This window comes from Eupeodes corollae, chromosome 2 (genome assembly GCF_945859685.1).
Source record: "Eupeodes corollae chromosome 2, idEupCoro1.1, whole genome shotgun sequence".
NCBI classification, from domain to species: Eukaryota; Metazoa; Arthropoda; class Insecta; order Diptera; family Syrphidae; genus Eupeodes; species Eupeodes corollae.
The window spans coordinates 62,842,142-62,963,292 of record NC_079148.1 but is presented as its reverse complement, the minus strand read 5'-3'; the positions used below and the strand labels follow the sequence as shown (position 1 = coordinate 62,963,292).

The window sequence follows — 121,151 nt, the reverse complement described above, 5'->3', positions numbered from 1 at the left end:
TTTTCAAGAAAGGTAACAAGTCGGATATAAGCAACTACAGGCCCATTGCAAAGCTTTCTTGCATTCCTAAAGTATTTGAACAAGTTTTTTGTGAAAGCGTAGCATATTTTAGTAAAAATATCATTTGCGAACAGCAACATGGTTTTGTGAAAAAAAGATCAACCGTTACTAATCTCCTCACATTCTCAAACATATGTTCAAACGCTTTAGAACAAGGTTATGAAGTTGACTGTGTATACACTGACTTTTCTAAAGCTTTTGACCAACTTAGCCATAAATTATTTTATTTAAACTTAAGGCTCTTGGTTTTCCACCATTTTTTTATAGCTTGGATTAAGTCATACCTTAAAAACAGATCCTACGAGATAAAATTTAGAAATTGTCATTCTCAACCTTTTGTTGCTCAATCTGGTGTTCCCCAGGGAAGCCATCTTGGCCCTTTTCTGTTCATCCTGTCTATTAACGATGTATCGTCATGTCTACGCTCAAGTGAACTTCTTATTTTTGCTGACGATATGAAGATTTTCAAAATAATAAAGTCAAACCATGATCGTATTCTTTTACAAGCCGACATTAATAGTTTCACATTTTAGTGTGGGAAAAATAGCCTTTTATTCAACCCTTTAAAATGCCAGACTATAACTTTCACTAAAAAACTAATCAGTAACGTATTTGACTACTGTATATCACAGCAAAAACTCTGTCGTGTCTCCACATTTAAAGATTTAGGTGTACATTTCTGTTCCAACTTAGAGTTTACACATCACATTAATGTTATTGTTAATAAGGCAAGTTCTATGCTTGGTTTTATAAAACGCTGGGCAAAGGAGTTCAATGATCCCTATGTTACCCTTTCTTTGTATAATTGCCATGTTCGTCCTCATCTTGAATACGCTTCGCAGGTATGGACTCCCTATTACGAAATTCATAGAAAACGTATTGAATCAATTCAACATAATTTCATTCGCTTTGCTCTAAAAGGTCTTCCTTGGGAAGATCCCTATGATCTGTTCATCGATAGATTTAAATTTAAATAAGGTGGGATTAAAATCATTGTTTAGAACCAGTGCTCCACTATCGTAATTTTTTGTTCTGTAATAGTTAAATGCTAATTTTGTTTTGTATTTTGTGCGTGTGTTAGGCTATATTTGTATTATTTTTTACTAACAACTAACACATGCACTTATGATGAGCCTCTGATCGTAGTTTGACGCTTGCTATAAGCTTACTACTTTCTGAAATTCTGAAGTGTAAAAAAAAAAAAAAAAAAAAAACATTGGGAATATTATTAATTTTTAATATTTTGAAAATAAATGGAATGTGAAAACAAAAAAGTAGTTTTATTTATTAAAAATAATATATAATTTAAAAGCAATTAAAAGTAAAGAATATATTTCAAGAATTCTAAAAACCTCCGATCTTTTTCTGGGTTAAATTTATTATATTAGCATTTTTGAATAATGAGAACACTCAAATTTGTTGTACAAACATTGAATTAAAGTTTATTTTAAATAAATTATATTTACATATAAATGTAGCAAAACATCACAACTTTGGAATATTAAAAAATAAATAACTTTGAAGCTATCAGTCTTGCATCTCAATTAGTTTTTCCTAATAAATTATATATTTTCTGCCAAAAATAACTTATTTTATTTGTTTCATTTGTTTTTCTTCTCTTTTCAGCTAGCTCAGATTTAAAAAGTTTCCAACTTTCTCTTATTTCCGGATCAGCAGGTCCCCAATCTTCACTATGTCGTAGAATGTTTTGTATGGTCTAAATATTGAATTAATATAAATTTATTTAAACCAAATATAATATCATCATCATTTTACCGAACAACAATTTTTGTCATAATTATTTGAAGCTTCCCATATAAACCATAAAGGAAATTGAGCAAATCCTATGCTCAATATTACCCATCCAATAACTGTTAAATTGAAAAATAGTTAGTTTTTTTTTATGAAAATGAAAAATAATTAATAATATTTTCTCACTGTTTGCAGAGGCGGGATATTCCATGCCACTGTATTTGAGTGAATCGAAAGTAACCATGGAATAAATAAAAATTATTAACATAAACCCTGGTGTAATAATTGTCCAGCACAAACGCCAATACAGTGTTACTTTTCTATTGGTCATAAACTCAACATCATCGCAGAAATTTTGTAATCCTTGGAGTAGATAATTGGGCTGTTAACATTTAAATTTTGAAAGGATAAAAGTATTCCTTACCATAAATCCAAGTTATTCCAATCAATTCAAAAATAGCCAAGACAAAAACTATAAACGTCCCACCGAAGAAATCGATTAAATTCAAAATCCACTGTCCTCCCTGCAAAGTATATTTCTTTCAGTTTCGTTTTGTACATAATTTTAAAATAGTCAAACACTAACGGGTGTTGCATAAATCAAGCTACTACAAAATCCGATTGTGCATGTTATGATTGCAACGTTAATAAATTTAAAGGAAGTAAAACGGTCACAAATAATTGTAACCATTGAGCTTTGTAGGGCTACAATAGAACCGACTCCAAGTACGAACATCATGAAGAAAAATGCAATTGCAAAACCCTAGAAAAAGAGAAAGATATTTAACCTCGGAAGAATTGACGATGCTGATTTGAGATAAAAAATCATTAGCATTTGTCTTCTGGAAGCTACCTTTAAACTTCAAGCCCATGTATGTAATTCTTACCTGGGGAAAAAATTGAAATTTGGAAATAGCATCTGGGTATGATATAAAAGCAAGTCCAGTTCCACCTCGAACAACTTCGGAAATATTATCGATGTTAAGATTATGTGCCAAGTTTCCAAGAATCCCAAACATAGTCACACCAGCTAGTATGCTCGTAAACGTATCTAGCGTAGTAACTATCATAGCATCTCTTAAATAATAAATAAAACAAAATTTTAAAGTGATTAAATTATTTAGTAGAAAATCTTCCTACATTTTACCTATAAATACTATGATTGAATTTATTGTATGATGAAAACATTATAATTGATCCAAGGCCAACTGCTAATGAAAAAAAGCACTGAACAACAGCTTCCTTCCAAACCTAAAATTAAGATTTTTCCCGAGTTAATTTCTGTAGATAGGTATTTCAGGTTGGTAATAATTAAAACCTTAATATTAGTTAGCTCTGACCAGTTTGGTTTCAAAAAGAATATAATACCGTTGAGGGCGCCTTCTAAGGTAACAGCCCTTAAAAGCAAGGCAAACAGTGCTACGTATGGAAAAAGCGCTAGGAAATATGCTGCTTTTCCGGAACTTTTAACTCCCTTTGCTATCACTAAAAATATAACAATCCATGATATGAAAAGTGTTCCAGTTAGATGCAAGCTCGGATATCCAATTCCATCTTCTATATTATCCTTTTCATTTATGACGCTCTTTCTAAAAAAGAAAGCAGATTTTGGAACGTTATTCAGTGGTCCTTATTTAGGTTTTCGGGATTTATTGATTTATTATTTTTGTTCGAACTTCCTAAGGTCTTCACTATACTTACAAATAATACATTTCTGAGCTGGTTTGCAAGTGTTTTGTTTCATGTGTAGTTCTATTACTGCCTCCACTAGATGGTACACACGTAGGGCCCCATTCTTCTCTGCAATATGTCCAAGGAAGCACAGCTTGAAATGACACTCCAAAATAGTACAGTGCCAAAGCCAAAAGGGATGAGTAATATGTTATGATCAACAAAACTGCATACGCCTGACCGATTCCAACACCTTTAATGAAATGAGAATGTAATGCCGGGATTGAAGTATCCATAAGCCCATATTAGAGCTTTGTTGTACCAATGAATCCTGGGCAAATAGCCCAAATTTTGATGGAACTTCTGCTTGAAAATTGTCCTAAAATCATCTCAATGTAGTACATCGGTTTACCTTTTAATTTGTGTATTTGTTAAAGTTAATTTACAGTATTTTGTTTATTTATTTATATTCATACATACCAATAAGTATTAAAACAATAATATATGGAATAAGGAATGCTCCGCCACCATTTTCGTACGCTGTGAAGGGAAAACGCCATACATTGCCCAATCCAACAGACACAGATATGCAGGACATAAGGAATTCAAGGCTATTAGACCAATTTGGTCTTTGAGGATCTTCTTTTTCATCAGACTAGAGAAGTTATGCAGACAATTTAAATTTAAAGTTTCATAAACAATTGTAATCGACATTTTCTAAAAATTATCGATGAATTAAGACAGAATGAAATTTAAAACTTTTTTTTAAATCTTAATTCTTCTTTAAAATCTATACAAAACGGAAAGATGGTATGTAAAACTAATTAAAATTGAATTTTAATACAAAACTGCATTTTTATAATTAAATATACTAAATTTATTTAAATTATGGCTTTACTGTATAAGAATTTTAATAATTTAAAACCATTACGTTTTGTAAACAATCTTCCATGTGGATAGGCCTTAAAGCTATTTCTCCAGGGTGTAGCATAAGTAGTGGTCCAAACTGTATATGATGAACGCTCAGGTCATGACCTACCAGAATTTGGTAACTTGTCTATACCGCATCTCAACGGGTTTCGATTAACGGTTGTTTTAATGAAATTTTCAAAAACACCTACTTTTAGTCGGTTTTTCAATCACCCTGTCCTCAAATGATTTTTGTTTTTACTATATGTTAATATTTTACAATTTTGAATAAACATTCAATGTTGTTGCATTTAAAAAATTTCATATTTTGCAAAATATTAGTATTTAATCAAGGTTGCAATCTCAGTCCTTCAGCTTTCTGCCTTTATATCGAAAATCTAATAAAAGACATGCCGTGTGGCATAACAATTGATGGGTTCCGGATTAAAGTTCTGATGTACGCAGACGATCTTGTCATGTTAGCCGAATCTCCTGAATCTCTTCAGTTAATGATCAACAAATTACGGAATTACTGTTCGAAGTGGAATCTAACAGTAAACCTTGACAAATCAAAAACAATGGTGTTTCGGAGAGGTTCAGGGCGATTGGCTGCAAACGAAAAATGGTATTATGGAGCGGACCAAGTTAAAACTGTGGCAAGCAACTTAAACCTAGAAAAACAACTAGTAAAAAAACTTTATCCAAAAATGCGATTGGGACGGTGTGGAAAAATGTGTATGGTAACAAGGACCTAGCATTTAGAGCAAAATACAAAGTTTTTCTCGCAACGTCCGAATCAATAATGGTGTATGTTGCAGAATCATGGGGCTGGAATCAGTCTGAAACCACTCAAAAACTCCTGAGGTTCTTTTTAAAGATATGTATATATATATATATATATATATATGCTTCTCATTGAAACCAGTCTATCACCTTTACATCTCTCATCGCTTAAACTGCACTTCAACTACATTACCAAGTTAATGTATAGCCAAGCTCATGGTTCCAGGAATGGAAAAACTTAGCGGACTCTTGTGAACTCTCTTTCAACCTAACTTTAGATAATTTACTACTACTACTACTACTTCAGCACAATTTAGGAGAATCCAACTACTTCAAGGACACCCATAACATTGAAATAATATCATTGATTTTCAGGGCTAGAGGTGAACTTTTGCCTCTCAATTTCATTCCACATCGCAAAGACCTATTACTAAGCTGCTCCTTATGCAATACCAACAAAAGAGAAAACGTACTGCATTTCATCGCAAGGTGCCCGATTCTAGCTGAAATTCGGCGACAAATATGGCAGAAAAGTTATATGGAACAAGCGGAACTCATTGAAATTCTAAATGGAACAGATTGGAAAAAACTATCTCAATATTTAAAAATAGCACTTAACTATAGAAGACAGATAATAAGAGAATACTTTTAATATACAATTGTATATAAAGCACCATAAAACAATAAAAATTGGAAATTTTATTAATTAAGGCTATCATCTGGCTGACGGCCCTTCCGGCCATGCCACTAAAGATTGAAATTTAAATTTAAAATCAAATGAATGAATGAATTATAGATTCTGTTATTTGCTTGCTTCTGCACATTCAAATTATTTCTTCTTTATGAAATAAATAAGGTTTCGCACTTTTAAAGCTTAACAACTTAATTGGTTTAAAAATGGCGGTAATACAAACAGCCATATTAATTCCCGTTAAAATAATAAAAGTGTTAGTACAAGTACTAGACGTAGTAGTAGTCGTTAAGAAGCGCTGCTTGATTAGTACATTGCTGCTTGTACTAAACTAAGCTAAGGGGCTACTCACATCATGAGCCTAATTCAATGAATTTGAAACAAGATGTCTCTAGTGATGTAATACAAAATTCTAACAGAAATACATTTTTTCTTTTTGTATTTGTTTTTTAAATGGTGACTTATTAAATTAAAATGCTTATAACTTTTGAACCAAAGCTAGCTTTGTAATGTTTTATACCTTTTTGAAAAGCTAAAAAATCAAACAAGTTTGTGTACTTAATATGATTTTTTTTAAATAAAACTATTTTAAAGTTCGATGTAAAAAATTAAGTTTGATAAGAATATGATTTTAACTACTAATTTTTTTAATTAATTATTATTTATTTGTAGCTTAATATACAATATCTTTTAAATTTTAAATTATTTCATTAGCGAGTGGTTTAGAACATTTTAATTCTTTACATCTTTAATTCAAATATATATAACAAAGAGAAGTGTTATTTAAAATTAATTTATGGTTCAAGGGAAAACGATACTAAGAAAAACCCTTATTAGAATCTTAAAAACTAGTATTGCTTAGGCCCCATTATCAACAAAATGCAGAAGTTGACAGTAATTTTAGGTGTTATTTTGGTTAGATACGTTTCTGATAAGATTGTTGCCAGAGAAGGAGCAGTTTAAGAAAAATGTCTCTTGTTGTTTGTTAACAAAGTTCTTAACTGTGTAAGCATTAGCCTTATCATGGAGTCTTTTAGTTGAGTAATGCCATGGAAATCCGAGCATGATTTTCAAAACTTTATTTTGACTTACTTGAAGTTTTTGAATGTACGAGTGAGCACAGTCAAACCAAACAGGTGCGCCATAAAGTAGTATTGGTTGGAAAATAGTTTTAAATATTATTAATTTATTTTGCTTGTTCTTGTGAATAAAAGGATATAAAATCTTTATTGTTAAGTTGATTTTGTTAATTGTATTAGATATGTGTGTTTTGAAAGTAAGCTTTTTATCTAAAAATATGCCGAGGTATTTGCAGTTATCCGACCATTCGATTTCATTGGCACAGATTTTTAGTTTTTTGTCCGGTAAGTAACAAGAATTTCTTCGACGTGTAAACCATGTTGCTATTGTCTTCGTACCGTTGACTTTATTTTCCATTTGTGAAAATATTTCTCAATAAGAACTATGGCTTCTTGCAATTTGGTAAAGACATTTTGAAATAAAACACCGGAGGCAAATAAAACGGTATCGTCAGCAAACATTGCTAAGCTAACATTTGGGTTGGGAATCGGGAAATCAGACAAAAAAATATTGAATAAAATTGGGCCCAAAACAGATCCTTGCGGAACGCCTGCGGAAACTTCATATTTTGAGGATCTTACGTTTCCCAAATGGACTGCGAATTTTCTGTCTTCCAGAAAACTTTTTATAGTTTATATGATTAGGATAGGAAAGTTAAATTTGGCAAGTTTGAAAATAAGGGCATTGTGCCAGACTGTGTCAAAGGCTTTTTCGATGTCCAAAAGGACCATACCTGTAGATTTCTTTATACCAAGGTTTTGTTTTATTGAATTTTTAATTCTAACAATTTGATGTATAGTTGAATGACTAGGTCTAAAACCAAACTGATAATCTGGGTAAAGATTTAAGTCATCGACAAGGCACTGTATCTTGTCTTTAATAATTTTTTCCAAGATTTTACTCAAACAGTTAAGTAGGCTTATGGGTCTGTAGCTTAGTAGGTTTTCACGTAGTTTTCCTGGTTTCGCAATGGGTATAACTTTTGCAACTTAACAACTGCTGGGAAAATAACTAAGTTTGATGCAAGAGTTAAGAAGGACGGTAAGGAATATTGTGCCCTTATCTGGAAGTTTTTTCAGTAGAGTGTTGTTGATGTTGTCTACACCTGGGGATTTTTTGGAGATAGTTGCTTTTATGAGTTGCTTCACTGTTTTATGGTTGGTAAAACAATCGTTCGTTGTTGTTTCTCTATTTGGAATTTCTAAAAGAAGATCCTGGATCTCACTTTCAGTAATATTATCACTAAGATGAGCTGAGATTAAGTGATTGTTGTAAAAAGTAGCAGCAATGACATTTGCTTTCTCATTTTGTGTTATAAATAGCTCGTTTTGAATCCTTAATGGTGGAATGATATTGCCTTTTTTCTTAATTACCCTAGTTATTTTCCAGGAACGCTTACTGGCTTTATCAAAACATGATAAAAGTGAATCCCAATTCCTATTTTTAAAGGAAAATATCTCAATCTTAATCTTGTTGTTTAGGAATTTTAAGTTAGAGAGAAAAGTTTCCTGTCTATATCGTATCCATTTTCTTCTTTCAGAGTTTCGTAAACGGATAAGAGAAAGAATATAGTTTGGTAGAGTAAGTTTGTGGATATTGGTAGAAGGTTTTTTGGGTATGGAGAAATCAGTAGCCCTTTTGATTATTTCAGAAAAATGTTCAACGTACGTGTCGATTTCGTGGGATTAATGAATGTCTTCGATGGATACAACATTAGGATTTGAGTTTTCTCTAACAAAAGACTTGTACCTAGTCCAATTTGCTGCTTTGTAGTTGTAACAGGTTCTTTCTGAAACTGTTGAGACATTACAATTAAGTTCTAGACAAACAGGGAGATGGTCGGAACTACTAATATTTTGCAAAATAGGGCCTAAAAATGACATTTTTTAAATGCAACAATATTGAATGTTCCTAAAAATTGTAAAATATGATCATATAGTAAAAACAAATATCATTTGTGGACAGGGTGATTGAAAAACCGACTAAAAGTAGGTGTTTTTGAAAATTTCATTAAAACAACCGTTACTCGAAACCCGTTGAGATGCGGTATAGACAAGTTACCAAATTCTATATACAATGTATTTTGAAACTTTACATGCTTTACGAACACGTTTTTTTACAAACTCCGCAATGTTCACCATTTTCCTAGTGAATTTTAACAATTTCAATGCTTTGTGGAGTGCGTATCGTTCCATTTTAAGTAATGACTTAGTTTTTGCCTTGTTGAAAGTCAAAGGATGAAAGTTGTAAAAGTGCTAGCTGCTCAAATAGCTGACTTTTCTAGATGAAAACCCTATAATACCTAAATCTTATCCTTACAATTTTCACAAATTAATAAACAAATCTTAAGCCACATTTGTCAGAGTAATAGATTAATGTTTAATTGGTATGCAATTAAATGAAAATCTCTCAACAAAAATTGAGATTGAACACAGGAGGTGTTCAAAAAAAGCCTTCAGATTTTCATCAAAAATTGAATTAAATAAAAAAAATATTGTTTTTCGTGGCGCATGGAACATTAGAATTGCTTTTTTTACTGTTATTACATTATTAACTTCAAGTACATTCAAACGAGTGCTGTTAAGGTGTCAAATTTAGTGCTAAATATTTTGTATAGTTCTATTAAGGTAAGTATACACGATAGGAAGGTTTTCCATTATTGGCAGATTTTTCATAAAGCATTTTAACCAATTTGTATCAACCATGCAAATACCCAATTGTACAGGGTCCGATTATGTAATGTAATGGCATAGTATTTATTTTTAAAAATTCAATAAAATTTTTCTGTTAAATTGTTTATTGATTTGTCATTGTCTTTTAAAATATGGGAGATCTCTTTGCCGGACCCTGTATCTGTCATAAGTGACAAATTTGCAAAAAACCATCTTGCAATCGTTTGTACACTTATTGGATATTCGATGATATTGTTTCCAAACAACATTATTTAATTTTTAATTATTAGACATTTTTTGTACAGAAAATAATAACAAAAGTGTACAGAATTATAAAAAAAAAATCGAAAAATAGGAAAATCAAAAAAAAAGGCTGGTATGCGACCCACACTGATAACTTCCCATCCCGTCTGTATTGCTTTAAAGTTTGTCTATATGTACTCGTATCAATTTTTACCAAATTTGCGTACTATTTTTTGTAGATTTTAAAATTTTATTTATTATTATTTTGTATTAAAAAACGGACCGTTGGATTTTTATATAAAAATTACTGAATATCAAAAACAATATTTTCTGTGAAATAAAATAAGTTTGAAGCCAATACCTACAATTTTTGAAAATATATTTGAGTCGAAAATCATTTTTACCAACTTTTATTAATATTTTTTGAGGTTTTATATTTTTTGTAAGAAAACTGTCAATTCGATTTTTCTCAACATTTTTCAGAATGTTGAAAATAATCTATATATATAAAAGAAAGTCGTGTTAGTTACACCACTTATAACTCAAGAACGGCAGAACAGATTTGGCTGAAAATTGGTAGGGAGGTAGCTTAGAGCCAGGAGACGGACATAGGATACTTTTTATCCAGTTCGACAGCGTTCCCATGTGACTTGACATGAAACGTGAGTCACTATAAAACGTGGTATAACAAAAAAGAATCAGACTTGAAATAACAAAACGCAAATGACAGCTATGTAATTGACGTAAAATGACAGCTATGTAATGACGTATGTATGACAATTTGATATTTGTATGAAATCAATATTAAAACTATTTCTATTAAATAAATAAATAATTAAGAAGTGGATTGAAGTGAAGTGAAGTTTAATTAAAAGTGAAGTGAAGTTTAATTAATAATGCCGCGACCAAGACGATCGAATCTTTCCCGACAAAGCCGTAATGCAAGAAGAATACAAAATACTGCAAATGAAAGGACTGAAGAAGAACAAGAAAGTGCACGTGAACAGCGCCGCGATAGTATGACTCGACTTCGTGCTTCTCAATCACGAGAGCAAAGTGAAGCAGCCCGTGAAACAGCTCGGTTGGCAACATTAAAAGATTTACACAATGATTTCCGCCAAATACTGCCAGTAATTCCAAGATCTACGGCTGCCGATGAAAGAAACGCTTGCCTCAAATCGTCAAATCTATGGCGCTATGTGAAGAAACTGCAGCTGACAAAAAACATGAAAGTTACATTGCTTAATGATACATCTGCTGAAGATTTTTTGGAGCAATTGCTGACTATCGGTAATGGTCAAGTACCTGTCGATGAATCGAGCGGATTAATATCATTTCCAAATAATTTCTGTAAATTTGTCTCATCAAAAGACGAACTTATCAACAATGTATTTCCAAATATTATTTCTAACTACAAAAATAATGAATGGTTGAGTGAGCGAGCAATTTTAGCGACTAAGAATAAAGATGATGATGACCTGAACTACATAATTCAAAATAAGATCATTGGAACAATGCATTTATTCAAATCTATTGACTGTGTCACAAATGAAGATGAAGCTACAAACACTCCAATTGAATTTTTAAACTCTTTGGACGTGCCTGGCTTACAACCGCACAATTTACGCCAAAAGGTTGGCTCCGTAGTAATCATGCTTCGAAACATAAACCAACCAAAACTGTGCAACGGTACGCGTTTGGTGGTTAGTAAATTGATGAACAATGTAATTTACGCTACGATAATGATAGGAAAATTCAAAGGTGAGGAAGTTCTCATTCCGAGGATCCGATGATCCCAACCGATATGCCGTTTGAATTTAAAAGACTTCAATTTCCGATACGTCTTGCATTTGCCATGACCATCAACAAATCACAAGGCCAATCCTTAAAAGTTAGTGATTTAAATCTAGAACATTCATGTTTTTCCCATGGTCAATTATACTTGGCATGTTCACGGGTCGGAAGACCATCTGCGTTGTTTGTTTTTGCGCCTGATAATAGAACAAAAAATGTCGTGTACTTGAGTGAAGAGCAACCTATGTACTAAAATACAGAAATAATAATGAATGATTAATGTAGTTATTTAATTTTTTTTGTATTTTTTCCAATAAAAAAAAACACAATCTGCTTATTTATTGCCATTAAGGCGGAACAAAGTTCGTCGGGTCAGCTAGTATTTCTTAAAAGATAAAATAAGTTTGAAGCCTAAATTTCAAGTTTTTGAAAAGATATTTAAATCGATATTAAATTTTTGCCAACTTTGAGTAATGTTTTTTTTAGATTTTTATTCTTTATAAAAAAAAACTGTCAGTTCGATTTTTCTCAAAATTTTATCAGATGTCAAAAACATTATTCTTCGTTGCACAAAATTGTTTTGGAGATGAAATCATATTTAAAGCGTAAAATTTTGGAGGTGACAATTTTTTTTCTTGTGTTTTTCATTTATAAAAAAACCGTTAAATGGATTTTTTTTTCAAAAAATATTTTCTTTGATATCACGTTACAATATATTATATAAAATTTAATTCAAGTCTCTAGCGATTAACCAAAATTTTCATCTTTTTTTCAAACTGCTATGGTAAAAAAAACCACCCACGCAATTTTCTTGAGAGCCCTTTGTGCATCTTTCTGCCTTATTGTCTGTATAACAAAATTTATTTGAAATCGATGTCTCTTCTGGTTCTTGAGCTATGGAACGAAAAAAACGTCGCGAACGAACGGACGTACAGACGTACGTATTTCGACTCTAGGGACCTTGAAACGTCGATAAGTGTCGAACTTTTCAATTTGAAAAATCGGACCTATTACAATAACTTCCTATGGGAAGTTAATAAGAAGTCACCGTTTGGCAAAATAAAGAAAAAGTAGTTATATAAAAAAGATGATAAAGGATGTGACGCATGAAAATCACTGTTTCCCTTTTGTTTATATTTTATTTTTTAAAAGTTTAAATGCACGACCTGTTGTTTTCACTTATTAAACAAATTTTCATATTCTCTGTCATCTTTTAAGAAAATTGTCTACCAATTTTTTGTTGTTTTCTAAAGTCTTCTCAAATGGTATACATGTGCATTCAAGAGGACACAAGCGTCCACAGGTTTTTCTCAAAACCCACCTCTGTCTATCAACTCATACTCTCACCTCCCCGCGGTGAACATCGGGTGCCTAGTACCTCAACTGGAGATTGGGTTCCAACCCCAGTGGAAAGTTGTTGGGGGCAGCAAACGAGAGAGGGGGGGAGAGGTGTTTCCACTAAGGCACCTCTCCTTATACAGGCGGCAGCGGACAAATTCTCGAAATAGAATCAACGGTGGCGTCTACAGTTCCAGTAAGGTCGAACTTCTTAGAGAACACCTCATAGGGCTTCTTCGACATATTCGGAGCCCAGGCCTATAAGGAGCAGTTCATCCGGCTCCCCTTCCTTGGAGTTCTACTAAGGATCTGGCCTCCAGGTTGGGGGTTGTGCCGTCGGGGTGACTTCCTGGCCACGTAAAAACATCATAGTTTCGAAGCAACAACAAGCCTCGGATACGGACGGATTCACTGTTGACAACCCACGCAAACGAAATAAGGACAACGAATTTCGGATATGTACGTGGAATGTTAGGTCCCTTAACAGACCACGTGCAGCCGAACAATTAGCGGAAGCCCTAAACTGCTGCAAGGCAGATATTACAGCCATCCAAGAAGTGCGATGGGATGGACCGGGCAGACACAAACTAAAAGACTGCGATGTATACTACGGCGACTGCTACCGAGAACAAAGACAGCGTCTATTTGGGTGTGGATTTGTTGTTGGAACTAGGCTCAGGCAAAAAGTCTTGAGTTTCAACAGTGTGAGCGAGCGCATCACGACAATCCGCATCAAGGCTAAATTCGCCAACATAAGCCTAAGCCCCAACAGAGGAGAAAGATGAAGACACCAACGATATGTTCTTCGAGCTCTTGGACAAGACATATGAGCAGTGCCCTGGCTATGACATTAAAATTGTCTTAGGAGATTTTAATGCCAAGCTAGGAAGAGAAGACATCTTTGGTGGCATAATCGGGAGATACAGCCTGCACGACACTACCTCCGACAACGGATTCAGGCTGGTCGATTTCGCTGCGGGGCGAGACGTTCTGGTAGCTAGTACGCAGTTCACGCATCTTAATATCCACAAGGGGACATGGAAATCTCCTGATCAATCAACCGTCAACCAGATTGACCACATTGACCACATTGCGATCGACGCACGACACTATTCCAGTATCCAGGATATCCGAACATTCCGAGAGGCCAACATTGACTCGGACCACTACCTCGTTGTAGTCAAGGTATGGCTACGGATATCACGATCCAAGCCAAAACAAGGAAGTACTGTGAGAACATTCGACGTTAGACGGCTACAATCGCAAGAGACTGCCATTTCCTTTTCCGATCGAGTCTCTAATAACCTCTTAAGGAGTCCTATGTTTCCTGCATTAAGCATTGACAACCAGTGGCAACATTGCCTTTCAGCCATCAGAGATGCCGCCTCTGAAGTGCTAGGTTTCACACGGCCACCACAGCGAAACCCCTGGTTTTACGACGAATGCCGGCAAGCGCACGCAGCGAAACAAGAGGCATACAAAACGGCGCTGCACAAAAGGACTAGAGCTGCTCGCGAGCTCTACGAGCAGAAGAGGAGAGAGGAACACCGGCTTCTTAGATGGAAAAAAAGAGAGCATGAGAAGCGCGCGATCGAGGAGATAGAGGGATGTCACAACAGGAATGAGGTTCGTTAATTTTACCAAAAGGTAAAAAAAACCTCCCAAGGGTACCAGCCATGAACCGAAGCCTGTAAAGACGATCAGGGGCACATCGTAGTAGAACCGCAGTCGATGCTGAGAATATGGAAAGATCACTTCTCCAAATTATATAATGGCGATGACGAACCGAATTCCGCTGTAAGGGAGATAGAACCACTCAACCTCGGCGACGCAGATCAACAATTCCGCCCAACCGACCTTGACGAAGTGAAGATAGCTATATCTAAACTTAAGTCAAACAAAGCTGCTGGAGCTGACGGCATCACCGCCGAACTATTGAAAGCAGCAGGCGATGACTTGGTAGGGAGCATGCACCAACTCATCTGCAAAATTTGGTCGGAAGAAAGCATGCCCGATGAGTGGAATCTCAGCATAGTGTGCCCGATACATAAGAAAGGAGACCCTCTAAACTGCGCCAACTACAGAGGCATCTTAACATTGCGTATAAGATCCTCTCTGCAGTATTATGTGAACGTCTGAAGCCATTCGTCAACAACCTGATTGGTCCTTATCAGTGTGGCTTCAGACCAGACCACTACGGCAGATCTTGGAAAAAACCCAGGAGCTTCAAATCGATACCCACCATCTCTTTATCGATTTCAAAGCCGCGTATGACAGCATCTATAGGGAAGAGCTCTACCGAGCAATGTCTAGTTTTGGCATCCTTGTCAAACTTATCCGTTTGTGCAGAATGACGATGGAGAATGCACGCTGCTCTATCAAGGTCGGAAAAGATCTTACCGATGCATTTGATGTCAAAAAAGGTTTTAGACAAGGCGATGCACTGTCATGCGACTTCTTCAACATCGTTCTGGAAAGAATTGTGCAAAACTCAACCGTCAACACTAGAGGCACAATCTTCCAAAGATCCATCCAATTACTCGGATATGCAGATGATATTGACATAATTGGAAGATCAAAGCGTGATATCAGTGGAGCGTTTTTGAGCATTGCAACGGAAGCGAAGAAGATGGGTTTAGTGGTCAATGAGGGCAAGACCAAGTATATGCTGTCATCAAAAAAGGACACTGAACGACGACGTCTTGGACAAAACGTCACCATGGACAGCTATAACTTTGAGGTAGTTAAGGACTTTGTCTACCTAGGCACCGCTATTAATGCAGACAACGACACCAGCGCTGATATCAAACGAAGAATAACTCTTGCAAATCGCTGCTTCTTTGGACTTAGAAGGCAATTGAGAAGTAAAGTCCTCTCTCGGGCATGTAAAATCACCATCTATAAGACACTCATCATCCCGGTTCTCATTTATGGCGCTGAGGCCTGGACCCTGTCAAAGAAAGATGAGAGCGTCTTAGGATGCTTCGAGAGAAAAATTCTTCGGGCGATTTTTGGTCCCGTACGCATAGATGGAGAATGGAGGAGAAGATATAACGACGAGCTGTACGGGCTGTACAGCGACACTGACCTAGTTAGCAGAATTAAAGTCCAACGGCTTAGATGGCTAGGTCATGTAGAGCGGATGGACATCAACGCTCCAGCCCGGAAGGTCTTCGAATCCATTCCCGAGGGACGGCGCAGTAGAGGAAGACCGCGACTCAGGTGGTGCACCCAGGTGGGAGAGGACCTCAACCAACTTGGCGTGCGAAACTGGAGACAGCTAGCTAGGGACCGAGCTGGCTGGAGACGCTTGTTGGTTGAGGCCCAGGTCCGCCCCGGACTGTAGCGCCACCTTAAATAAGTAAGTAAGTAAAGTCTTCTCATCGTGTAAACAGATAATTATTAACTAGAAGATACAAAATGTTCAGCAGTTGTCTTCCAAAAATTGTCTTTTATTTGAAAAAAAACCAACCAACCGTATAAACGGATAATTTTCATATAATAGAAAATTGGCTATTGTCATCTAATTGGAAGATTTTTTTACAATTCGACCAGTGTTTAAAAATCTTCCAATCGGTTATACTTAGTTTTATCTATCGAAAAATAAAATCAATTTATTTTACCCCATGGAATGCAAAAACAAAGGGAAATTTGTGTGTTGACAGATTTAGATCAAAAACGAATTGATTTATTTTACCGATGGGAATCCCTAAAAGGAACAAGTGAAGACAAACCTTAACAAAAGAAATATATTTATTACTTTTGTTAAGGTTTTTTGCTCAGCTCCTTTGGTTTTAAACAAAAAAGGGAAGATCGGCATCGGATAAAAACAAGAATGTATGTATATTAAAGTGACAATTTTCATTGATGTTTAGTAGAGTCGCCTAATTGCGGCCTCCCCCAGTGGCCGTCCACCTATTAGAAAAGTCGATGTAACTAGTGAATTCGCATAGCTTTCTCTGAGTTTTTCGTTTGAAATTGTTCTCTTGAGCTTCTCTCTTAATCTGTCAACAATCCTGTTGCGTGTGCTCAGTAGCTCACGAAAAATTCACACATTTGCGTCGGGTCGTATTCGAGGAAGGTTTTGTTGTGAAACTACTGTGTAAATCCTTAGTGAAGTAGTGTTTGAAATTAGTGTTTTCAGTGCAAATTTTGTGGGTAAGTGTTTTAAAATATTATTCTTCTAATAAAATACATTATTTTTCATTAAAATTAGAGTTTAAATGTGAAAAACTTTTGTGTTCATTGTTGATTTTAAGGGGATCGGAGATAGGACACAAATAAACAGAGAACAGCTGAAACTGTTTCGAAAAGCAGGGCACAAATAACGGAGGAAGGGATAAAAAAAATGGTTTAGAGTGCTTAAAGAATTTCTTACAGAAGAAAATTCCCTAGAAGTGCTGGAGGATTCTTCTAGAATCTTTAACGCCGACGAAACGGGTTTTAGTATGGCACCAAAAACTGGGAATATGATTGACCCAAGAGGAATAAAGAATCTGTACGAAGTTAAGGCAGGAAACGAAAAAGAAAACTTAATTGTGCTGATGACCTTTTCTGCAGATGGGAGAACACTTCCTCCTATGGTTGTTTTGCCATACAAAAGGTCGCCGAGCTGGCTTAAAGCAATTCAAAGCAAAAAACCTGACTGGGTATTGGGAAAAACAGACAGTGGTTGGATGCGAGGAGAAACTTTCCTGCAGTATGTTAAAGAAGGTCTTGATGTTTGGTTATCCAAAAATGATATAAAACGTCCAGTTTTATTTTTTGTGGATGGACACGCTTCCCACATGTCAATTGAACTGAGTGACTTCTGCAGCAACAAAAACATTATATTGTATGCTCTTCCTCCAAACACTACCCACTTCCTTCAGCCGGCGGATGTAGGTGCCTTTAAGGGTTTAAAGTCCGACTACAAAAATATTTTGAATGAATGGCGCAAACGTTCGGGTAACCACGGCAGCATCATGAACCAAGAGCATTTTTGTGATGTCTTAGATGAGCTTTTAAATTACAAGGATAGGACGACCATCATAAAAAACGCCTTCAAAAAATGTGGACTATTTCCATTCGATCCAAATGCCGTACACTACTCCAAGTGTATAAAAAATACCCTAGAAGCTGAAGTGTTTCCGATATTGGTGGTGATGTCGCAGCGGTTCAAATGTTTGCGATTCTGGTGTCAGATTTCGAGATGGTCCTGAAAGTTCTGCAGGCGATGCGAATTCTCGGGGTGATCATGGTGCTGATTTTGGTGGTTTGTCTATTCGCAGTCCTGATAATGAAACTGGTGGTTATTTGGATTTGGATGTAGGTGATAATATTGGGAATTGTCTGAACGAGGACTTTGTGGTCAACTTCAATTGTGATAAAGATATTTCGAAGTTTTAGAGAAGCCGAAAAAGTTATTATTCACCTAAAAGATGATCTTCGCACCAAAAATATCGACCACAAAGTTGTGCTGGAAGTAATTCGTCAGGCTAGGCAAAACATTGTCGACGTTCCTCAAGGTACCCAATCGATTGAAGGAATTTATGAAATTACCAGTGATGGCTCATTGGTAAGAGTACCTCAACCCATTGGAGTTAGCATTCAGGCAGGTGACAGTCCGCAAGATTTGGAAGCGATCATAGGTACGTAGCTATATTCACAAATGTTCACTTGGAACCTGTGTTTTAAAAATTTAATTTGTTTATTAAAAGCAAGAAGTTTCTCATCTCAGGGCAACGACAACATTTTACGAGATATTTCTTCTCAAATCATGGATGAAAAGGAACCTGTAATAGATCGTATGCTTTATTTTTAGGGCCTTAAAAAGTTTAAATTTTTATTCTTAACATTCCTACCTACACAACCACACTGTTCAAAAAGTCAATCGGTTTTTGAAAAATATCTCAAATATCCTAAGCCAATTAGAGATTCAGTAAGACGGTTTTTTGACAGTCCTAAACCACCCATGTCAATATCATCTCAGGTATCGAAAAACTTTCAAAAAAATAAGGAGGAAAAAAAACAAATTAAAGTAGCTGAAGCTCAAAAAAGGAAGCTTGAAAGACAGAAAAAAAAAGAGGACAAGAACAAATCAGCAAAACGAAAAAAAGTTGTTCCGAAATGTCCATCTTGCAATGAAGATGTCCTTACGGACGTTGAGGAAGAAGGGCTGAAGAATATTGGATGCGATAGATGTGAAAACTGGTTCCACCTTAAATGTACAAATTTGACAACCATGTCGTTTTTAGATGCTGAGGTTGAAGAATTTGTATGCACAAAATGTGATACTTTATTACCCAAATTGTGATTAAAAAGACTTAAATGAATTTCTATTGTTATAAATACAATCTTTAAAGTATATACAAAAGTTCCTATTTATCTTATATTATTTTACTTGTTATAAATGAATTAAATTAAGAATTGTTTTGTTTTTTTTATTTTTTAAGGCTTAATAATGGGAAAAAAATTTATTTTTTCTTTGTACTTTTATTTTGAATGTGATTAAAAAGACTTTAATGAATTTGTTTCAATTGTTATAAATACAATCTTTAAGGTGTATAAAAAAAGTATTTATCTATTATTATTTTACTTTTTATAAATGAATTAAATTAAGATTTTTTTTGATTTTTATATTTTTTAAGGCTTAAAAATGGAAAAAAATAATTTATTTTTTCTTTATATTTTTTAATTTATTTTTATTTATATAAATAGTTTTTTAAGTTAAGCTCAGCAACTTTTCAAAAATAAAACACTTAAAGAAAAACAATTAAGAAATCTAAGCCTTTTATTTCTTGGGTGGCCGACTATAGGACATCAGCTGGCCGGAAATAAGAAACAAGGGGCCGGCCACAGGAAAAAATGACTTTTTTTTTTACAAAAATCTAAATAAATAATTGTATGGTAAGATTAATTTTCTATTTTTTATTTCACCGATTAAGAAATTAATAAACAATAATTAATTTCAAGAATTTTTCGAAAATCTTAATATTTGTTGTTACTGTGCTATATTTTATAAGGAAAAATCCTTAGGGGGCCGGCCACTAGCGACTCTACCCATTTTTTTTTTGAATACACTGCACAAAATTTACGATCGAAGAATATTTCTTTAAATCACAAATCTCTTATTTTTTTTTGCAAATAATATTTTAAAATAAAAACAAAATTTATCAACAAATTTAAACTAGATCCGCATTCGGTATAGAAATATCTTAAGGCCACAAAACTTTTAACAAATATTTCCCATGCTTACTTCTATTGAAATTTTCTTATCACGATTTGCCATAGTTTGAGCCTTTTTTTTATGAAGTTTATTTTAAGCTTGATTTTTTTTCAAATTGTAACGAACATTTTCTTTCCGGATATTAAAAAAACCAACTCGGACCACCCAATGCTGAAACTCGAATGTCTTAGCAAAGTCATTTACTGTCTCCACGAAACTTTATAAACATATATGGAGGCCTAGTAAGTAAATGGCAAGAAAAAAGTATACACGTGTGTGTGTGCCTTTATCGTCTTACAAAAATAACGATATATTTCTCTATCTCCTCAATCTATTTTATCTTTAATGTAGGCAATATTATGTTCATTAATTACTTGCGTTTTAATTGCTGATGTCTCTCATACCACAAAACTGATTGCACGTTTGTCTTAAGAAATATGTACACCTGTACAATTTTAGGGCATTCATTGTTTCAAAAAAAAGTAACTGTTTAAATAATTGTTTAAAATACGGGGGGCAATATAGTGTTTTTTAAACTGTTGCTAAGTTAAATTTAAGTTTGATTGAATTATTTTGTGACATAAAGAATTTGTTAAAAAGTAAGTAAACGGTGATTTTTTAAGAGCTTGAGAACTTTTTTTAAAAAAAAAAAGCATAAAATTTGCAAAATCTCATCGATTCTTTATTTGAAACGTTAGATTGGTCCATGACATTTACTTTTTAAAGATAATTTTATTTAAATGTTGACCGCGGCTGCGTCTTAGGTGGTCCATTCGGAAAGTCCAATTTTGGGTAACTTTTTCGAGCATTTCGGCCGGAATAGCCCGAATTTCTTCGGAAATGTTGTCTTCCAAAGCTGGAATAGTTGCTGGCTTATTTGTGTAGACTTTAGACTTGACGTAGCCCTACAAAAAATAGTCTAAAGGCGTCAAATCGCATGATCTTGGTGGCCAACTTACCGGTCCATTCCTTGAGATGAATTGTTCTCCGAAGTTTTCCCTCAAAATGGCCATAGAATCGCGAGCTGTGTGGCATGTAGCACCATCTTGTTGAAACCACATGTCAACCAAGTTCAGTTCTTCCATTTTTGGCAACAAAAAGTTTGTTAGCATTGAACGATAGCGATCGCCATTCACCGTAACGTTGCGTCCAACAGCATCTTTGAAAAAATACGGTCCAATGATTCCACCAGCGTACAAACCACACCAAACAGTGCATTTTTCGGGATACATGGGCAGTTCTTGAACGGCTTCTGGCTGCTCTTCACTCCAAATGCGGCAATTTTGCTTATTTACGTAGCCATTCAACCAGAAATGAGCCTCATCGCTGAACAAAATTTGTCGATAAAAAGCGGATTTTCTGCCAACTTTTCTAGGGCCCATTCACTGAAAATTCGACGTTGTGGCAGATCGTTCGGCTTCAGTTCTTGCACGAGCTGTATTTTATACGGTTTTACACCAAGATCTTTGCGTAAAATCTTCCATGTGGTCGAATAACACAAACCCCATTGCTGCGAACGACGACGAATCGACATTTCGCGGTCTTCAGCAACACTCTCAGAAACAGACGCAATATTCTCTTCTGTACGCACTGTACGCATTCGTGTGGTTGGTTTAATGTCCAATAAAGTAAACTGAGTGCGAAACTTGGTCACAATCGCATCAATTGTTTGCTCACTTGGTCGATTATGTAGACCATAAATCGGACGTAAAGCGCGAAACACATTTCGAACCGAACACTGATTTTGGTAATAAAATTCAATGATTTGCAAGCGTTGCTCGTTAGTAAGTCTATTCATGATGAAATGTCAAAGCATACTGAGCATCTTTCTCTTTGACACCATGTCTGAAATCCCGCGTGATCTGTCAAATACTAATGCATGAAAATCCTAACCTCAAAAAAATCACCCTTTAGAACATAACAATTGTAGTTATCTTTAAAAATTAATACAGTAATGATGATTGAGATACTTAGGGGTCTGCGATCGGATGAGTTTAAAATGTAGACAAACTTTAGTGAGATCCAAGTTATTCAAGGCGCCGCAGCTTCAGTTATTTTCAAAACAATTAATTAATTTAGCAGTAGTACATTTTCTTTCAATCAATCTTTCAATTATTAAACAACGCCAGCAAGGAATAGTTTACAATCAAGGACATACACAAAGAGAAAATATTTAATCTCAATATATTTGGTTGAAATCGGTGGTTTTAAGATTAAATTCGTTTTTGACGTTGCATTTTTTTATATTATTTTTTTTTCTAAGTTTTAATTCGAATTTCAAGCTTTAAAAAATGTTAATTAAAAAAAAAAGTTCTTTTATTTGAAGATAAATAATAAAATAAATACTCGTACAATAATGTCGTCAAATTTAATACACTATTACCGATATCGATAGTATCGATAGTATAAAAGATACTTTAAAACGCCCGCCGTATTGATATAACACTATTTTAAGCTCAGAAAAATCTTATAGGGTTTTCTATTGGTAAATTTAGATTTGCTTTAAAAATTGATTTTTTTATTGGCGCATGAAACACCATTCGAATTGTTCCTTTTTTTGGAATTAAATAAGTGTAACTTCGTGTACGTGTTACCGAGTGTCGTAAAGATGTCAAAACCCAGCTAAACATTTTTTAATGTATTCGTGGAAAGAGTGTTAAATGAGCCAAAATATCCGGATCTGCAAATTTGATCTTAAATAAAAATAAATACATTTATTTTGCCTTGTGAAACGTAAAGATAGGGGACATTTGTGATTTGACAGACCTATGGAAAATCCTGTGATCATCGTGAATACCTTTTATCAGAAAGTGGATGGAGTTTTTTTTAGAATTGGTACAACTAATGGCATAAGATGATCTAGTATTAAAGAAACGTTGGGCAGGTTCACAAAACATAAGGTACTTCATTTGCAGTCAACTTCATTCTTTGGACGAAAATTTTGAGCAAGACAACTAGTTAGTTTTTCAAGCGTCATGAATTTTAAATTCAGAACTTTGCTTCGCAAATCTCTACTTTAAGTTTATAGTACAAAAAGTACCAACAAAATTACTGCCTTCAATCAAACACTCCTTAGGCAAGCTACAAGTTCACCACGATTTGTATTTTGTATTGTAAAGAAATATTAGTTATTTCTTTTCCAAATTGACAAGGCACTCTTTTACTTACTTACTTACTTAAGGTGGCGCTACAGTCCGGGGCGGACCTGGGCCTCAACTAACAAGCGTCTCCAGCCAGCTCGGTCCCTAGCTAGATGTCTCCAGTTTCGCACGCCAAGTTGGTTGAGGTCCTCTCCCACCTGGGTGCGACACCTGAGTCGCGGTCTTCCTCTACTGCGCCGTCCCTCGGGATTGGATTCGAAGACCTTCCGGGCTGGAGCGTTGATGTCCATTCGCTCTACATGACCTAGCCATCTAAGCCGTTGGACTTTAATTCTGCTAACTAGGTCAGTGTCGCTGTACAGCCCGTACAGTTCGTCGTTATATCTTCTCCTCCATTCTCCATCTATGCGTACGGGACCAAAAATCACCCGAAGAATTTTTCTCTCGAAGCATCCTAAGACGTTCTCATCTTTCTTTGACAGGGTCCAGGCCTCAGCGCCATAAATGAGAACCGGGATGATGAGTGTCTTATAGATGGTGATTTTACATGCTCGAGAGAGGACTTTACTTCTCAATTGCTTTCTAAGTCCAAAGAAGCAGCGATTTGCAAGAGCTGGTGTCGTTGTCTGCATTAATAGCGGTGACTAGGTAGACAAATTCCTTAACTACATCAAAGTTATAGCTGTCCATGGTGACGTTTTGTCCAAGACTTCGTCGTTCAGTGTCCTTTTTTGATGACAGCATATACTTGGTCTTGCCCTCATTGATCACCATTAAACCCATCTTCTTCGCTTCTGCCGCAATGCTCAAAAACGCTCCACTGACATCACGCTTTGATCTTCCAATTATGTCAATATCATCTGCGTATCCGAGTAATTGGATGGACCTTTGGAAGATTGTGCCTCTAGTGTTGACGGTTGAGTTTTGCACAATTTTTTCCAGAACGATGTTGAAGAAATCGCATGACAGTGCATCGCCTTGTCTAAAACCTTTTTTGACATCAAATGCATCGGTAAGATCTTTTCCGACCTTGATAGAGCAGCGTGCATTCTCCATCGTCATTCTGCACAAACGGATAAGTTTGACAGGGATGCCAAAACTAGACATTGCTCGGTAGAGCTCTTCCCTATAGATGCTGTCATACGCGGCTTTAAAATCGATAAAGAGATGGTGGGTATCGATTTGAAGCTCCTGGGATTTTTCCAAGATCTCCCGTAGTGTGAATATTTGGTCGATAGTGGACTTTCCTGGTCTGAAGCCACACTGATAAGGACCAATCAGGTTGTTGACGAATGGCTTCAGACGTTCACATAATACGGCAGAGAGGATTTTATACGCAATGTTAAGGAGACTGTTGCCTCTGTAGTTGGCGCAGTTTAGAGGGTCTCCTTTCTCATGTATCGAGCACACTATGCTGAGATTCCACTCATCGGGCATGCTTTCTTCCGACCATATTTTGCAGATGAGTTGGTGCATGCTCCGTACCAAGTCATCGCCTGCTGCTTTGAATAGTTCGGCAGCGATGCCGTCAGCTCCAGCAGCTTTGTTTGACTTAAGTTAAGATATAGCTATCTTCACTTCGTCAAGGTCGGGTAGGCGGAATTGTTGATCTGCGTCGCCGAGGTTGAGTGGTTCTGTCTCCCTTACAGCGGAATTCGGTTCGTCATCGCCGTTATATAATTTGGAGAAGTGATCTTTCCATATTCTCAGCATCGACTGCTGTTCTACTACGATGTTCCCCTGATCGTCTTTACAGGCTTCGGTTCATGGCTGGTACCCTTGGGAGGTTTTTTTTACCTTTTGGTAAAATTTACGAACCTCATTCCTGTTGTGACATCCCTCTGCTCTCTTTTTTTTCTGTCTAAGAAGCCGGTGTTCCTCTCTCCTCTTTTGTTCGTAGAACTCGCGAGCAGCTCTAGTCCTTTTGTGCAGCGCCGTTTTGTATGCCTCTTGTTTCGCTGCGTGCGCTTGCCGGCATTCGTCGTCAAACCAGGGGTTTCGCTGTGGTGGCCGTGTGAAACCTAGCACTTCAGAGGCGGCATCTCTGATGGCTGAAAGGCAATGTTGCCACTGGTTTTCAATGCTTAATGCAGGAAGCATAGGACTCCTTAAGAGGTTATTAGAGACTCGATCGGAAAAGGAAATGGCAGTCTCTTGCGATTGTAGCCGTCTAACGTCGAATCTTCTCACAGTACTTCCTTGTTTTGGCTTGGATCGGGATATCCGTAGCCATACCTTGGCTACAACGAGGTAGTGGTCCGAGTCAATGTTGGCCTCTCGGAATGTTTGGATATCCTGGATACTGGAGAAGTGTAGTGCGTCGATCGCAATGTAGTTAATCTGGTTGACGGTTGATTGATCAGGAGATTTCCATGTCCCCTTGTGGATATTAAGATGCGTGAACTGCGTACTAGCTACCAGAACGTCTCGACCCGCAGGGAAATCGACCAGCCTGAATCCGTTGTCGGATGTAGTGTCGTGCAAGCTGTATCTCCCGATTGTGCCACCAAAGATGTCTTCTCTTCCTAGCTTGGCTTTCAAATCTTCTAAGACAATTTTAATGTCATAGCCAGGGCACTGCTCATATGTCTTGTTCAAGAGCTCGAAGAATATGTCTTTGGTGTCTTCATCTTTCTCCTCTGTTGGGGCATGCGCGCATATTAGGCTTATGTTGGCGAATTTAGCCTTGATGCGGATTGTCGTAATGCGCTCGCTCACACTGTTGAAACTCAAGACTTTTTGCCTGAGCCTAGTTCCAACATCAAATCCACACCCAAATAGACGCTGTCTTTGTTCTCGGTAGCAGTCGCCGTAGTAACATCACAGTCTTTTAGTTTGCGTTTGCCCGGTCCATCCTATTGCCCTTCTTGGATGGCTGTAATATCTGCCTTGCAGCAGTTTAGGGCTTCCGCTAATTGTTCGGCTGCACGTGGACTGTTAAGGGACCTAACATTCCACGTACATATCCGAAGTTCGTTGTCCTTATTTCGTTTGCGTGGGTTGTCAACAGTGAATCCGTCCGTATCCGAGGCTTGTTGGTGCTTTGAAACTTAAGGTATTTTTACGTGGCCAGGAAGTCACCCCGACGGCACAACCCCCAACCTGGAGGGCCAGATCCTTAGTATAACTCCAAGGAAGGGGAGCCGGATAAACCGCTCCCTACAGGCCTGGGCTCAGAATATGTCGAAGAAGCCCTATAAGGTGTTCACTAAGTAGTTCAACTTTACTGGAACTGTAGACGCCACCGTTGATTCTATCTCGAGAATTCGTCCGCTGCCGCCTGGATAAGGAGAGGTGCCTTAGTGGAAACACCTGTCCCCCCTCTCTCGTTTACTCTTATACAGAAAGCATTAAATAAAGTTGTGCAGAAAATAAATAAATCATAGAGTAATAAAGTTCAGCTTTCAGTTGAATGAAAAACATTATCAACTGTCATTTTGATAGAAGTAGACTTAACTTGATAGCCAGGGAGATTTTTCTTGACTAACTTTCCAGTCAACTTTCCATTAAAGTTGCCTTAATTGGAAGGCGATTTTTTGGCAGCTCGCCAATCAGATACTAGAAACTTGCCTTACTTTCAAGTCCCTTATGTCACCTGAACCTGCCCATTGTTTGTAACCGCTTTCCAGCCAAAAAATGTCATAATTAAAAGTAACTTTTTTGACAAATTGTTTGATATTAAAAAAAAACTTTTGTCAACTGCATTTACATAACATCATAATGAAGGCATTAGTTTGACCCTTGTCATTGGTACCAAATTGTGTCTTCATTGTTTTCACTTAACTTTTTAAAGCTCCTTATAAAGCATCACTAAGACCGATGATCAAAAAGATGTATGTGAGCCAAGTAAACTTACTTATCGAACTGTTAGGTGCAAGGTTTGTAAAAAACATACATTTTTAACTTTTAAACTTTCTATAGGAAGTAATTGTAATCGGTCTTGAATTATCTAACTGAAAATTTTGCTATTTATCAATATTTCAAGGTGCCTAATCAAAGGTTTTTTAGAGAGACTCCTGTGTCTGTGTGTATACGAGTCTATTGTCTATTCATTATCAATTTGGAGAATTTAAGAACACTATTATAGACCAAATTAGTACAGCATCAAATTTCAAAAATTCTACAACCGGTTCATAACCCTTTCGACACAATTTGATTTTGATTTTATTTTCATTTAAGGTGGCGCTACAGTCCTGTGTGAACTAGGGCCTCAGCCAATAAACTTCTCCATCTTGCTCGGTCCCTAGCTAGATGTCTCCAGTTTCACGCTCCAAGTTGGGTGAGGTCACCTTCCCCTTGTGAGCGCCACCTGATCCTTGGTCTTCCTCTACTGCGCTGTCCTGTGGGTGTGGATTCGAAGACTTTCCGGGCCGGAGCCCGGACTTTTACACTTCTTTTACACGTCGTTCCATCTTCTCCTCCACTCCCCTTCGATGCATACGGGACCGTAGATCACACGAAGAACTTTTCTCTCGAAGCGACCCAAGGTCCATAGTCCATGCTTCTGCACCGTATAGCAGGATGGGCATGATAAGGGTCTTATATAGCAACACTTTGGTCCCTCGAGAGAGCACTTTACCACTAAATTGCTTTCTTAGTCCAAAGCAACATCGGTTAGCGAGAGTTTTTATGCGTTTGATCTCAGCGCTGGTGTTGTTTTCTGTGCTTACAGCAGAGCCTAGGTAGACGAAGTCCTTGACTACCTCAAAGTTACGTCTGTCGATGGGGACGTTTTGACCAAGACTTCGGTGTTTTAAGTCCTTTCTTGACAACAGCATGTACTTTGTTTTTCCCTCATTAACCATTAAACAAATTTTTGCCGCCTCTGCCTCAATACACACAAAAGCCCCATTGACATCACGCTGAGTTCTTCCGATTATGTCAATGTCATCAGCATATGCCAGTAATTGGACAGACTTTTGAAAGATAGTGCCTCTAGTGTTGACGTGTGAGCTCTGCACTATTCAAGCACGATGTTAAAAAAATCGCATGACAGTGCATCACCTTGTCTAAAACCTTTTTTGACATCGAAAGGTTCTGTTAAGTTGTTTCCAACCTTTATGGAGCAGCGTGAATTCTCCATGGTCATCCTGCACAACCGGACGAGTTTGGCAGGGATGCCAAAACTAGACATGGCTCTATACAGCTCGTCCCTGTAGATGCTGTCATATGCGGCCTTGAAATCGATGAAAAGATGGTGGGTGTCGATTTGGTGTTCTTGGTTTTTTTTCCAGGATCTGCCGTAATGTGAATATTTGATCAACTGTGGACTTTCCTGGTCTAAAACCACACTGATAAGGCCCTATCAGGTTGTTGACGATGGGCTTTAGACGTTCACATATTACACAGAGAAGATTTTATAGGCGATGTTAAGTAGACTGATTCCTCTATAGTTGGTGCAGTATTTTTCAGGATCGGGCAAACAATACTGAGGTTCCATTCATCGGGCATGCTTTCTTCCGACCATATCTTACAGATAAGTTGGTGCATGCTCCTAACCAACTTATCTCCAGCTGCTTTAAGGAGCTCGGCATTCAAGCCATCCGCTCCAGCGGCTTTATTTGACTTCAGCTTAGATATGGCAATCTTTACTTCGTCTAAGTCGGGAGGACGGGATTGTTGGCTTTCGTCGTCTATGTTGAATGGATCATCCTGCCTGACAGCAGAATTCAGTTCGTCGTCGCAACAGAAGTGGTTCTTCCATATCCTCAGCATTGACTGTGATTCCACTATTATGTTTCCATTTCGTCTTTGCAGCCTTCGGTTCTAGGTTTATATACCTGTGAATTTCGTTTCACCTGTTCATAAAACTTTCGAACTTCATTCCTGCTTTTAAACCTCTCAACATCTTCTACCGCTCGCTTCTCATGCCCTCTCTTTTTCCTTCTGAGAAGTCGGCGTTCCTCTCGCCTCTTCTGCTCATAGAGCTCATGCGCCGTTTTTCGTGCCTGTTGTTTGGCTGCATTTGCCTGCCGACTTTCCTCATCAAACCAGGGTTCCTTCCCCTTCATAATGAAGCCATAAGTTTGATGCTTGTCATAGGTATAAAATTGTGTCTTCATGGTTTTCGCTTAACTTATTAAGGCTCCTTATAAAGCATGGCGAAGCCCGATGGTCAAAAAGATGTATGTGAGCCAAGTCAACTTGCTTATCGAACGGTTAAGAGCAGGGCTTCGTAAAAAACATTCTATAGGAAGTAATTGTAATGGGTTTTAATTTTTCGACTGAAAACTTTGCTATTTCTCAATATTTCAAGGTTTTTAGAGAGACTCCTGTGTCTGCGTGTGTACGAGTACGTATGTGATACATAAGAACCAACCGAGAAATCAACTTCAAATAAACCATTGTTTTCAATATTTGGTAAAAATTTTAAAAAAATCAATGGACGTATTTTGTATACCAAACACAGACCTACAAGAAATTGGTAAAAAACTGATTTTTTGTTTGAATATCTCGAAAACAACTAAAGGTATTGATTTCAAAATTATTGCATTCAAAAAGTTTAATTGAATTCAATTTGTAAATATTGGTTTTTCTGTAAAATTTTCTATTCATTATCAATTTGGAGAATTTAAGAAAACTATTATAGCCCAAATTAGTACAGCACCAAGCTTCAAAAATTCTACAACCGGTTCATAACCCTTTCGGCTTAATTTATTACCCTCAATCTGGAAATCAAAAGTAGACATAAAAATCAACTTGCAAAGTGTAGGTACGTCCTCTTCCAAGTTCTAGTTGACCTAAATTTCAAATTTGGCAGTTTTCAAGTGAGTATCTTAAAATCATCAATCATCTGTTCTTGTTCAGCTGTATCCACAGAACCCAAACGACAATTTTAAACTAGGTTCACTAAATAAATAAATCTGTTAGAATAAGAGGATTCAGAGGGCATATGCCTTAATTCAATTTATTTTTCAATTCTTACTAACTCGTTAGCATATGTATATAAAATTATATAAAGGGTGTCCCAAAATTAACGCAAGATTTGAATTTGCCGCCATTTGTGCAGTGAAGTGTTGGCAACCCTGAAAAAAAAGCAATTTGACAGCTAACAGTATAGGGTTATTAAAAATGGAGCGTTACATGATAGAACAACGTGTCTTCAATATTAAAGAATATTTCAAAAATAGTGAAAGCTTGGCGGCTGCAGTTCGAAAACTTCATACAAAATATGGTCGGAATAGTGTTTTAACTTCGTCAACTGTGAAGAGATTAATTGAAAAATTCATGGAGACTGGATCCGTAGGACACGCCAAACACACTGGTCATCCAAAAACAAGCCTTTCAAATGTGAATGTCGAAGCAGTGCGTGAGAGTGTTGCTGACAATCCAGGAACCTCAATTCGACGTCGTGGACAAGAATTGCAAATTTCAAGAACTTCTCTTCAGCGTATACTCACCAAAGATCTGTGTCTTCATGCTTACAAAATTCAATTAACACAACAATTGAAGCCTAATGACCATGGACACAGAAGAGAGTTCGTTGAATGGATTATTGAACATCAACAAATGGACCCTGATTTTTCGAGCAAAATCATCCTAAGCGATGAAGCACATTTGGGTTCGGAGAACTCACATGTGATTGTCGAAAAACAAATGCATCCACAACTCGTAACTGTATGGTGTGGATTTTGGGCTTGAGGCATAATTGGGCCATATTTTTTTTGAAAATGATGCTGGTCAAGCAGTGACTGTTACTGGTGTTCGATATCGCGACATGATTACACAGTTCTTTCTCCAAAATTTAATGATATTGATGTGTCCAATATGTGGTTTCAACAAGACGGTGCCACAATTCAATAACTGCATGAGAAATTTCCAGGTCGTGTACTCTTTCGTTTCGGTGATCAAAATTGGCCTCCTAGATCGTGTGATTTAACACCATTAGACTTCTTTTATGGGGTTATTTGAAATCACAAGTCTATGTCAACAAGCCCACAACCACGCGTGCATTAAAGGAGGAGATTCAACGCTGCATCAACGTGCAGCCACATTTATGCAGAATGGTCATGGAAAATTTCAACAAAGCCGTGGAGGCCATTTGTGCGATGTGTTATTCCATACATAACCCTATCCTATGTACTTTACGAGTCAATAAAAATATAACTATCAAAAGACTAAAAACGGCGTTTTCTATTTAATTCAAATATTGCGTTAATTTTGGGACACCCTTTAGTACAGACAATAAAACACAAAATGGCTTTGTACCGATATGAAATGTTTTCGAATAATAAAGAAATTAAATAAGGTTTATTTTTTAAGAGTAACAGATAATAAGTTGTAAACAATCAAGGCTATGTACTTGAAAATAGAAAAGCTAGTAAATCTTTATTTGACAATCAAAAATTATATTGTTGCGGCACAATAATGCAAAACAAACAAAAGAAATATTCCTTTGAAGAACGAATAATTTCTTGAGAAAGTAATAAACTCGCCACATGAGTAAATAAGTTTAAATTATATTTGCAAAGTTAATATTTCTATCGGCTGACAAAATGTACATTTTACATAATATATACATGTGTTTCAGGGTTTCCGTTATTTTCGAAAATGTTTCTTTTTTTTTGTATGAAGACAACACTAAGATCAAAATTGTATGTTTTAACAAAAATATACTTTCAAGTTTCAGCTCAAAACAGTATGGATTCAGAGTTGATAAATCAACTAAAGGTGCTCTTTTAGCCATATCTGCGAAAGTATAGATTTTTCAATTCACTTCTGCTCTTTACATTTTTTTTTTTTTTTTAATAATTAGCAAACACTTAAAGGGTTTTTTATATGCCAAAGACACAGTGTGAGCATTAGCAGGAAAAGAGGGAAGGGTTGGATAGGAGGTGTCGGTGTACATTGGTTTTAAATTTCTGAACATTGCAATGGCAGGGAAAGATAGAGCGTGGCAAGGCGTTCCACATTCGCGTGGTACGGCTAAAAAAAGAATCTCTGTACTTCATAGTACGGCCGAAGATGGGCTCAAGGGTAAACTGATGGCATTCCTAGAAGCGCGAGTATTACGGTTTAATTGTTTAAGGGGAGGAATGCAACTGGCTATCTCACTAGAGTATAGTCCGTTAAGATAACGGTAAAAAAGTGTGAGGCAAGAAACCTTGCGTCGATGTTCGAGTGATTTAAACGAGTTGATGATGTTTATGTCACCAATCATTTTAAAAGCTCTTTTTTGAATACTGTCCAAGAGGCTTAAATAAGTTACTGGAGCACCAGCCCAGAGATGAGAGTTATATTCAAGTTTCGGACGTATATAGGTTTTGTAGATTTTAGCCAGATCAGACGGAGAAAAAAATTTCTTGCAACGTCTCAAAAAACCTAGACATCTTGCGGCATTTTTGGCAACATCGCGTATGTGATCGCTCCACAAAAGGTGGTTGCTGATGCACATTCCGAGGATGTCAAGATTTTCCGTTTCGTTGATGCAAGTGCCACTCATAGATAGTGGCAAAGACGGTTTATCTCGCTTTAACGATGCAAGACAGCATTGCGTTTTCGAAGCATTAAATTCCACACGGTTTTTTATTCCCCATTGTACAATACTGTGTAGGTCGGAATTTAATGAGCTAATCATATTTTGCCGTTGCAGTTCCACATCCGAAGAGGAGGGTTGTGAGTCTGGAAACGAATATGAAAAGCTAAGAGTGCTATCGTCAGCGAAACAATGTATTGGATTAGAAGTAGCAGACAGGAGATCATTTATAAAAATGAGGAAGAGGGTCGGAGACAAAACGGAGCCCTGGGGCACACCAGCGTTTATTTTATGAGTTTCAGACTTGAATCCGTCCAAAACAACTTGTATTGAACGGTTCGAAAGAAAATTTCTAATCCAACGAAGAAGAGATTCGTCGATACCGAAAGCACGCATTTTCGATAAGACAGCAAGATGCCAGTCTTTATCAAATGCCTTTGAAATATCAAGTGCAATAATCTTACTTTCTCCAAAGCGATATAAAGATCTGTTCCACTGTTCGGTGAGATGAACCATGAGATCACCAGTGGACCTATTGCTACGAAAGCCGTATTGCCGGTCATTAAGAAGCTTCCGTTCCTCAAGATATTTCTTAAGCTGATAATTAATCAGCGTTTCCGTGACCTTAGAAAGAAGGGACGTTAGTGCTATCGGTCGGTAATTTATGGGTATTATGTTTTTATACAGGTTTTATTTTAATAAGTAATGAAAATAACTAAGATAATTCTACAGCAATTATAATACATGAGGTAAAGAAGATTCTGAGCAAAAACTATTACGTTAGGATGAGAATGCAAAATTATGGAATGTCCGTGATTTTATGTTCCCGCCAGAATCTGTCCCTTCCCAATGACCCTCTGCGTCCAGGGTTGGTACGTGAGGTCTTCTGTCATTCCTGAGGTCAGGGATGTCGTACCCTTAGGGTGGTAACACCTTCCCTTTTAGCTGGTGGTGAGGGAGGAGAATATCTCTTTGTTGCTCTACGCTTTCTATTCGATCGTCTCTGGATAGACGGTGGAGTGATGATTGCTTCTCGCTGATCCGAACCACTTGGATTGTTGTCCCCAAGCTCCCAATCAAGTCTTCTGCTATGTTGTGGACATTCCTCTGAGGCAACTGCTACAGGCTGTGAACTTTGGCTGGCGGCTATCTCCGGACTTTGGAGTTTTGGAATTGGTTTCATGTTGAAATCTTGCAAAAGTGTTGAAAGAGGTATTTGCGCTGTTGGGGTCGATGACGTCTGTGTGGATGATCTCGGTCTAATTTGATTTGTGTGAGACCGCACTAATCTATCTCTTGTGTTGACGCGAACATTATAGTTGACTGCTCCAACTCTCTCCAGTATTTCACCTGGAATCCACCTGCTTTTGTTTGAACGATACAGCTTGACGAAAACTGCATCTCCTACAGCGAATGATCTGTGTTTTGCTCCATACTGTCGATTGAAACTCAGGTTTTGTTTTTCATTGATGACTGGCTGGTTCAACTTTGGTTGAATTAGAAGATCCAACGATGTTCTGATTTTTCTGTTATACATTGCTTCAGCTGGTGACGTACTGTTCGGCGTGTTGCGGTTTGGAGTTGTCCTATACATGAATAAGAACTGTTGCAGAGCTTCCTGCATGGTTACCTCCCCTTTAAGTTTTTGAAGAGATCGTTTGAGCGTATCGACAAATCTTTCGGCTTGCCCGTTCGATTGGGGATGAAACGGTGCAGTTTTCATGTGAAGAATACCTGCTGACTCACAGAAATTTTTGAACTGGTGGCTGAAAAACTGAGTTCCATTATCCGATACCAAGGTTTTCGGATATCCATGTCTGGAAAAAATTTCTCGCAAGATGTTGATTGTAGCTGTAGAGGTTGTAGATGACGTTTCTATGATTTCAGGCCATTTGGAATGAGCGTCTATTACTACCAAGTAATATACATTCTGAATTGGTCCTGCGTAATCAATATGAATACGTTGCCAGGGCTCCGTTGCGAGAGGCCATGACTGAAGTGTTGTTTTTATTGGTGACTTTGCTGCTGATTGACAACTCGAGCATTCCTTCACAAAATTTTCGATATCTTTATCAATCTGTGGCCAGTAAATGTAGCCTCTAGCTATCGCCTTCATGTTTTGGATACCTGGATGACCTCTGTGTACTTGGCGAAGTATTTTGGCACGGTAACATTCGGGAATAACTAGTCTATCTCCAAACATGATGCAGTTATTAACGAGTGTCAATGCTTCGCGTCTATTAAAGTACTGAAGCTCGGTTGAAGATAGATTGTTTTTGTTTGGCCACTTTGATTTGATGAAGTTAGCTATTCGATTCAGTTCTGAATTGTTCAACGTAGCTTTTTGTATCATGTCAAATGTAAGTGGTAGTAGCTGAATGGTGTGTTTCAAATCAGCGCAAGCTTCTTCTTCCACAGTGGTAGTAGCTGTGACGTACTCTTCAGAATTGGGCCTTGGATGTTGGCTTATCAACCGTGACAAAATGTCCGCGTTTCCGAAGTCACTAGTGGAAATGAATTGAATCGAAAAATCATACCTTAGCAAAGTAATCGCCCACCGCTGCAACCTGTTGGCAGTATACACTGGAACTCCCTTCTTTGAGCCAAAAATTGACAGAAGTGGTTTGTGGTCTGTGTGAAGGATGAAGTGACGTCCAAGTAACATACGGTGAAACTTCTTCACTGCAAATGTAAGAGCGAGACCTTCTTTTTCTACCTGGCTGTAGTTCTGTTCTGTTGATGTGAGTGTCCGGGATGCATGATAAACAGGTTTGATGGTGCCATCTTCGAAACGGTGAGAAATACATGCTCCGATTCCCATGTTAGATGCGTCCGCTGCAACGATGATTGGTAGTTGTGGATCGTAATGCGCTAAACCCAGGTCTGACGAAAGGATGTTCTTGAAGTTTGTAAAAGCATCTTGACATGCTTTTGTCCATACCCATTTGCTGTCTTTTTTCAGTAGCGCGTGCAACGGGCCACTTAATTTACTGATGTCGGGTATAAACTTGCCATAATAGTTTATGGCCCCCAAGAAAGACCTCAACTGTGACAAATTTTGTGGTGGTGGCATCGAGACAATGGCGGCAGACTTATCTGGATCAGGTTTGAGTCCGGTAGAGGTGATGACATGACCCAAATATTTGAGTGAGGTCTGGAAAAATGAACATTTTTCTATTTTTATATGAAACCCATACTCACGTAGTCTGGTAAAAACTGCCTTCAGTCTCTGAATGTGTTCTTCCACAGTTTTCCCAGATACCAGAAGATCATCAATAAACGCTGAGACTCCTTCAAGCTGACAAAGCATTGTATCCATGACTTGTTGGAAACTTCCTGGTGCTGCTTTGACACCAGGAGGAAGTCTGTTGAACTTGTACAGGCCTCTGTGGGTGTTGATTGTGAGGAACTGCTTGCTTTCTTCTTCGACTTCAACTTGAAGGTATGCGTCCGACAAGTCAATGTGTGTGAAAAACTTGCCATCAGCATGTTTTACGAAAATCTCTTCAGGAAGTGGAAGTGGATGTTGGTGGGGCTGAAGAGCATCATTCAAGCCTGTTGAGTAGTCAGGGCATATCCTTACATTGCCATTGGCTTTACGAACGGCAACTATGGGTGCTGCCCACTCCGAAAAATCTATCGGTGTTATAACACCCAATCGTTCCAGTCGGTTCAATTCTTCTTCGACTTGCTGAAGTGCTGCATACGGAACTGGTCGTTTCGCTCGATATATTGGTGTAGCATTCTCTCTCAGGTATAATTTTGGCCTGAATTTAGTGCAATGACCCAGGGCTTTAGTGAAAATGTCTGCAAATTCTATTTTTATCTTCTGTATATGAACGTCTACAGAAATTTTTGATGTTGATGTTAAACGGAGTATTTTGGATATGTTACTGAATGGCTGATGCTATAGACGAAATTCGTCTATCCAATTTATTCCAAAAAGATTTAAATTTGGAAGGTCAGCTACACGACAAGACAGTTTTGATGTTTTATCACCCAGTTTAACATCTGCAATGAAAGAACCAAGCATGGTAATTATTCTACCCTGAGCATCAATTACCGATTCTGAGTTGTTGTCCAAAAAGAGCTTAGGGCTCCCCAACTGCTCCCAATTATTCTTCGATAGAATTGTGACGTCAGCTCCAGTGTCTAATTGAAGATTGAGTGCTAATCCATTTATGTGAACTTCTATAAATTTGCGATTTGCTTTTTGAAGTGTGTTGACTGCAACTACATTTGATTTTCGTTGTCTTTTGTTGGATTTGCCTTTGGGTCTTGATGATTGTTGATTGGTGTTTGCTTTGGCAAAGCAAGAACAGTAACCCTCTTTGTGACCAGTACGCTTGCATGATGAGCATTGGTGGTTCTTGAATGAGCATTCTGCAGCAAAATGCATACCACCACATCCCCAGCATGGTGTACGCGGCAATGTCTTGATAGATGTGGAACTGCCTGATGCGGGATGACTGATGGGTAGAGCATTGTTGTTCAGCTGTTTCTTTCTGCCATAAGAAACTGCATTTGTTTTGAGTGGTGCAGTTTCGAGCAATTGAGAATCTTGCTTTAGTGTTGCAATTCTCTGACATTCCAATAGCAAGTTCGAAAGCGTAATTTTTGTTTCGTCTCCTGATTGCAGCAATGCCAGTAATCTTGTTCTGACATCTGAGTCACATGAAGCATGCAACCCTTTGACAAAAATTAAGCACTTAAATTGCTCACTTGTCAGCTTCCCAAGTTGAAATTGCTCACAGCTCTTATTGACTCTACTAGTGTAAGCTGTGTAGTCTTCACAACTGCTTTTTGTGATTTGTAAGCAGTGGAAGCGCGTGTTAAAGATCGACTCCGATTGTCCAAATATTTTGCTAAGTTTTTCGATTGTAGTACTAAAATCGAAACTAGCAGGTGTATTGGGTAAAATTAAATTCACATATCGGGAGTACTCCGATGCACCCAACTTTCTTAAAAGTAGTCGAACTTTAGCATCCTCTGTTAACGCTCTTGCATCTTCTTCAAACGTGGTCGCGAAACGTTCGAACCACTGTGCAAATGTGACTCCGTTTTCTTCATCGTAATGAAAATCTTGGATGTTTTTTGCTAGCACCTCCATCGTATATTCTGCGGTCGATCTTTCCTTCTTCATATTAAATATATTCTCCGAGAGGCGCTCCATGAGGGCAGATTGATTAGTCATCATCAGTTGGAAGAACGATATGAAATCTTGAGGAATCTGCGGCGGTGGTGGTGGCATTTGGAGGTTAGGTTGAAGTGGATTTTGTGGCGCAATTTGTTGTGGAGGTGGCTGCTGTTGCTGAAGACGTTGTTGCATAGGAGGCTGTTGCTGTAACTGCTGCTGTTGTTGTGGTGGAAGCTGGTTTGGAGGAGGCTGATGTGGCCGTTGATTTGATTCTGGCATGATGGTTCTTTAATTTATTTCAACGAATCCTCGTCGCCACTATTATGTTTTTATACAGGTTTTATTTTAATAAGTAATGAAAATAACTAAAATAATTCTACAGCAATTATAATACATGAGGTAAAGAAGATTCTGAGCAAAAACTATTACGTTAGGATGAGAATGCAAAATTATGGAATGTCCGTGATTTTATGTTCCCGCCAGAATCTGTCCCTTCCCAATGACCCTCTGCGTCCAGGGTTGGTACGTGAGGTCTTCTGTCATTCCTGAGGTCAGGGATGTCGTACCCTTAGGGTGGTAACAATGGGAGAAGAAGATTCTCCTTTTTTTGGAATTTTCTGAACTAAATGCAGTTTTCCAACTACTCGGAACGAGCCCAGAAGAATAGGATAGATGGAAAAGCTTACGCAGTGGTTTTGCTAGCGTGGAAGAACACCTCTTCAGAATAATAGCGGGGATACCATCTGGGCCAGCGGATTTATGAATGTTGAGATCTTTAAGAACTGTCGCCACAGTTCGAATACGAAAAAAGATTGGTCCCATAGAATCATTTGCGCGTTCAAGAACTGGGGGATTCATGACACTATCTGGTAAGGTGGAATTTTCGGCGAACTGCCTTGCAAATAAGTTGGCTTTATCAAGAGAGCTAACTAAAGGAGTGTCATTGACAACAAGCGTAGGAACGAGGAAGAGGAAGAATTCCTCATGTTTTTTACAAATGACCAAAAATTCTTACTGCCTTTGGGACATTGCAGTATTTTTCGCCGTAATTTTTGGTCATTTAAAAATTTGGTCCTTCGAATATAGGTGTTGCAGGCCTTCCTGGCTTGCTTAAACTTTTTCCGGTTTTCCTCAGTTGGGTTGGCTTTAAAACACCGGAAGCTCACATTACATTGATATTAAGAAAGCTTTTGACACTGTAGATCATGCCATTTTATAGAGAAAATTATAAAAAACTGGTTTTAGAGGTTTTATGCTAGATTGGTTTTTATCGTACACAAAAAAAAAGGTAGAAGAGTAAAAATAAATGGTAAATTAAGCGAAATTGCAAATATTAATAAAAGGTATTCCTGAAGGTTCAGTTTTGTTTCCAATTTTTTTCTCGATTTACATTAATAGTGTATTCAGATCAAGGGCGGTTCCAGATTTTTTATCAGGGGGGTCACGAACTTAACATATAGACGACATTTTACTTACCGCTTCAAAATGTTCTTTGAAGAAAGGTAACAAAATTTAAATAATATAATGCGCATCTTAACCTTAAATTTACACATTTGAAGGGCTAAAGTGACAACTTTAGTTATTAAATTATTTTAGAACTCTATTGTCCAGCAAGGTATAGTCTAACTATTTAATTTAGTAGACTTTACATGAAAGCATACCAAGATTCTACCAGTTTTCTAAATATACTTAAGAGCTGGAGAAATGTACGAAATTGTTTTGAAACTTTGCATTCTTCCAAAAAAAAAATATATTCTTTTTTGTTGCCATTTATATTAATGCGAAAAACGCAACAAAAATTCAAAAACCTAGAAAATGAGAAAGAATCTGATATCAAGAATTTTCTGTTTTTTTTTTGACGTATTTTTTTCGGACTCAATTTTCGGGAGTCTATTATTACTATCGCTACTAGTCTGCTTAGATTGGAGCTGATGCTTCATCTTAAAGGAGTCAACCAAACTTTAAAACTATAGAGAAAAAAATGTTTGATTCTAGAATTTATGGAAATAAGTGCATTTAAGTACATAATTTCTCTGAATATAAAATAAAAACAAACTAAGATAAACAAATAAGCTGGGAAGAAACTTTTGTGTGGCAGTCACAAAATACACGTTTCGGAATCTCTTTTCACTTCAGTTCTCAAGAGATTCAAAGCTTTTATATTAATAGATAAATCTCAGTTCTAGAACATCTAAAGCAAATTCCCTTCAAAATGTTGATTTAATTTAATTAATTTGGTACGACCTGAAAAATTTTATTCAACAGAAAATCAATTTAGAAAGTAAAATTTGCCCGGCTGCAATACCTGCAGACATTTTCGATCATCAAAAATCATCATCAATTTGAACAATTTGAAAATTTTACCATCGAGAAAAAAAAACAAGATTATTGAAATATGATAAAGTTCTTGAGAAAATTTGAAAACAAAATAACGGAATCAGGGGTACCCTTCTGGAGCAATAGCAAAATATGTTTTTCTTGTAAGATGAATTCGAATTTTCCAATTTTCGAATTTTCACCAACAAAATTGTATGGGTACTGTTATTTTTAGTATTAAAATATGAACAAAAAAAACACCTTAAGCTAATCGGCTTAGTTTCAATCGGCACAGTGGTTTATGCTTTAGGGGCCACGACACACAGACAGACGGATGGAATGGGATCGTATACATAGTTCCTATGTGTTGCAAGTAAAAATCACTTCAATGTTCACTATTTATGTGCATACAAAAAATAAGATGGAATTGAAGTTGCAGTTCTCTCATTCAAGATCTCTTATTACAAACCAGAATCTTTTCTATTTTTCTTGGAAACAATTTTTTGATAATAATTTAAAGCATTACTCAAGTTACACAAATTTTAAATGTGTTTGACAACAAACCACTTTTTGGTAAATGTCGTTAAATTACTAACAAATCTTTACTTACACAACTTAACTGCATGAGCTTTATGGCTCATATGACCCCCCTGGATCGTCCATTGGTAAAAATTTGATAAATTTGTGCTAAGTTTTTGGAATAGGGCTGAATGACAGATTCATATTACGTTCATGGTCCAGCCCTCAGTTAAAAGTGGTACTTTTTGCAACAAAGTTTAGAAAGTAAAATACAAATTTTGTTTCCATATACAAAAAATAAAAATATAATATTCTCGGTACGATTAGTTTTGAATTGAAGGGAATTCCTAAAAAAATACAAATAAAATATCTCCCAGGGGGGTCATGACCCCTACGACAGTCCGGGGCGGACCTGGGCCTCAACCAACATCCGTTTCAAGCCAGCTCGGTCCCTAGCTAGCTGTCTCCAGTTTCGCACGCCAAGTTGGTTGAGGTCCTCTCCCACCTGGGTGCGCCACCTGAGTCGTGATCTTCCTCTACTGCGCCGTCCCTCGGGATAGGATTCGAAGACCTTCCGGGCTGGAGCGTTGATGTACGAACCGCCACTTGTAGATTCAAACTTGATTAAATTTAAGGAAAAAGTCAGAGAGCTCGATTTGACTCCCAATCAAATTTATAAAGACAATGAGTATGGGTTATTCTACCGACTTATGCCCAACAAAACCGTTGTAATTTTTAAGTAATAGCTCCTAGCCGAAAGACAAGCAAAGAAAGAATCAAGTTTCTCGCCTGCACCAACGCATCCGGTATATACAAAGCTTAGCTATTCGTCATCAAAAACTTCGAGAAATGGCGATTTAAAAAATCTAAACATCCAAAAAGTCCAATTTTGTATTTATGTATCTGCTTTTATAACTTATAATGAATTAACTTATTTTAGTTTTGTTTCTTATTATTAATGTGGTATTCACCCTTATTGCGGTAGTCGTTGAACAACATATCAAAAAACGACAAAAGAATTTGAAATTACGTATGGCGTTTAACGTCAATTGGCGTTTTTGTTTATGTGGAATGCATTCATTTAGTGACGTTTGTCTTAATACAGTTATTTTTCGTATTATGTAAGTCGTTTTGAAAACAACAACGTCTCTTAAAACGCCAAATTTCGAAGTTGACAAAATTGCAAACGACACGGAGCTTAAATTAATCTCAAAATGTAGGTTTTCTTCTTTTGTTTTTTATAATTGTTATACAAAGTTTTTTTAGGGTAAAAGTTACGAGTCAAAAACAAATGAAACGCCTTGTTGAGCTGATGGAGGCAAATGAAAACCTCGCAAAAAATTTTAAAAGAGGTGCAATCGCAAATCAAGAGACAAAGTTGGGGTGGGAGGATTTGGCAAAGGAGCTAAATTGCATTGGACCACCCACACGAAATGGAAAGGAATGGCAGAAAGTAAGAAATTGTTAAACTTTTGATTAAAGAATTAAAATGCTTTTTTAGGTTTGGTTTGACGCCAAATTCAAGGTCAAACAAAAGCTGATATTCAACAAAAAAGAAAGACTAAAATATCCTTTTCTGTTGTAGTACATACAGTGCCGCTCACTTGAATAGCACCCCCCCCTTTAATTCGAGTTTAAAGCTCAATATCTTTAAAACAAGTAATGAAAATGACTCTTTTTTTTCTTTTAAATCAAGTTTAAGTTCTGTAAAAAAAGGGAAAGAATGGAATGTATATTTACAGTGGTTATTTTTATATTCATTTTAAAGTGATGTGACTTAAAAAAATTGAATCGAATTTTAGATCACTTGAATAGCACCTCTCCATTTAAAATTAATTTATTAATATTTTCAAACTTTTAAACAAATTTAAATTATAAGGAACACAATTATTAACATTAATTTTATGAATAAAAACAAAAATTAGTAATGGGTGGTCCCGCCTTGATTATAAATAACCTCATACATCCTGTTCGGTAGGGAATCATACAAGTTTTTGATATAGGGCAGTGAAATAGAGGCCCAGCTACACTTAATGGCTTCTATTAGCTCATCTTTACTACCATATTGTTTCCCAGATTCATATACTTTTCGAGTAAGCCACCCCCAAACATTTTCGATAATGTTTAGGTCTGGCGAATATGGTGGCCAATCTAACAATGAGACATTTCGGCGCTCTAGAAATAGTTTTACTACTCCGGCATTGTGGATGGGTGCGTTATCCTGATGCAATTTCCATGACGTCACCAAACAATTCCTTAATCGAAGGAAAAACCTCCTCGAGTACCTCAATGTATGATTGCGCATTCATACGAGGAGTCAAAAACTGCAACTCCAAAGTTCCATAATAAGTAATGGCCCCCCAAACCATAACACAGCCCACTCGGCTGTGTAAACGATCCAAATGATGTTCCTCTTTCCGCAAATCATGGAAGTAATAGTTAAATCCATTAGGCCCCTCTAAATTAAATTTTTTTTCGTCAGAGAAAACAACACGGTACCATTCCTTACTCCATGTCATGTTAGCACGACAGAAACTAAGGGACGGGTAAAGAGGTGGTTTTTTCTTAAGCTTTAATCTTTTTAAGTGTGTAGCATTAGAAATTACCCGTTTTACGGTAGATACACTTGCTTTGACACCACTTTTTTCTTTTATTTTGGGGGCAGAATCATGCGAATTTGACGCGAGTCGCAGAATTGCTCTTTTGTCAGCAGCGCTAACGACACTAGACGTTCGGCCTTTCATATTTTTAACATAGCTGGACTTGTTCCGTAAAAATGTGGATATAACTTTGCGGCTTCGTTGCGTTTTTTTTAGCTATTTGGTGAATAGACAGGCCACACTCGCGATAAGCTTTAATTTTAGATTTCTCGTTCTCTGCCAATGATTTACCACGACCCATTTTGACTGAAATTATCTTAAAATGAATAAAAGAAATGGAAAAATATTTTTTAATAACTATCTGGCTTGTAATCCACACGAAAACTGATAATATAGGGGGTGGTGCTATTCAAGTGAACCTAAATAAAACCACGTTTTTCACAGTAGTTTCAATAAAGTTAACAAAAACTATATTTAACGGAACATTTCCAATGTATGAATTCGGTCACAGAGAGAGCAATTTAAGAGATAATTAAAATATACAAATATTGCAACGGTATACTGACTCAAAGACCCGAATTCTATACAGTTACATATTGCACAGTGGGGGCGCTATTCAAGTGAGCTGCACTGTATGTTGATCTGCTTTTTTCGGTGCCAAAATTTTGATATGGGTCCCATCGACTGCGCCAATAATACCAGGAATTCTGGAAAAAGTGTAATTAAGCTTCAATTTTTTCTTCCTCAGAGAGTTCCATCTTTATCCATAATGGGCACAGATATTCCTCAAGAAAATTTATCACTTCCTTAAGAATGATGCTAAATGTAGGCTGTGCTAGTCCCAAATTAAAATCATTCCCAACGCCTTTTTGGTAACCTCCCTCAGCAAGAAACCTTAAGGTGGCCGCTAATTTTAAAATATTTGGTACTGAGACAGAACGTCTCTCAGGAAAATTACTTTCCATCAAGTTTAAAATATATAAAAAGGCTTCTTTATTGAGTCGGAAATACATTTTAAACCTGGAAAATATTTTAAATATTGAAGTTCCAGTCAAAATTTTGTGAGCACAACTACTAGTACTTTGAATTAGGCAAATCCATTGGGTTAGCTGTGGATCAAATCCATCGTCTCTGCAAAACTAAATCTTTCTTTCTTCATTTTTCCTCTTGCTGCTCGTCGTCCTCACTGCTGCTCCATGAAAAATAGCTGGCCACACTATACATTCTTTTAAGAATTTGGATTTGTAAACAAAAATTTCACAAAATAACAAAAACAAAATTAAATTAATTAAAATGTCTGTGTCAAAATGTCAGCTGTTTAAGTGGATCGCATTTGGAACTTAATAGCGACGAGGAGTCTGGCGTTTAAGCTACGCAATACCGATTTAAAAACGACACGACTACAAAAACGACAATTGGCGTTTTAGTAAAACGACTATCGCAATAAGGGTGATTAACTAAGTGTTGGTTTTCTGATTTTCACTTTGCATCTCAAATTGAGGCTAAACAAATATTTACTCAGTTATTGCAACAACCTTGGTCATTGCAACCACCCTTGTTTTAATTAGATGCGATAATCGAGAACGTACTGTATATGAATATCTCCTAAGTTCTTTTTTCTTATGAAAATTAAAATTTTTACATTTAAAACTATTTCACATAGTAGAGATTCAAAATTGGTAAAACTCTGTCAAATTTCATTACGATACGATTTTGTTTTGAGAAAATATTCAGTTTTTTGTGTCTCCTGTAAAATTTGCAAAATGCGACTTAGGCTGTATTCAAAGTTAACCGTCAATAGGTAATTTTAACAACAGGAAGATAAGATCCATTTGTGAAATTTGGACTAAGCTCAAGATTCGCATACTTACTTATGTTTTTTGGCTCACTTTAAATCTTTTTCACTCTATTTAGTGCATTATGGGTACACACCTTTAAAGAATGAAAATTGATATCAAAATAGAAACAGAATAAATTTTTTCTTTACATAATTTATTTAATGATAAAGTTATAATTATTATTATAATTTTTTAAGCCATTCATGTGCTGATATATGGGTTTATAAGAATGATGATATTACTAGCAAGCTTCTAGCGTCCATTTAATTCTAGTTCCTAGAGTGTCGCTATTTCCTTCTACGTTGTATAAAACATTGCTGCAAAGCAAGTTGTTTTTTTTGTTTGTTTGTAATTCACTGCCAGAAGCGCGATCCGAATCCGCAACAACGCTTATTAAATGGTGATAACTTCCTTAAATCTTTTAATCTTTCTTTTTTGTTTTAATTTTATAACTCTATGCATTAATTTTTATTTAGTAAAATATTTTTTTTTATATTTTTTTTTTTATTTTAATTTTAACTATTTCTATATCAAAAGCAAATAATAACTAAACGAAAATAATAATAATAAAAATAATTAAAGATCAAATTGAGTAGTTTTTGTTTGTTGTAGGGTCTGTCGTGTTTCATTTTGTAATAAATAGTGTAGAGTTCAAATTGTCTTACACAAACAAAAAAAAAAGGTGTAGATAAAGAAAAAAGATAAAGAAAACTGTACGTAAAATTATAAGTGACGTTATCATAACATATTAAGAATAAATTGACTTACAAAACAAAGAAAAGGCATTTTGATGTTAGGTCTTAATATCCTATGAATTCGATAGTTACAAAATAATTAAGAAAATTTAATGATCATATATATATGTATATGGATGTATATATCAACTATAACATTAATTGGGCAAAACGAACAACCAAATAATTCTATACTACGAATAACTTAGTAGCTACATTTTAACATTTGAGTTTTTAGAGAAAAAAAAATAAACAAAAACTAAACAAATAAATAAAAATAAAAAAATTATATAAAACGTAGCCGCACGGTGTTTTGCTTATGTTTTTTTTTTGTTTTGTATCAATTATATACTTTTTTTTTCGACTCAAAAAGTCAGACAATTTTATCTCACTGACTGACTTTCTAGTGACTCCAATTTTGTTGCTGTAATCATGTTTGTGCATAAATATTCGCAGAATAATTTTCTTTGTTCCATAGCGCGCATCAACACTTCGTCGTTCGATTGTAAACAATAACTATTTTAATAAAAATATTCTTAGATTATTTTGTTTACAAATAAGAAAGGCAACAGCATTGCTTTTTTGTCGGTTGTCGTATTTAAACATATTTGAACTCGTAATTTATTAATGAAGTATGTAAACTTACTAAACTAATTCTATTTGTTTCAGTTCAGCATGTAAAATATCAAAATGCCTTTTTATAGTAGTAATATAATAATTTATATATAATTATCTTTTTTTATACTTTTCTTCTGTTTTTTTTTTGTTGTTTTTTATTTAATTTATTTAAAATAATACGTAACTAAATCGCGCAGTGAAGTTTCTTCTTTCCTTTTATCGTAATTTTATGTACATTTTAATTTTAATAAATTCTCCTTTTTCAATATAATTCTCGTCTTCTTTTCATACTCATTTACTGGTTGTTTTTTTTTGTTTTTTTTTTTTTGTATTGTTTTGTTTTCTATTTCAAGCATTAAACGTTCTTAACTATATACAAAATGCTTAAAATTTGCTTTGAAGAAGCAAAACATTGCTGCCTCACAATTGGTAGTCATGAACCGAGCATGAGTACATTCATTATCTTATTGGTAAAACTTTAAGAATACATAAATATTTTGTAATTTGTTTTTTTCTTCTTCTAAATGTATGGCTTCAACAATGTTTTCGTGCATTAGGGTTTTGTTTTTGTTTTGTTTTGTTAATGGTGATAAGATGTAGGTTTTAATAAAATCAGTCGTGTATTTCCACCCACTTTGCAAGATTTCTAGCCACTAATTCCTTATTGATAAATATAACATTCTGAAAGTAAAAACAAAAGATTAATTTTAGAGATCAAATTTTATATTATTTGTAATTGAAAACAATCACATTTCATTGCGACCAAGATCAACCTTTTTATAAAAACGTTTATTTATTTATTTTGTAAATTTGTGTTTTATCTTCTGTAATAATATTACAATTGAAGCATTTGGATGAAGAAGGGGGTAAATGACATTTGCAACATTTCGAAATATAGGTTAGGTTATAGTGGCTGTCCAAGATGGAAACGGACACACTTAGGCCAGTTTAATGGCCCATTGTGATACCACATGAATCTTGAGGCTTCCTCCTAAGCTCAATGGAACCAGCTTGAGTCCTTTACGAAACGTGAGAGGCTGATTATACCGATATGATTTAGATCGTTTAGATCGTTAAAGAAGAATTCTCCTAGGTAGTTCTTGCGTTTTCGAGCTAGAGCAGGGCATGTGCAGAGAAGATGAGGAACCGTTTCTTCCTCTTCCTCGTCCATACAGCTTCTGCAACAGTCATTTGAGAATACGCCTAGTCTCGTGGCGTGCTTTCCTATTAGACAGTGTCCGGTTATGACACCTATTATCGAGCTTATATGCGATCTGCTTAGAGAGAGCAAGCACCTTGAACGTTTTAAATCCAGTGTTGGCCAGATGTTTTTTGTGGCTTGACACGTGGTGATGTTGTTCCACCTGGTGCCTGCCCTCCTCGCAGCGTCTTGCATTAGTAGCAGTTTACAAGTAGCGATTGGTATGCCAGTACTTGCCAAACGTGGTAGGATGGGCTGTACTGTACCGTTTCTGGCGAGTTCATCTGCCTTACAGTTACCTGGAATGTCTCTATGGCCCGGCACCCAGCAAATGTGAATATTAAACTGTTGCGCCATCTCCATTAGAGATGATCGACAGTTATGGACTGTTATAGAGTTTGTAGAGACAGAGTCCAGAGATTTGATAGCGGCCTGGCTATCAGAGAAAATACGGATATCAGATGTTGATATCACGTTTTCTTTGAGCCAAGACAAGACTTCTTTTTTCGCCAAAATTTCCGCCTGGAACACGCCACAATGCTTGGGAAGGCGGAATGAGAGACTTAATTTCAGTCGTTCAGAGTACACACCTTTACCAACCCCTTCTTTGGTTTTTGAGCCATTTGTGTAAAAATGGATTGACTCATCCTCCAAGAATGTCCTATCCTCCCAAAAAGAAATGGTAGGTATAGAAATCTGGAAGTTTCTGTCGAATTGTAGTTGGGGGATGGTGTAGTCTGTGTGCTTTGGAATTGAATCTAAATACCTTAGAATTACGGAGTGGCCAATGTTCTTGTAAGTGCATTGGGACGAAGCATTGAAGCGAATAGCAGAGCTTGCAGCTATTTGTTTGTTAAATATGTCAAGAGGTGTAAGGTAGACCAAGGTGTCCAGTGCCGCAGACGGGGTCGTGCGAAGCGATCCGCTTATACATAGGCAGGCTGAACGTTGGACTTTATTTAACTTATCCCTGTTTATACCTTTCTCTAAAGCAGTCCACCATACTACCACACCGTACGTTAAAATCGGTCTAATTACCGATGTGTATAGCCAATGCGTGATTCTGGGCTGTAAACCCCATTTATTACCAATAGCTTTTTTGCAATAAAAGAGAGCTATAGTAGCTTTTTTGACTCTTTCCTGTACGTTGCGTTTAAAATTTAGTTTTTTGTCGAAGACAAGACCCAGGTATTTAGCCTCGTCTGAGAATTTCAATTGGATACTTTAATATAGGGAGGGTTGACAAATGGAATTTTGTATTTCCTCGAAAATAAGACCAGATCGGTTTTGTGTGGGTTAACACCCAGTCCACACTGATCAGCGCAAAGTATTAGTCTGTCCAAGGCATTTTGTAAGAGTTCTTTTAGGATATTAAAATGCTTTCCTGAAACTGCTATAGCAACGTCGTCCGCATAGGCTATCACTCTGAAACCCTCCGCATCCAGACTAGTTAGGATTTCATTCACCACAAGGTTCCAGAGGAGAGGGGATAGAACACCACCTTGCGGTGTCCCTCTACTTACGAATCGTCTGCAAGAAGAGTTGCCCAGTTTTGAGTTAATTATTCTGCTAGTAAGCATTAAATGAATTAACTCCCGAAGCGAACTCTCTACATTTAGAGATGTCAGTGCAGATGTGATTGCAGATGTGTCCACGTTGTTCAAGGCACCTTTGATGTCAAGGTCCTGCAGCTTTAAATGGTTTGAAGCTGTTGAGAGCCTATTGTAGCTTATCCTTTGTGATTAGACCTTGTGGATATGTTGAATTTGAACTTGAACGTATAAAACTGTTGCAAGTTAAGAAACTGTTTCGGTAAGAGAACTACCAGGAAAGTGAGTGTCCAATAGTAAGTTCAGCGATTCATTACTTGAATTCGTCCAGGAGCCGTCTGTATTTTTCAAGCAGCTTGGCAAAGCTGGAATATTTGAAAGAATTTTAGACAGACTTGGAGGATGAACTACAGCCAGGAGACCTTGAAGGGGAGCTCAATTAGCGGTGGTAGTTCCAGCACTCCTGAGCAACCCAAAAGTATAGGAGTGCTATGAATAGCCTGTACTGCCTGTACTTCCTAAACCGTATGCAAAACCGAAACCCTCGAGTAGCAGTGCAACCCGAGGAACCAAAAAACCATCGGAAGGCGCTCTTCTTAGGAACCGCTTCAAAACAGCCTCTCACATTCTTGCCAAGATTACCCAAAATGAAGAGACCGGAGTGATTCATGAGAGGGACGCCTAAGATAAAATAAAGTACCAGAAGGTTGTTGACGAATACAACAACCTTCTGGCCAGCCAAGAAAGGGCCGTTAAGCGTAACAGATCTCATGTAGAGATCTGCCCGTCTCAGAAAAAGAGCAAGCTTGCGGACAAAGCCAGGGAAAGCAGCATCTTCTGGAGAAGCGCAACTGCGTACTCTTAGTGAGGTTGTCAGGGATGACCTCCAAGTAAATGAAATTAACGGGCTGACGAGCTAGCCAGGCAAGGATCGGCCCTCCATAGCTCACTTGCGGAAATGGTTAACAGAGTAAAAATTTACCCAACTGCATTACATCTAGGAAGATATGGCCCACCTATAATAAAACCCGTACAAACGATCTTCTATGCAGGCCAAGGCAAGACATAGCCAGGATTGTTACGGTTTGTACCGGACATTGGCCTACAGGAGTTCATGCAGAGAAGTTCGGTATCTCTTACAACACCTTTCGCCGTAGTTGTAGTGACCAAAGAGAAAGTGAAACGATAATCCATTTCCTCTGCAAATGTCCTGCTTTGGCAAACACTAGAATGAAATACTTTGGAAAAGCATTCTTTCACGAACTTGATGAGCTATCAATGCGACAAAAGCTATGAAGCTTCTCTATAAATCTTTCCCTTTCTATCACAGGTCAAACGAGTTTTTTGTATCAAAACGGCCCACTACAGCTCTAATTGGATCACAGGCTAGGTTGCCTTGAGATCGCAATTCTAAGCAAATATGATGACTGACCACTTGTAGTTTTACTTAAATGAATTTAAGCAAGTTCTAGGCAGGGCATGGGTAACAAAACGAACTCAGCATAACTCTAAAAATAAAACATACACAGTTAATGAAACAAGATTGAAACAGACTCTAAAAAAATGGAACATACGCTTGGCTTATAATTCAATATGGATCTTTATTTAAATTTTTGAAAATGGGATTTTTTTTAGACTGAAACTGTTTATAACGGCAGACGGTCACTTATGTAGGCATTAGCCTAAATTATAATATGATAGTTTTGGTTGTCTTTGACAGTAAGACTTTCTCTGTCATGTCTTTAAATAAACACAACACTGACATTTTTTCAAAACTTTGTTTTTTGCGTTTAACTTATCCTCAAATTATTCTTTGAAATCTAAGACTCAGCATCATCTTGTTTAACATCACTATAATAGCTCATTTACTAGATTAATAGAACGGGGATATTTTTCAATAATTTTCTCATTAGCTGCACGTAATTTCAAGTCCTTGTTTGACAGTGTCTATAAAGACGAATTAACTACATAAAACAATTTTTTACTTTCGAGTTCTCGTCATATTTAAACCATTATCGATGACGTCGAATACTTTAAGTTCAGCTGAGAACTTACCGATACGCTTTTTTAACACTAGGCACGATCAAATAATCTCTTAGATACTTAGAGCCTAACTTTTAAGTGGTTTAAGACTCGAATAAGAGATTATGTTCACAAAAAAAATAGAGTAAACTCTTCTCTTTTAAGAAACTAAAGTGTGTCTCTATTGTAGTGCATCTGCTTTATATTTAATTTTATTTCTATTCAGGGAAAATAACTTGAAACCATTTTAATTAATCAATAAGATTAATAGATTCCATCCATCACTTAAATATGTAAAACTTAAATTGATTTCATACTCACATTAGGTCCTAAGCAAGCGAATAAATATATTTCCGGTATATTATGACTATTATAGCCAGCGACTTGTGCTTGCAAAACTATACCTTTAGTAAGCTTACATAAGATATCTGCTGCTTCTGGCGACCAGCACGTATCTGTTAAAGAAAAAAAAAAACAAAATGAATAAATTTTAATTGAAATAAAAAAACAAGAAAAATCTTTTTTACCAATTGGTTGAACATTGGACAGTATACATTCAGTTGCTTGGAATGGTGTTCCCATAAAATCTGCCCTAATTTGTCTAAGATCATTTAAATGGACATTCATATAGCCTCCAAAGTCCAAAAACTTAACAATACAACGCTGATCATCTTCAGCGTCATTTTCAACGATTTGTACTCGATACCATACGCTGTTGACGCAAATCACACAAACTGCGTTCAGTTCAATTCCAGGAAGCATTGGTGCCTCGCATGAATTATAGCTATCATATAGGCACCTTTGTAAGACCGCCAATGATGGATGTGAGGGATGTAGTGGTTGTTGTACAAAGAAATGACCTCCCGATATAACTACACTCACAACAACATCATTATTAATGCCTTCAATAAGACTCAACTGAAAATATTCATAATTTTTTTTTTTTTTAGCTAAAAGAACTTAAAGTATCCCAACAATATAATTACCTGTAAATTTAACCTAGTTTCTGTAGCCAGAGGAACAATAGTTTGTGGTAAGGCAAAGTGTATTCTTTGCATTGTAAAATTGGGATAGTGCTTCAATGGCAAACGATTACGAATGAGTACCAAAGCAGCATTAATTTCCTTCTCTGTCCCTTCAATGACACAAATTTTGACCTTAGATGAGAACGGGTGTTTTTGCAACACAATATCCGCTGAGGTTTTAGCCTTTATTTGGTTTATGAAATTACGCTTGCGACCGTACAATTGGCCAACCAGGCCGCACGGAAAGAAGAACTCATAAGTGGTTTTTTTGCGATTCGCCTCGGAACGTGGCAGACTGGAACCTTTTCCTGAATCACCCGACTGCAGACTGCTCAAGCTCAACGATGGGCTAGACACATCTTCATTCCGCTTCTTATCACTCTGTAATTCGGTCTTATCATCGTCGAGCTTTGTCTCTTCAACTAAGGGTTCATTAATTCCTGAATCAGTTTTATTTTCACTTTGGCAGCTATGATTACTCTTGATACTTTTGGGCGATTGGTTGTTATTGTTTTCTTCACAATCGGAAGTGACAGTGTATTTGCTTTCAAGGAATGAGTTTTCGGGTGAAATTTTTGGACTTGCCGAAGCCTTTATGACAACAGGTTCCTCCTTAGTTCTAGAATTGCCTCTCACATAAAATGGTACACGTCTGTGAACTGAATCGGGTAGATCCACTGGCGACGATAGATTTTCATAGTCTTCGTCAATGGAACGTAGGATTTGGTTCTCCGCAACTTGGATCTTTGTGCTCAATACTTCTGAATCAATTGGCAATTGCTTACTGGGAGAGGGTCTATTGTTGTTTTGCTTTATTTTAATGGGAGCCGATTTACCAAACATTTTAGTTGCAGGATTGTCATCGTCTTCAGAGGTGTTAATGGTACCGTTTATATTCATGGATGCTGATTTTTTTGGTACATTGTTTTTAACAATGCACTGGGGCTCTTCTATTTTGGATTCAATTTTCTTCTCATCCTTGCCAATGTCCCCACTACTATTTTTATTTCGGTGTCTAAACCAAAAGTAACCAGTGAGGAGTATTGCAATGGGCGGCAGATATAGTAGGGGATGATTCGATACCATTTTGTAAGAATTTTGAATAGATGCTTCTGAAATTAAAAAAAAATAGTTTACTTTAAAAATTAATTTGACAACTTTTAAGATGAAAGAAGATATACCTCAGACGAAAGGACAGACAAGTTGAGAAAGTTGTTACGATAGCTTTAGTTGGTATGTAAATCAGAATAAGTTATTTCGTTTTATTACTATTTATATATTAGATCGTTTACTTTCACTTTTAAAAGCTTCGAGTGTTGTGATTTAAATATTTTTCTCTTTATTTATCAACAAAATGCTTTGAAAAATTTCTAACTGCAATGTTTACAAATAAATTGCTTTAAAATGATTAATAAAAATTAAACCTAACCCAGAGAGGACAAACATTTGAACGATTCAAATCGTAATATCATTCAAGAAAAATAATATTTAAACAATTAATTTCACATATTGAATAACAACTTGCAACAGTAACAACAAGAGGCCTTTTCTTACAGATCTACAAATGGTACATTGCACCGAATCGATAAGAGATTGCTCACGCCCAGGTTATCACCGTGTTTGTGAACCGTTTGTGAACCGCACGAAAAACCTTGTTTAAGTGAAATTGTTACTATGTTAAATAAATAATAATAATCACCAGAGGTGAACTTGTTTATGGTATTTAAATGTATCGATTGCAACCCTGACCACCTACTGTATTTTGTTTTATTTTCTGTTTATGTTCATCATACACCTGAAGGAATGGATTAATCTATTTTTCTTTAAAATAATTTTTAGTCATTGACGTAGTCCAATGCTAATGTTTTTTTTTTTTTTTTTTTGAGGAATTAACAATAAAAATTGTTCCAAATTAAAATTATTATTGAAAAACCATTTTTTAGAAAATGTTTAGATGTTTATTTAAAATTTATATAAAATTATACTAAGTCGAATAAATTGAACAGGAAAGAAAAGGGCAGTTCACAGAAAAAGACATTTATAAATTAATGTCACAATAGGAATTCTGCTCAGGTCTTGTGAGAGCATGATTTCTACATGCATGGACCGTGGACTTGTCTCTAAAATCATACGCTTCGACCGCTTTGAAACTTTCTTGTTACTTGTGGTCAGTGCCAATAAATCGTAAACGGCCGTTGGGCTTTAGATATTTTATTCAAACTTTTTATTTAGATTGATCTCTCCACCATTTTTCAAACATTAAAGCTTTAAAAAAACCCCAATAACTCACAACCAATGCCATATTTCGAGTACTTGTTTTATTCAATTTCAATATCCAAATCCTAACAGAAATATAAATAGCCAACTACCAATCTGTGGTTCGACCTCATCATCATAAAGACGAATATAGTTTTTCGCAATAGAATACTTATAGGTTTGAAAATAATATATTTACCTTATGAAAAAGTGAATCATAGGAAAATGTTTGGCCTTAGGGATTTCCCGCAATAAAATAATATGCGGTATCTTTTAAAGATAATGTAAATTTTCCTGTTTTTTGAACTGAAGACTTAACTTTCTCAAATCATCACATCAGTGCAGAAGTAACATACGTTTCCGTAGTAAAACAGTAAAACATTGGGTGGCAGAGTTATAGCGAGGTCGTACAAGTTATCAAAACCAACATGGCAGTGGTCAACCAAATGAGGTGACCAAGTCAGAAATGGTGAAGAAAGTCCAAAAAATGATATTAGGTGAACGTCGACTGAGAGTCCGAGCTAGCAAACATGGTAGGCATTTCAAAAAGTGTGTACATCGCAATATATGACGTGAACATTTGGATATAAGAAAGCTGTGCGCAAGATGGTTGGCGCGATTATTCACAATGAAATAACCATCACTTTGCACCTGAGACGAAGAAATAGTCAAAACAATGTACTGAAAGGGAAGAATCGGCTCCAAAGAAGGCGAAGACTGTTCCATCTACTGGTAAGGTCATGGCGTTAGTATTTTGGGATGCGCATGGGATAATTTTCATTGATTATCTTCAGAAGGGAAAACAATTAACGGCGAGTATAATGCGAACTTATTCCAGCTTTAGAGTGACGACATCAAGAAAAAACCCATCCGTTATCGCGATGGCCAAAATCAATGAATTAAAGTTTGATTTGCTTCTTTACGCACCCTATTGCCAGATTTAGCCCGAAAAAAAAATAACTCGCTGGTAATAGATTTGCATAAAAGGAAGAGAGCTGCTCGTGAGCTCTATAAGCCGAAGTGGCGAGAGGAACGCCGACTTCCCAGAAGGAAAAAGAGAGGGCATGAGAAGCGTGCGGTCGAAGATGTTGAGAGGTATAAAAGCAGGAATGAGGTTCGAAAGTTTTATGAACAAGTGAAACGAAATTCACAGGTACATAAACCTAGAACCGAAGGCTGCAAAGACGAAAGTGGAAACATCATAGTGGAACAGCAGTCAATGCTGAGGATATGGAAGGACCACTTCTGCAGACTGTATAACGGCGACGACGAACTGAATTCCGTTGTCAGGCAGGATGATCCATTCAATATAGACGACGAAAGCCAACAATCCCGTCCTCTCGACTTAGACGAAGTAAAGATTGCCATATCTAAGTTGAAGTCTAATAAAGCCACTGGAGCGGATGGCTTGAATACCGAGCTCTTTAAAGCAGTTGGAGATAAGTTGGTTAGGAGCATGCACCAACTTATCCGTAAGATATGGTCGGAAGAAAGCATGCCCGATAAATGGAACCTCAGTATTGTTTGCCCGATCCTGAAAAAAGGAGACCCTCTAAACTGCACCAACTATAGAGGAATCAGTCTACATAACATCGCATATAAAATCTTCCCTGCCGTAGTATGTGAACATCTAAAGATCATCGTAAACAACCTGATAGGTTCTTATCAGTGTGGTTTTAGACCAGGAAAGTCCACAGTTGATCAAATATTCACATTACGGCGGATCCTGGAAAAACCCCAAGACAGCATCTACAGGGACGAGATGTATAGAGCCATGTCTAGTTTTTGCTAGGATGACCATGGAGAATTCACGCTGCTACATAAATTTTGGAAACAACTTAACAGATGCGCTGCCATGTGATTTTTTTAACATCGTGCTTGAAAGAATAGTGCAGAGCTCACACGTCAACACTAGAGGCACTATCTTTCAAAAGTATGTCAAATTACTGGCATATGCTGATGACATTGACATAATCGGAAGAACTCAGCGTGATGTCAATGGGGCTTTTGTGAGTATTGAGGCAGAGGCGGCAAAAATGGGTTTAACGGTTAATGAGGGCAAAACAAAGTACATACAACACCGACGTCTTGGTCAAAACGTCACAATCGACAGACGTAACTTTGAGGTAGTCAAGGACTTCGTCTAGCTAGGCTCCGCTGTAAACGCAGAAAACAACACCAGCGCTGAGATCAAATGCAGAATAACTCTTGCTAACTGCTGTATCTTTGGACTACGAAAGCAATTGAGTGGTAAAGTCCTCTCTCGAGGGACCAAAGTGTTGCTATATAAGACCCGTCGTGTTATACGGTGCATAAGCATGGACCATGACAAAAGCGGATGAAAGCACCTTGGGTCGCTTCGAGAGAAACGTTCTTCGTGTGATCTACGGTCCCGTATGCATCGAAAGGGAGTGGAGGAGAAGATGGAACAACGAGCTGTACGGTAGACTTAGCCAGAAGGGTAAAAGTCCAACGACTAAGTTGGCTGGGTCACATAGAGCGCATGGAAACCAATGCTCCGGCCCGGAAAGTCTTCGAATCCGCACCCACAGGCCAGCGCAGTAGAGGAAGACCGCGAATCAGGTGGCGCGTACAAGTGGAAGGTGACCTCACCCAACTTGGAGCGCGAAACTGGAGACACCTAGCTAGGCACCGAGCTAGATGGAGAAGTTTGTTGGGTGAGGCCCTAGTTCACACAGGACTGTAGCGCCACCTTAAGTAAGTAAATGATTTAAGCAAAAATCAAACAGATTTAAAAACAAAAATTCAGGCAAAAGTGTCAAATTTGGTAAAAATATTTAAAATTGTAGTACCCGTAACGGGATGGTTAGTGCGTTGGACTGTCATGCAAAGGGTCTTTGGTTCAATCTCTGCCTGTGCCATCTAACTTTTTTCACGGCTACTGCCTCTTGTGAAGAATTGACAAATCCTCTAAGAGTAATTCTTGTCATGAAAAATGCTTTCTCAAGTTAGCCGTTCGGATTCAGGATATAAACTAACTGTAGGTCCCCTCCATCTCTGACAACATTTCTCGCACACATGAATAGTTGAGATTTGTAAGTCAATAGGCCCTGGTTATTCATGGTCATTTGCGCCATCTAATTTATTTTATTTTTACTTAAAATTTTTCAACAGGTATTGGAATGATAACCCTTCATCACTTGGAACCGAAAAAAAAAATAAACCTGTATAACGTTGAAATCTCCAACAACGAAAAAATAACTGATCAATCGCAAAACAATTCTTCGAATACATAAGAATGTTCTAAAATATTACAATATATTATCGTTTCAAACTTTGCATTTGAAAAAAAAGAACAAAATTTAAATAAACTATGGACATCCTAGAATATGGAGGAAAAGAACACTCAAAAGTCTGTCGCCTCATTGGTATTATTGTTCACCTTCAAACAAAAATTTAAAAAATAAAAAAGAAAGAAGTGCAATCACGTGTTTACAAACATTTTTGGCAGAGGTACACCAAGTACGCATCCGATATACTATTCGTTTGGGTTATTTTTTTTTCTTTTTTGATCTCGTAATTATTCTATTTCGCGCAGAGTAAAATATTTTTAGAACAGCGGCGTTGAATTCGGTTATGAAATCCGTTTTTCTTCTTATTTAATATAATGTGTTTTCTTAGACAATTATGCTCCGATATTTTCATTCAAAGTAAATTGTCAAAATTATACGAAAACGTTTATAGGTAGTTGGATTTGATGTAAGGAAAAATTAGTCGTTATCAGCGTTCGTAGGTTTATTTAATATATTTAAATTTTATTTTTTTTTATTTAGTTTCGAAAAAGAAAACGATAGTACTTTGATATTCAGAATGTTCACGACTATACGAGTGCTTATCTACTAAATTGTCGAATTGCAAAGAAAACATTTTTGGGGGTTGGTTTGCATTTGCACCGTGTTTCACTTCGCTTCACAGTTCAGCGCTCAGTTGATGCTTGCTACCTTAATGTAAAATGTATTTTCATTTGTGTCAGCTGAGCGATCAAATGATTCTCTTTCTTTTTTATCGATAAAAATACACAAATAGAGATCTTTCGGGTATTTTGTTTGTAAAGTTACTTCCCTCCACCCAAAACCAAAAAAAAAAAAAATGCACATGATTTTATAACATAAAATTGATGTTTCTACTTTTGAAACATTTTCGAATTTTGATCTTCGTGTATTGCAATTTTACTGGATATGATAACGATATTAAGACTGCTTCACTTGCATTAGTAATATTCTGTACAGCAAGGAATGAGGATGTTTTCAGTGAATGGATGGTAAGCATGAATTTTGAATTGTTAAGCTAAAATGTTGGAAAATTTGAATTGTTGAAAACTTGGTGGCTAATTTGTGAACAATATTTTGTATTTTATTTATTACAAAAATCGCTTACAAAGTAGGACATGAGTCTTATAAAGTGTCGCAAGCCTTTACATTGTTTTCAACAGTGTGTTAAGTTAGGTTGGAGTGGCTGTCTAGATGTCATTCGACTCACCTAGACCTCAAGGGTCCATTTTGATACCACTAATGAGGTTACTCATGGGAGAGTATTGAACTTAAACAAACCATTTTGCACTTTTAATGGAGTTAGAGAGACATTTTGTGTCAATCGTTACCAGTTCACTGGTATTAACGAAGAAGGGATTACCGAGAAAGTTATTCCTTCTAATGGAGAGTGCTGGACATGTACATAGAAGGTATTGGACTGTTTTCTCTTCCTCCTCGTCCATGCAGCTTCTACAGAAGTCATTTGTGTAGACCCCTTGCCTCAGAGCATGTCAGCCTATGAGGCAGTGTCCGGTTATTACTCCAATTGTAGAGCTTATACTTTGTCTAACAAAACTTTAAGAAGTCCTGTCACTTGTCTACCATAGTAGTCCGCGCGAGTATACGTGTAAAAATTTAGGTAAGCTTAAGTAGTCCGCGCGAGTATTCGTGTACCAATTTGTTTTGATTTCTGTTTTCTTAGAAAATAAAGGTTTTTCATCATGAGTAATTCAGACCTATATAGATGGCTTTTGGAGATGGAGACTGATGATGTCTTCGATGATCCAATTGACAGTGAAGAAGAGGAACTAGGACCGTTGCCGGATTTTGAAAACTTGGTTCGTGAGCGTGAGGTGGACATTCAAGAATTCGAAAGTGGATTGGACAACTCTGACGACTTTTCGGAATCAGATAATATACCTCTTGCGGAATTGTTTGGTAGAAGACCATCAGCCTACAAATGTCCAAATGGTACAATTTGGTCAAAAAAATGTACCACCAGCTATTCGAACTCGAGCCCATAACATTCGTTATATACGATCAGGCCCAAAAGGAGAAGCAGCTAGGAAAGCCAAGGATACGGTGTCGAGTTTTGAATTATTTTTTACACAGGACATTATGAATATTCTTGTAAGTTGCACTAATATATATATTGGCAAGATAAAAGACAACTTTCAAAGAGACCGGGATGCTAAACCCAACGATTCTATTGAAATGAGAGCTTTTCTGGGGTTGTTGTATGTTATTGGAGTATCCAGAAATGGTCGCCGGAACCTAAAAGATTTTTGGAATAACTCTCAAGGCACGGCATAAGAAATAGTATACACGGCGATGGCAATAAATAGATTTCGTTTTCTTTTGAGAACTATAAGATTTGATGACGTCACTGGCAGATCTCAACGCCGAGAATTTGATAAATTAGCCCCAATAAGAAAAATTGTAGATTTATTCACTGTAAATTGCCGCAATAATTTCGTCCCCAGTGACTATTTGACGTTGGATGAACAACTTGTGGGTTTTCGAGGTCGTTGCGGATTTATCGTGTATATACCAAACAAACCAGATAAATTCGGAATACAAATCTTCATGGTAGTGGATACAAAGTTTCCATATTTATACAACTTTGAAATCTACGTTGGAGCACAGCCTGAAGGTCCGTTTCAAAAGTCCAACAGGGTGAATAATGTTGTCCATAGACTTCTGGAGCCACTTTACGGTTTGAGTTGTAATGTTACAATGGATAATTATTTTACGAACCTACTTCTAGCTAAGGAATTGTTGCACAAGAAAATCACAGTTGTGGGTACAATGAAAGCTAATAGACCTGCAATACCTAAGGAATTTAAGGCTTCTAAAGCTAGAGAAATCAAGAGTTCAATTTTTGGATTTCAGAAAGACGCGACACTTGTTTCATATGTCCCAAAAAGAAACAAGTCGGTCACATTACTCTCAACATTACAATGCAGCAATTGATCCCGATACGCATGAAGAATGCAAACCAGAAATAATTACTGTTCTATGGAACTGCCGCCGATGGCCACTTACAGTATTTTTTGATTTGATGAATATTGCTGACCCCTTGCCTCAGAGCATGTCAGCCTATGAGGCAGTGTCCGGTTATTACTCCAATTGTAGAGCTTATACTTTGTCTAACAAAACTTTAAGAAGTCCTGTCACTTGTCTACCATAGTAGTCCGCGCGAGTATACGTGTAAAAATTTAGGTAAGCTTAAGTAGTCCGCGCGAGTATTCGTGTACCAATTTGTTTTGATTTCTGTTTTCTTAGAAAATAAAGGTTTTTCATCATGAGTAATTCAGACCTATATAGATGGCTTTTGGAGATGGAGACTGATGATGTCTTCGATGATCCAATTGACAGTGAAGAAGAGGAACTAGGACCGTTGCCGGATTTTGAAAACTTGGTTCGTGAGCGTGAGGTGGACATTCAAGAATTCGAAAGTGGATTGGACAACTCTGACGACTTTTCGGAATCAGATAATATACCTCTTGCGGAATTGTTTGGTAGAAGACCATCAGCCTACAAATGTCCAAATGGTACAATTTGGTCAAAAAAATGTACCACCAGCTATTCGAACTCGAGCCCATAACATTCGTTATATACGATCAGGCCCAAAAGGAGAAGCAGCTAGGAAAGCCAAGGATACGGTGTCGAGTTTTGAATTATTTTTTACACAGGACATTATGAATATTCTTGTAAGTTGCACTAATATATATATTGGCAAGATAAAAGACAACTTTCAAAGAGACCGGGATGCTAAACCCAACGATTCTATTGAAATGAGAGCTTTTCTGGGGTTGTTGTATGTTATTGGAGTATCCAGAAATGGTCGCCGGAACCTAAAAGATTTTTGGAATAACTCTCAAGGCACGGCATAAGAAATAGTATACACGGCGATGGCAATAAATAGATTTCGTTTTCTTTTGAGAACTATAAGATTTGATGACGTCACTGGCAGATCTCAACGCCGAGAATTTGATAAATTAGCCCCAATAAGAAAAATTGTAGATTTATTCACTGTAAATTGCCGCAATAATTTCGTCCCCAGTGACTATTTGACGTTGGATGAACAACTTGTGGGTTTTCGAGGTCGTTGCGGATTTATCGTGTATATACCAAACAAACCAGATAAATTCGGAATACAAATCTTCATGGTAGTGGATACAAAGTTTCCATATTTATACAACTTTGAAATCTACGTTGGAGCACAGCCTGAAGGTCCGTTTCAAAAGTCCAACAGGGTGAATAATGTTGTCCATAGACTTCTGGAGCCACTTTACGGTTTGAGTTGTAATGTTACAATGGATAATTATTTTACGAACCTACTTCTAGCTAAGGAATTGTTGCACAAGAAAATCACAGTTGTGGGTACAATGAAAGCTAATAGACCTGCAATACCTAAGGAATTTAAGGCTTCTAAAGCTAGAGAAATCAAGAGTTCAATTTTTGGATTTCAGAAAGACGCGACACTTGTTTCATATGTCCCAAAAAGAAACAAGTCGGTCACATTACTCTCAACATTACAATGCAGCAATTGATCCCGATACGCATGAAGAATGCAAACCAGAAATAATTACTGTTCTATGGAACTGCCGCCGATGGCCACTTACAGTATTTTTTGATTTGATGAATATTGCTGACCCCTTGCCTCAGAGCATGTCAGCCTATGAGGCAGTGTCCGGTTATTACTCCAATTGTAGAGCTTATACTTTGTCTAACAAAACTTTAAGAAGTCCTGTCACTTGTCTACCATAGTAGTCCGCGCGAGTATACGTGTAAAAATTTAGGTAAGCTTAAGTAGTCCGCGCGAGTATTCGTGTACCAATTTGTTTTGATTTCTGTTTTCTTAGAAAATAAAGGTTTTTCATCATGAGTAATTCAGACCTATATAGATGGCTTTTGGAGATGGAGACTGATGATGTCTTCGATGATCCAATTGACAGTGAAGAAGAGGAACTAGGACCGTTGCCGGATTTTGAAAACTTGGTTCGTGAGCGTGAGGTGGACATTCAAGAATTCGAAAGTGGATTGGACAACTCTGACGACTTTTCGGAATCAGATAATATACCTCTTGCGGAATTGTTTGGTAGAAGACCATCAGCCTACAAATGTCCAAATGGTACAATTTGGTCAAAAAAATGTACCACCAGCTATTCGAACTCGAGCCCATAACATTCGTTATATACGATCAGGCCCAAAAGGAGAAGCAGCTAGGAAAGCCAAGGATACGGTGTCGAGTTTTGAATTATTTTTTACACAGGACATTATGAATATTCTTGTAAGTTGCACTAATATATATATTGGCAAGATAAAAGACAACTTTCAAAGAGACCGGGATGCTAAACCCAACGATTCTATTGAAATGAGAGCTTTTCTGGGGTTGTTGTATGTTATTGGAGTATCCAGAAATGGTCGCCGGAACCTAAAAGATTTTTGGAATAACTCTCAAGGCACGGCATAAGAAATAGTATACACGGCGATGGCAATAAATAGATTTCGTTTTCTTTTGAGAACTATAAGATTTGATGACGTCACTGGCAGATCTCAACGCCGAGAATTTGATAAATTAGCCCCAATAAGAAAAATTGTAGATTTATTCACTGTAAATTGCCGCAATAATTTCGTCCCCAGTGACTATTTGACGTTGGATGAACAACTTGTGGGTTTTCGAGGTCGTTGCGGATTTATCGTGTATATACCAAACAAACCAGATAAATTCGGAATACAAATCTTCATGGTAGTGGATACAAAGTTTCCATATTTATACAACTTTGAAATCTACGTTGGAGCACAGCCTGAAGGTCCGTTTCAAAAGTCCAACAGGGTGAATAATGTTGTCCATAGACTTCTGGAGCCACTTTACGGTTTGAGTTGTAATGTTACAATGGATAATTATTTTACGAACCTACTTCTAGCTAAGGAATTGTTGCACAAGAAAATCACAGTTGTGGGTACAATGAAAGCTAATAGACCTGCAATACCTAAGGAATTTAAGGCTTCTAAAGCTAGAGAAATCAAGAGTTCAATTTTTGGATTTCAGAAAGACGCGACACTTGTTTCATATGTCCCAAAAAGAAACAAGTCGGTCACATTACTCTCAACATTACAATGCAGCAATTGATCCCGATACGCATGAAGAATGCAAACCAGAAATAATTACTGTTCTATGGAACTGCCGCCGATGGCCACTTACAGTATTTTTTGATTTGATGAATATTGCTGGTATCAACGCTCTTGTTATCAACCAAATGAACGTGAGCCATGAACAAATTGTGAGGCGTACCTTTTTGCACGACTTGTCATACAATCTGATAAAACCGTTACTAAATAACCGGCTATCGATTGAAACAGTTCCTAGCCAACTAAGAACTAGAATTGGGATGCTTTTAGGGAAATCTGAACAGGTACAGCACGAGCTGGCACAGAAGATGGGGCGAGTGGGCAGATGCGCTGAATGTTCCAGGGCCCGAAATAGATCCACCAAAAAATGGTGCAAGACTTGCCACAAATGGATTTGTCCCGACCACCAGGCTGTAGTGTGTTTTCGATGCTACAAAAATTATTTTTTTTATATATTTATAACAATTAACAAAAAAAAATTGACCTATTGATCTCTGAACTGCCATTTTTGTTATTTTTTTGTATTGAAATAATTATTTTTTTTTTCTTTACACTACAACTTAAAATTCATAAATTATGATTATTAAATGTTTAAGGCTAAATGAATATTACGTACAAATATTTGTTTCATTTATATGTTTTCAAAATAAAAAATGATTAACATTATTAAATGGTCTACCATAGTAGGCCACGCGTGCATTGGTGTACAAAAATAGGGCGCGTGTACTCCAGTGTTAATGGATTAGATGGCCAACTGAGGACAATGGAATTCGGTAGCTCTTTTCTTAATTTTTTAAGAAATATACTTTATTTGGATAAACATTCCTCTCCTCAAACAATTCAACCATAATAGCCGTACTTCTAGGAATGCTCATCTGTTTGAGACCAATATCGGACGCACAGATATTCTTTCTTTAGCCGAACTTCACGAATGTGGAATGCTTTAAAAGTCTCAATATATTCCACTCATTTCAATGTGCAGACATTCAAAACTATTGTGCTTCGACATCCCCTTTCTAATCCTATCCTCTTTTCCTAAATGCTCACACTATGCTTAATCATCATAAAGGTATTCATAACTTATGAGTGAACGCACAATATTAATTAAGAAAAAAAAAAAAACAATTAGGATTCACAGTTGTTTACTTTTTTTTTTTAAAAGAATGCATAAAATGACATATGGTACCTTCACTGAAAAAGCTGAACTGAGAAACAATAGCTTGATTAAAATGTTTAAACAAACGGTTTAATGCAAGCGTTATTACATAATTGTTTGAAAAAGCATCATTTGTGCATAAGTCTTTGTTATTTTAGATCAAGCAAAGACGCTTTTTTATATGTTCTAAGGGAAATAAAACCTTTTATAATACCTTCATCGATTCCTTCAGTTCAAAAACTTGCTGCAACCCTCCGATTCCAAGCAGAAGGAAGCTAACAAAGATCAATTCCCAGAAATAAAAAATGTGATTTGAATGCGTTCAAAAAATGTAATAAACCGAAACACAGAACATCCATTTGCATGTTCGAAAATCCAATTCACAATAAGGAATTGTGGAACACCCAAATTCACTTTCGCAAAGTGTATTCGCAATAAGTGAAATGCAGAACATGGGCAAGAGTGTACAAAGTGTTTGTTTCAACTGGTCACCTAATTACAAACAGTTAAATTACATTTGATTTGGGTGAAATAAAAATAATCTTTTTATTTTTTATTGGTAAGTGGAAAATTCTGAATTGTCTGCAAACGTTTTTAAAGAATAATTTTTAAATCTTGGAGGGAAAAATAAAGAGTTGTGATCCTCCCACAAGAAAAGCGATTCTTGAGCTCTGGAAGCTTAAAATGTCCTATAGAGTAATTGCATCTCAAATGAACTGTTCTGTAAAGAAAGTTTTCAATTCAATTAAGCATTTTCATACCTTCGGGACTGCTGAAAATGTACCTCGTAAAAAACGGGCCAAATAGATCGAGCAATTAGTACGCTGGCCAAAAATTACCCAAATATAAGCTCCACAGAGATACAACGCCAACTCTCCGTTGCATTCGATGTCCCGATAGGGCCACGCACAATCAGAAGAAGATTGGTGGAAGTTCGGTTGCATGGTCGTGTTTCTCGGAAGAAAACATTAGTAACCGCAAGGTAACGTATACTTAGAATAGAGTTCGCAAGATCATACGCCAACTGGACAACAAACCAATGGAAGTACATAGTGTGGAGTGACGAAACTAAAATAAATAGGATCGGCCAAGATGGTGCACGTTAAATACGTTTGGGGTTGATTCTCGTGATGTGGAGGTGGCCCAATCCATCGAATCGATGGAACGCTGACAGCCATTAAATACATTGACATTCTTAAGGAACGATTAGTGGATTGGGCCGATGAAAACATGCCAGTGATATGGAAGTTTCAGCAAGACAACGACCCCAAGCACACTGCTGGAATTACGAAACAGTTCTTTAGGTACCAATCGATAACAGTTCTGGAATGTGCATCATCAAGTGCAGGCCTACATCCTATAGAGCATCTTGGGGAAGATGTTGCTCTCAAAAATAACTCCAACAATGATGTTCTTTCAAAGGTATTAAACATTAATAATAAGCTGCTTGGAAGGCTATACCCGTAGAGAAGTGCAGGCGGCTTATTTCATCAACGGAACGAAGATGTCGGGAAGTTTTGAAGCAAAAAGGTTTCGCAACAAGGTATAAAAGATAAATATAAGGTAAATGATATTATAAAGTTATAAATTTTATATTAAAATGTGATTTTTCTCTTTGTTTCTAATTAGTTGTCCACCAATAAACGCTGTGTTTTCTCAGAAAATGTCATATGAAATAAATGTTATGTTTGGGAAACATTGTTCTAAGTTTAAAAAATATGTTTTGAAAGATGTCCACAGATGTATGTTAACACCATTTTTTTGTTATTTAAAGTCTTAAGTGATTTGAACACTGGAAATGTGGGAAAAGATGACAATAGATTATTCAATAAGTTAAAAATAAATTTCGGCCGACATTCTTATTATACGAGCATGCCTATCTAAATCAAGAAAAGTCGTAAAGCTTTAAATCCGACCCGAAAAGGGTAATCATTTTGACGGTAATTTAAAGCTTATGATAAATATGTAAAGCTTATATATGAGTGCGTACAAATTTGATATCCTTTCCAAAAGCCTCGAAATTAAGAACTAAAATGATGAATTCCAACAATAAAATAGAAACAAGAAATCAACTGATATTTAGGGCAAACTTCAACAGGTGTTAAATCACGATCTTTCACAAAAAAATTATTTTATCAATGAAAAGATAAGATTTGGCAGCTCAATAATTTAAATACTTAGTAGCGGATACGATTAGCCTACAACAAAAATATAACCTACACAAAAATCTTAATCCGATAAAACTTTTAAAGGGTGGTCAAATTATAATGTACGTTGTTAATTTTGGGTTACAAAATTGGACAGTTTATATTTATAAGGTCTCAGAGATTTCCGTATTCCCAGAAATTTAACCAAAAGCTTTAAGAAAACTGAGAGAAAAATTTGTATGTTTCCATTTTTCAAGAATCTCTTGCTCTTTCAATCAATCAATCTTCTGAGAAAATTCAAGATTCAAGATTTGTGCTCAATTTTCTTTGGCATTCCTTTGTTTCAATTTTTGACAAATTCAATCATGGAGAGGTACACGCAATTTAGCAGCGCGTTAAGATTGTTGAAGTGTTTTCGTGGCAAGTTGGCTGTTGACGGGAAAAACCAAAACACTTCGTCCAATAGTTGGTCCGTTGTGATACCATGCATTTTGTGCACTTTGTGAATATTTTTGTCAGCATAAACGAAACACTTTAAGCTTAAAGGAATCGTTAACAAGAACAATTGCAGCATTGCATTGCAGTCAAATTAAAATCCAAAAGTTATTATTGAAAAGCCGATATATCTACAAAATTTTTGGTGTGGTACAAAAATTAACTTTTTGGCGCGGTTTATTTTTTCGAAAAACTTTTGTAAGAAAAAAATCACATTTTCAATATTATTTAGTGTCTGAATATAAATACTTTTCAGATTTTAAAAGTTGTATAGCTTTTACATACATATGTATTAACTTGAGGCCTTTGCCCTAAAAATACAATGCTTTGCAATTTTAAACTTGTCAGGGTTTCCTTGCATTTTAAGCAAATGATACCTTCCTTATCTGAGAGTTGATTGATTTGAAAAAAAAAAAGAAACAAAAATGAATACATTTATTTTAATAATACAATTTGTGTCAAACAACTTAAATATGAACGTTGGTTTCTTACTGTTTCTTAAGCTGTTAAATGAGTTGCATTTCAAATTGAATGTTCGTAATCTTTAGAGCATGAATTTGTTTTAGGGTAAAACTCAAAAGGGAAGAAAAAAGGTATTTGTTTTATGTTGAATGATGTTTCGCCGAAACTCATAATAAAACAGAGGCTATATGTTAAGAAAGTATGCATTGGAAGTGAATTTTACAAAAATGCTCCACCGGTCTTCTTAAATAAAATGCTAGCTACATTTAATTCCATTTTTAGATTGGGAGAGATACCTCAAGATTTCAGAGATGCCATTTTATATCCAATATACATAAAAGGTGATGTCAATGCACCGAGCAACTATCGCGGTTCTTTCATGAACTCGATTGGGTAGAAAACAACAAAATACTTAGTGAATACCAGGCAGGCTTTCGCAAAGGCTATGCTACAGTAAATACTTTACATATTGTTTGTAGACTTAAGAACTGCTTTTGACTGTATAGATCGAAATGCGCTTTTCTATAAATTATCACAGCTAGGAATGTCAACAAAAATGCTCAAAGTTCTTTAAAGTTTATATACAAATACACGGCAATAATGGCTGCATCACATACACGCTTCAGCTTCGGCTTCGCCTGACGTTTACGAGTTCAGCCATAGGAATTCAATGCATGCTATCACAATGTAGCTTCGACCTCACGTTTTGTTTGACAATCGTAAGGAAAAGAATGTAATGTAACGTAATGTGACTCCAAACGGAAGCTCTAGTTCAATTTTCTGAACATTTGCTTTGTCTGACAGCTCATCAGCAGTAAAAAAATGTCAACAAACAAAATATTTGCTCTTTGGAGGGATGAAATAATAGAAATGTCATTCAAAGCAACCTCGAAGCGGGCCTAACGTAACGGAGACGAAGCCGAAGCTGAAGCGTGTATGTGTTTCAGCCATAAGTGTGGGACGGCAAAAATGTCTCCAACTGGTTTGAAACCAAGTCTGGAGTGAAACAAGGATGTCTTCTGAGTGCCACACTTTTCGCGTTATTTATAGACGATATAAATGCACATCTACCTGCAGGCATAAGAATAGCAGGACAAGTCAAAAAGGTACTATTATACGCAGATGATATTTAGTATTAGCGGAAACCCCACATAGTCTACAGCTAATGATAAATAAAATGAACAGTTTTTGCAAAACTTGGAACTTAAAAGTAAACCTAGATAAGTCCAAAATAATGATTGTTCGAAACCGACAAACAAAACTATTATTAAGGGAAAAATAGTAACACACTATAATATGAGAATTTTATTGACACTAAATATGAAATTCAACCTACACCTCCAAAATAAACTAGCAAGCCCCAAAAGCCTTATTAATGCGTCCTGGCGAAACATAATAAACAAACAAGAAATACCAATATCAGCTAAATACCGAGTATTTGAATCAGTAATGCGATATATAATTCAAACTTGTGGGTACAAACAATATGACGAAGTTGAAAAACTCCTTTGATACTTTTTGAAAAAAACTTCGATCTTCCTCTAACGACACCCAATTATGTACTCAGCTAAGAAACAGGTTTGTCAAAGCTATTTAATTTCACATTAAAGTTGCACTTCGATTACGTACTCAAAGTTTTTAAATACCCCGAACATAGATTACCACTTATTATGACAAAATATACTTTTGATACTAAATTAGAATGGGTTAAATAATTGGATAGGTATGGCGCACCGTTCAAAAAATCATCGATAAATCTCTGCACTATATGCAATCTTAAATTGAAAGAAGACACATTCCACTTCCTGGTAATATGTCCTATCTACAGCTTGTGTTTAGTTGAAATAAATTGTGAACAAATTTTGTAGAAATAGTCGACTTCATTGTTTAAAAAAAAACAGTGTTTTGTACGTTTTGCACTACTCTACGAACAGAACCATTTCGTCTCAAGGATGTATCAAACTGATTTAAAAGTCAAATCACTATCAGTAGTAGGTTAGGTTAAAGCAGCTGTCAGTGATGGAGTAGGACACTCTTAGGCCAGATAAATGGCCCATTGTGATACAACATGAATCTTTAGGATTTCTTCTTAGCTCAATGAAACCAGTTGTCCTTTACGAAGCGCGAGAGGCTAATTATTCTTATAATTTAGATCGCTTAGAAGAATTCTCCTAGGTAATTCTTGCGTTTTTGAGCTAGTACAGGGGATGTACAGAGAAGGTGAAGAACTGTTTCTTCCTCTTCCTCATCCATACAGCTTCCGCAAAAGTGACATGCTTTCCTATTAATCAGTGACAGGTTATGACACCCACTAGTACGCTTGTATGCGATCTGGTTAGAGATAGCAAACACCTTGATCGCTTTAATTCTAGTGTAGGGTAGATGTTTTTTGTGACCTGACACGTGGTGATGTTGTTCCACCTGGTGTTTGCCTTCTTCATAGCAACAGTTTATGAGTAGCGATTGGTATGCCAGTATATGCCAAATGTGGTAGGATAGGCTGCACTGTACCGTCCCTGAGTTCATCTGCTTTACATAACTTTCTTGTTGGCGGAGACTTCGATGCGAAACACACCCATTGGGGTTCAAGACTTATATCAACAAAAGGCAAAAGACTTTTCCAAGCAGGCTGTAAATACAATTGCGAATTCTATTCCTCCAGGTCGCCTACTTACTGGCCTTCCGATACTAACAAAATACCAGACCTTATTGACTTTTTCATAGCTAAAGGAATCAAACGAAATCACATTAGTGTCGAAGGTAATTATGACCTGTCATCAGATCATACTCCAGTAATTCTACCACTAAGTGAATCCGAAGTACTAGAAAAAAGTAATCCAAAGCTTGTAAATAAGAAAACACACTGGAATGATTTTAGAGAAAGGCTTTTAAGTTTTATTAATTTGAGATCTCCCATGGATACAATCGAGCAAATTGACCATGAAGTGGAACAATTTATTGCTGATGTGCTGAAGAAAGTACTCCAACATTTTCTAATAGAAGACAAAATTAAATAAAATATCCTTTAGAGATAAGAGAGTTGATAATAGAGAAAAAAAGAGCTCGAATAAAATGGCAAAATAGTAGATTACCAGATGATAAAACAACGTTTAACCGTATAAGCAACAATCTTAAAAAACAAATTTACAAATTCAAAAATTATTCACTCAGTACATTCCTAAGGAATTTAACGACTGATGCTTCAACCGATTTTTTGCCATGGAAAGCAGCCAAGCGCCTGAAAAGACAGCAGTTACAAAACTCGCCCTTGAAATCTCAAGATGGGAAATGGATCGGTAACCCGAAAGAAAAAGCTAACCTTTTCGCTGAACATCTTGCGAATGTTTTTAAGCCATACTCATCAAACGCGGCTGAAAATAGCTTACAGTTTGTTGATAAGATAGATAAAGTGAAATACTAATTGTAAGACTCAAAGAAATAAAAAGTATGTGTTTACATCAACTACCAAATGAAAAATCACCAGGTTACGATCTACATTACATTACATTACATTTCACACTACTCTGCACATAAATGTACAGAGTAGAGAACACAGCACCTTGAGCAACTAGGCTATGGAAGGTGATAACAACACAAGACATTAATACAAGACAGAAGGACAGAGAAGAAAGAACAACAGACAGAAAGAACACATGACAACAGCACGCGGTAGGTTTCGAGACGGTCCCCCATCTTTCTACTAACCACGCTCACGGATGCTTGATTTCGGTGATCGATGCGAACCGAAGCTTTATCAGTGACTAGGCCGTTGCCTGGTTACGATCTAATTACTGCTCAGGTTATGAAAGAAAAGCCATTAAAAGCCTTCATAAAACTCCAATATATAAAAAATGCATGCCTTAAGCAATTGTATGTCCCGCACCATTGGAAAATTGCTGAAGTAATTGTCATACCAAAGCAAGGTAAACCACCTACAGAAGTGACGTCTTACAGACCAATATCGCTTATACCAATTATGGCAAGTTTTTGAAAAACTGCTTTTGAAGGGACTTAGCAAAATCATGGAAAATTATTTAAATTAATAAAATTGGCTTTAGAAATAAACATTCCACGATAATATAATAGAAAAAGCATTAGTAGAAAAACAAGTATGTTCAGCTATTTTCTTAGATGTTGCTCAAGCTTTTGACAAGGTTTGGCATGAGAGTCTTGAGTACAAACTGCAAAGGGATCTTCCCAGGCAGTACTTTGAAATATTAAAATCGTACATCTCAGACCGATTGTTTCGAGTAAGGTACGATCAAGAATACTCGGAATAGATGAAAATAGAAGCCGGTGTACCACAAGGAAGTGTCCTAGGTCCTACCCTGTATTTACTATACACAAGGGATATTCCAGTTGGTAATCACACCATAATGGCTACTTTTGCAGATGATACCGCAATTTTAGTACCCGACAAATGTGTCTCTAAGGCAGCAGTAAAACTACAAAATGCCGTCAACACAGTGAGAGCTTGGACCGAAAAATGGCGTATCAAACTCAATGAAACAAAATCTTCAAATATAAACTTTACAAATAAAGTTGTACCTTACGCCAATACGGTCAAATACCTTGGAATGACTTTAGATGCAAAGCTAATGTGGAAAGAGCACATCAAAAAGAAAAGAGTAGAACTAAACTTGAAATATAGAAAAATGTACTGGTTACTTGGTAACAACTCTGATTTATCAATCCACAACAAAATAATCCTGTATAATCAAGTACTAAAGTCTGTTTGGACCTATGGAATCCAATTATGGGGCTGTACCAAGAAAACAAATACCGAAATCACCCAATTCCAAAACAAAGTCATTCGTGGAATAGTTAATGCACCTTGGTACATAGGAAACACCGATCTACATCGTGACTTACAAATAGAAATGGTTACAGAAGTTGTTAAAAAATACGCTGTATCGCACAATCAGAGACTGCAAAGTCATACTAATTCTGAAATGGAGTCCGTCTTGAATATAAGAAACTAGAGACTGCAAAGTCATACTAATTCTGAAATGCAGTCCGTCTTGAATATAAGAAACTAGAGACTGCAAAGTCATACTAATTCTGAAATGCAGTCCGTCTTGAATATAAGCAACTAGAGACTGCAAAATCATACTAATTCTAAAATGCAGTCCGTCTTGAATATAAGAAACCATGTTCGGAGATTAAGATGAACCAAGCCTCATGAGCTTATGGTCTAAAAAAACATGGGAAAGTATTAAAAGCTTAAACTTCCCCCAAAGTATTTGTACAAAATTAAAAAAGAAAAATCGGAAGTCGATCCTTCAGGATTGGTCCTAATGAAGAGGTGGTTTTAGTGGTTAAAAGTCCCACACTACTTGGTGTCCAATACTTCCAAGTGTCTTTTGAAGATTTTCTCCTGTCAAAAAAATCTGCTTTACAGTTTCCTGGAATGCCTCTGTGGCCAGGCAACCAGCGAAGGTGAATATTAAACTGTTGCGCCATCTCCATTAGAGATGGTCGACAGTTATGAACTGCTATAGAGGTTATAGAGACAGAGTCCTAAGATTTGATAGCGGCCTGACTACCTAAGAAAATACGGATATCAAAAATGTTGATATCACGTTTTCTTTAGATATCAGCAGTAGGATTTCATAGGTATTCATATAAGCGTGTACTTTACTACTGATGGGTTCTCTAAAAAAAGAACGCTCCTAATGGCTCTTTTGCGCGAGAAATCCAATGGCTCTGATATTTGCCTTTTTTGCGATTACTGAATGGAAAGTAAAAAAAGGTGGATCAATAAGCCAAGATCAATTCAATAGGTAGGTCGGTAAAAATAACGATCTCAAGGCAAGATCCAATTAAGGCTGTAGTTTGCCGTTTTGATACCAAAAACTCGTTTGACCTGTGATAGAAATGGAAAGATTTATAGAGAAGCTTCATAGCGATTATGTTAGAGCCATTTTGTCGCATTGAGAAAAAAGATTAGGTCTCTAATCTTTGTCTCAGATAGCTCATCAAGTTCGTGAAAGAATGCTTTTCCAAAGTATTTCATTCTAGTGTTTGCCAAAGCAGGACATTTGCAGAGGAAATGGATTATCGTTTCACTTTCTCTTTGGTCCCTACAACTACGGCAAAAGGTGTTGTAAGATCAATTCAATAGGTAAGGGAATAACTCATCATTCGAAACAATAACCAAATTGATAAGCTTCAGCGCCATTAAGAAAATGGACAATCGCAAAGAGGCATGCCACAAAGGTCGTGAGAAGCATTAACCCGATATTTTTTTTTTAGATTTTTGTCGTAACAAAAATAAGATAATTCTCTCAATAAAAAATCCTGCCTTATCGGAAAGTTTTTATAATGCAACTTGAAAATTTAAATAAAAGTAAAAAGAGAGCAGCTATCAAAAGAGTAACTGCTAAAACAATTTTTCAAATATTTTCAAAACTGTCCTCTGGACCTAGGAGTTCACACTATTTGATTCTGAACCGAATTTGTTAGTAGGTACTTTTGAAGTGACAAAATTTTGTGCTCCAGAACTCGTTAGGTAGCTTCTACTTAGGAAATATCGAATAGGCTATAGGTATGGACAGTTTAAATGAGGTTAAAGTTGTTTTTTAAAAAAATTGTAAACATTTTCTTTCTTTTCTCAGTAATTATTCTAAGGTAACTGCAATATTTAAAACATTTCTTCTCTGCAATATTTATAAATGTTCTTCTCTTTACATGCTTTTTTATTTTATTGTCCTTTCTTCTTGCTTTGCAAGTAAATTTTCCACTTTATGTTTATTTAGTTACAACAAAATTTTAGCAGGTAGGTGGCTATTTCGATTTTCCACACAATGCCAAATGCGTAGAGCACATGTTCTTTTTCTTTTCATTTGTTGTGCAATTAAAAACGATCGAAAGGCAATAGCAGACAGTCGGGACGGATTTTTACTACTTCAGTGAATTACATCAAATTCAGCAAATTTAACGCCAACAAAAATACAAATTCGTCTGTCTGCATTTCACACTTTCAGATCATTTAGATTCTCTGTCAAAGAACGAAAGGTAGGTATATTGTGAAATGTTGGCGTTTCAGAATATACCTACATAAATATTTGCACTTAATCAAGTTGTTTGGTGGTATAAACACTTTTTTTTTGTTTTTTAAAAACACAAATCGCTTTTAGTTGTTGTTTATTATAATTAACACACATATCTGGTATAAACAAGTCCTCAGCTAGATTGTAGTTTGAAGTTTAAATAAAAGGACAGAAAGACACCAAGAGAATATAATAATTAAAAGCCGTTTTTACGCTATTCACAAAGAGTTACTATTTTTCATTCATAAGCTAAGTCCACTGTTAATACAATTTTTTTTTGGTGCAACGTCGATTATCTCACTTTGAGAGACGTAATACCTATGTTATAACAAGTATTCTTTTTGGTATGTCAAATCCACGCCCGATAAAACCGTCAACGACAACGAAAACGGACCACGACTTTGATTACATTCAAATGAAATTCTGTGGAAATTCTTCGAGGTCAAAAATCGACAATATACAAGTTGATTAGTAAATTAACAAATTCATGTTTTGCCACGAGATTTTTTGAGGAATTTTATCATTTTCTACGCAATGCGGTCATATGTTGGCAATTTCACTGGGCGGTGGGTGGTACCCACTGCCACTATACACCGTACACCATACTACACCGTCGAGTTGGTAGATAGTTGCGCTGAGATGAGTTGGTCTTGGTTCTGTTCTGTCTACCTTTTTATTAATTATAATTCTTTCCTTCTAACTTTTGCAGCTACCACTTTAAATTTTCATTTTCAAATCAATTAAAATATTGACAAGATTATGACTTAAAAATTTTCCATGAAAATTATCAAAAAAAAAAAAAATTGTTTTATTTTTAGAAAAATGAATTTCAAACATCATCGAAGATTAGGTAGGTTATGTTGTCTTTAAGTGATCAAAATAAAAACTTACCTGTGCAAATAAATCAATTAAAATGGCTAGCAATTGTTGAATTGCTTATGTTTTGGATATTTGTTTATTTTTTAAAGTTTGTTTTGGGGTTTTTGTTGGTTTTTTAAAGATTTTTATTTAGTTTTTCACTGTGGAATTGGTGAGTTAAACACGTGTCTATAAATTTGCTGCTTTATGATTTCTTCACATTAGGCAACACAATAACAACATGGCCGGCGAGCGAAGAGGTATGCGCTGTGATGTGCGAACGAAAATATCTAAATTTTCGAAAATGTAATTTCGAATATAAAAAAAAAACAACAAATGTAGCTGCTAGCCAAAGGGTGGTCTGGAACGAGCAGTCGATATTGCCGTTTAGATGAAAATGAATTTGTTGGTCTTTGTTTACACTACTTTATTTTTTAAAATTAAGTTGTAACTACATTAAGGATTTTTTTTGTTAATTAATAAAACATTCCTGCTCTTGAGGTAAACCGTCCAGAGGTAAACCGGCGGTGGTAAACTGTCCAGAGGTAAACTGGCAGAGGTAAACCGGCGGAGGTGAACTGTCCTGCTTTGAACAAAACTAGTATCCAATTGTTTACCTCGAAAGAAATGATTAGAGCCACCATGTAGTAGAACATAGGGATAAAATTGCAAAGCCCTTTTTTAGAATTTGGAAAAGCCTAGTTAAAGATTTGTTAAGCGGCATATACACGCATCAAAATCTCATCAAGCATTTAAGAGTGTGTTTGTTAAATGGAAACACGTATAGAGCGTGTGTATGCTTGACGCAGAAATCAAAATGTTTTGATTTTTCTTCAATCAGGGGTCTTTGCTTGGCAAGTGGTTGAAGAGTGTGTATTCGTGATTCATTGATTGATCAAGCATCTTCTTGTGTTGCTAGTGTGAAGACATCATCGGAAGGATTTTTTTAATGTGCACAATGGAGGATACAAATTTTTGTTAGAATTTATTGAAGTTTAGCGTTCCTTGCCAGAGTTGTGGAACATTAAGTCGAAGGAGTACAGGAACCGATATTTGAAAAATGAGCAGTACGAAATGCTCCTTCTAAAATACAAAGAAAAGTATTCCGAAGCGACCAAAAAGGATGTGACGCAAAAAGCTAATGTTCTGCGGACAAACTAAAAGCGGAGCAGGAAAAAGTGAAGAAAATGATTCAACTCTTCTCTTTTTTGAGGCAATGAATTTCATACGCGACAACGAGAAATCAACGTCAGAGCAGGCAGAGGACGGTACATGACTGTTTACCTCCGCCGGTTTACCTCTGCCAGTTTACCACCGCCAGTTTACCTCTGCCAGTTTACCTCCGCCGGTTTACCTCTGCCAGTTTACCTCTGGACAGTTTACCACCGCCAGTTTACCTCTGGACGGTTTACCTCCAGAGCAGGTAAGGTAGTTTGAAATGTGGCTTATTTTGCTCACAGGGTGCTTCTAAATAAATGCAAAGGCCGATATTTCTGCTTCTTAGTGTTTTATTTTATAGTGTTATTCGGCCGTGAGTTTATTTATTTTTAAAAACTATTACTCATAAATGTTTTTATGGTCAATTTCTCGTTTTGTCTATTGAAGAAAGAGAAATTTGAGCTTTGTTTGATTAAAAAGGATGAATTCTGTTAAATATTCAAAAAAAAAAACAAAAAAACTTACTTAAATATCAAATGAATATTTTGCTTTAGAAAAAAAACGTTATGGTGTTGTGGAAGTGTCATAATTCATTTCATAAGTAATACAAATAAAGAACAACACAAAACTAAATGCCAAAAGTTTTCAATTCGATGCTAGTTTTGAAAATAATAAACTACCTTATCTGCTCTGGAGGTAAACCGTCCGGAGGTAAACTGGCGGTGGTAAACTGTCCAGAGGTAAACTGGCGGTGGTAAACTGTCCAGAGGTAAACTGGCAGAGGTAAACCGGCGGAGGTAAACTGGCAGAGGTAAACTAGCGGTGGTAAACTGGCAGAGGTAAACCGGCGGAGGTGAACTGTCCTGCTTCGGGCAGAGGAGGCAGTGCAGTTTTCTCCCCAAAATACTGAAGTTTCTCGGTATTTTTCGTCATTTAAATAGCTATATTTCTAATTTTGATTTAAAATACAGAGAAAATAATACAAATAAAAAATATTTACATTGAAAAAATAAAGTCTTATTTATATTGATATGATCGTTTAGCACTTCAATAATAGCTTCGCACGTTTCCATGACGATACGACCAATAGACTGTTCAGAAATAGCACTGATGAATTTTAAGTCTGCAAATGTATTGCCTGTAGTTAGAAACGGAAGAGTTAATGACAGACGTTGACTAACAGGTATAGCTTCTCGCATTTCGGTATCTTTTCTGATAATTTTGGGTGTTATCATTTCCAGAAGTTGGTTGTATGTGTTCTCGTTCATGCGAACGAAATTTTTAAAGTCACTTGGCGAACTTAATTTCAGTTCATTGAAAAGATTTTCATGTGTAAACTGATTTCGTTTTTTCAGCCACTCTTTCATCCAGATCCGTTTTGGCAATTTGGCAACCATTTTAAGAATTTGGAGAAGCCTAGGTAAAAATGTTTTAACAATTAATGGCTGAAACACAAATATTCTTCAGCTTCGGCTTCGCCTGACGTTTACGAGTTCAGCCATAGGAATTCAATGCATGCTATCACAATGAAACCTTGACCTCACGTGTCGTTTGACAATGTCTAGTTCAAATTTGCTGAACATTTGCTTTGTCTGACAGCTCAACAGTAACAAAAAAGTCAACAACAAAATACATTTGCATTTGGAGGGATAACCATTGTTTATTAGAAAACGTCAAAAGGTAAGTTATTGAAATATACATAGAATAACTAAAAAAAAATTTTTCTTGAAAACGTTATGTTTTTGTAGAACAGAAAATGAGTTTCAAAGAACTCCTCATAGATTAAAGAAAGATTGAGCTCCCGGACTTCTCCAACCTCTTTCAGTCTGCCCTTTTTGCTCCATGAACTGAACATACCCACGATAGGCTTTGTAAGCTACTTCCGTGATAAATTCAATTTTTTTTTCGATTTCAAAATTCATATCTTTAACTGCACCAAAATCAAAACAAAATTTTGAGAAAAAACAACAGCTGCTAATGACAGAAGTGTCATTTTAAAAATGTCATTCAATGCAACCTCGAAGCAGGCCCATCGTAACGCAGGCGAAGCCGAAGCTGGTTTTGACGTATAGTTAGCAATTTGTATATTTGTATTATGATTAGTAAATTACATTTTGTAATTCTAAATATTTAGTTAATTAATTCTTATCTGGGTTTTTGACTTTCAAAAAGCTGTATCCGTGTTTTCTCAATAATGTTTCTATTCCTATAAACATTTTCCGAAGTGGAGAAGCTTTGATTTTGAGAAATTGAATATAAATTGTTAATTGCTTTTTATTTGTGCTTCTTCATCGTCTGAAACTTTTGTTATTTATTTCTCTTTTTTTGAAATTAGGAACAATTTCTTTTCTATTCCGAAATTAGGAAACATTCGGAAAAATTTCAAAGTCAAACATTGAATTTTGTTAATTCCCGACTTATGCATGTTCTATTGGTTATAATCATTTTTAGAAAATAACTTTTATATTTTCATTGAAAAACTATCAAGCCTATAACACATTACAATACTTCAAAACGTTATATTAAGGTATGACATGTATAACTTGTTCTTCAAGTCATAATCTTCATTTGCCACCAAAATAATCACTAATTCTTTGTTTTTGCATTCTCTTGAAATTGGGGTTTGATCATTTTTTCGGAATCCTGGGTTTTATCTTTTTAATTACAGAAACCTAAAAATAAGTTTTCCCTTTTTTCGGTAGAGTCTAGAGTGCTATTTTGTGTTGTAAATGGTAAGGTAGTGTGATATGTAGTTGTAAGAAAAGCAGAAGATCACATTTAAAAAGTAAACATACATAAGAAAAAACGAGATGGCAGTATGAAAGTTGTATGGCTTGGATTTACATCGTTTTCTTTTCGCAGGGTAAACTCATTTATAGGATTCTGAAATCGGTTATGGATTCTTATTACATTTTTGACAGTTTTACTATGGTTAAGATGTCAAATTTGACTTATTTAATTATAGTTATAACTGGCACTGTTGTTCTGCTGAAAATGGGCTGATAGTTGCCAACTTGAGGTTGATGTCACCTTTGTATATAAAACCTATAGTATATACTATCATCATGTGTTTTTACGGGAGCGGAACCTAGTGGCTACAGTGGCGGCATCAGCTATTGCGGTTGATTTTACTTAATTTACTCTAAATACCGGGAACGGTGAACGTAATAAAAAACAACTCCATGATAATACAATAGATTTTATATATTTAAGACAGCGTTGATTAAGCGTAAAATAAAATGAAACTTTTGTTTATTTTTTTATTTTATTTATCACATTATTATTATTTTGTGAATGGGTGTATTTTTTAGACAATAGTGTTGAAAACAAGAAATAAAACACAAGCTATTTATAATATATACTGGACAAGATTTTATCTTTATAAAAAAGATAAAGATTTCCAATTTTGTTTCAAAAATGATTCCGGGCAAGTGGCCTCCGCGGCTGGCTCGAATAAAAAACCAACCAGAGAAGCCCAATTTTCAATCACTTTTTGCACCAATCAAATGCTTCCTGCGTCTTTCTTCGTTGACAAGTGACAGCAGTGTTAAGTCGCACGATCTTGTAGGCCAACCAAACCATTATTTTGGTAAAACATTAAATTTGTAAACTTTTGATCAGGAGTAAGTTTATGCCATTGATATATGGACTGCTGTTCGATAGTAATTCTAATAAAAAACTCCCCTTAAAAATGATTCCACCTCTTTAGCTGTGCTTGCCCTCTTGTAGGTTTGGCGGAAAAAATATTAACTAATTTTCAAACGCCATCTGTTGTTTTTTTTTGCTTCAAAACACTTTTTTGTCAAACAAAATTATAAAGTTTGACAAAAGAAACTAAATACAAGTTCAAAAGTTTCTTTATATTTCCGCTGAATACTTCCACTTATAAACATTATTATAAATCTTATTATTAGATGTAAACGCATAAAGGCTGAATGTAAACGCTCCATTAATATTCGGTTTTTTTCTTCCTCTGATTGTTTTGACATTTCTTAAGACTAACGGTTTGTTTTTTTTTTTTAATGTAAAATTAAACCAAACTAGTCTGTAGGTTTTCTGCGTACATTTGTAAAGTAATTAGAAGTCAAACGTTATAGAATTATTCAATAAATAAAACATGGGTCGTAAAGGACAAAATTCGAGTCTTGAAACAAGAAAACTTGTGATTATTCAACACGAAAAAGGTGAAACTTACAAGAAAATTGCAGAGTTATTAACCGTCTGCGGGACGTATGGCGCTGGGAAAAATTGTTATATCTTTTCAATTATAAGCCGTATTACATTAGTTTTTTATATTTGCTCAGGACTAGGTCAGAGCTTGCATGGTGCATCTTAAAATTCACGCTGAAGATGCATTAGGGCCAGTAATGACTATGTTGTACGTCTGGGAGACGTATGATTATCTTTTATGAAACTTGTGCACTGAACAAAAGTATTAGGTATATGGGGAAAAAACTTTTTTTCTCAAAAATTACTAAAACTATTTTTTATAGTTAGCTTACCCCTCAATGAACTAATTTACCAAATATTAAGACTCAAAGTCAACTCAAAGGTTTCTTTAAAAAATAAAGAATTTTGTTCGTTCTGTTTTCAAAGGTGGTTCAGATTTTTTATAAATTTTGCTCAAATTTTACTTCTTACTTAATTATTGATTCATTTTACTTAAAATAACCCAAATAAAATGAATTAAAATACAAAATAATGATAAAAAATCAATTGTCATCTTTAAACGCGCTTAATAAGTGCCATACGTCTCTAAGACGTATGATTATCTTTCACGCACTAAAAAATATGATTATCTTTCTAGGGTTAAATATGAAGCCAAACACTGTCGGGGATATAGTCCGGAGATAAAAAAATTAAGGAAGAATCGAGCCAAAGAAGCAGTTGGGCCAACCAAAAAAACTTACGGCGAAAGAAAAACGGCTTATAGTACGAAAGACCAAAGCTAATCCTCGTTTAAGTGCCCCAAAAATAATTGAAGAAGTCAGAATTGAATGCAAAAAGCAAATATCTGCATCAACCATTCGTCGTACCATCAAAGCATATGGCTACAATGGTCGTGTTGCCCGAAAGAAGCCCTTCATTAATATGCGCAACAGGAAAATTCGAGTCAACTTCGCGAAGGAGCATAAAAACAAGGATGCAAGTTAGTGGGACGACGTTATTTTTGCAGAAGAGAGTAAGCTTAATCTCTTTGGTTCAGACGGAAGAGGGTTTGGCGGAAACCTAACGAAGAGCTAAAGGGCAAAAATTTAAAACCAACTGTCAAACATGGCGGCGGGCACGTCATGGTTTTGGGTTGCATATCAGCAAAAGGCATGGGGAATCTTGTTTTCTTCGACTATGAATAAAGAACAATATTTGAGAAAATTTGAGAATGGGTGTTTTCTGCAGTTTCAAGTTTTACCAGGACAACGATCGGAAACATGAGGCTCATGTTGTTATAGAGTGGCTACTCTACAACTGTCCAAAAGTTATCCAAACGCCTGCGCAATCCCCAGACTTAAACCCCATTGAAAATTTGTGGGATGAATTGGATCGAAGAGTTCGTGAAAACCCCGTTACTTCAATAAGTGGACTTAAAATTCGGCTCCAAGAAGAATAGAACAAGATTAGTGTTGAATACCTTTCCAAAATTATAAAAAACATGCCTCAAAGACTTCAAGGAGTCATATCCAATCAAGGTTATCCGAAAAAATATTAAATCATTTCTTAACGATGCATTTGTGTTTTTAGAAAAAAACGAATATTAATGAACTATGTTTTTTAAAAGTTTTGTTCCTTTTCTATTTTTTTCTTTGTTTAGCTTTTAGTTTGGTAACCAAAAATTATACCATTTAATAAGAAATAATAAATTCTTTTTTCACAAGCAAGAAATAGTTGTATATATTTTATTTTTAAACACCAAGTCGAAGTAAAAAAAAAATTAACAAAAACCGAATATTAATAGCAGTCACTGTACATATCTAACAAATGTTTGAACTTTGACTTCAATAAGTTATTTAAAGTTTTTTTTTTTCATATGCCTTAGAACGACTCCAAAAGGATAACATTCAATTGACGATTTAAGTTTAAAATGATGAGGTTCATTAAACCGATCCATTTTAGAAAATAATTAATTTAATTTTAAGCCAAACACATTTGTGTATTTATTTTCGAGCATTTAACATTATGTCGATCGTTTATTATAAAAAAATACTATTAAAAACATATTAATTAAATTAGAAACAAAAAGAAAACCTTTTCATTATTGGATTAAGGAAATCAAAAAAAAAGAAGGAAAATACATTTTTCTTTAGAAACTTTCACAATTGTGTACTTTTATCTGTTGCAACTTTTGATGTACTAGGTTCGTCTGATTCCGATTCAGTGTTATTGTGGTCCTCCAAATCATGCTCGATTTCTTTTTCCGCTTCATTTTCATTTAGCATTTCTGTAAGAACTTCGACAAGATTTTTGGTTTCTTCTAGCATTTTTCGAGATGTATTCAGTTCACTTTCCAGTCCTTCGATGCGCTCATGCAAATGTTGGTTTTCAACTAATGTAGCTTCGAGTGCTTCTCGTCGTTTTTCGGCTAGCAATTCCCAATATGTACTTGATGGTGCATCAGTTTCAGTCAAGTCTTCAACGGTTACCGATTTTTTTCCTGGTGATGTTTGTGTTGATCGGGTATCGATTTTCTTTCTTTTTGCCGTTTCTGCCGTACTGTTTATTAGTTCAGAAGCTCTAAAATAAAATACATAAATTAGATTCATATTGATTGTTACGATTGTATAATTTTATAATATCCTAAATAAATCATCTGCTTCTGTATTTGCATGTAAACAATTTAGTAACTTTTGTCCAATCAAAATCAAAATGTTCATCATTTTGTTTAATTTAATTAAAAAATAATTTAGGCATTTATTTAAAATAAAAAAAACATAAACATTAAAAAGTTTAGTGTTTTATTTTTAAGTAGCAAAGATGGAACAAAGAGCTAACTTTCTTGCCCTTTGTTTATTAGATGCCATGGAAGATGAGGACCCAAGAATGATTGAAGATGTAGCAAATACGATGTCAATCCGAACATTACCATACAAGACAGAGAAATCTTTTCGATACATTATTCTTGTGGCATGCCCAACATCCAATTAGCCAAAAAGACCACAGCAAAGCTTTTAGAAAGAGGAGCTAATCCCAACGTTTGTTCTGAAGACAATATGACTCCAATGCATGTAGCAGCAATTCATGGAAGAGCTAACATCATTATAATGCTTTTGAAAAAGGGCGGAAAGCTGACGTCCATCCTCTATGCCATCCATGAGTGCCACTTTGATGTGGTAAAAGTAATGCAACCCAAGAACTAAGCAAACCCGACACCCCAAAACCTTTAAAAAACAATCATCTTTCTATCAGTCAAATGGAACACAAGAAATTTACTCCCAACCGCATAAATTACAATTATGATGTGACAAGCCCTTTTTACATTAACATAACCCATCGCTGTAAAAAAGATCCATGTTCATGTTGTACGCCAACAAAAGATAATAATGATGACGAAGACACTTTAGATTATAATAAAACCTCTAATGATTCACCACAAAAAATCTTTGTTTTGATCAAAGAAAATATTCAAGAACATTCAAAAGATCTTTCCAATACATCGCCAGTCTCATTGATTCAAGCATGACGTGAAAAAGTCCAACGAGCCAAAACCAAACTATCGATAATCTAAAAATGTACAATGAGGATTTGGTTTTCACAAACACCCTCCTCAATCTCAATCGAGAAGAGGAAGTTGTCGACGAGAAGACCTTGCAACATAAACCAAAGTCATTCAATAATACAAGTTTTGGGCCGATTGTCAAGGCAGTAGAAGATGTACCAACAGAAATCGAAAATAGCTTCCATACAGTTCTTGATTCTCTAAATCCTCAAGCACAATCTACTCAATTAAATGATACAAACTTTATACGTTCGCCCAGAAATACAGAATATATTGGTCAAATGATAGAAGCTTATGTTCATACGGGCGATGAGAACGGTTTGGTGTTCTATGAGACAAAGCTGAATAATCAAATTAAGAGATTCGCCAAAGGACATTGGAAATGGAAAAATTCATGATGAGTCTGTAAAAAGTGTATCGACGAATCTAACAGTACCTTTAGACTATGAAACAGAAGCACTCAGAGCGGAATTAACACAATTTGGTAACCCTCCTGGACATAACAAAAAAAGGTACAAAAAAAACTCTACATAAAGCGCCTCACCAAGTACAAAAGAAACACAGCCCAGATGAAAGCACAATTTAACACAAACGAAGAAAACAAAATTTTCTGTAGAACTTGATCGAGCTGTTTGCAGAGAAGAAATCTTTGAACGTATTTCAGAATATCGAACTTACGAATAAGAACTAGTTACATATTTTCAAAATAATCCCAATACTAACGCCTTCGTGAAGGTTACTTAAAACAAGAGTTTTATTTATATGCTAATTGATCCGAGAATATTCAATAATTTACCTGGCGAAAGTGAATTTTTGAAAAAATTTGAAGTTTTGAAAAGATTCTTGAAGTCAATCTTTTACGTTGGCAAAGGAAAGACATCGAGACCATTTCACATTTGTATAAAGCTATGAAAAAGTTTTTTCGACTTCATGGCACGGGTCAAACTAAAGGAAATTGATTAAAATATATTCCAATCGAATCATTCAAATCGCCAACAAAACAATCGTATGATAGCAAGAAACTCGACAGAATTCTAGACATATGGTCAAATGAAAAAGGCGTTGTTTGTTTGTATGACTTTCATAATATTCTACCTGGGAAGCGGCAATTATTGATGCGTTAAGCTTACAACATTTAACAAATATGAAACATGGTGACTATTATGGTCATGGAAAATGCGGGCAATGTAAATTTATGTAGCCGAGGGAGAATCTCAACTCTCACCAAGTGATTTAATTTAATGGATTAAAGACTATCTAAAGTACAAATATTTTTATTTTATTCAATCCATACTTCAAAAAAAGTTTTAAATATAACGTGATTTTGCACCCTTTTACTTATTTATCTACATATGCGAAATTAATGAAAACGAATTCCATTTCAAGAATAAAAATATATAAACATTTATTTTCTTTTGAAAATTTTGTAAGTTTAAATGTAACCAATTGAAATAAGAGCCCAGTCCCAAGATACTGAGTTTTTGATATAAAAAAAAATACAAATTATAGTTCTGACATTATTCACGTTTCCAATCCTCGAAGATGTTCAAATGGTAGACATGTGCATTCAAGAGGACACAAGCGTCCACAGGTTTTTTCTCAAAACCCACCTCTGTCTATCAACTCCTACTCTCACCTCCCCGCGGTGAACATCGGGTGCCTAGTACCTCAACTGGAGATTGGGTTCCAACCCCAGTGGAAAGTTGTTGGGGGCAGCAAATGAGAGAAGTATTTCTACTAAGGCACCTCTCCTTATCCAGGCGGCAGCGGACGGATTCTCAAGATGGAATCAACGGTGGCGTCTACAGATGCAGTAAGGTTTAACTACTAAGTGAACACCTTATAGGGCTTCTTCGACATATTCGAAGCCCAGGCCTGTAACGAGCGGTTTATCCGGCTCCCCTTCCTTGGAGTTATACTAAGGATCTGGCCTTCCAGGTTGGGGGTTGTGCCGTCGGGGTGACTTCCTGGCCACGTAAAAAATACCTTTAGTATACGGACGGATTCACTGTTGACAACCCACGGAAACGAAATAAGGACAACGAACTTCGGATCTGTACGTGAAATGTTAGGTCCCTTAACAGACCACGTGCAGCCGAACAATTAGCGGAAGCCCTAAACTGCTGCAAGGCAGATATTACAGCCATCCAAGAAGTGCGATGGGATGGACCGGGCAAACGCAAACTAAAAGACTGTGATATCTACTACGGCGACTGCTACCGAGAACAAAGACAGCGTCTATTTGGGTGTGGATTTGTTGTTGAATCTAGGCTCAGGCAAAAAGTCTTGAGTTTCAACAGTGTGAGCGAGCACATCACGACAATCCGCATCAAGGCTAAATTTGCCAACATAAGCCTAATATGCGCGCATGCCACAACAGAGCAGAAAGATGAAGACACCAAAGACATATTCTTTCGAGCTCTTGGACAAGACATATGAGCAGTGCCCTGGCTATGACATTAAAATTGTTTTAGGAGATTTTAATGCCAAGCTAGGAAGGGAAGACATCTTTGGTGGCACAATCGGGAGATACAGCCTGCATGACACCACCTCCGACAATGGATTCAGGCTGATCGATTTCGCTGCGGGGCGAGACGTTCTGGTAGCTAGTACGCAGCTTAAATCTCAACATCCACAAGGGGACATGGAAATCTCCTGATCAATCAACCGTCAACCAGATTGACCACATTGCGATCGACGCACGACACTTCTCCAGTATCCAGGATATCCGAACATTCCGAGAGTCCAACATTGACTCGGCCCACTACCTCGTTGTAGTCAAGGTACGGCTACGGATATCCCGCTCCAAACCAAAACAAGGAAGTACTGTGAGAAGATTCGACGTTAGACGGCTACAATCGCAAGAGACTGCCATTTCCTTTTCCGATCGAGTCTCTAATAACCTCTTAAGGAGTCCTATGGTTCCTGCATTAAGCATTGAAAACCAGTGGCAACATTGCCTTGCAGCCATCAGAGATGCCGCCTCTGAAGTGCTAGGTTTCACACGGCCACCACAGCGAAACCCCTGGTTTGACGACGAATGGCGGCAAGCGCAAGCAGCGAAACAAGAGGCATACAAAACGGCGCTGCACAAAAGGACTAGAGTTGCTAGCGAGCTCTACGAGCAGAAGAGGAGAGAGGAACACCGGCTTCTTAGATGGAAAAAAAGAAAGCATGAGAAGCGCGCGATCGAGGAAATGAAGGGATGTCACAACAGGAATGAGGTTCGTAAATTTTACCAAAAGGTAAAAAAACCTCCCAAGGGTACCACCCACGAACCGAAGCCTGTAAAGACGATCAGGGGAACATCGCAGTACAACTGCAGTCTATGCTGAGAATATGGAAAGATCACTAATCCAAATTATATAACGGCTATGACGAACCGAATTCCGCTGTAAGGGAGATAGAACCACTCAACCTCGGCGACGCAGATCAACAATTCCGCCTACCCGACCTTGACGAAGTGAAGATAGCTATATCTAAACTTAGGTCAAACAAAGCTGCTGGAGCTGACGGCATCGCTGACGAACTATTCAAAGCAGCAGGCGATGACTTGGTACGGAGCATGCACCAACTCATCTGCAAAATATGGTCGGAAGAAAGAATGCCCGATGAGTGGAATCTCAGCATAGTGTGCACGATACATAACAAAGGAGACTCTCTAAACTGCGCCAACTATACAGGCATCGGTCTCCTTAACATTGCGTATAAGATCCTCTCTGTCGTATTATGTAAACGTCTGAAGCCATTCGTCAACAATCTGATTGGTCCTTATCAGTGTGACTTCAGACCAGGAAAGTCCACTATCGACCAAATATTCACACTACGGCAGATCTTGGAAAAAACCCAGGAGCTTCAAATCGATACCCACTATCTCTTTATCAATTTTAAAGCCGCGTATGACAGCATCTATAGGGAAGAACTCTACCGAGCAATGTCTAGTTTTGGCATCCCTGTCAAACTTATCCGTTTGTGCACAATGACGATGGCGAATGCACGCTGCTCTATCAAGGTCGGAAAAGATCTCACCGATTCATTTGATGTCAAAAAAGGATTTAGACAAAGCGACGCACTGTCGTGCGACTTCTTCAACATCGTTCTGGAAAGAATTGTGCAAAACTCAACCGTCATCCAATTACTCGGATACGCAGATGATATTGACATAATTGGAAGATCAAAGCGTGATGTCAGTGGAGCGTTTTTGAGCATTGCGACGGAAGCGAAGAAGATGGGTTTAGTGGTCAATGAGGGCCAGACCAAGTATATGCCGTCATCAAAAAAAAGACACTGAACAACGACGTGTTGGACGAAACGTCACCATGGACAGCTATAACTTTGAGGTAGTTAAGGACTTTGTCTACCTAGGCACCGCTATTAACAGACAACGACACCAGCGCTGAAATCAAACGAAGAATAACTCTTGCAAATCGCTGCTTCTTTGCACTTAGAAGGCTATTGAGAAGTAAAGTCCTCTCTCGAGCATCTAAAACCACCATCTATAAGACACTCATCATCCCGGTTCTCATTTAAGGCGCTGAGGCCTGGACCCTGTCAAAGAAAGATGAGAGCGTCTTAGGATGATTCAAGAGAAAAATCTTCGGGTGATTTTTGGTCCTTTACGCATAGATGGAGAATGGAGGAGAAGATATAACGACGAACTGTACGGGCTGTACAGCGACACTGACCTACTTAGCAGAATTAAATTCCAACGGCTTAGATGGCTAGGTCATGTAGAGCGAATGGACATCAACGCTCCAGCCCGGAAGGTCTTCGAATCCAATCCCGAGGGACGGCGGCGCAATAGAGGAAGACCGCGACTCAGGTGGCGCACCCAGGTGGGAGAGCAACTTAACCAACTAACTGGAGACAGCTACCTAGGGACCGAGCTGGCTGGAGAAGCATGTTGGTCGAGGCTCATGATCGCCCTGGACTGTAGCGCCACCTTAAGTAAGTAAGTAAAGGCGAAATCAATAATTGAAAAATTGCAAACTCGCTAGCAAAACGATTAGCCACGAATCCCATAATCAAGCCCCAGCATAATCGACATACATATTTGTATCGTATTTAAAAAAAAGCAAATTTAACGAATTTAAGGAAATGACTATGGTTAGGAAATTGGCAGGCACATACTTCTTCAAAAATGAGATCGGCCGTACCTTGAATGGTGCTTATCGATAGAAATGATAACATCCTCTATGTGCGCATAAATTGAGAATGTGGAGCTAAACAACATGACGGTGCTATTTGCCACACAACCAACCAAACCAATGGCTTTTTGAGCACAAAAAATTAAATGTTCGATACGATAAAGTAATTTGACACTTTTAGGATTCTTTGGGATATATAAAAAAAAATTAAATCAAGAGCACTAAGAAATACTTCGTTCCAATTTGTCCAATTGAAAATTTTGACATTTCCTGATGTTTCAAGGTCTCTAGAACGTTAAAAAAAGGCTATGAGAGAGATGTATGTCCATGCGTGTGTATTTACTTTCGTAAGTCCGCACATTTGGAAACTTTATTTCGTCGGCTATATCTCAAAAATTAACAGAGATATCGGTTTCAAATAAATTAGTGGATGGTTTGTTTTATAATAGCAATTTGTATTGACAAAGGGAACAACTTGATGGACCTTAAATAGGTAACTTTCGAATCATTAACGCTAGCGACTTTAATTAAATTTTCTATTATCTACTGTTACGTGATACAAAAATGATTTTCATTCTATACAAATACAAAAGGTAAATAAAAACTTGTTACTAAAATTTTGAAGAATTAGTTTTGGACAAGAAACCTCTAATAGGAATAAACGCCATTAAAGTATAGGATATGGTTAGGCTGCAAGGACTATTAGCAAGATAGCCACTGAGTACTTAAATCCTTCTACTTGCATCTTCAATTGCCTATGAGCAGAGGGGATTCTATTACTGTTTATCTTTTAATCCGAAGAAATTCACGAAAAACTTCCTTTATACTGTTAAATTTTAGGCTTGTGCACGCATCCGTGCCTCCGTCTTACATAACCTTGTCATAAAAATTAAAGCGAAACTTGGTTACTCAAAAATTATTAAGCTTTTCAATTTTACAAGTTATTTCTTTCAAAACAAATTTGCTTTTTTGGATTATACAAAATGTAGTATTAGATAAGATTTTAAGTGTACAAATTTTATAATATTGATAGTTTTTTATATTGCCGGTAAATAGGTAGAAAAATAAAACTTACGCTTTTAATCGACTTATTTTGTCCAATATAGGCCGACCGGCCAAATTTTCTTTATCTGTAGAGACGTTTTGTAATACTTTCAAGGTTTTTCTTGTGTTCTTAAGATTTTCCTGTGAAATAAAATGATTAAGTCCAATTGTATACAAATTATATATTATAAATACATAAAAATATATATGTATGTATAAATTTAAAACAAAAGGCACCTTTTCATCAAAACATAAATCGAGCGACGCAATTGCTGACCTTACCTGCTGTTCTGAAGCGGATTCTATTTTAATGAAAACTTTTTTAGCTGAGATATTAGACATTTTACAATTAAATTTTTATAATAGTTATAAGCTTAAGAAGCTATTTGTAATATTTATTTTCTTTAGAAAACCCGTAGTTTTTCGCTCAAAACAATTCTTTTAAATGAAAAATTGAATTCAAGACGCCTGCATGTGATTTAGGCGGGAAAAAAATAAATAAATGAAGAAAAAATGATGCGAAGTTGGATGGAGTTTATAATGAATCCGTTCAGCAATGTTTGATGTTTGGATCGGCTTGACACGCAATTACACGATTATACTATTTTTGTATTTGATTAGATTTGTAATAATTTTTATGTGATCATATTTTGACCTGGTGTTACTTAACTGGGTAGTTTTGCGTTCCAAGTTGCGGGAGGTCACTTTCCACTTGTGCACCCCTCCTGATCCGCGGTCTTCCTCTACTGCGCTGTTCTGTGGGTGTGGATTCGAAGGCATTCCGGGCCGGAGCATATACCTTCCATCAGTTTATTTTCAACTGAAAATCTAAATGGATCAACAGAGCCAAACTGAGCCACCTCAGTTTCCCTACGCACGCTCAAATATGGATAGTTCACTACGAATCAAAAATATCACAAAAGACAAAAAAAACCTAACTCTATATTAAGTTTTGACAACAAAACTGACAGATACACCAGATTGAATATGATTTTCTTTTAACTACAACCTCCGATGATCTGTCAAAATATAGTTCAGTCCTTCATAATGTTCAGTACGAAACATTACCTCTTGATTAAGTTTTGACAATAGAACTGACAAATAAATTTGTAAAAGCTATGATTTTCTTAAAAAAGTAAACATGCAATCTTTGATTATCACAAATTCTTAATTATGGATAAAATTATGATTTTAACCCACTGTGGACAAATTGACCATAAGGCTAGGCGCGCACATGCAACTTTTTCGAAACCAAATAGTTTGATCGTCAGTTGGCCAAACATCACTCATATAAGCAACTCCAAAAGTAATCAACGAAATAAACCAATACACAGAAAACAATTATTCACTATTTCTATCTCATTTACACGAAACAAAATTTCAAATTTGTCCTACTCTTTTGCTTATGAAAGAAAAGAGTAGATTTATTGTTGGAATACAAAATAATATAAAATGTATTTTCTGTTTTTTGAAAGTTAATACAATTTTCTGGGTATGAATTTTTACGATTTGGCACTGATATGTGCGTTTGAATTTAAAAGAAGGAATAAACCTGTAATCAAAAGGCAATATTGGGTTCCCCGGTTGAACTCACAACGCCTTGTGAAAGGGCAATATCAAAAAACGTATCTAGGCCTCCGATACCACCCACGCAAGTTCTTCAATTACTTCCGAATGAGCGACAGAAGTTTTGATGAACTTCTGTTTTTGATACGGCCTTTAATAGCTTTTAAAAATACCAGGTGGAGGAAAGCAATATCTCGAGAAGAAAGACTGGCGGTTACACTTAGGTAAACAAATAAAGATTATGTTTTAATTTATTAATGCAATAAATTAATATGAAGTGTAATTCAGAATTCATAACAAAAAAATAAAGTTTACACGCTCAAACTAACTAATTTGATTCGGAGTCCGAATCGTTTGTTAAATACGATTTATGACGTTTGTGTGATTCTTTCTTTTTAAAACTCTTTTTAAAAATCTCCAACAAATCCTGCTCATGAGTCGTTTTCTTTTTTTGGATCCAGTAGCTTAGATCTGTGTGGTTATTTCGGGTGTATTTTGTGCTTCTGTTAAGAATACCTCCAAATTTAAATCAAATTCTTTAATTTCACAATTGCTGACTATTGGGCGGTCTTCAATCGAGGACAAAAGGAAGGATAATTGCTCGAAGAAAACATATTTGCGCCCTTTAGTAGCTGCTTGGCCTGATCTTACATTTTTTTTGTTTACTGATCTGTCTGCGAAAACACGTCTTCAAATGTTTCCATTTGTTTTGAAGTTCTTTGACTAAAAATATAAAAGAAAATATTGTTTTTTTTTGAATAATTTGACATTAATTTCTTCTCTAAAATAACGATTTTTTTTAAAGATTAGATACTTTCTTAATTTGTATTTCCTTAATCAAAAATATTATTTTCTATAGGTACCTTTGCAACCCAAAGCAGGTAAATGCTCCCAAGTCAATCCTAAAGATCTACGACCTATAAGTCTATCATCATTCCTTCTTAATACCCTGGAAAGATTGATTGATATCCATTTAAGGGCACGTATCGATACAAGACTTCTGTCTTCGTCTCAACATGCCTATTGTAAAGGTAAATCGGTGGAAACATCGTTACACACTTTAGAACGCACCATCGAATATTCCCTTCATCATAAAGAGTTCACTATGGTTGCTTTCCTTGACATCGAAGGTGCCTTTAACAACGTGGACACATCTGCAATCACTTCTGCACTGACATCTATAAATGTAGAGAGTTCGCTTCGGGAGCTAATTCATTTAATGCTTACTAGCAGAATAATTAACTCAAAACTGGGCAACTCTTCTAGCAGACGATTCGTTCCCTCTCCTCTGGAACCTAGTGGTGAATGAAATCCTAACTTGTCGGGATGCGGAGGATTTCAGAGTGATAGCCTATGCGGTCGACGTTGCCGTAGCAGTTTCAGGAAAGCATCTTAATATCCTAAAAGAATGCCTTGGACAGACTAATACTTTGGGCTGATCGGTGTGGACTGGGTGTTAACCCACACAAAACTGATCTGGTCTTATTTTCGAGGAGATACAAAATTCCATTTGTCAACCTTCCTTATATTAAAGGAATCCAATCAAAATTCTAAGACGAGGTTAAATACCTAGGTCTTGTCTTAGACAAAAAACTAAATTGGAAACGCAACTTACAGGAAAGAGTCAAAAAAGCTACTGTAGCTCTCTTTTCTTGCAAAAAAGCTATTGGTAATAAATGGGGTTTACAACCCAGAATCACGCATTGGCTATACACATCAGTAATCAGACCAATTTTATCGTACGGTGTAGCAGTATGGTGGACTGCTTTAGAGAAGGGTATAAACAGAAAGGTATAAACAGGGATAAGTTAAATAAAGTCCAACGTTCAGCCTGCCTATGTATAAGCGGATCGCTTCGCACGACCCCGTCTGCGGCACTGGACACCTTGCTCTTCCTTACACCTCTTGACATATTTAGTAAACAAATAGCTGCAAGCTCTGCTATTCGCCTCAATGCTTCATCGCAGTGGACTAACAACAACATTAGCCACTCCGTAATTCTAAGGTACTTAGAATCAATTCCAAAGCACACAGACTACACCATCCCCCAACTACAATTCAACAGGAATTTCCAGATTTCTATACCTACCAGATCTTTTTGGGAGTATAGGACATTCTTGGAGGATGAGTCAATCCATTTTTACACAGATGGGTAAAAAACAAAAGAAGGAGTTGGTGGAGGTGTGTACTCTGAACGACTGGAAATTAAGTCTCTCATTCCGCCTTCTCAATCTTTGTAGCGTGTTCCAGGCGGAACTTTTGGCGATTAAAGTCTTGTCTTGGCTCACAGAAAACGTGATATCAACATCTGATATCCGTATTTTCTCTGACAGCCAGTCCGCTATCAAATCTCTGGACTCCGTCTCTTCAAACACCATAACTGTCGATCATCTCTAATGGAGATGGCGCAACAGTTTAATATTCACCTTTGCTGGGTGCCGGGCCATAGAGACATTCCAGGTTACTGTAAGGCAGATGAACTCGCCAGGAACGGTAGAGTACAGCCCATGCTACCAAATTTGGCAAGTACTGGCATACCAATCGCTACTTGTAAACTGATGCTAATGCAAGACGCTGTAAGGAGGGCAGGCACCAGGTGGAACAACATCACCACGTGTCAAGCCACAAAAAACATCTGGCCAACACTGGATTTAAAACGTTCAAGGTACTTGCTCTCTCTAAGCAGATCGCATATAAGCTGCATAATAGGTGTCATAACCGGACACTGAGACTAGGCGTATTCTCAAATGACTTTTGCAGAAGCTGTATGGACGAGGAAGAGGAAGAAACGGTTCTTCATCTTCTCTGCACAAGCCTTGCTCGAAAACGCAAGAATTACCTAGGAGAATGCTTCTTTAACGATCTAAACGATCTAAATCATATCGGTATAATCAGCCTCTCACGTTTAGTAAGGGACTCAAGCTGGTTCCATTGAGTTTAGGAGGAAGCCTCAAGATTCATGTGGTATCACATTAAACTGGCTTAAATGTGTCCGTTTCCATCTTGGACTGCCACTATAACCTAACCCTAACCTATGGCAGTTACAGACGCGGATTACTGTTTCCTATCCGTTGATATTGGATCCTAGGGGAGTGCAAGTGACTCCCACGTTTTTCAGCGATCGAACTTTGGGTAAAAACTAAACAATGGTCAACTGAATCTACCACCAGATCAATTGCTCCCAGATGTCAAAGGGGGAAAATGCATGCCATTTGTGTTTGTAGCCGATGAAGCTTTTGCCTTATCAGACCACATACAGCGCCCATTTGGACGAAGAAATTTGTCCACGGACAAAAAAATATATAATTATCGTCTTACTAGAGCCCGAAGCATGGTGGAATGCTCCTTTGGAATCTTAAGTAATAAATGGAGGATACTCCATAGACCACTTGACGTGCATCTCTCCTTGAATGTTTTTGACGTTTGTCTTTTCTTTACAAGTTATAAGTTTTTACAATAATTTTATTAAAAGTAGTAAGTTTCGATTTTGAGAATTTGTACGGCTTGTGTAATGCGTAGATAATTCTTTTTATTCCCTAAGTAAAATTCAGATCACGAGTTTTTATTTTTAATAAACTTATTAAACCGTTGTTTTGACAGATGTGTTTTTTTATTAAATTGCTGTGGTGAGAACTTTAGATTTGATTTTAGCTGTCAAATGACAAAATGAATTCCAATATTTGCATTTTTAAACATTTTCGATAGGAAAATATGAACATTGGAATTCATTTGGTCGTGTCCTTGGAATAATATGGTGTGTCTATTGCGCATTAAATACAAGCGCCAGTGCTGCCGATTAAAAAAAAAAAATATCATGAGTTTTTATCATGAGATCCTCAAAAAAATCATGAGATTGCTTATTCTTCATTCGGCACTCAATAATGAATATTAGCGTATAATTTGCCACACAAATTTTTAATTAAAAAATACATATGAAATTTCATTTAATTTTAGTAAGTTTTAAATCAACATTTAGTGATATTTTAGAGAAAACAAATAAATAAATTACATATAATAATATCCACATATGCCATTATCATTACTATTGGTTATAAACTTTACTAAAATATTTGTCAATTAATGGTTTTGTGACTTTGTAATCAAAACATCTGTGATTTTTTTTAAGGTCATTGGAATGAACAAATCCAATTATTGCATCCTCTTCAAGTCTTTTCCTGATTTTTGTTTTGAGTAATGTTACTTTTGAAAATATTCTTTCAGTGTTGGCTGAAGACTGTGGCAGTGACAATACCTAAAAAACAAATTTCGACAAAAGCGTATATGCCAAGTAATCATCGGCCAGTTTGATTTGGTCAACATACTTGCAAAATTCTTCAATATAGTTTTCGTTTGATTGGTTTTAATGTTTGAATTCACTAGCATTCTCCGTTCATTATCTATCTCTTGATAACAATCTTCCAGCAATAGATTTGGAAAATGTTTAATAAGAGGAAAAATTGACTGAAGATTTTTGTTTAAAACATTTGTTGTTGACAAAGATTCCATATCTATGATAACACTGTTGTTGAAGTTAAATCTGGAATATATTTCCTTGGTACTTTCAACTAAGAGGACATAGAATTTAATTGAAAATCTTGAACAATTTGTTTGTCAATCGAAAAATTTTCTAAAAAAAAGCTTTACTTAATACCAAAAAGTTGATTTCTTGGGTTTAATATATATTTTTAATATTTGTACTGTCGATGTAACTTTTTTTTTATATAGAAACTCAACAGTGACTTCCTGTACATGTCTTAAATTTTAGGCTTTTTGGATTGCATGCATTTGTTAAGTTTAGTAAAAAACGGTAGCACAAAACTAAGAAAACATAAATATAAATAAGTAACAGGGTTATTGAAAATATTTAGAATAGTTTTGCTTGACAGTAAGTTGTCACTTTTTGTAACGTTGTTAAAATATGCCTTTAAGGCATCATATTGCACAAGAATACTTCTGACCCCGAAAGCCACCGTGTCTGTAAAATTTATTTGGCGTCATGTCATCTTCAAAATAGCTTGACAAGTTTTAAATGCTGTAATTCTCTTAGGACTGGTCTAAATATAATAATAAACATCTCAACATAAGTCTTCAATACTTGAGGGTAAATTGTAACATGCAAATGAAGCGAGATGAAAAGAGTGACTAATACACTTCATTACAATAATAATAAGTTTGAGAAATTAGCTTGTAAATACGTGCTAACTGATGAGTTCACTCCCATCAACACTGCAACTCAAACTTCACCAATACCTTTTTTTAGGGAAGATTTAAAAAAGTCATGAGATTTTCAATAAATTCATGAGATCATGAGGTGGGGGTGAAAAATCATGAGAATCATGATAAATCATGAGATTCGGCAACACTGACAAGCGCTGTTTAATACCAGACTATGCCTCTGCTCTGCCGATAATGTAGTTTACTCGTAATAAAACATTTTTGTGTTTGATTAAAGATGTCGCTGTGTGAAAAAATCCACCATTTGACAGGTCATAAGACATTTGTCAGCTGACCTACCAAAAATTTTCTTTCACTGAAAACGAAATAGGAAAGCCTAATCTGTGAAAATAAAATTCAATAAAAAGAAAACTTTTCTGCAAAATGTCCGGTAAAGATAGACTTGCAATTTTCCCATCTCGTGGGTAAGTTTTTAAAGATATAAAAATACTATAAATAATAAAACAAATTCGTTCCATTTCTGAAAACCACTACCCCCCATTCCATTGATTTAATTATTTTTTTCTTTTTCCTAAATAAAATGTTTTACTTGTTTTATATTTGTAAAGTGCTCAGATGTTGATGAAATCACGTTTGGCTGGTGCACAGAAAGGCCATGGACTTCTTAAAAAGAAAGCTGATGCCCTCCAGATGCGTTTTCGTATGATTTTGGGCAAAATCATTGAAGTAGGTTGTCATTGTTCCCTCGAGTACAACTCGTGACTTACATTCTAACGTCATTTTACAGACCAAAACTCTGATGGGTGAAGTCATGAAAGAAGCTGCATTTTCTCTAGCAGAAGCCAAATTCACCACTGGTGACTTCAATCAAGTTGTTCTGCAAAATGTCACCAAGGCACAAATCAAGATCCGCACAAAGAAGGACAACGTTGCTGGTGTTACGTTGCCCGTATTCGAGTCCTACACGGACGGTGTGGATACCTATGAGTTGGCCGGTTTGGCTCGTGGTGGACAGCAGTTGGCCAGACTAAAGAAGAACTACCAAAGCGCTGTGAAACTCCTTGTAGAACTGGCGTCTCTGCAGACATCATTCGTAACCTTGGACGAGGTTATCAAAATCACCAACAGGAGAGTCAATGCTATCGAGCACGGTAAGAGTCTTCGATTTTAGATATTTGCCCTAGAAGGTTACTAATTCTTTTTGTTATGTCGTAGTTATTATTCCTCGAATTGAACGTACTTTGGCGTACATCATCTCCGAATTAGATGAGTTGGAACGTGAGGAATTCTATCGTTTGAAGAAAATCCAGGACAAGAAGAGGATTTCTCGCAAAAAGGCCGATGAAAGAAAGGCAGCTCTGCTGGAGGCTGGCGTCGATGTTCGCCATCAAGTCAACATACTCGACGAAGGTGATGACGATGTCCTCTTCTAGACTGGTTAGCGTCTTTCTCGTTGACCCGACGTCCTTTCTTTGCTGTATAAAAACAAACGATACAATAATAAATAAATTATCCATACAAAATATAATATACTACGATGGCATTGTAAATAATTAAGAACAGCAGCAACCAACAACAGCAACAACTTTAAAGCAGTATTTAACCTCTAACTTTTGATCGTCGCAGTTTTTGTGTTCATGTTTGATTCAAAAGTTTTCTTTTATTTTTTTTATATTGTTGTCCTTTGCGGTTTATAATTGTTGTTTTATTTTTAATTGATTGTTATTAATTTTTCTTCTTAAAACAAAATATAATGCTGCACCACATATTTAGAAATTTATAAAATGTGTGTTTTTTTTTTATTTTGAATTTTGGATAAATCTCTGAATTGAATTACAATGAAATTAATGTAATATTGTTAAATATACATATTCCATAGTTGTTAGTAAATGTTAATCAACAATTTAATGAAATGAAAAGAAAAACAATAAATAAAATTACCTATAATTCGTTCTTAAAAGCACTCCTCGAAATTATTTAAAAGTTCAACCAATTTATTTTTAACTTTATAATTCGGTAATAACTCCAAAATCGTTGGAGAGTTCAGCTGAAGCCAGGTATCCTTTCAAACAAAAGGAATCCGACTCTTAAGCATCTTGGAAAAGCAATCAAATACGTCTTCGCGATTGGTGAACCACCAATGTAGCCTGAATTCAAATGTTTCACGGCACTTCCACACAATCAGGCTTATCCTTTTTTTTAAACGCCAGTTTCGTTTTTTGTGGCGTCTCGTTTTTTCTTTGGTATTCAGTAACTCAAACGCCGAGTTTCTTACGCTTTTACGTGACAGACGAGTGGCCTGGTCTAACCCGAATCTAAAAGTTACATTGAAAGACACTTAAATAATATAAACTAAGTGGTGGTATAGCCCTTAGATAACCAGGACATAGAGACAACGCTTAAGCATTCTTGTGGGCGAGAAATGCCAAAAATGGAGGGGACCCAAAGTTTTTATGACGAATCCGAACGGCTTATATGAGAAAGTATTCCTAAAAAGAGGTTCATAAAGCTGGAGTGAAAAAAAGCGTGGTAATGGGTGAAGTAAAAGCTGCGATCGCTCTCTTCAAACATGTACGGGGTGTGCCTGTTGAAAGCCGCAGATTATTCTGTAAATAATCTTCAAGAAAATAAAATCACATCTAGGCTATTTGAATTTGAAAGAAGAAAAGTACAGTTTTATTTCAGCAGAAAAACAATGGTGCCAAGTTACGTTAAGAATAAGTTCTTCCGTTTTGATACCAAGAACTCGGTTGACCTTTAATTGAAAGGGAAAGATTTATAGAGAAGCTTCATAGCGATTATGTTAGAGCCATTTTGTCGCATTGAGAAAAAAGATTAAGTCTCTATAGGCCAATGTCCGGTACTAACCGGCTATGTCTTGCCTTGGCCTGCATAGAAGACCGGGTTTTATTAAAGGTGGGCTATATCTTCCTAGATATAATGCAGCTGGGTAAATTGCTCCACCTTCGGTTTGATTCAGTTTGGTAGATAGAAAAGATTTTACCCTTCATAGCACCAAGAGGAATGTTAACCATTTCCCCAAGTGAGCTGTGCTATGAATGGCCGATCTTTGCCTGGCTAGCTCGTCAGCCCGTTCATTTCCCACGATACCACTATGGCCCGGAACCCAGATTAGGGTTACACCGAGGTTAATATTTAGATGAGGATGTGGCCGAGTTAATGGCTTTGACAGCTGCCTGACTGTCTGTGAAGATAGCCGCATTTCGGTTTTGGTTTGGGCTTTGTTTAAGTATCTTACATGCCTCAGTTCAGCCTGAAAAACGCTAGCAAAGTCAGGAAGCCTAAAGGATTTAGATACATTTAGGGACTCAGAAAAGATCTCAGGACCAACTCTGCACTACATCTTTGAGCCGTCAGTAAAGATGGTTTTGTCGAAACCTATCGACACGATGTCATCCTCCTAATCTTCTCTGGGTGGGAAAATAACCTTAAAACCCTTCCTAAGGCTCAAAATAGGAGTGCAGTAGTCAGTGTGTACCGAGATAATATCTGAGGGAATCAATTTCGTTGTGTTGCTGTAACCATACGGTTTTGACCAGCTATTTGATTCCTTCAGCCTAATAGGGCTGCAGGAAACTATGTATTTAACAAAAAGATCGATTGGTAGAAGATCAAGTACACATGGCCCCTGTGGTGCCAACGCAAGCTGTTCTCTGAACATTCTTAAGCTTATCAATATTATTTACTAAAGTAACATCAAGCACATTCGTGTTCGTAGTCACAAAAAGATCGATTGGTAGAAGATCAAGTACACATGGCCCCTGTGGTGCCAACGCAAGCTGTTCTCTGAACATTCTTAAGCTTATCAATATTATTTACTAAAGTAACATCAAGCACATTCGTGTTCGTAGTCACATTTGTATAGTGAGGCTGAAGAAAAATCTCTGAGCTTAACAATACGGTGCGCGGCGTCTGAAAATGGTAAATTTATAGCATTCCTAGAAGTACGGGTTTTTTCTGTCAAAACACTCAAGTACTTTATTCGGGCAACAACTATATGAATTATACTCGAGTTTGGGACGAATAAAAACATTTTAATTCTTTTATCATCGGAGAAAACCTAAGAATTGGCAGCATTTTTGGAAAGGGAAACCCATCGATAAAGGTCAGTTCATACGACATTAGCGAATTGAATGGGCAGGTTCAGACGACATTAAAGACTTGAAAGTAAGGCAAGTTTCTAGCATCTGATTGGCCAGCTGCCAAAAAACAACCTTCCAATAAAGCCAATTTTAATGGAACGTTGACTGGAAAGTTAGTCAACGAAGATCTCCCTAACTATTAAGTCAAGTCTACTTCTATCAAAATGACAGTTGATCATGTTTTTCTATTCAGCTGAACTTTATCAAAGAGTTAGACTTATGTATTTTCTGCACAAAGTTATTTAATGCTTGCTGTAAAAGGGTTCCTTCTCAATGTGGAAGAGAAATAACTAATATTTCTTTACAGTACAAAATACAAATCGTGATGAACTTGTAGCTTGCCTGTGGAGTGTCTTATAGACAATAATTTTGTAGTTCTGAATTTGAAACTCATGACACTTGAAAAACTATAACTACTTAGTTGTTTTGGTCAAAATGTAAGCTCAAAGAATGAAGTCCCTTATGTTGCCTGAACCTGCCCAATGTAAGGTGAGTTTCTAGTATGTGATTGGTCAGCTGTCAAAAAATTGCCTTCCAACTTCCAACAAGGCAACTTTATTGGAAAATTAACTGGAAAGTTAGTCAAGAAAAATCTCCCTAATGATCAGGTCAAGTCTACTTATGTCAAAATGACAGTTCATCATCATGTTTTTTCATTCAATTGAAGAATTAACCTTTTTAAGCTATGATTAAATTATTTTCTGCATAATTCCACTAGATGTTTTGTGTAAAAGGGTTCCATTTCCAATTGGAAAAGAAGTAAGAAATATTTCTTTACAATACAAAATACAAATCGTGTTGGACTTCTTGCCTGCCCGAGGAGTACTTTGTTCACAATAATGTCTTTGGTAGTTTTTGTACGGTGAAGGTAGACATTAGTGAAGTAAGGTTCCAAGTTTGAAATTTATGAGAAATGAAAAACTAACTATTAGTTGCCTTGGTCAAAATGTACACTCAAGGTATGCAGTTGACTGCAACTGAAGTCCCTTATGTTTTCTGAACCTGCCCAATGGCATTTTTGGATGAAGCATTAAGTTCTACACAGTTTTTAATTTCATTTTGTTGTCAAGATCAGAATTTAATGATCTGTCAAATATTTAAAACTATGGATACTGTCATCAGCGAAATGTTTGTGGTTTCCGACAAAACATAATTTATTTATGAAATAAGGAAGAGTGCAGATGAAGCAACTGAGCCATACTTAAATTAAACGTACCGAAACATATTTTCATTAATACCGAATTCATGCATTTTCGATAAGAGATCTTGGTGCTTAACGCTTTCAAATGTCTTTGGAATATTAAGAGCAACAATCTCACTTTTTTAAGCAAATAGTTTAAATGTTGGAAGGTTGGTCAAAAATAAAAAAGGTTAATATTGGTGGAGGAATCCTGTCAGAAAATAATTTAGCCTTGATATTTATTTCAATTAATGTGAATTATTTTTGTTCTCGTTAGGCTCTTGTTTCCAATTAAATTTCGAAAAAGCAGTCTTTAAACCATAAAGCTAGTCTTTGTTTGTTTTCCATTTTTGCTTTGTCTAAATAGAATATTTGTTCTTGAAATTTAGTAAAAGATATTGGGTTTCCTTAGCAAAATTAATTTCATTAGAAGTAATCGTAATAGTTCTTCCTCTTCAGAAGGTTTGTAATTTCCTTTCATTAAAAAAAATATATTAACATCAATTTTACTCAGAAACATTCCTGTACTTTGATTACGTTACTAATTTAAATTATACTAATCCAAAAACACCCAATACCCACCCCAAAAGTGGGATACGGACGGCAGCACTGTATTTTCTTTCAATTGTGAAAATATTCGACCTTCACTCAAATTCTAGTTTGGCATAACTTAAACTCAGTTCTCGTTGTATGGTTGCGGTATTCGCTTCGCTGCGCGCGCCGGTAGAATTTTGTTCGGTTATTTATTTTATAATTAATTAATTAAGTTTGTTGTGCCATCCTAATGTTTATTTAATAAAGTCCTGAATATCGCGTTTAAAAAAGTTGTTTAGAAAATATAGTCATAGTGCGGAAATATTAGTGGAAAAGTGAAAATATAACGAATCGAAATCTAACGAACCCTAAAAATAGTTCAGTTATGAAATTTTCTAACGGAATCAGTATACAGCTTAACTAAGCTTTTTGTAAAGAAGCTTTTAAACAGCATAAGACTGGAAGGAGTGTAAGTTTATTACCTACATACAAACATAAATTTATTAAAATACTTTATTTGAAACAAATGAGGAACATAAAATGAATTTAAGGTAATTATTAGAATATCATTGAAATTGATACGCCGTTAGCTATATCAAAGTTATTGGAGTTAAGAAAATTGTATTTTTGGGATTGTATCTTATTATAAGAGGTGATGTTTTATCTATTCAGAATTTTACAAGAGCTGATTTAGAAAATATTTTATTAAAAAGACGAGTACCTATGCATTTCAATGATTTAATTTAGTGCACAAGAAATTCTATTCATGATTAAGAAAAAATGACGTTTCCATTTCCGTTTCCTTTTCGATTTATTTAACGTTTTTATGATTTTTAAATACGTACAGTGCAGTCTGGGTAGCGTGAACACCTGGATCGCATGAACAATAATTGTTTTATACTAAGCACTCTATATCTATAGCGTGAACAACAAAAAGCTCGATAACATGAATAATGAATTTATGCTCTAATTTCGGGGATTTCCCATTATTTTAGACATCTTAAATAAATTAATAAATTGGGTGACGCAACAGTCCGTTTGAGAACTAGGGCCTAGTGACTGACAACTCTCAACCATTCCTGTGTGTGAGTACTGTTGTCAGGGATGGAAGGGACCTACAGTTTTAAGACGAATCCGAACGGCAAATTTGAGAAAGCACCTTCTTGACAAGAATGACTCTTGGAGAATTTGTCAATTCCTCGCAAGAGGCAGTACCCGTGAAAAAACTTTAGATGGCATAGGCAAGGATCGAATCCAAGACCTCTCGCATGACAGCCCAATGCACTAACTATAATGCCACGGGTACTACATTATATTTTATCATTACTTACTTACCTACGGTGGCGCTAAAGTCCGGGGTGGACCTGGGCCTCAACCAACATGCGTCTCCAGCTAGCTCGGTCCCTAGCTAGCTGTCTCCAGTTTCGCAAGACAAGTTGGTTGAGGTCCTCTCCCACCTGGGTGCGCCACCTGAGTCGCGGTCTTCCTCTACTGCGCCGTCCCTCGGGATTGGATTCGAAGACCTTCCGGGCTGGAGCGTTGATGTCCATCCGCTCTACATGACCTAGCCATCTAAGCCGTTGGACTTTAATTCTGCTAACCAGGTCAGTGTCGCCAGGCCTCAGCGCCATAAATGAGAACCAGGATGATGAGTGTCTTAAAGATGGTGATTTTAGATGCTCGAGAGAGGACTTTACTTCTCAATTGCCTTCTTAGTCCAAAGAAGCAGCGATTTGCAAGAGTTATGCTTCGTTTGATTTCAGCGCTAGTGTCGTTGTCTGTATTAATAGCGGTGCCTAGGTAGACAAAGGCCTTAACTACCTCAAAGTTATAGCTGTCCTTGGTGGCGTTTTGTCCAAGATGTCGTCGTTCAGTGTCCTTTTTTGATGACAGCATATACATACTTCGTCTTGCCCTCATTGACCACTAAACCCATCTTCCTCGCTTCCGTCGCAATGCTCAAAAACGCTCCACTGACATCACGCTTTGATCGTCCAATTATGTCAATATCATCTGCGTATCCGAGTAATTGGATGGACCTTTGGAAGATTGTGCCTCTTGTGTTGACGGTTGAGTTTTGCACAATTCTTTCCAGAACGATGTTGAAGAAGTCGCATGACAGTGCATCGCTTTGTTTTAGACCTTTTTTAACATCAAATGAATCGGTAAGATCTTTTCCGACCTTGATAGAGCAGCGTGCATTCTCCATCGTCATTCGTAAGATGCTGTCATACGCGGCTTTAAAATCGATAAAGAGATCGTGGGTATCGATTTGAAGCACCTGGGTTTTTTCCAAGATCTGCCGTAGTGTGAATATTTTGTCGATAGTGGACTTTCCTGGTCTGAAGCCACACTGATAAGGACCAATCAGATTGTTGACGAATGGCTTCAGACGTTTACATAATACGACAGAAAGATCTTATACGCAATGTTAAGGAGACTGATGCCTCTGTAGTTGGCGCAGTTTAAAGGGTCTCCTTTCTTATGTATCGGGCACACTATGCTGAGATTCCACTCATCGGGCATGCTTTCTTACGACCATATTTTGCAGATGAGTTGGTGCATGCTCCGTACCAAGTCATCGCCTGCTGCTTTGAATAGTTCGGCAGCGATGCCGTCAGCTTCAGCAGCTTTGTTTGACTTCAGTTTGTCGAGGTCAGGTGTTGATCTGCGTCGCCTAGGTTGAGTGGTTCTCCCTTACAGCGAAATTCGGTTCGTCATCGCCGTTATATAATTAGGAGAAGTGGTCTTTCTATATTCTCAACATAGACCGCGGTTTTACTACGATGTTCCCCTGATCGTCCTAACAGGCTTCGGTTCGTGGCTGGTACCCTTGGGAGGTTTTTTTTACCTTTAGGTAAAATTTAAGAACCTCGTTCCTTTGTGACATCCCTCTATCTCTTCGATCGCGCGCTTCTCATGCTCTCTTTTTTTCCATCTAAGAAGTTGGTGTTTCTCCCTCTTCTTCTGCTCGTAGAGCTCGCGAGCAGCTCTAGTCCTTTTGTGCAGCGCCGTTTTGTATGCCTCTTGTTTCGCTGCGTGCGCTTGCCGGTATTCGTCATCAAACCAGGGGTTTCGCTGTGGTGGCCGTGTGAAACCTAGCACTTCAGAGGCGGCATCTCTGATGGCTGAAAGGCAATGTTGCCACTGGTTTTCAATGCTTAATGCAGGAAGCATAGGACTCCTTAAGAGGTTATTAGAGACTCGATCGGAAAAGGAAATGGCAGTCTCTTGCGGTTGTAGCCGTCTAACGTCGAATCTTCTCACAGTACTTCCTTGTTTTGGCTTGGATCGGGATATCCGTAGCCATACCTTGGCTACATTGAGGTAGTGGTCGGAGTCAATGTTGGCCTCTCGGAATGTTTGGATATCCTGGATACTGGAGAAGTGTAGTGCGTCGATCGCAATGTAGTTAATCTGGTTGACGGTTGATTGATCAGGAGATTTCCATGTCCCCTTGTGGATATTAAGATGCGTGAACTGCGTACTAGCTACCAGAACGTCTCGCCCCGCAGCGAAATCGACCAGCCTGAATCCGTTGTCGGAGGTAGTGTCGTGCAGGCTGTATCTCCCGATTGTGCCACCAAAGATGTCTTCTCTTCCTAGCTTGGCTTTCAAATCTTCTAAGACAATTTTAATGTCATAGCCAGGGCACTGCTCATATGTCTTGTCCAAGAGCTCGAAGAATATGTCTTTGGTGTCTTCATCTTTCTCCTCTGTTGGGGCATGCGCTTATATGAGGCTTATGTTGGCGAATTTAGCCTTGATGCGAATTGTCATGATGCGCTCGCTCACACTGTTGAAACTCGAGACTTTTTGCCTGAGTCTAGTTCCAACAACAAATCCACACCCAAATGACGCTGTTTTTGTTCTCGGTAGCAGTCGCCGTAGTATACATCGCATTCTCTTAGTTTGCATTTGCCCGGTCCATCCCATCGCACTTCTTGGAGGGCGGTAATATCTGCCTTGCAGCAGTTTAGGGCTTCCGCTAATTGTTTGGCTGCACGTGGTCTATTAAGGGACCTAACATTCCACGAACAGATCCGAATTTCATTGTCCTTATTTCGTTTGCGTGGGTTGTCAACAGTAAATCCGTCCGTATCCGAGGCTTGTTGGTGCTTCGCAACTATGAAGCTTTTACGTGGCCAGGAAGTCACCCCGACGGCACAACCCCCGACCTGGAGGGCTAGATCCTTAGTATAACTCCAAGGACGGGGAGCCGGATAAACCGCTCCTTACAGACCTGGGCTCAGAATAGGTCGAAGAAGCCTTATAAGGTTTTCACTAAGTAGTTCAACCTTACTGGAACTGTAGACGCCAACGTTTATTCCATCTCGAGAATTCGTCCGCTGTCGTCTGGATAAGGAGAGGTGCCTTAGTGGAAACACCTCTCCCCCCTCTCTCGTTTACATTGTGTGATCTAATTTTCAGATAAGACTGCAGCCATTTGCAGATGAATCCGCGAAAATCAATTTTGGACAATTTATCCAAGATTATTCTATGGTTCCCCATGTCAAAGGCTTTAGTTATTTCTATGAAAACTCCAGCCCATTTTTTCTAAGCATCTAAACCTTCCTGTACAATCCAGCAAAATTCAAGAAGAGTCTCCTCAGTAGAAAGCTCAGCCCTGAAACCAAATTGCAACAGACTCAAAAAGTTTATTTTATTGAGGTAAGACCGAATTCTTGTTTTAATTACATTCTCAATCAATTTCGATATTGACGACAACAAAGTTATGTCCATAGTTTCCTTTATCTGTTTTACTTCCTTTTTTTTTTAATAATGGAGCTGTTATACGTTTTCTTAAATCATCAGGAAACTTTCCAGAGTATATGCTTAAGTAAAAAATGTGTGTCAATATATCTACCAAATTGTTCCCAACCTTTGAAACTGTTTGAACTGGTTTCTTGAGAATCAATCTCATAGCAACAGTCAAATGAAGTATGTTCACTTTCAAAAAAAGAACTATGCCCAACAGACGGAAAAAGCAACTAAATTCATCCGATACATCTTTTGGATTCGATAAAACAACCTTACCATCTTTTAGTACAGTTGGACATTTCAGCCGGTATCTCACGAATATATACTTCAATGTTGTCTTTCAATGAGTCAATTGAAACGGACTTGCCTAAAGGTGTTAGATCGCACGATTTACGTTCCGAACGTGAAATAATATGTTCACTGCACATCAACTTTAAAGAACTACGGTCCAATGATGCCACCAGCCCATAAACTGCACCAAACTGTGACTTTTTCTGGATGCATTGGTAGCTGTTGCAATGATTTTGGCTTATATTTACTCCAAAAACGTCAATTCTGCTTATATACGTACCCATTACGTACATTTTTGGCATCAGCTGTTTAAAACAGTGTTGCCAAAAAGATAATAGCTAAGAAATCACCCTTTACTATTTAAAAGTTGATAGTTGACTGATAAAATGGGGTTGGGTACAAACACTTTCAAAGAAAATTCCTGTAATACAGTGGTTAGTTACACAAAGTTCAAACTTAATTCCAGCAATAAAATTGCAGGCAATCCCATCAAAACGACGAAAAACATGGTCAAGGCAAGTACCAGAACAAAACCTAGTAACTTCGTTCACGAAAGATCTAAGTTCGTTATTGGCTATGAGAACTTTATAGAGATCAGTAAAAGAATTACTTACTAGAGTATCTATGTTTGAATCACCTTAAATAATAATATTCTTCGATTGTTTAAGACTAAACAAATTAGACATTTCATCTATAAAATAGAGGAAGCTTCTTAATGACCGGCAATACGGCTTTCGTAGCAATAGGTCCACTGGTGATCTCATGGTTCATCTCACCGAACAGTGGAGAAAATCTTTACATCGTTTTGGAGAAAGTAAGATTATTGCACTTGATATTTCAAAAGCATTCGATAGGGTTTGGCATCAGGCTCTCTTATCGAAAATGCGTGCTTTTGGTTTTCATGAATCCGTCCTTCATTGGATTAGTAATTACCTTTCGAATCGTTCAATACAAGTTGTATTGGATGGATTCAAGTCTGAAAACTACAAAATAAATGCTGGTGTGCCCCAGGGCTCTATTGTATCTCCAACACTCTTTCTCATTTTTATTAATGATCTCCTGTCTGCAACATCTAATCCAATACATTGTTTCGCCGACGATAGTACTCTTAGCTTTTCATATTCGTTTTCAGATTCACACCCCTCTTCTTAGGATGTGGAACTGCATTACAAAATATGATAAGCTCATTAAATTCCGACCTTAACAGCATTGTTCAATGGGGATTAAAAAACAGCTTAGAATTTAATGCTTCGAAAACGCAATGCTGTCTTGTATCGTTAAAGCGATATATACGCCCCTTGCCATTATCCATAAATGGCACTTGCATCGAGGAAACTGAACATTTCGATATTCTTGGTATGTGTATTACCAACCACCTTTTGTGGAACGATCACATACGCGATGTCATCAAAAATGCCGCAAGATATTTGGGTTTTCTAAGGCGATGCAAGAAGTTTTTCTTCCCCTCTCATCTGGTTGTTATTTACAAGATTTATATACGTCCAAAGCTTGAGTATAACTCCCATCTCTGAGCTGGTGCTCCTGCAACTTACTTAAGCCTCTTGGATAGTATTGAACGTAAAGCATTTAAATTGATAGATGATAGTATCATCATAAGGTCATTTACTTCGCTTGAACATCTTCGTAAGGTCTCTTGTCTGACACTTTTTTACCGTTATTTTAACGGCTTATGCTCTAGTGAAATAGCCAGTTGCATTCCTCCCTTTAAACAGTTCAGCCGTAATACTCGCGCTTTTAGGAATGCTCATCAGAATACCCTCGAATGTGGAATGACTTGCTACACTCTGTCTTTCACAGCTATTGCAATATTCAGGAATTCAAAATCAATGTGCACCGACATCTCCTTTCAAACCCTCTCTCCTCTTCCTAGTGCTCACACTGTGCCTCTGCATATTAAGGGTAGTAATATCCCCTTGAGTGTGTGTTTATTATTAAAAAAAAAAATTAACAAAATTAAATCCTTAGGAAAATTAAAGCGTAATTACAAATTCTTAATCGTTGTCTTCACCTTCAGAAGGTTTGTAAATTCTTTTCATTAAAAAAAATATATTAACATCAATTTTACTCGGAAACATTCCTGCACTTTGATTACGCTACTAATTTAAATTATACTAATCCAAAAACACCCAATACCCACCCCAAAAGTGGGATACGGACGGCAGCACTGTATTTTCTGTCAATTGTGAAAATGTTCGACCTTCACTCAAATTCTAGTTTGGCATAACTTAAACTCAGTTCTCGTTGTATGGTTGCGGTATTCGCTTCGCTGCGCGCGCCGGCCGGTAGAATTTTGTTCGGTTATTTATTTTATAATTAATTAATTGAGTTTGTTGTGCCATCCTAATGTTGATTTAATACAGTCCTGAATATCGCGTTTAAAAGAGTTGTTTAGAAAATATAGTCATAGTGCGGAAATATTAGTGAAAAAGTGAAAATATAACGAACGAGTTCAGTTATGAAATTTTCTAACGGAATCAGCTCACAGCTTCATCAAGCTTTTTGGTCAGAAGCTTTTAAACAGCATAAAAATGGAAGAGGCGTAAGTTTATTACCTATGTACATACATATATACATACATTTACTAAAATACTTTATTTAAAACAAATGAGGAACATAAAATGAATTTAAGGTAATTTTTAGAGTATCATGTATGGAAATTGAAACGCCGTTAGCCGTTGTATTTTATTATAAGAGGTGATGTTTTATTTATTCTGAATTTTACAAGAGCTGATTTGGAAAACACTTTATTAAAAAAAACGAGTATGCATTTCAATGATTTTATTTACTATAAAAGAATGGAAAGCGAGATACATGAAGTCATTTTAAACAAAAATATCATTTCCATTTCCGTTTCCTTTTCAATTTATTTAACGTTTTTATGATTTTTAAAAAGCTTTTGTAGGTAGCTGTGCGAAGTTTGAACCAATTTGTTTTTTGATTCGGACAAAGATTTTATAATCCAATCTAAATTATATTTAGAATAAGTTTTTAATTTGTAACTTCTTAAAGGAAGGTATTGTTCAGGTTCAGACGACATAAGGGATTTAAAAGTTATTATTATTATTATTATTATTATTGAACTATACATAAATGTACAAAACAATACTTAAAAGCTAATAGCTACCAGGGCTTCTAGCTGAAATGTTTAAAATACCTAGTATTTTTGGATATTATGATGTTTTAAATTTGCCAGCTGCAGGGGGCGGTCAGAGTAAGTAAGAGTAATAGGTCTGACTTACTCCAACCGCCCCGCAGGTGTTTTTAATAAATAAATGTTAAATACTCTGGTGAAGATTTAAAAGTTTTAAAATTTTGAAAATATTTTGTATGTTTTGTTCGGAAGGAACCCAAAGGGAGATTTTTTAGATTACAGTTAAAAAGTTTATTTCAAATTTCATTGATTTTCGGGCAGTCTGTAAGTTAAATGGTTGATGGTCAGCTGAATATTGAGTTGGCAGAGGTGGCAAATGGGTGGGGGATCTTTGTTGAGTAGATGACTGTGGGTGAGCTGGGTGTGTCCAATCCTCAACCTGGTGAAGCATTTGTTCATGATTGCAGGCGTAGAGGTGGGGTAGATAACTGGGCCGCAATTTTGGTTGATGGAAGAATAGTGGTGATGATAACGAGACCAATCTATTATTTTTTGATTATATAAAATGGAGCAAGTCAATTTTGAAATATCGTTTTTGGAAGGTTGGTATATTCATATTGCTAAGTTTCTGTTCCTAGCAGTTATTTTGGCTTCATTGTCTGCGTGCTCATTGCCTTTTACACCGATGTGACCTGGCACCCAAAAAATCTTTATCGCTTTTCCAAGTTTGATGACGTTGTTTCTGATTTTTCCGATGTAGGATGATCGATTGTTGACGTTTTCGATGACTGTCCGTGCATAACACTGTTTTTTTCTTCGATTTGCGGGCGAATTGCGTGGCTTTTAAAATCGCTAAGGCTTCGGCTGAGAACACAGAAAAAAATGGTGGTAGCTTTTCTGAAGAGATTAGATTGTTGTTTGAGTCAACAATTGCGAGAGAGGTACCTTTCTCACACTTTGAGCCATTGGTAAAGAGGATATTCCAGTTATTTCTGATGAAAGGATTCATTAATTCATGAAAATGCTGCAGATATACCTCTTTCGGAGTTGAATCTTTTTTAAATCGAGCGAGTGCAGTGTTGATGGATTCCTTCGAGCATAGCCAAGGAGGGTCACACTCGACATCTTTTTTTTTTAATTTTTGGTTCAATGCCGATTTTTCTCGCATACATTAAAGTTATGTAGAGGGCTGATGGTTTTTTTGGTGTCTTTAAGCGTTTAAGGATTTTCGTTGAGTCCAAAAGAATTGGAGAGTCATAGGATTCAAGTATTTTTCCTAGAAGTCTTGATGTAAGGACTTCTTTTCTTTTTGTGATCGACGAAAAACCTCCCTCAACTAACATATTTTTTAAAGGACTTGTCTTAAAGGCTTTGAGGCTGGCTCTTATTGCGGGGTGATATGCTGATTGAACAGGTTGGATTTAGGATTTTGCACATTTGCCATATATAACAAGGCCATAATCAATTTTTGATAATATTATGGCTTTTGTAACATTAATCAATTGACTTATATGGGTCAAACTATTTTTTGATGCTAAATATTTTATGATGTTAAGCCTGGTTAGGCAAGTTTCTAGTGTCTGATCGGCCAGTTGCCAAAAAACTAACTTCCGACAACTTTAATGGAAAGTTGACTGGAGAGTAAGGCAAGAAAAATCGCGCTAACTATTGAGTCAAATCTACGAGTAGGTTAGGTTAGGTTGGAGTGGCTGTCCAGATGTCATTGACGCACGTAGACCTCAAGGGTCCATTGTGATACCACTAATGAGGTTACCCATGGGATAGTAATGAACTTAAACAAACCATTTTGTAATTTTAATGAAGTTAGAGAGACATTTTGTGTCAATCGTTGCCAGTTCACTGGTGTTATCGAAGAAGGGATTACCGAGAAAGTAATTCCTTCTAATGGAGAGTGCTGGACATGTACATAGAAGGTGTTGGACCGTTTCCTCTTCCTCCTCGTCCATGCAGCTTCTACAGAAGTCATTTGTGTAGACCCCTAGCCTCAGAGCATGTCTTCCTATGATGCAGTGTCCCGTTATTACTCCAATTGTAGAGCTTATACTTTGTCTGCTCAGTGATATCAAGCTTTTTGACCGTTATAAGTTAATACTTAGCCATATTTGCTTGGTTGCTAGGCAGGTGGTAATTTGTGACCATCAAGCATTTGTTTTTCTAAAGCATATTGCTTGAGAAGATATTTGCATGTAGCAAGTGGTGTTCCTATGTTATGTTTTTGTCTAACATAAAGCAGAAGTGTTCCGTTTTTAGCGAGCTCATCGGCTTTGCAATTTCCCGGAATATCTCCGTGGCCCGGCACCCAAATGAGGTGAATGTTAAACTGTTGCGTCATCTCATTCAGAGATGATCGACAATCGTGGACTGTTTGAGAGTTTGTGGAGACAGACGAGAGAGATTTAAGAGCGGCTGGGCTGTCTGAGAAGAGACATTGATTGGGAAGTCTATAGGATAGACTGATTCAGTTGTTCTGAAAAGATACCACTTCCAAATCCGTAATCGGTTTTCGAACCGTCTGTATAGAAGTGTAACGCATCGTCTTCCAGGGGTCTCTCTTCTTCCCAGGAGGATCTTGAAGGGATGAACACATTGAATCTTTTACCAAATACCATTTTTGGGGTGGTATAGTCTAAGCGATCTGGGATAGATCTGAAACTGTCTAGAATAGTAGTATGTCCAGTATTGTTACCGGTCCATTGAGAGGTGGCTCTAAGCCTTACACATGAGTTGACAGCCTCCTTCTCTTTACAATTCCCTACAGGTTCTCTATTGGGTTTAGGTCTGAGGATTGGGATGGTCATGATAAAACCTCAATCTTTTTTGTTTTGTTATCCACTTTGTGGCCCACTTCGGCTTAAGTTTGGGATCATTGCCGTGTTGGAACGTCCATTTCCCAATGGGTATAAGGCAGCATGGTGTTACAAAGATGTCTACTTATTCTTCAGACTCTATTATGCCCTATACTTGTCGAATTTGCCCGATTCCTTGGCCAGAGAAGCAGCCCAAGACCAAAATTGAACCACTTCCATGTTTGACCGTCCGTTTAGTGTATTTTTGATTTATTATCTCACCTCATGGCCTTCTGACATGTTGTTTTCCATCCGATCCGTTCTATTGAAACCAGTTTTGGGGACTTCAATTGAAATGAGTTTTTGCTGGGTAAATTGGTTAAATAAGATCAATTTTTGCTTCCCTGAATGATGCCGTGGGGTTTCTTCGGAATAAATTTGTTATTTAATAATCATCTTTTCATGTAGTGCTTCGCGACCTTTCTCCTCTATGATGGCATAACACTTTTCCACTTTTGATAATTCTACAGAAATCATGAGTTCATGTTGTAATTTTAAGTCGTTTGCAAATCCTAAACTGCCTGTAGGTTAGGCTAGGTTAAATTGGATGTCCGTGATGGAATGGGACTCAATCGGCCAATTTAATGGCCCATTGTGATACCACATGAATCTTGAGGCTTTCGTCCTAAGCTCAATGTAACCAGTTTGAGTCCATTACGAAACTTGAGACGAACACTTTGGTCCCTCGAGAGAGGGATCTGATACTCAAATGCTTGCTTATCCCAAGGAAACAGGGTTTAGCAAGAGTTATTCTTCGTTTGATATGGTGTTGTTTTCTGTGTTTATAGCGGAGCCTAGGTAGACGAAGTCCATGACTATCTCAAAGTTACGTCTGTCGATGGTAACGTTTTGACCGAGACGTCGGTGTTGTACGTCCTTTGTTCGCGGCAGCATGTATTTTGTTTTACCCTCATTAACCGTTAAACCAATTTTTGCCGCCTCTGCCTCAATACTCACAGAAACCCCCTTGACATCACGCTGAGTTCTTCCGATTATGTCAATGTCATCAACATATGCCAGTAATTGGACAGAATTTTGAATGATAGTGCCTCTAGTGTTGGCGTGGAAGCTCTGCACTATTCTTTCAAGTACGATACTAAAAAAATAGCATGACAGCGCATCACCCTGTCCAAAACCTTTTTTGACATCGAAAGGTTCTGTTAAGTTGCCGCCAACCTTTATAGAGCAGCGTGAATTTTCCATGGTCATACTGCACATACGGATGCTGTCATATGCTGCCTTGAAATCGATAAAAAGATGGTGGGTGTCGATTTGGTGTTCTTGGGTTTTTTCCAGGATCTTCCGTAATGTGAATATTTGATCAACTGTGGACTTTCCTGGTCTGAAGCCACACTGATAAGGACCTATCAGGTTGTTGACGATGGGCTTTAGACGTTCACATATTACGGCAGAGAAGATTTAATAGGCGATGTTAAGTAAACTGATTCCTCTATAGTTCGTGCAGTTTAGAAGGTATCCTTTTTTCAGAATTGGGCAAACAATACTGGGGTTCCATTCCTCGGGCATGTTTTTTTATGACCATATCTTACAGATAAGTTGGTACATGCTCCTAACCAAATTATCTTCAGCTGCTTTGAAGAGCTCCAATGCCAACATCCGCTCCAGCGGCTTTATTAGACTTCGGCTTAGATACGGCAATCTTTACTTCGTCTAGGTTGAGAGGACGGGATTGTTGGCTTTCTTCGTGTAAGTTGAATGGATCATCTTGCCCGACAGCGGAATTCGATTCGTCGTCGCAGTTATACAGTCTGCAGAAGTGGTTCTCCCATATTCACAGCATTGACTACGATTCCACTATGATGTTTCTGCTTTCGCCTATGCAGCCTTCGGTTCTAGGTTCCATGCTCAAAAAACTTTCGAACTTCATTCCTGCTTTTGAATCTCTCAATATCTTCGACCGCACGCTTCTCATGTTCTCTCTTTTTTCTTCTGAGAAGTCGGTATTCCTCTCGCCTGTCTTCTGTTTATAGAACTCATGAGCAGCTCTCGTTCTTCTATGCATGATATCGTTTGAGTTTATAAAATATAACGTTCTATTTATGATTTCTAATTTTGGTTTTCAAAATTAAGTTTTTCCTGCAACAATTAAAAAAACATGTTATTCAAAATATAATAAACATAATTACGATATAAACTAAAAAACTAATTATAAATTTCAACAAAAGTCATATTACATACAAACCTATGTATATTGCGATGAATAATGTTTCAAAACTTTCATTTCTTGCAGCATTGCCCTTCATCTAAAACACATTTTATAGTTGATTTCCTAAGTAGCTAGGGAAACATTAGAATTATGTAGAAACAAATTTAAAAAATTAATGACTGAAACAGATCCTGGGAAACCTGCACCAAAAATTATGTACCATATTTGTTTATATAGTTAAGTTGGAAGTATAGACCAATTTATTTAATGTAATATTAATTTCTAGGTCAACCGTTTGTATTCTCTTCTTTTTGTTTAGTTTGAGAAAACTAATGGCTGGGTTTTGGAGTGTTGCAGTTTAACGCAAAAGTCAATAGGAGTAACTCTGAGAAGAGAAAGTTTATTTTTCATGTACTATATAGATTTGTTTTTCCTACTAGGAACTAAAGTGTAAGCAGAGTCGTACTTTTAAGACTCTACGCCTTCCTGCAAAACTTACATCCACAGGAAACTCTTAGCGGCGTATTTTTTTTTTCCAGGAGGAAATCTTCAAAAGACACTTGACAGTATTCGACACCTAGTAGTGTGGGACTCTTAACCACTAAAACCACCTCTTCATCAAGACCAATCTTGAAGGATCGACTTCCGATTTTTCTTTCTTAACTTTGTACAATCACTTTGGGGGAAGTTTAAACTTTTAATCCTTTTTCATGTCTATTTTTTAAGAACATAAGCTCAGGAGGCTTGGTTCTTCTTAATCTCCGAACATGGTTTCTTATATTCAAGACGGACTCCATTTCAGAATTAGTATAACTTTGCAGTCTCTGGTTGTGCGATGCAGCGTATTTTTTAATGATTATTAGAATATTGTTTATCTTTTTATTTGTAAGGTTTATATGTGAAGACTTTGTTTCATTGAGTTTGTTACGCCATTTTTCGGTCCAAGCTCTCACTGTGTTGACGGCATTTTGAAGTTTTACTGCTGCCTTAGAGACACATTTGTCGGGTACCAAAATTGCGGTATCATCTGCAAAAGTAGCCATTATAGTGTGATTAGCAACCCTTGTGTATAGTAAATACAGGGTAGGACCTAGGACACTTCCTTGTGGTACACCGGCTTCTATTTTCATCTATTCCGAGTATTCTTGATCGTACCTTACTCGAAACAATCGGTCTGAGATGTACGATTTTAATATTTCAAAGTATTGCCTGTTTGCAGTTTGTACTCAAGTCCAAGTGCAGTTAGTCAAAAGCTTGAGCAACATCTTACAAAATAGCTGAACATACTTGTTTTTCTTCTAATGCTTTTTCTATTACATCCAGTATTCTATGAACTTGGTCTATGGTGGAATGTTTATTTTTAAAGCCAAACTGATGGTTTGGGATTAACCTTGCTAAGTCTCTTCAGAAGCAGTTTTTCAAAAACTTTTGCCATAATTGGTATAAGCGATATTGGTCTGTAAGCCGTCACTTCTGTTAGTGGTTTACCTTGCTTTGGTATGACAATTAATTTAGCAATTTTCCAATTTTGCGGAACATACCGGTGCTTAAGGCATGCATTTATTATATATTGGAGTTTTATGAAGGCTTTCAATAGCATTTCTTTCATAACCTGAGCAGTAATTAGATCGTAACCTGGTGATTTTTTATTTCATAGTTGATGTAAACACATATTTTATTTCATTTTGTCTTCTATTAGAAAATATTGGAGTACTTTCTTCAGCGGCCTGTTGCACATCACCAATCAATTGTTCCACTTCATGGTCAATTTGCTCGATTGTATCCATGGGAGATCTCAAATAAATAAAACTAAAAAGCTTTTCTCTAAAATCCTTCCAGTTTGTTTTCTTATTTACAAGCTTTGGATTACTTTTTTCTAGTACTTCCGATTCACTTAGTGATAGAATCACTGGAGTATGATCTGATGACAGGTCATAATTACCTTCGACACTAATGTGGTTTCGTTTGATTCCTTTAGCTACGAAAAAGTCAATAAGGTCTGGTATTTTGTTAGTATCAGAAGGCCAGTAAGTTGGCGACCTGGAGGAATAGAATTCGCAATTGTATTTACGCCCTGCTTGGAAAAGTCTTTTGCCTTTTGTTGATGTAAGTCTTGAACCCCAATGGGTGTGTTTCGCATTTAAGTCCCACCAACAAGAAAGTTATGCCCAAGAAGATTAAATAGATCTGTATAGTCATCTTCTGTCCGGTAGCGCCTTGGTAGGCAGTAGATAGCTGCTATCTTAAACTCTTTATTTTTCATACCAATACTTATAGTTGTTACTTGCATATTTTCACTAGTAAACTTGGTTGCTTCATAATGTTTTAAGCTTTCTTTTATAAGAATCGCCGATTCACCGCTTGTTTTGTCAGCTGGATGTGGAGCGTGGTAACATGAATAGTTTTCTATTACATTATCTAGACTTTGCCCATTGAAGAAATGAGTTTCGGACACCAGCAAATATCGATATGTTCTAGATCTAAAAAGATTTGTAATTCGAATGAATTTTGTATAAGACCGTTTGCATTCCATTTAGCGATTTTAAGTGTTCTGTCCATCATTGTTTTTTAAGAGCGACTTTTTCGCTTACCAGTTTGATATTCAAATCCTGTTTATCAATTCTTTTAAGAATAAGTTGTAGCATTTCTTTTATGGAAGTCTCTTTATTCTTCCGCACATTTTTAACAATCTGAGAATAGGCTTTATTTTCATCGCTTTTACTTTAAACAGACTTTTTAGGCGGTTCCTTTTTGGTATTGTTTTCAGCAGTTCAATCGGTATTTACTGTGTTTCTGGGTTTTTCTCTAGCAGATGTATTTTTGCTTCTGAATTCTTGGAATTTTTTGACAACTGGGCAGCCTCTATAGCTTGCCGGGTTATTACCCTTGCAGTTCACACATTTTGTTTTCTGATCTTTGCTCATAGAGGGTGATTTTTTTGAGGTTAGGATTTTCATGCATTAGTATTTGACAGATCACGCGGGATTTCAGACATGGTGTCAAAGAGAAAGATGCTCAGTATGCTTTGACATTTCACCATGAATAGACTTACTAACGAGCAACGCTTGCAAATCATTGAATTTTATTACCAAAATCAGTGTTCGGTTCGAAATGTGTTTCGCGCTTTACGTCCGATTTATGGTCTACATAATCGACCAAGTGAGCAAACAATTAATGCGATTGTGACCAAGTTTTGCACTCAGTTTACTTTATTGGACATTAAACCAACCACACGAATGCGTACAGAAGAGAATATTGCGTCTGTTTCTGAGAGTGTTGCTGAAGACCGTGAAATGTCGATTCGTCGCCGTTCGCAGCGATTGGGTTTGTGTTATTCGACCACATGGAAGATTTTACGCAAAGATCTTGGTGTAAAACCGTATAAAATACAGCTCGTGCAAGAACTGAAGCCGAACGATCTGCCACAACGTCGAATTTTCAGTGAATGGGCGCTAGAAAAGTTGGCAGAAAATCCGCTTTTTTATCGACAAATTTTGTTCAGCGATGAGGCTCATTTCTGGTTGAATGGCTACGTAAATAAGCAAAATTGCCGCATTTGGAGTGAAGAGCAATCAGAAGCTGTTCAAGAACTGCCCATGCATCCCGAAAAATGCACTGTTTGGTGTGGTTTGTACGCTGGTGGAATCATGGACCGTATTTTTTCAAAGATGCTGTTGGACGCAACGTTACGGTGAATGGCGATCGCTATCGTTCAATGCTAACAAACTTTTTGTTGCCAAAAATGGAAGAACTGAACTTGGTTGACATGTGGTTTCAACAAGATGGCGCTACATGCCACACAGCTCGCGATTCTATGGCCATTTTGAGGGAAAACTTCGTAGAACAATTCATCTCAAGGAATGGACCGTTAAGTTGGCCACCAAGATCATGCGATTTGACGCCTTTAGACTATTTTTTGTGGGGCTACGTCAAGTCTAAATTCTACACAAATAAGCCAGCAACTATTCCAGCTTTGGAAGACAACATTTCCGAAGAAATTCGGGCTATTCCGGCCGAAATGCTCGAAAAAGTTACCCAAAATTGGACTTTCCGAATGGACCACCTAAGACGCAGCCGCGGTCAACATTTAAATAAAATTATCT

At 36.6% G+C, this 121,151-nt stretch overlaps 5 protein-coding genes across 8 annotated transcripts; 1 reads left to right on the top strand and 4 right to left on the bottom strand.

Annotated features, from left to right (window-relative positions):
* Window positions 1–1,481: 1,481 nt before the first annotated feature.
* On the bottom strand, window positions 1,482–20,366 carry LOC129948304 (sodium-dependent nutrient amino acid transporter 1-like). Its single transcript, XM_056059258.1, has 12 exons — window positions 20,231–20,366; window positions 3,964–4,138; window positions 3,806–3,895; window positions 3,514–3,736; window positions 3,131–3,401; window positions 2,960–3,063; window positions 2,700–2,889; window positions 2,399–2,575; window positions 2,237–2,336; window positions 1,999–2,175; window positions 1,837–1,931; window positions 1,482–1,777 (listed from the first exon to the last, which is right to left on the bottom strand). The coding sequence occupies exons 1-12, from the start codon at window positions 20,261–20,263 to the stop codon at window positions 1,601–1,603; spliced, it is 1,812 nt and encodes a 603-aa protein (XP_055915233.1). The 5' UTR covers window positions 20,264–20,366; the 3' UTR covers window positions 1,482–1,600.
* Window positions 20,367–33,530: 13,164 nt separating this feature from the next.
* LOC129944964 (uncharacterized protein K02A2.6-like) lies at window positions 33,531–38,192 on the bottom strand. Its single transcript, XM_056054625.1, has 2 exons — window positions 36,776–38,192; window positions 33,531–36,619 (listed from the first exon to the last, which is right to left on the bottom strand). The coding sequence occupies exons 1-2, from the start codon at window positions 38,190–38,192 to the stop codon at window positions 33,678–33,680; spliced, it is 4,359 nt and encodes a 1,452-aa protein (XP_055910600.1). The 3' UTR covers window positions 33,531–33,677.
* Window positions 38,193–45,647: 7,455 nt separating this feature from the next.
* Window positions 45,648–76,437, bottom strand: LOC129944620 (A-kinase anchor protein 1, mitochondrial). Of its 3 annotated transcripts, XM_056054180.1 has the most exons (6): window positions 58,054–58,447; window positions 53,518–53,710; window positions 52,298–53,448; window positions 51,839–52,229; window positions 51,633–51,766; window positions 45,648–47,219 (listed from the first exon to the last, which is right to left on the bottom strand). In XM_056054180.1, exons 3-6 carry the CDS (start codon window positions 53,420–53,422, stop codon window positions 47,151–47,153), a joined length of 1,719 nt encoding a protein of 572 aa, XP_055910155.1. In that variant the 5' UTR covers window positions 53,423–53,448; window positions 53,518–53,710; window positions 58,054–58,447; the 3' UTR covers window positions 45,648–47,150. The 3 variants fall into 3 exon arrangements, with proteins under 3 accessions (XP_055910155.1, XP_055910154.1, XP_055910156.1); XM_056054179.1 differs by lacking the exons at window positions 53,518–53,710; window positions 58,054–58,447 and adding an exon at window positions 76,206–76,437; XM_056054181.1 differs by lacking the exon at window positions 53,518–53,710.
* A 6,883-nt stretch (window positions 76,438–83,320) lies between these two features.
* Window positions 83,321–91,735, bottom strand: LOC129948226 (geminin). 2 transcript variants are annotated; one of them, XM_056059140.1, is made up of 3 exons: window positions 91,470–91,735; window positions 91,264–91,373; window positions 83,321–84,059 (listed from the first exon to the last, which is right to left on the bottom strand). In XM_056059140.1, the coding sequence occupies exons 1-3, from the start codon at window positions 91,572–91,574 to the stop codon at window positions 83,639–83,641; spliced, it is 636 nt and encodes a 211-aa protein (XP_055915115.1). In that variant the 5' UTR covers window positions 91,575–91,735; the 3' UTR covers window positions 83,321–83,638. The 2 variants fall into 2 exon arrangements, with proteins under 2 accessions (XP_055915115.1, XP_055915116.1); XM_056059141.1 differs by having other exon boundaries at window positions 83,452–84,059; window positions 91,515–91,734.
* Window positions 91,736–98,276: 6,541 nt separating this feature from the next.
* LOC129947420 (V-type proton ATPase subunit D 1) lies at window positions 98,277–99,936 on the top strand. The gene is made up of 4 exons (XM_056057962.1): window positions 98,277–98,437; window positions 98,582–98,699; window positions 98,761–99,124; window positions 99,189–99,936. Exons 1-4 carry the CDS (start codon window positions 98,397–98,399, stop codon window positions 99,404–99,406), a joined length of 741 nt encoding a protein of 246 aa, XP_055913937.1. The 5' UTR covers window positions 98,277–98,396; the 3' UTR covers window positions 99,407–99,936.
* Window positions 99,937–121,151: the final 21,215 nt, after the last annotated feature.

Excerpts from the sequence above, each read along its gene's own strand:
- LOC129948304 (XM_056059258.1), bottom strand. The coding sequence starts at position 20,263 with ATGGCAAATCGTGATAAGAAAATTTCAATAGAA. Across the intron at positions 3,402-3,513 it reads AGCTCAGAAATGTATTATTT|AAAGAGCGTCATAAATGAAA; the intron begins GTAAGTATAGTG and ends TTTCTTTTTTAG. Across the intron at positions 3,064-3,130 it reads CAGAGCTAACTAATATTAAG|GTTTGGAAGGAAGCTGTTGT; the intron begins GTTTTAATTATT and ends TCTTAATTTTAG.
- LOC129944964 (XM_056054625.1), bottom strand. The coding sequence starts at position 38,192 with ATGCCAGAATCAAATCAACGGCCACATCAGCCTCCTCCAAACCAGCTT. Across the intron at positions 36,620-36,775 it reads CATTGCAGATGTTAAACTGG|ACGTTCATATACAGAAGATA; the intron begins GTGATAAAACAT and ends AAATTTCTGTAG.
- LOC129944620 (XM_056054179.1), bottom strand. The coding sequence starts at position 53,422 with ATGGTATCGAATCATCCCCTACTATATCTGCCGCCCATTGCAATACTC. Across the intron at positions 51,767-51,838 it reads GTCCAATGTTCAACCAATTG|ATACGTGCTGGTCGCCAGAA; the intron begins GTAAAAAAGATT and ends TTTCTTTAACAG. Across the intron at positions 47,220-51,632 it reads TCGCTTGCTTAGGACCTAAT|AATGTTATATTTATCAATAA; the intron begins GTGAGTATGAAA and ends TTTTACTTTCAG.
- LOC129948226 (XM_056059140.1), bottom strand. The coding sequence starts at position 91,574 with ATGTCTAATATCTCAGCTAAAAAAGTTTTCATTAAAATAGAATCCGCT. Across the intron at positions 91,374-91,469 it reads ATTTATGTTTTGATGAAAAG|GAAAATCTTAAGAACACAAG; the intron begins GTGCCTTTTGTT and ends TTTATTTCACAG. Across the intron at positions 84,060-91,263 it reads AAAATAAGTCGATTAAAAGC|AGCTTCTGAACTAATAAACA; the intron begins GTAAGTTTTATT and ends ATTTTATTTTAG.
- LOC129947420 (XM_056057962.1), top strand. The coding sequence starts at position 98,397 with ATGTCCGGTAAAGATAGACTTGCAATTTTCCCATCTCGTGG. Across the intron at positions 98,438-98,581 it reads GCAATTTTCCCATCTCGTGG|TGCTCAGATGTTGATGAAAT; the intron begins GTAAGTTTTTAA and ends ATATTTGTAAAG. Across the intron at positions 99,125-99,188 it reads AGTCAATGCTATCGAGCACG|TTATTATTCCTCGAATTGAA; the intron begins GTAAGAGTCTTC and ends GTTATGTCGTAG.